The following is a 121896-nucleotide window of genomic DNA, read 5'->3' on the forward strand; positions in this document are numbered from 1 at the left end:
TCACTTTAATATACAGAAGTTCTAATTTACAAAAGCAATTAGGGTTAAAAAAAAAAAAAAAAGCTATTGGAATTAAATGTTTATTATCAGCACTTTCTCTCTTGTTAAAGCATTGGGTTTTTTTTTAACAGCAGCACTTTGTGGTGGTTAGGGAATGATCTCAACTTGAATTTGAAGTGATGTGAAACAGAGACAGAATGTGTTTACTTTGCTTTTGATGCATGAACTGAAAAATAAAAGTCTTGCCAGTGAACAATTATGCTTCCTGCAAAACATAACTAGCAAAACAAATTAACAGCGATTTCTAACACAATTTCTGCTGAAACAGTCGCCAAAATATGACATATGCTTTGACTTTGCATGAAAACACAGATGAAGCATAATTTCTGTGCCCAGCTGTTACAAGTCATGTTGCGTCACTGCAGGCATTTTTTCTTTTTCACCTCCTATTCTGTATTCTTTGTTTTATTCCTTTTATAGTCTTCTGCCTCCCTCCCGTCACAGACTGAGGAGAAGCAAAGATCCAGGATTGCTGGATCGATTCACAAAATCCACATCAAATTGTATTTCACCTGCTTCAATAAAGTTCAACTTAGTGAGCTCATGCTCTCTCTTGTTTGGCCAGACTTTTTCATCCACTCAGTACTGAACCATGAAATGAAAACTAGAATGAGACCCACACTGTAACAGCTTACCTTTTCCCGGTAATTCAAAAGGGCTCAGTCCTCTGTTCTGTTTGAGTTATTATTATTATTATTATTGTTATTACAGCAGGCTGCATTCTTCTGTTATTTTCTGATCAAATGTTAGTATTCCTCTCTTTAAAAATCCCCTCTGTGAAGATGTTGGCCTTAAAGATGACACTTGAGGGTGAAGCAGCCCTGATCTGTGGTTTCCTCTCACACCACAATGAGGCTGAGCGGGGGAGGGCAGCCTGTGGTGTTTTTCTCTCCAGTTTTGGAAGACTCAAAGTATTTTGAATGGTTGCTGTCATGACATTGAGGAACGCTTGAGCACATTAGCAGTACTGTGTGGTTGGAGTCTGTGGCTCATTATGACCATTATCCTAAACCTGATTGGACGGCTGACAGAACGACAGCACACAGATGTGTTTTTACTGGAGATAAACCGGGACTGAATCCCAAAATATAAGTGGTAGATTACATCTAACTATTGTAGATCATAAATTTTAAAAAATGAACGTTGCATCTGGGTATGACAAGTGAAGCTACCATGACAGTAATTGAAACCTGCATCCTATCTGATAGCCAGCAGGAGGCAACTCTTCCCGATACAAAATGAAGTCACATTATAGAGTTCTATGAAAAAATGACTCTACTTCTCATTTGATATGTTAACTCAGTTAACATTTCCCTCATTAGTTTACACTTTCTATCACTAGTTTCAAGACCCCTTTAATAGAGCATGATGTCCATTTTTGTAAATTATGGCCTCATCTAGTGTACAATAGACGATAAAGCAGCATAGGCTTTAGGATGGGGCTACTTTATGATTAACAGGTAGCTTCTGCATTACTGTGCATAGGGTCCTTTAGCTCTCCGTCACATCCACCCCTCACTTGTTATATCCAGATGCAGGAGACCAATGCAGTGACAGCCAAATACCAAATTTGAGGCTTCAAATCAGTTGTCTCTCACAAACCAGCTGGTGATGTCATGGCCACTATGTTCATCGTTTTTGTGTAGTCCATGGCAACTTCCTAAGTAGCCTGACTCACTAGATGCAGAGTGTGGGTATAAGACTATCACTGGCTGCTGATTTCATGCAGTTTTCTCCTCTCCTTCTGCTATGTGTGTTTTTAAAGCTCACATCACTACAGGAAACGACAACAACAATTTCCAACAGGCACTCACACTACCACTGAAAATTTAAGGTTTTGCCAAGGATTTGGATTGCACAGTAAGGCAGGTCTGCTATTATTACAATTAATTATCTATGAAAGTAACAGTGCTTGCTTCCCTGCGTGCAATATCACCCAAAAACAATTGGACTGTCTGTATTTTGAGTGAAGCTGCATCCTTTGCTTAGTTCAGTCCAAGACAACTGTGATTGGCTTAAACAAATAAAAACAAGCCAGAGCAATTTATTCTCATGACAACAGAACAACAGTGAAGGGTAGTCAGACCATTCCGTATTGCAGAATGGGTCAGAGACTACTACATCATCATCATGTGAGTCTCTGTTTTGCTTTTGTTTACCAAATATTGATTATCAAGTAAGTGAGCGTCTATACGTAGGTTAACAAGGGAGCTTTTTTCCTAACAGCACTTACACCAATTCAATCACCTGTTCTGATTTAGACATATGTTTCTGTGTAGTAATTCAACCTTTTTGCCAACTATGCTGATTTACATTCTTGCTGGGAGATGTAAACATTGATAGATCACTCTCATATCCTTCTGTTACAGCTAAAATTTGGAAATAGTTAGCTTAGCTTAGCATAAAATAACTGGAAACAAGGGGGGACAGCACGTTTGGCTCTGTCTACTGTTAAACTAACCTGCTAACCAGATTTAGCAAATTATAAATCTTGAATATTATGAATGTCATGTTAGTCTGCACACAAAGATAAAGGTCAAAGAACACAAATTTTGGTCTTATGGTGGCGTTATTGCCTCATGTGATTTCTCTGGTGGGTGCAGACTCCTGCAGTCGACTACAGGCTTGTTATCTGCATTTGCTTTCAATTATCATACAAAACTAAGCTAATCACCTCATAAGTCTAGCTTTACACTAAAGTGTTTGTGTTGACAGTCTTCCCATCTCTTTCTAGCAAATAGCCTTTTACTGAATACTTGTTCTGAGTCCTCCATCCTGTCGTATTGGCAGCAAATCTTCCTTCTGTCCTTCTGAGCATTCATAGCCTCCCCACATTATCTGAGTGCTCATAGAGTTGCCACCCACTGTGGTAGAAAACACGCTCAAGTGGAAATAAAAATACGCTGTCAGGGCTCTGAATAGCACACAGGTTGAGGCAGCGAAATTTACATAATCGGTCGATTAACTCCAAGTTAAAAGTTGCAGCTCTGCAGTCTGCTCAGCATCACTGGGCCTGACGGCTTCTTGTGGTTGTTGGTTGTAAAATGAAAAGTCTCTGCTGACACAGGCGTCAACGCCAGCCACAAACATTTTGCCTGCTTCAATTAGCAGAGCTATGCATTGCGAAACAAAACCACTGTCTCTTGGACAGTGAAAATCAATGGCTGAAACTGACACCAGCAAGCATTTAACACAGCAGTCCATCAGGGCAGAGCTGCTAGTTGTCGGCACAGTTCTGGCTTCTCTGGACATTAAACAAAGGACTTTTGCTGAGCAGGGTAATTTGCAAATTCTCAAGCAATTATTTATTCATTAATTTGTTTGGAATTACATATTTGTTTGTGAGAATCAGTGGCTCCGGGAGGTATTAATGAGTGTTTGTGCATGACTCCTGGTTGTGTGGATGATGTAGACCCTTTTCACTCAATACTAGCGATTAAAGCAGCAATTATAAAACCATTCATTATTTTTAGAAGTGTCTTTTTGTCAATTATTGTTTCAATGCTTAGTATAGTTACCTTAATGCAATTAAATCCCTCAGTTCAAATGTGTATACACATGATGCTTTTAAGCATTACTTGTTTAGCAACAGAGATTGTGGAAATAAGTAAGGAAAGCGGATTGTGTGTGTGTGTGTAAAATGACATATGATTGCAGCTGATTTTTTTCATTTTTGAGTGTGCAATAAATAGTAAAATGTGAACAGACCCACAAAGAATCTAGACAATTGGACACCATTGTCCGCCCTTTATTATTTTAAAGGACTGATGAAGTCATTTGTGGCTGAGCTTTATGGCTGGTCTAGACAGGCTCCACCTTCCACTCCTCACTTATCCACATCTGAGCCTTGACAGCTGAGTGTCCCACCCACAGGGCATCCTCACAGCCGTCCTCTCACCAGCTTCTCACCCACACATCCAGTCATTCTCACCTCAATCTGTTACCCCAACCAGCTTATGTTCAGTTCAGCAGAAAACACACCGCTGTGTTGCATCCTCACCGTATAATCTCCTCACCATCTCCCCGCTCGGCTCAGTGGGAATTCTCTCGTCCAGCAGACTAAAGGGGCCCAGAGGTCGTTGTTAGATTCCATGATACTGTCTGTCCCCTTTGGAGCAGATAAACTGTAATTCTGCTGAGATTTAACTAGAAGGGTGGGGACAATACCAGCTTTATCCATCTTCACACACTGAATGCACTCTGATTTGAGAAGCGTTCAACAGTCAGATACCACAGCTGCGTTAAGCCCTTTCGGCTCCTGACCCTAATAAGGTGTGATCATGAGCAGAGGCGTGATCCTTCATTGAGAGTGTGAAAGCACTGTCCACCACTTTGACGTATGACCGAAATATTTCAGCAGCTATTGAACATTTTGTCCTTTATTGCTCCACCAGGGTCAATCTGAATGACTTTGGTGATTTCTTGATTTTTACTTCAGCAAATGTCATCAGATTTTTCCCTTCAGGGTGAATTATTAAGCGCTTTGTAAAGGCTATGACTACATATCCTCAAAGCTGAAATGAAATATTCTAGCGTGTTAACACGTGAGCATGGTGGGCTACTGATGTTATCATTTAGCTTGGAGCATTATCTTATCTATGTACAGCCTCAGGGTGCTGCTAACATAGATGTAGATTTTCATTATTTCAAATCTGGTCACATAAGACCTGAAATACAGACTGATCACTCTTTTTTTCCCCACACCCAACACCATGCCCAGATATCCAACTATCAGAATATAATAAATCCTGTCCTTAAATAAATGTTCTAGATAAGGGAAATTGCAGTGTTGCGGCACTGCAGCAGTTTGCATACTGTAAAAGTACATGCAATTTCCGTGTAATTTCCAAAGGACAAGTACATTTTAAAAAAAAATTCTTTGTCAGCTGAGAGATGACTACAGCTACTCTTATCCAGACTTCTGCAGATTTCCAGTCAGGATTCAATCTGATGCCTCATTCATAGAGTCAGGAAAGCCCTGCGATGCAAGTTCAAAGGAATATATTGATTTGAATCCTCGCTTTTAAAAATGGTTTATACTGCACAATTTGAGTGGGTGGAAATAAAATCAAAGCTTCCCCAAGCACTAAAAACTGTCATATTTCCAGATTAAGTGAAAACGCTCGGCCAACCAAAGGTGCTTAAAACAGACAACACAACAGGGCTGGTAGTTAGACTCTTCTTCTCTGTGGATCCCCAGTGGTGGAATGAGTTACAAAGCTCTGCAGTGTCCCTCTCAGTCTTTAAGAAAACACTAAACACCCAGCTCTTTACCGAACACCATTGCACTTGACAGACTGCAATAAGCAAAGAAACATTTTCTATTACCTCCTGCACTGCCTGTAGGCACCGCAGTCGCACTTGAACTTGTTTTATGACACTTATCAAGGTTGTTTTCTCCTGACTAGATGCTTGCTTGCATTGCATCTACTCTCAGATGTACATTGCTTTGGATAAAAACATCTGCTAAATTTAACAGTGAATTGTAGAATTGAAGGCTGGGCAGTGTGGTCTGCTCCCAAAGAAGAGCTACTGTAGCACAAACTGATGAGGACTTTAATGCAGAAAGATGTCAGAACATGGAGTTCTGCATCTCAGATTGGTGTGTGTGGGACTGAAAAACCAGTCAACAGTCAAAGTGCACATCCTGACCTGAAAGCACCTACAATGGGAACATGAGTGGCCAGATTTTATGCTTCATTTACCTGAGTAGGAGCTGCAGGGAGATGCACTATGAGAAGAAGATAAGCCAGTGGAGGTATTGTTAGGCTCTGGGGAATGTTCTTGTAGGAAGCCTTCAGCCGTGGCAGTCATAGAGATGTTATATTGACAGAAGGATGATCCACCCTTGTTTCAAAAAGATTTGAAGAACATGAAAGAATAGATCTTTGGGATTCGCTAGAAAAACAGGTCCAACTCATGGAAGCACCACCTCTTCCAGGATTCTCGCTGATGACTTAATGTTGCCCAATACCACAGAACACCCTCAGAGTTCTGAGGAGTCCAGACGTTGATGGTTCAAAGCAGTTTTGTCTGCATAAGAGGGACCGACAGAATATCTGGTTGTTGGTTTTAATGCTTAGCAGATTAATGTAACTCAGTTCTCAGGAATGGTGTTCAACTCTTGTTTATTTTGGAGAAGCTCAACATGTGTCCTGATTAGTTACACACGTGGACAAAATTGTTGGTACCCCTCAGTTAAAGAAGGAAAAACCCACAATTCTCACTGAAATCACTTGAAACTCACAAAAGTAACAATAAATAAAAATTTATTGAAAATTAAGTAATCAAAATCAGCCATCACTTTTGAATTGTTGATTAACATAATTATTTTAAAAAACAAACTAATGAAATAGGGCTGGACAAAAATGATGGTACCCAAAACTTAATATTTTGTTGCACAACCTTTTGAGGCAATCACTGCAATTAAACGATTTCTCTATTTGTCAATGAGCGTTCTGCAGCTGTCAACAGGTATTTTGGCCCACTCCTCATGAGCAAACAGCTCCAGTTGTCTCAGGTTTGATGGGTGTCTTCTCCAAATGGCATGTTTCAGCTCCTTCCACATATGTTCAATGGGATTCAGATCTGGGCTCATAGAAGGCCACTTTAGAATAGTCCAACGCTTTTCTCTCAGTCATTCTTGGGTGTTTTTGGCTGTGTGTTTTGGATCGTTGTCCTGTTGGAAGACCCATGCCCTGCGACTGAGACCAAGCTTTCTGACACTAGGCAGCACATTTCTCTCCAGAATGCCTTGATAGTCTTCAGATTTCATCGTACCTTGCACACTTTCAAGACACCCTGTGCCAGATGCAGCAAAGCAGCCCCAAAACATTACTGAGCCTCCTCCATGTTTCACCGTAGGGACAGTGTTCTTTTCTTCGTATGCTTGGTTTTTGAGTCTATGAACATAGAGTTGATGTGCCTTACCAAAAAGCTCCAGTTTGGTCTCATCTGTCCAAAGGACATTCTCCCAGAAGCTTTGTGGCTTGTCAACATGCATTTTTGCAAATTCCAGTCTGGCTTTTTTGTGAGTTTTTTTCAGCAGTGGTGTCCTCCTTGGTCGTCTCCCATGAAGTCCACTTTGGCTCAAACAACGAGGAATGGTGCGATCTGACACTGATGTACCTTGGCCTTGGAGTTCACCTTTAATTTCTTTGGAGGTTGCTCTGGGCTCTTTGGATACAATTCCAACGATCCGTCTCTTCAATTTGTCATCAATTTTCCTCTTGCGGCCACGTCCAGGGAGGTTGGCTACTGTCCCGTGGGTCTTGAACTTCTGAATAATATGAGCCACTGTTGTCACAGGAACTTCAAGCTGTTTAGAGATGGTCTTATAGCCTTTACCTTTAAGATGTTTGTCTATCATTTTTTTTCGGATGTCCTGGGACAATTCTCTCCTTCGCTTTCTGTTGTCCATGTTCAGTGTGGGACACACCTTTTCACCAAACAGCAGGGTGACTACTTGTCTCCCTTTAAATAGGCAGACTGACTGATTATGAGTTTGGAAACACCTGTGATGTCAATTAAATGACACACCTGAGTTAATCATGTCACTCTGGTCAAATAGTTTTCAATCTTTTATAGAGGTACTATCATTTTTGTCCAGGCCTGTTTCATTAGTTTGTTTTTTTTAAATAATTATGTTAATCAACAATTCAAAAGTGATGGCTGTTTTTGATTATTTAATTTTCAATAAATTTTTATTTATTGTTACTTTTGTGAGTTTCAAGTGATTTCAGTGAGAATTGTGGGTTTTTCCTTCTTTAACTGAGGGGTACCAACAATTTTGTCCACGTGTGTATGTCCCAGTGCTTTATGTTCTAAACACCTTCAATCAATTACTGCCTGAAAAGGGCAGTGATGCTTCCCCTGTTTTCATCGCTGTCTGTGAAGCTATTTGGCAAAGCAGCCATGGAGTGCTTTGAGTGCTAATGGATCTGCATTGATAAACCTTTGTGGGAGTGCTGGGACAAATATTGATTAGAGATCTACATGAAAGCTCTCACAGCAGTTTACAACAAAGGGTGCAGTAGGTCTGGTTTTGAATTTCATTTCAGCTTTTTCTTGCTTGAGACAAAAATCAGACTGGAAAAGATGTTTTCAGGAGAAAGATCACGTAATCTTCCACTTTCCTGTCCGAGAAGCAACAACAGCACAAGCAAACCATTTAAAATATCTTTAATCATTGGGTAAGCTTGTATAATTTACATACTGCATAATATAGTTATCCACATCAATGAAAGTAATCAGTTAATTGGTTTAACATTTTCACTTTACAAAGAAAAAAATAACTCCTTTTCTCTGAACACACAGCATAACAAAAATAATTTAAAAAATGCATTGTACCATGAAAAGAAAATTAAAAAAAAACACACATTCCACTCACTCAAGAAAGATATCGAGTCAGCTGATCCAGTGAACTGCGGTCGATCTCTGTGGCTTTTACTTTTCAGTCCTCTAAGTTCGGTTTTGGAGCTGGTTCAGAGCACTCAGTGTGGCTTGTTTCAATTCACTTCCATTTCTGTTGACCAGTTTTAGTTGTGAACCAAACAAACGTGGGATTAAAATATAAATAAGATTCAAGGAAATGCTGTCAGGTACCTCAAGACCCACGTCAGCGGCAGAATGAATTGTGCTTGTGTGTGTGTTTGTGTGAGAGGAAGGAAGAAAACAGCAGGACGCTGGGAGTGGAAGCTTCCTTCACGCTGTGCGCTGCTTCAGCTCGCTGTTTGTCCCTCTGCTCTGCCTCTAGGGAGACACGACCAGTCTGTCTTTTAGCTTCTCAAAAATGGGTAAAACTTGCCAGCAGAAAGGCTCTTGACAGCATTTCAGGTGGCAAATAGAGAGAGTGTCTGAGCTGTATACTAATGCTGAGCAAGTGTGAAAAAAATGAGTGACAAAAGTGAAAATGAACAAGCCTCCTGTAAAAGGCTGACACTAAATGAGCATTAATTTGAGATTTCTGCCTCTCAAAGGCACTCATCTCTGCCTTTAAAAGTTGAATTCATTAATTAATTAAATTTAAAGGGGGCATTCAGCAGTGTTGGTGAGAGGTATATCACGTTTTTTTTTTAAGTAAACAAGAAAAGATGCTCAAGTTTTGTGCGTAGCATGACATGTTTAACTTAGATGTCAAAGTCGGTAAGACATATGAGATGATGTTTGGTTTGTGTGAACTTATTTTAATTGCCAATATGTCCCACTAAAGCACAAAGGTATTTCACTGGTTATAGTGAAAATGGGTAGATATAAGGTGTCCTTGATTGTAACTAATGACTTTGTTGTAACTAATGACTTTGTTAACAGGTAATTTTATAAATCACTTATAAACCCTCCTTTCTATTATTCTTTCTATTTTTGAAAGCATGAGTTATTAAAAACTATTAATTAAGCCATTAGTTAAAACCTTTGTATAATAAAGTGCTGCCTTGAAACCTGTGATCAGCATTTATCCCAAAATTTCACCTCACTTGCCGTCATCCAGAGCGCACTGCTACGCTGCTAAAGCCCTGCAGTAAACATTGTTTTATGTAGCCTCTCGAGCTTGAAGCCTGCTCGGCCTCATTGCCATGGCAACCGTGTTCATGTGGATATCCACTCGTCTATGTAATCACGCTGTTTGTCTTGTGCCCAGAATAGCCGGAGGGTGCAGGCACCTGAAGCCAGGGCAAACACATCACACATCTGATAAATCCCGGACATCGAGAGGACAGAACAGAAGGATTCCAGGGAGCTGATCTGCCCACTTTTATTTCACTTCACTCCCTCTACAAACTCTGCAAAGAGAGGAGACACTTCTTTCTGCTTTGACTGAAAGGTGTTTTCCACAAGCTTTCCAGAATCTTTGTAACACTTCCATTCGTGCTCATGCACGCAGCAATTATCATGACTCTTTTGCAAACAATCAGACCACAAGCAGCTCCTCCTGGCACCTCCGCTGTCAGCACTCATTACATCTATGCCAAGGAGTGTTTTAAAACTACGCTCATGTCCAAATTTAAACCTGCATGCCCACAGTGAAAACACATTAAACCATCATGGGTTACAGTATATCTTCAGAAAGACACACTATAGCTTGATGTAATGTGTTCTACAGGTTTGTTCCCTGCACTAAAATGCAGGGGGTTTTTTTCCATATGCCTCAGCTAATTTGGAAAGAAAACCACAAACTAGCAGAGCAGACGGGTTTTTTGGCATGCAGTGTTGCTTTACAGCCAACACATATGTTAAAAAGGGAAGGAGGTTTTACATGACTTCATGTCTGTACTGTGGTTGGAAGCTATACCATGGCTGAATTCAGAGATAGATAGATGCTCTGTTTCTATTCGGAGAAGAGAAAATGGGGGAAAAGGGGGCAGCCGATCGTCCAAATGTTCAAGGTCGAGTTTGAGCTCACTTTTCCTTGCTTGTCTCCAGGACTGGCCTGAAGTCGCTGTTCCTGCGGTGCCGGCTTTATGGTGCTGTCTTCAGCTACAGGGCATTGTGTGTGCATGATGTGTGTGTTGGCACCGACTGAGCGTTTCCATCAAAGCAGTGCGGTGGTGGAAAGTAGGATGAAAAGACAGGCAGTGGGAGGAGAGAGGAAACACTTCAGTGGCTCAAACAAATAGACATGTTGAGTTTAACATCTTACTGTAGCAGCGTGGAGGGAAGGAATTTCTTTACACTCAAACCCGGCAGGGCACCAGTTCAAATTGACTGGCTGGAGTTCACTCAAGGTAAAGCAGTTAACTCTTTATCCATCAATTTCAAAATGCCCTAAAGTTTTACTGTCCAATCGAAGCTCAGCAGCACAATCATCAACACTTCAGGCCAACTAATTTCTTAACTTAGTATTCCTTCAATTTCATAGAGGGTGCATTCAAAAGCCCTCGTGACACTTAGCACGTCCACTATGTGCAATTCTCCAAATGTGCACCAGCCTGATATCAGAGCTCGTCTCTGTTCTAAACTTTGCCCTCCAGCATCTCCAGCCAGTGTTATCCATCCTCACATCCTCAAAGCCTTTTGTCTTGCACTGTTAAAAGTGAAAAATATTGTTTGGAAATATGAGCATGTATTTTGTATGTAAACTAAGCAGTATCTTGTGTATGTTTATATCTCTACACATCAGCATACAGACTGTGTTGTTTCTTTATTTCTGTCTTCTATATGGACTATTACCTGATGAGGATGCAGTTTGCTGCCAGACTCATTACCTCAGTATGTTAGTTTAGTACCATTTACAGCCAGCGAGTGCAAATTTATAATTCCTCCCACAAGCTTTTTCTCTAAAGACGAGTAACTTAAACTCATTAAAAAGCCAGCTGATGCAAAATTATCAAGTCAGCGAGCCACAGCACAGATGATTAAATCAACAGCTGTGGAAGTTTTTATTTCAGAAAGGCAAAATCAACAGTTGGATAGAAAGGAGAAAAAAAGCAAAGCCTTAAGGACACAATAGGCCACTTCTTGTCCACTTCTGCTTGAAAACATGGACCCAAAAGTTACTGAGATCTGCCACACTGCCATTGTTATCACTGGAAACTGAACATGCGAGATCAGAAAACTTCACTAGTGTAGCAACTACATTAAAACTGTATCAGCTGGGTGGTGCAATAACTAACTGACAAAACAGTTTTGTTATAATGCATAAAGGTGATGAAAATCTAAGACCTTAAGTATGCTAATGGACCAGGACTGATTATACTTAACTGCAATGTGTCAAATATCATTTTTTGGCAGCAATATTAAAACTCTAACAACTCCTGGCCCTGAAAGAAAATGAGCTTGAGTAAGGGTCATATTTACCTTTTACGAGGAGCTTTTTAAAAAAAATTACACTGAAGCATAAACAGTAGAGATTATGTAATATGTTCCCCTCGGTTTACCAGATGTGCTGCACTATCCCCGCACCATTAACGGGACTAACTGCTAGACTGGTAGGAGGTGTAGCAACGCTGTGATGAATGAGCCAAAAATGTTTGAAAACCTTTGGGACTCGTCTATTCTTTTTTTTTTTTCGTCTATTCTTATGCAAACCTGACAGGCCAGCTGTGCTCATAAAGGCAGCCAGCATCTGTCTCACACACACACACACACACACACACACATATCAAACACACACCATTTCCTCGTCAGTAGTGTTGTCGTCTATTGAAGAGCAGACATTATTATTAGATTTCATTTGCTGAGAGGAGGCTGCTTATGTAAGCAGGCAGACAGGCTTTTGAGAAATATTGCTTTTCTTCTCTGATTGTGTTCGGCTTTTCCACGCATTTCCCACAAATCAACCAATAAAGCTTTCAGCACAAGGCATGCAGCATCCACCCAGCCAGCACAACACGTTTACCAGTCAACACTCGAGAGGACACACACTATTGGTCGAGCCATTTGTACACACAAGAACAGGCTAGGAGGAGGCAAAAACAACAACAACAACAAAAAAAACAAGATCAAATCAGTCAAAACACTCAGATTATCAGAACAACAGTGCAGTCATCTCATCAGGGGAAAATACAGGCATATGTAGTTCAGGTTTACACCAATCAGGCACGACATCTGCTTTAAAGAAAACTAACACAGGTTACCAGAGCTGAGAAGAAAAAATATTCAGCCATGTTCAGAAAACTGCCTACAACCAGTCACAACTAGTACCTGAAGCACAGAGCAGCTGTACTGTGATTCAGCAAATATACAATACTGCAGGTGGTTGGTTAAGCACTGAAGCTCCACAAAGACACAAATGCTAACAGCAGTACATTATTTCAGTGACCTCAGTGCTTTGTCTTCTATGTCATTCATAGCATCTACTGCTGAAGGGAAGTGTTTGCAGAGAAACACGCTCAAAAATGTCATAGTAACACTTGCTTAGTATTTATTTTTCACTTTTTTTGGTTAATACTTCATTAGGTAATGCTGTCTAATACCAGAATGGTTCAGATGCACTGGTTAGGAATAGGGGTCTACACAATAAATTTGTATTTGGAACTGTGATGGGAGGCTGAGTAAGGTGGGTTTGGTTTCATACTATTACTACTATTTCAAATGCAGTACATTAGGCCTCATCAGTGCTGCTGATTGTGAGGTCTGACAGTCATTCCCAACCTCAGGGTCGAAAACCCAGATAAATCTGAAGAGTATGGAAGAAAAATAACTTCTCTACACAAACTTTGGTTGTTTATTTTGTCTAAGTTTTGCATTTTCTTGTGATTTATTTTCCCTTTTTCAACTCTAAACCCCCGTTGAATTAAACAATCCACAAAGCAAATTTCATTATCTGGTGAAACTACACACAGCACATCACCACAATAAGGCCACAACCTGTAATAAGAGTGTGCAATTGTCTGATTTCAAGGGGTTGAAACAATAAGAAAGGTTGGGAATCACTGTCACAGAGGATCCAAATAAAGTTAAACAGCGAATAGAGAGAAGGTGATAGTAAGCATTCTTTTTTGTAGAACCTCAGAGTATTTTTCTAGGTAATCTAAGAGAGTCAATTTAAAGTTGGTGAAGTACATGCCAAACAATCTGAAATCATGTTTCAGCTCTCTGGTAGATAGTCTCACTGTGCTTCATTCTAAGGAAAATAAAATGAAATAAAATAAAAAGAATATCAGGGAATGCTAAAAAGACCCTGAGAAAAACTAAGACACAGGATTTTAAAACAGATTTTTCCTATGTTTGTGTGAGGCAGCCCTGTTCAGCTAAATGTGGTCAAAATCCTGTCATGTGCATCCACCTTAATACTGACATCAATGTTTTATAGAAAGTTAGTGCAGTCACAGGAGGGAACCAGACAACAAACACATCATTGTCTTTCAGTGTCTCTGAAATTTCACTATGTGCATTTGACAACAGCAGTTCGCTCTCCTTCTAACCTTCAGTAATCTGGTCTTTAACGCTGCAGAGGGAGTGTTCAATAGTGGCTTTAGTCCCCTCTGTGATTATCCTCCTCACAAAAACGTCACATCTTCTTGCGACTGCACCCAGCGCCAGTGAGCATCATACTCGAGATGCATTTTACCGTTCATTTTGCATGTATCTAAGTCGATCTTTCCATTTTTGTAAGGTTTGAGTTTGGGGCTCTGGTTGGTTCCCAGTTTCTCGCTGAGGCTGGAGCGAGTCGGGCTGCCTGTTTGTGTGGCTGGTTTCTCCAGGACTCCATTAGCCTTAATGGCTTGCTTCTGGGTGCTTTCCTTAAGAACTGGGCTTCCCTTATCCGTCTCTGGAGCCTTGGTCCAGACGGGAGTGTCTTGCTTGGGGCCCTCAGACTTGGTTTGGGTAGAGCTGACGGGAACTGCTGGTTTCCCAGTTCCATCAATCTCAGTCCCAGCACTGCTGACTCCATTCACAGGTCCACCTCTCACCTCTGTCCCATTTCCGACCCCAGTTCCATTCTCATTTACCACAGCTCGAACCCCATTCCCAGCCCCAGTACCAGACCTCACCCCTACATTAGGTCCTGTCCCAGCTGCTGTGACCGTGGGGCCTCCAGCTGTGCGGCTCCCAGCGGTGGCCTCTGACACCAGCGGTGTGGTGGAGCAGATGACGGACTCCGAGCTGGAGGGACAGTACTCGTCCATGTCGTCCGCCAAGGTGTCCAGGTAGCTGCCGATGGAGATGTTGTCCAGCTTGTCATTAGGGTCCTGCAGGCTGCTCCAGGAGCCCCTCCAGGAGGTGTCAGGGCCCTCGCCCAGGCTGTACTGGCTGCTGGTCAGGCTGCTGCAGCGGCTGGTCAGCGTGCTGCGCTCCTCCAGCAGCCATTTCACTGCTTCGATGCCCTCATGGACCGCCAGCAACTGTTGCAGGATCTTCACATCCACCGAGCGCAAGTGGGCCTGTGGAGACAAGAAAGGAGACATTCTAAAATTACAGCTAACACGCATGGTTATTTTCACTGTGGCCATGTTTTGATAGCATGTAATGTGCAACAGAAAAGAAAAAATGTATACATGAGAACTAAACAGACCTTGAACCTGGACGCTGAAGATATTTATTTAAAGCAGTCAGCTTTGGCTCCAGAGACAAGTGCAAACACCATTACAATGCTATTAAACTATTGCAGATTACCATAATTGGAAGAAAGACACAACAGACGCTGACAGATTGAGTCTACAATACTCAAATGGGAAACAAATAAAGTAAAGGTAGAGAGCGAACAGGCTTACAGATGGAAATAACAAGGAAATATGACCGACAGTGACTCTGCGGGAGATGAGAGATGGAAATTTGATACAGTGGAAAGTTTGACACATTAGAAAAGAAAATCAACAAACAGTTTCAAATTCCTTCAGTGGCTTCAAACTGTCTTTAAAATGCCCTGTGAAGTTTATTTATTCATGATGACATCTGGCAAAAATAAATAACGTAATAATTACTTCAGAAATAGCAAAAATTGATATCTTCTAATGAAATATGTGTGCAGGAGGTTGAAAAAGCTAAACGGTGAATAAGAGGGAAAAAAAGACTGCGGTCATGGAAAATTCCTCCCCAGAATACATTCGCAGAGGTCTGCAGTGAAGTGCAGGACCACGAGGTGATATATGGCACCAGCATTCAGAGCTCAGCCTGACCATATCCACTGGTCTCTTTCAAAGCCTAAGCCTTTGATTTTTCGGTGTTCCTCGGTTTTCTCCACGTGTTCATTTTTGTCTTTATTTCTTTCTCTTGCTGTGAGCCCGCAGACTGTCAACGTCTCTTCTCTCTTGAGTCTGCTGCAGCTCTGTTGTCTGGAATCCTCATTAAAAGCATTTAATTTATCGAAACATAAAGATATTTGTGTATTTTGTCTAAATTCTGGCACAGACATTTTTACTATGTAATTAGATTTACACACGGATATAGTTTTTTTTACAGCATAATTAATCCGCATTTCTTATCATTGGTGAGATTTCAACAAAGATTATGTGAGTGTTTAGATCCTTGACTTAAAAATAGCAACACTATGTTCTAAAAAGTTCTATGTTCAAAATGAAACCATGTGAGACCTGCCAAATGAATGTGTGAAAATGTTCACTATTTGTTAGAAAGTGGCCTTTTCTGATTATCAGTATGCTTTTTGAAAGCCAGTTCCCAATGAAATCAATTAATTTAACATGTGCTATCCATGATGCTCTGATGCAGTTGAATTTCTCTATAAACAGCACTATCTGATTAGCTACTTGTCTGAAGGAAAAAGCTATAAACACCAAAGGATAATAAACAAAATTTTTAATTAAACACATGTAAACATACTTAAACCAAGACATTCCAAGTTTGAAGTCTCATGCTACTCTAAATTTTGACACCAAGATTTTCATTTTTTCCACAAATGTACTGCTATATTGGTTCCCAATCACAGTTATTGGTCTCCTAATTATTAGTATTGGCCAGTCAACCCCTAATGCTAATTAGTTTAACCAAAAAAGCAACATATTTTATGAGAACATTGAATATTTTCTATGTCGTATCTTAATTTGTAGAGAAAATTGTCTTCTGCTGGATAAATGTAGTGGCAAACGAACAATACTTATCCTTCAACTGCCAAAAACTACAATTATAAAGTGTCAATAAATGGAAAGTAAATTACCTTAACAAAAAACTAAATTTGTCTGTATGGTAGTGCTATTCAAAGCTCATGGTAGTTGAGTAAATGTACTGGATTATATTCCAAATGAGGATTTTACTCAACTAGCTTTTACAAAACTCACAATCTTATGAAGATTTGAAGCTAGCGCAGTCAGAGATCACAGGTGAGAGTAAGACAAACATCACATGTTCATTGGACAAACTATAAAGTGGACATTTTTTTTCCAGCATGTGACTGAAGAACAGCACATATAGCATATTTTTCAATGATGTGATGAGGCCTTAAGCCACCAAGACCTTTGCCCTTTGACCTCTTGGAGTCTTTGTGTAGCTCCCTTATTTCCTATAAATCAATAATATAATGGAGAGGAACTTATTGATTGACACAACCTGCCAAGCTGCTTCTTTGTGGGCTGTGCATTATGTTAGCACTGATGGTTGAACCTCCAGTGGAGTGAATGCATCACTGTAGATTTTATCTTATCAGCTGTGCTCAAAACAACCTACAGGAAAGCAAAGATTCCACTTCCTCTCAGTGTGTTTGAGAATCAAATTCTTCCATGTAGAAGGAAAACGGTGTGTGAGCAGGAATAAATAAGTCTCATCCATCATCTCTATGAGTAGGTGGCGGTTGACCTTTGAATAAACCAGTTACCATTCAGGACAGCACCACAGGCTGCTCATTCAGTCCTCACCAGTTCAGTGGTTTCTCTTCATCTTTCTCACTGTTATGCCAAACTGTGGTTAGACAAGCTTCACTGCAGGAAGCTGATTTAGATCAGTGGTATCCAAGATCAAGATTATGTTCATTTTTTCACGACTTTGCTCTATGTTTTACTTGTTTTCAGTAAAACAATGGCCATATTTAGCTCTTCAAGCCTCTAAAAATCTTTCAAATGATGCAGAGAAGGAAACGCCTCCTGCTCATGACTCATGCCCACATTCAGGCCATGACCTTTGATAAACGGTCACAAGAAGCTTCACTTCAAAGTGTCAAAACTCAGAAAGGCTGGAAAGACTCTGTAAATGACACTGCATGCTCAGATAGAATACAAGTGTTTTGGACTGTGTTACTTAAAGACTACTATCTTATTCATGCCAATGTTTTTCTCAGTTTCTCAACTGCCATCACAGCTGATGTCAGTATGAGTCATTCACAACTAGTTCCTTACGCTCAGTGCCTTGAAACATTTAAATAGATTGCTTGTGTAACTTGCAAAACACTGTATTGACTTCCTAAGGCTTCCCCAAACCTAAACCATAACCACAGCATGTCCAACCCCAAACCATGCTTAAACCTAATCCTAACTCTAATTCTAATTTAAACTCCCAAAAAACAAGTCTTTGTCCAAAATTACATAGATGACTACGGCCTGTGGGGACAAAAATTTTGTGCCCAGTAGGAGAAAAGTTCCCACAGTGTAGCTGAGATGTTTGGCGATTTACACAAATAAACACAGACGGCACACTTCAGCTGATAACACGATGTTTTTTATAGTAGAGCTTCTTTACTAGAGGAGAATGGAGTTGTGCGGTCAATGTGGTGCAAATCTGCTAATGCCAAAGTTGCCAAAGTACACTGGCAAACGCAACTCTGTCAAAATGAGGGAAAGCATGAGGTCAATGACAATCGTTAAATATCAAATTCACACTTGTTGTTTTTCTTTTTGGAACAGAATTATGCAGCTCCATAAATACAAATCATATCATTGCAGGGAGGAGTGCCACATGCCGAGGAACAGAAGATCAGCAGTCTGTATGTGTGGCTCTAAACTCGCTGGCATCCTGGCACGCAGACATTTGGGGTGGAGTTCAGGTTTGAGGTTTCTGGTTTGCAGAGACTGAGTGCCTAATGAGGGCGGCAACAAAAGCAGCTCCGTGTCTGTCAGCGCTGAGGTGGCACAAAGTTAACGAAGCTCAGTGCTCCACCAGTCTGCTGAGCTATCTGAGGATAGAGACCAACTGAAATAGCTGCCACACCTCAAAGTTCCTGTGTTAATAGGACGGCTGCAGTATGAGTTTATGTCTCGTAAACGTAACCCAACACATGGCTCATGCTCAAAACAACAGCTTCCAAAAAAGCGAAACATCTGAAATAAAAACCTAAAATAAAGAAACGTGTAAAAGCTCATCCATCAGCAAATCAATTTTAAAACACTGATTAGCTCTTCAACTGTGCTTCCAAATGAAAACATGCAAATTTAGCCTTTAACCAATCTGAATTCATTTTTAGCAAAGGATTAAGAATGCCTTATCTTTGTGCCAGCGCTGGAATGCTTCCAGTTTACATTCATGCCAAATGTGTCCTGCATTGTGTGTTATCTTGTTCCCAGAGGGATTTCTTTCATCTCCATCATTTTCATTATTTCAAAATTGACTGCAACTTTTAATGATCCAATGAAATCTAAATTCCTCATTATAGAACGGACTGTCAAATAATGGGATGTCAAAAGGTCAAACTGGGCCAAAAGGTTTTTTAACAACAGCAGACAGGATGAGAAGAAGCAGGTCCAGGACCATACAGGACCGAAACATCATTAACCATCTATTTGCATTTTTTTTAGGCAAACAGATTTCAGTTTCCCCACTGAGGCATGATGCCAAGCACCACATGGCTGATCCATAGGATTCTGGAAAGCTCATTTTCCTGCCTTTTATATCTGGTGCACAATGAGTGTGTGTGGTCTGCAAACACATCAAAGCAATCATTTACTCTTAACAACAATTCTGTCAGTAAAGACAAATTTCATCTGGTTTTGGATGTTTGTTGAATAATTTGTTCTAATGATCTTCCTTTATAAACTGTTCCTAGAAAGTGTATTAAGTCAAAAAAGCAAATAAAATTGAATGTACTACTGGATGAATGAATATGTGAGTGAAAATGTACTGCTACAGTGAGCATTTCTTTGATTCTTTCACTTTTGGATCGCTTTAAAATGTATATCATTAGCTTTTTTAACCATTGAACAGCAACTGAAAGATAACTTTTAGGGATTTGCCAGTCAGTTCAATAGCTGAAAAAACACACTATTGATAAATCAACACTGAAAATTTGAATATCAAAAAAAAGAAGGAGAAAGATCCGAGGCACTCCGAGTTCCTAAAAGTCCTTTATTAATACATGGGCCGTCCATGTATTAATAAAGGACTTTTAGGAACTCGGAGTGCCACGGATCTTTCTTCTTCTTTTTTTGATATTTAAGTGGATTTTTTCCACTAGATCCTGAAGAGCACCCAGTATACCTACTTCTATCCACTGATGCACTCATCTTTTTCTTGTTTTTATTACTGAAAATTTGAAGTTCTGGTCCTTAGATGTGCCTCTATTATACATGGTGTAACACAGCTAAACTGGAGTAAAAACTTCCAGCACTCAAGATATCAGCACCCAAAAGGAGTAGACGATCGACAGCAACACTTGAGCGATCTCCTCTGCATGAGGGAATAAAACTGTCAGTATGTTTCCTTCCTTGACTTTCACTGACCTACTTCTATCTGTTTTAAAATGTAAGCAGCCAGCAGAGAACCATGCGAGGACTCCCAAACAGCCCAAAAAGACCTTCAATGTCTTCACACCTAAACATTTTCTGACTGCTGGGAGCTTTGCTATTGTGGATAATCTGTTGGACTTTGGTTTTCTGTCAAATGCTAGTTTTACTTGGACACTTTCTTGGAATGTGGATTTTGCGGCAAAGGAAATGCTGGCGCAGTGTTTTGGATCACATGTTCGGACCACAAACTTTGTTTCTTTTTACAGGCAGAGAGGTTGCTTCACAAGTCAGAAGAACTGCAAATATGGCTGCTGCAAAATTCTGACACAGTCTGGGTTGAAAAAAACCCCTTAAGATTGATTTGTGATCGGCATTGTTCACAGACGTTTTTGCCATTTGCCACGTCTTAGCACAAACTCCTTATCTTGAGGGATTTAGCTGCTTCACAACATTACAGAATAGCTCTAGTTTAATGCAGCTTATCTTGATTTTGTTGTTTTTGCCATCATTCTTATCTGTGATAAAAAAAATATTATTGGCTTGTTTACAACCTGTCCTCAGCTGGTGCCTCTTGTTTCTTGCCTCCATCTGACTGTATTGCTGTGATAATCTCATCAAGTACAGAGTAAAAGAAATGAATCATTCTTTCAGCATTGATTTAGATATTGCAGTAGATAGTTATGCAACAAGGCCCTCTAGAACACAGCCACTCATTAGTGATGCTGTATGTTGTGATAAGATATCCAAAGTCAAAGCGTGATCCGTGACACAGACTCATCCATGTGACAAAAACAGCTACCTGATGTCGCACAGCTACCTGACAGGCTGCTGAATCACCGCCAGCTGGGACTCACTAGTTATCTCAAGCAACAGCAAAATAAACACACACTCTCCCTCTCTCGTGTCCCCTGGAGTCCCTGTCTGCTGTTTCACCTTCCCAGTCTAACTCGCTGCAGACTCACACCGTCCTTGCAGAGTCCCTCCAGTCTCCATTAGACAACAGAAGGTCGGCCCTGGCTCTCATAAACCACAAGCAGTTCCATCTGTCTGCTTTCACCTCCGAATGCTGTGTAGAATATCCTCTCATCTTCATTTTTCTGCTTTTTCTTTCTTACTATACATCATACATGTGTTGAATGGCAACACCTCCAGACATGCGAGTGACAACATGTATAAAAAGAAAACATTGACTTGGATGTGTTTTCCTGAGGGTTCGGTTACTGTAAAAGAGGTCCTTTCAGGCACATTAATGTTATGGTTACGAGCAACAAATCTAGACTGAGGGGAAGTGAAACATATTAGATAAGATGAGGGGAGCTGCAGGTCGTTTGACGATGATTTAATTACACAAAATGCTGCACTGACTGTGACATTCGCGAGGAATAGTCAGTATCTGGGCAGACAGAGACGACTGAGATTAAATGGACTTGATTTTGATTCCCCACAGCTCAGCTCTGCACTCAAAGCTGACTTTGCACTGACATTCATCTGCCCAGAGGTGGAAGACAGAGATCGAGCCTGACAGGGAAAAGCTACAGAGAGCAAAAGGGAGATGTGGACAAAAAAGAAGAATGACATTCTCAGGCAATAACACAACATTTGCCCTTTGATAGCTTAAAATACAGGTGCTGATCCTGAATAAAAGCAGATGGGCTGGTATACAACAGGCCTTTAGTGGAGGTGTGTGTATCTGTGTGTGTGCGTGTGTGTGTGTGTGTGTGGCGGACTGCCAGTCTTCTGTGGTTGTAAAGGAGACTCTGTCCAGTAAATCTGATTAGATCAATGGAGATCGTGTCTTTGATTAGACAGCTGGAGACTAAAACTGCTCCCACAGAGATGAACAGTAGCTTCGAAATCATTAATAGTAACATTTTTCTGCTTTCAGCTCACTTTTATAGAAGATTTTCTCAACGGTGCTCAGCTAAAAGCCCTAAGAGAATGTCTATTTTATCACTGAAATGCACCATCTACACATCAGACCTCTTTATGTCTTTGGACACATTACTGCAAGAATTATGATCAAAATTAATACAATCAGCTGTGCATCTGTTTCTCAGTAACTATTTGACAAAGCTTTTGTTGATATTTGTATGTAGTTACTCATCTTTCTGATCATTTGTTAAGCAAAACGGATAAATCTCACTTCTTCAACATGACACTCTTATTGTTATATATGATTGTATATGGCTGTAACTAGCAATTATTTTCAGTTTGCTTTGAGTTTATAAATGTCAGAAATTTGTTTTAAAAAAAGTCAATCAGTGTTTCCCAAAGGCCAAGATGGCATCTTCAAATGTCTTGTTTTATCCACAACCCAACAACATTCATTATGCTGAGGTTAATTGTCCATAAGTATGAATGTGAGTGTGAGTGTTTGTCGCTATATGTAGACCTGTGATAGACTGGTGACCTGTCCAAGGTGTTCCCTGCCTTCGCCCTAAGTCAACTGGGATATGCTCCAGCCCTGTATAGATAATGGAAGGATGGTTTGTCTGACTCCCATTCGGGAATTCAAGCTAATACCGTCGGTGTGTGTTTGTGCTGTGATAGTTTACATCAGAGTTAGGCAGCGTATTTGCTCCAGTCAAACATACATTGTAAGTAGTATAAGAAATGCAGCATGACATCCTGTTTTACTTGACAGTTAACAAGAGGCAGAGCAGCATTTCATTATTTGCGGTGACACTGACAACACGGCCCACACACATACACACTTGATCCTACAGCAGACAGATGCTGCAGCCCACTATCACCAAGCTGTGTGGTTACAGATACAGAGTAGCAGATGAATCAGGAACAGAAGGGCCCACACAAACAAAAATACACAGCTAAAGCAAAAAAAAGAAAAAAAGAAGCAGATGTTAGCCTACTCCTTGACACCTTGCCTGTAAATGTGGATCGAATGAGCTTATCAGCATGACAGGAAGTGCTAAAAAGCCCATAACCAGGAACTCTGCTAGTCTGTGTGCATGACTGTGTGTAGAAGAGCTTTTCCATTTAGCTCTACTCTGCAGACACTCTGCACATGCATTACGGCACGTCTTACTAAGCAGATTTCTGATGAAAGTGCAATGCTCACATCTCTTCTTCTGCACTCTCATCACACCACCCCACTCTCACAGATGAATGAAACAACCACACAGTCACACACGCAGCAGAAGAGCATCCTGGCTCTGGGCTCAAAGTTTCACTCCCCTCCGGTTAGGAGGCGGCTCTTCATCACTATCACCTCTCTCTCTGCCCTCCCACCTTCGCAGCAGGCCTGATTAATGATGAAAACTATTAACAAATCAGTCTGGTCCTCTGCTCTCGACAGATTTGTGGAAACTCTGGATGCTTTGTGGATCCAAACTGGGCACGTTGGTCAAATATACACTGGGGAACCGGCTGACATCAGTGTCTGGAGGAAGTGCAAACTAAAGGTCAGCTTCTCTGCAGCTGACAACAACCCTGGATCTCTCTTCAATGTCCACCTTTTTGGCAACTTTGCAACTGTTATTATTCTTCCAAAAGATATTGGATAGTGGAAAAAACTGAGAAGGATGATTTGTCTTTGTGTTATGACAGTATTTAGAGCGCCTCTCCAGTTGTTGAATAAAACCCTTGAAACCCATGTCTGTGTCAAAGCTACATTTTAAGAAGTTTTTTCCATGAAAGTAATCCCTTCCTGCCTAAAATGGATACATGTAGCTCTACACTGCTACTCCCTGTGTGGATCTCCTGTCTCTCTCTGCAGCCACCTCTCCTCACTCGCAGTTGGAGCACACCAGCTCACCTACGACTCTGTTCAACCACTATAAAGCTCCTCTACGCTGCACAATGCTTTACTGGAGTATTTTGGCCATACACACTGAAACTGGAAACCATTTCTGAAAAAGAATAATGATACCAAAAAGCTTCACCTTGCAAGTAGACAGGATTGGCTCCTGGGTTACAAGTGAGACCCCAGAGGTCTGAATCCATGTTTTCTACGCTCATTGATATTCTGCAGTTTCAAGATTGAAATGCTTATCAATGGTGTTGACTGTTAGCTTCACCACTGACATGTTAACAAAGTAAAAAATGTGATTCACCCCACGGGAATCTTTAAATATTTGCTCTGTTTGGGCTGACAGAAGAACTGTGATTAAAGGTCAAAAATTTAAACCTTAAAATACTTTTTTTAAACATAAATATGATGAAAAATCAAAACTTTTCCAAATTCAATCTTATCTCAAGTCATTGACTTAATTACACTGTGTCCTTCTGGTTACAAAGTCACAGTAGTTGGTGTGTTTGGGAACTTGAACTAGATGTCACCAAAGACATATCCATATTACAGGTATTGATGCTCAATTCCGATCTGATGCTTCACATTAAGTGACATGAATTCCAATCTTGAGAGAATACTGTTGCAAACCTAAACCGCTAAACATGTGCAGGTGTAACAGAGCCATATTCATACAAAAATAACTAAAATAATGTCATATCTTTAACAGTCTTCACCATATGTCCAACAAATAGCCACATTCCCTGTCTCTCCATGGACCTCATATCTGTTGTTGCTCTCCACCATGTTTACTTTTAGCTGGCGCTGAGGTGCAGACACACAATAATGACAACAGGCAATATGTGACATCACATTAATTCTGCTCTGACTATTCTCACAGTGGTCATATAGGTGGAGGTCTGATATGAATCAGATCTAAAACTACAGACGCAAGTGTCCCAGATGTGAAATGAAAAATAAGAGATTCACTGGATTTGGGCCAGTTTGGCATGTTATGTTTAAGTATTTATTCATTCTGAAGTGCTGCTCCTACCGCACAGGTCTGTATGCATGTTTGGAGGCATGCAGTGTGTGGACATCACAAAGTGGGACGCACACCATGGGCTGCTTTTCATGTTTCATCCACTGTATGATAAGATGGGTGAACCCAATGTTTTTGGAAGCAGAGGTGATGTTGCCATCAGTATCTTGGCAGTGCCTTGCCCCTCTGAACTCCCAGCTAATCAAAAAATATGCAAGAAAGTGGAGCATGAGTGGAGCTGAGGCCGGTCATACAAAGATCTCTGGGGAAAAGACTGTCCTATGACGGCATCCACCTGTCATTAAAAGCAGCTTAATTATGCATTATCGTAAGCCCTAATATAATTTTAAAATGTGAGTTATATAAAAATTTGTCCCCCATACAGTTGTCATGAACAGTGATATTGGCTGTAGAGATCAAAACAGTTTTTTGCACTACGCTGTAAACATGTTTATTTCTGCTGTAATGTTGGGCATTTTAACATGGGGGTCTATGGGGACTGACTGACTTTTAGAGTCAGCCTCAAGTGGCAATTCGGGGAACTGCAGTTGTTGGCACCTTGATAAGGGTGTCATTGTTTATAGCTATAGAGGTTAATGCTTTGTAACATCACAAAAAGCTGTCATCTCATTGGGTGGACACTGAACAGGATCTCTGCCAAAAGAATCCATATCAAAACCTTTCCAAGGCGACTAAAGACTGGCCAAGATGATGCAGCTTATTATTCATTGGCTACATAAACCAACCTAACATGTACACATATAGCATAGGAAGTCTGTTTAAAAAGAAAGCAATGTAGCAGAAAACACCAAACCATCTATGTCCACATTCCTAAAAGCAACAATGCAGCTGATAATGTTTCTTCAGGAAGTGTTCATTTACACTATGGGAACACACTATTTCTTCCTCACACCCTCACACATTCCCTTCACTATAAGCCTGCGCTACAGCCCTGGGGTGAAATGAGCTTCTATTTCTAACACGTGACCACACTGATAATGTGTTTTGAATGTCTAAATGAAACCAATGTGTTCTGGAGCAGCTCTCTCAGAAGACAGCTTGCTTTGTTTGGGACTTTGGTTGTGGCGGTGCATGTGCTCTGTGTCATAACCACAGACTGGATGCACGCCTGCATCTGCCACGGGAATGTACGGCATACATGATCACAGAGGTGGAAAAAAAACAACTGTAGAGTGGTGCATTACTGCTACAGACCTCCAGTGTTTGGAGGGAGGTAGGGTCTATGTAAACAAGAAGACAGAGAGATATTTGTTTAGAGGAGCAAATGAACTGCTGCTGCTCAACAGGACATAATCTTCTTTCAAAGTAAAGAACAGCCTCGGCAGAACAAAAGAAGGAGGTGGTGATGATTTAATATGCAAAAAGCAAATGCAGTCGTAAACTAGAAAAGCACTCGGAGAGCGCAGACCTCCACCAGGCCATCTGTTTGTCTGTCTGTCTGTTTGTCAATTGTCTCTCAATTGAGAGATCTCTCAATTGTACAGAGTCCTTCAAAAAAATCCTGGATCCAGATGGTGATCCGGATCACCTCCAAAATCTAATCGATTGTTACTTTTGCTCTTCCGGACATTCTGTAAAAATTTGGTGAAAATCCATCCATGACTTTTTGAGTTATGCTGTTAACAGACAAACAGACAAACAGACAAACAAACTCCGATGACTACATAACCTCCTGGTGGAGGTAAATATGTTTCAGCGAGATAAGATACCAATACGCCACACCAAACTAAGGCCCTGTTTATACAGAAATACAAAGGTGTCACAAGTAAAAAAAAACAAACTAATTCATATGAAAAGCGTGGGTGGAGTGTGAACCACCTGACAATAGTAACAATGTGCAGCTACTAACATGGTGAGAAGGACCATGAATTACTGACTGTGATGATTTTACTCAAGAGAATCCAACTAAACAGATCACTTTCACACATTTTAAGTAGTAATCAAATATATCCTTAATTGTCATGAAATGTAGATTCTGAATTGCCTTTTTATACTATAAGTGTTCTCTGTTTAGTCTCAAAATGCAGGTGGAGATTGTCAGCTTGTTTGCTAATATGCGTGTACGTTAATTTATATCTGTGACAAATATTGCATTGTATATATGTAATACAATGTAATGCAATACACCTTTACTAGTATAAATGATGTATATGTAGATTCTCAGTCATCCATGTCACGCTAATCATTCATGTCTCTGTAGAAAGCAACAGAACTTCTCTGTTTGGTTCTTGAAGATGTTTCACCTCTAATCTAAAAGGCTTCCTTAGTTCTATACTGACTGATGGGGAGTGTTTATTATCACCCCAAATCACATGGCTACTGGCTCATCAACAACCCAAAACTCGTGTGTCAAGTGTTGAATGGTGGTGAAACTGCCAGGTGAGAGAGACACACAGTTTGAGAGAAGAATTAAGGAAGGCAATAACATAAAACTAAAACAGCCATCTCTCGATTGAGAAGGTCTGCGATACCACTTATCGCTTACTTGTAGCGCAGTCTTGAGATTCCTCCCCAGACAGTTTCACCACCATTAACACATTGGACATCCCTCACCTGGAAGTTTCACAACCAACTCCTGGAGTGAGTCTGGAGCAATTAACAGGCCATTAGTGGCGGGTCAGTAAACACCTGCAACACCTCACTACTCAGCTAAAACTAAGGAAGCATCTTGGATCAGAGAGGAAGCATCTTTCAGAACAAAAAGAGAAGTCTAGTTGCCTTCAACTGAAGCACTTTGGATTATTAAGAATTATACCAATGCAACAGGAAAAGAATACGACAAAAGTGTTGACCGAAAGTGTCACACTAGGGATTAAACTTGGAATTATGGGGCACATATTCTTGCTACTTAACCATTATCATGCTACATGTGAATGCAATGTGATAATAAACATAAATAAACAACGTTAAGTTGCAGCGCGGGTTCATATTTGGGGTTTTTACAAACTCGAAAGCATCTACTGGCAACCATAACGCTTAAACGTGTCAACACCAGTAATTAAGAAATAGCTACAAATAGCTGAGGTTACCTGAGGCCTGGCAAGTAGGCGCCCCAAAGCACTAAGCAGTCCTGAAGCAATATGCAATGGAAAGGTCACAAAGAGAAGAAATGTAAAATTCTTGGCATCTAACACCTTAGAAATGGAAGCTTTTCTGGCTATTTTACAAGAACACTGACATTTCGCAGGAAGCTCTTCTGCCAGCTCTCAGTGCACAGTAGGAGCAGGAAGGAGCGCTGGAGGACATCCCTTTGGAGAATACAGCATGGTCATTTATTCTCCACTGTCAGCAGATGTTAAGTGGTGCTTTCAGGCTTCACACTACAGACATTTGAACCTCTATCCTTACTTAATGAGGTTTAAATTATTCATTCTGTGATTAGAACAGAGCCACAGAAACAAATGAGAATTACATATTGGGAAAATTAGAAAATCAGTCATTCTGGTGTTATGGAGTACTCACTGTTCCCTGGTTAATGCATATGTTTAGGAGTCATGTGCTGCGTAATTGTCATAAATCTGAGCAATGATGAAGTGATCTGCAGATACACTGGTGAATACAGTGGAGCAGAGCTACATTAAGCTGCATCATTATGACAGCTCAGTGAATGACACATCCTGGAAAACACACGCACACGCGTACACACACACACACACACACACACACACACACACACACACACACACACACACACACACACACACACACAGTCCTCTTACCATCTCCATCTTCAATTTCCTGATCTTTTCATCCAAACTCTTCCTCCCTGTCTCCTTACTGGTGTCGTGCGGGGCGGCTGCCAGCTTGGCGTCTCCCCGGAGAGAGGACGCCTCCTCCCGCATCCACCTGAGCAAACCCTCGGGAGTCTTTCGGCCGATTTTCACCTCTATGTCTTTCAGATCTGGGATGGTTTCGCTGGCGGTGCCTTCATCCATCGTTTTGTTTTGTTTTTTTTGCGCGTTTAAGCCAAAAAAAAAAAAAAAAAAAGATCCGAAGGGCAATTATTACGTCCTCCTTGTTTCTTTGAGACTGTTGCCTGTCAAGCTGCTGGAGTCACTTCCTATATGATTGTATGGCATCCTATGCGACTCCTGCTGAGTTGGACTGCGCCAGAAGCGGAAAAAACAGTTTAACAGCGTAGTTAATCCAGCACAATGATGCAGAGAGGAATTCTTGATCGGACTAGTGTTTTAACTCTGTCATCATCTAGTGTCAATTTGATGCAGCTCCTGTATCTAAACTGATGATCATCAAGTTAAAGAACAAAAAAAAAAAAATCCAATTAGCTGTTTATTTCCAGCGGCTTGTTTATCGTCTCCTCTGCAGCAGTGAGCAGCCTGCAGACTGATCTAGACTCCGCTGTCCTGAGTCTGATGTGTCTGGTTGGAAATCCCGACACTGAGCCAGACTGCGCAGATTCCACCTGCATGATGACAGCGACCAGCAGCCGCAGAGTGGGAGAGGAGACCCCACACCGTCAATGTCCCCACACTAACACTGGTCTGCTTCCTGCAGTACATTCAAAATAAAATTTGCCTACTAAACACGTTGGACTGGAGTATCGTGAACTACCAAAATAAAACAACAGTAGCGGAAGGCGTGCCGCACCACAAGTAGAAAAAAACGCAGAAATAAATGAAACAAAAAGAAAATATTATTCATGAATTAAAAATTACAAGAAAATTTTGATCTGAGTGGATGGCATTGGTTTTATGTCTATTTCTGTAGGGTCATAGGTTTAGCTAAAATTAGTGAGATAACTCCATAGTTAAGGATAAAAGTAGCCACATAATTAAACTAGTTAATTCCATTGTAAGAACTCAAGTATTAGTCAGGAATAGATATATTTCAAATGCTTGTTTTCCTTGGGTTTTAAGTCACTGAAATGTAATTATTTAAGTAACTTGACATAATAAATAGCACTGTGTGGTTTTAACCCCCAATGTTTAAACTTGGTAGGTCAAATGTGTTACATACTGTAAGCAGTGTTGACTTGTTTGGTGACTTAAGTAAAAGTAAAATAAGAGGATTAATTTTACAAAAGACTTGAAGTCTATAAAAGGGAAAATGCTTTCATAAATCTATCTATCCATCCATCCATCCATCCATCCATCCATCATCTATCTATCTATTTAGAGAGAGGGAGGGAGAGAGAAACCTATATGGATGATAAATTAAAGGAGCGTTCCCTGAACAGGAAAATTCAATACAAATCAAATCAAAGATATTCTGAATGATGACCTTTATTCTGTGATAAAACATTTCTGTCTGGATGGGAGTGGTTTCTTCCTGAATAACCATGCCCTCATTCATTGATCCACGGGGTACAAGCGGTCACTGAAGGGCTCGATAAGTATGAAAATTATGTCAAACATATGCTAAGGCCTTTGTAATTACCACATCTTTTGGACACTGCTATCATAAAAAACATCAAATGGGCAACTATATTTGGAAGAATGGTATTAGTTTAGAGGGCCAGTCAGGAGGCAGTAGCACTCTAGTAGCACTACTGCTCAGACTCACCAGCACAAGATGGCATCATTTTTATACAAACTTTTTGACAAACTTCAGTGGATTAATTTTGTCTTTGTGAGACATTGGATAGCTTTACCTCCATGAGAGAAGCTTAGAGGTGAAATTACACTGTGATCAAAGTGCAAACAAGTCACAAACACAAGAAATATGACCATAAACTGCATCTCTGCTCTTTGGGTTGGTATCAGGAAAGGCCGAATACCAACGTGTGTTGTATTAATCCACCTCACACTGAAGTCTAATTGAACAGCATCAAAGGGGAGGGGGATTGTTGGGTTTCTCTCAATAATATTGTAATAAATAAAACTGAATTAAATTAATCACTGTAATGAAGTGTGACGGATGCCTGTTTTACGAAAGGCTATCAGATTACTTGTGATACACTTACACACACACACTGAAACTGCGTCTCTACATCGCAACTTTCTTCCTGCCGACACAGACACAGTCCAGACAAATTTTTCCTTAACAGGCCAGGACCTCCTCATGTGGAACTGTGGCTAAGAAAATATCTCAGGTTAAAGCTTGCGGTTATGAGACTGACGTGTTGGAGCTGTTTTGGGTCAAAGAAAATTAAATGCCCGTGTCAGTGGAAACAGACATGGTCCGCTAGTAAAGTCAATAGGGGTGGAAAGAGCATAATTTTACCCCCATTTTCTTTACAGCTTGGGAGGGGAAGCAAATCTACACAGACAAAGTCAACATGGCTGACAAGACCAGTTTTGAAACTGAAATAAAACAGGTCATAAATATCATGAAAGATGTTTGATAGTCATCCTTTTTGTCCTGTGAAGAGTTACTGAAAATGTTCCATTGTTATTATATATGTCTGTAATGCACAGAGGCAACACAGAGACACACTCACTGCTATAATCTGCAGTCAGGAAAGACCTCTGGAGAGCTGAAGAGATGCTTTTCACAGTGAACACTCATTCAGACTGCCAGGGAGAGGCTGACTAAGAATGGAAATACAGTTGTAGTCAACAAGATTGAAGTGGCTTAGAAAGGCAGGGGATTTTAAAATCTAAGCATTAACAAGTCTGTTCCATGGAAACAAAAACGGATAAGGACGGAGTCTCTAAGAGGGGAGGGATGGAAATGTATATCAAATATAATAACAATGGCTTAATAGCTGGATTCCAAAGTGGAAATGGATTAAGGCTGTCTAATTCGGTATGATATGATATGAAGACAATGCTTGGATACCAGACTAAGACGGATTTTTTTTATTTAGGGGAGGAGATCATATAATACACACTAGATTTTAAGTCCACCATTTAACAATGCCATGAACCAGCGTTACACACTAATAATGATGGTTTAACAAAGACTGAGGAGAGCTCAGCTTGAAGGGAGGGATAGGAAGGTATAAACTCTGGATTAATGAGGCTTTCCTGTGATCCTATGATCCTTTGTATTCAGTGTCAAATCTCATGAGGGGCGCCAAATTTCCCAGCTACAGTCCTGTCAGTGTAACCATCATGTCTCAGCAGAGATGGAAGATAGAGAACTTCGATGCTTGGTTGCTGCAGGGTCTTTGGCCTCTGGTTAACCTGTGTTTAAGTTCTGCACAGGGAGGAACGAAACATGTTCTGACACAATGATACACACAGTTTAGTTGGGTGGCTTTCCATTGTCCTCCCTGTTCGTCTTTGTATGCTTTGTATATGTTCAGCTGCTTTTCAAATGGAGCAGACAGGTTCATTTAAAATGTTCACCCAACTTAATCTGAATGTAATCTTTTGCATTTAAACCTTGCTTTTAAAAAGCAGGTCTAACCCAAGTGGAATTTGAGCACGATGCTTTAACAGCTGGAAAACAAAGCACAAGATTGCACAGGGCTGCAACATTGCCGACAGGGTAGGTTCCCCTTGTACCACCAAAATAGCACCAATCCACTGAACCACAGACCTCAGAGGGTGTCATGTGTTGTCTGAAGGGAGGACATTGACAGTAGATTCTTCCTGTGGATTGCATTGTGGGGTCTCCATGGACCAGACTCGGCACATGCCACGGATGAATGACTGGAGATCTTGGGAGTTTGGAGTCCGAGTCAGTGTTTTATGGTCTTTGTCATGTTCCTTGCGCTGTTCTGAAGCATTTTCCTGCTTGGGGAAGTGGCTGGTGTTGGGCAGTGCCATGGGGATGGGGGATGCGTAGTCTGTAACAGAGTAGCATCTACACAAATGCCAGGACTCAGGGTTTCTTAGCAAAATATAGCATCATAACAAGATCAATGTTATTTACTTCATCTGTCAGTGATTGCAATATTGTGGCCTATCAGTGTAGTTCTTCACATTTTGTTAAAACCCGGATGTTGTATATATCATAAATGAAGGCCCAGATGAATAATAAGTAAAAACAAATTCAAGAAAGACAAAACTATTGACAAAAATACAAGTATACAAGTTCATTCGACCATTTTGTATTTTCTTAAGACAAGAAGTTGTTTATTCCAAGTGATGAAGTCCAGAGTAAAAATGAAGTTGACTTGAAGTATGCATAACAGAGACAAATCAATGAACAAATAGCTGTCCTGACGATTTTGCAAGCACATTTTAGACGGTCCCCAACTTGACCTTGTCAGCTCCCATCTTCTTTAAGTTATGCAGTTGCAAGTTCAGTATCAGTGTCAATAGGTGAATGAAAATTAGTTTTAAAAAAATGTGGATGCTGCTTATCAGATGCAGTGTCCATTCTGTATATTGTTATAATATATGTATATTTTTACCAGTAATCAGTAAAAAGTAAATCAGACACCAAAACAACTAAGTAGGTTAACAAGGGGTTAGTTCGAAAGCAAAAGGACCTTTACCAGCATGTGGTACACATATCCTAATCCTTCTTTAGAGGGGAGTAAATGGTGAAGGCCACAGGGATTATTAGGGGTCAACCTCTCTCTAATGATACCTTTGTTTTTGTCTCTTAGCTGCTGGAATGTAAACATGTCTTTTGAACTGGATCATTTATGAACCAAACACTGTAAAATTCTGTCTTTGGCTTTGAGGGTGCAGAGTCATACAAACACGCATCTGTAATCATTATGTTACCATGCAATCAGCCTGGTATCCACGATGACCACCATGGCAACGGTTGTTGAGAGCAGAACATTTTCAGATTTCTGCACACCCACATGGTACAAATGGAAAAGGGCTGCCCACTGAGGCAGATCTACAGCACTGAATTCACATTTTGCAACACATTCTGATGGCAACTCTATCCATCAAGGCAGTTCTGAGGCAAATGCCTTTTTCAAAGTGTGAGGTTTGCATGTTTGTCTCCGTATTTGCATAGGTTTGCCCCAGGTGATGCAGTTTCCAGTCCCACCAACACCTACATGTTTAGCACTAGGAATACTGCTGCCATTGACCGGTGTGTCTGTACTGACTAATTCCTTGTCAGAAGGGCTGTGTCCTGAGTACAAGGCCGAAGTACAATTCAATTCAGACAAAACAGTTTAACTGCAACCTGACTCACTCGCAAGTGACTCATTACTCCTGTTACCACATAAACACACATATCTTTTAGCTGCCAGTAGCTGTCACTGAGTGTCTCATCATGACTAGGCCTGAACATATGTGTTCATTTTACCAGAGGAAAGCATTAGATCACTTTGCTTATTTTCAGTCTAACACTGGCCACTTTGAAGAGTGGCAAAAAGCCACTATGACACCAAACATCTCCATTTTCTAAACAGCTTTAAAGGTAAGAACCACTGGACACCCACTAAGGCTGTCATATAAAAAAATATGGTGAAAAACATAAATCTGTTACTATAAGTATTTATAAACTGTAAACTAATGAACACTTCCAGTAGGTCTGGTGACTCAGAACATACGTGTCCAAGTTTAAAAACATCTTTTATCAATTTAAACTACATACACTCAACAAAACATACACAATATCACCATTTCTCTCAAATATTGTTCACAAATCTGTCTAAATCTGTGATAGTGAGCACTTCTCCTTTGCTGAGATAATCCATCCCACCTCACAGGTGTGCCATACCAAGATGCTGATTAGACACCATGATTAGTGCACAGGTGTGCCTTAGACTGCCCACAATAAAAGGCCACTCTGAAATGTGCAGTTTTGTTTTATTGAGGGGGGGGGTCCACTCCTCTTCAATGGCTGTGCGAAGTTGCTGGATATTGGCGGGAACTGGAACATGCTGTGGTATACCCCGATCCAGAGCATCCCAAACATGCTCAATGGGTGACATGTTCGGTGAGTATGCTGGCCATGCAAGAACTGGGATGTTTTGTGGGCAGTCTAAGGCACACTTGTGCACTAATCATGGTGTCTAATCAGCATCTTGATATGGCACACCTGTGAGGTGGGATGGATTATCTCAGCAAAGGAGAAGTGCTCACTATCACAGATTTACGAACAATATTTGAGAGAAATGGTGATATTGTGTATGTGGAAAAAATTTTAGATCTTTAAGTTCATCTCATAAAAAATGGGAGCAAAAACAAAAGTGTTGCATTTATATTTTTGTTGAGTGTACATCTCATATTTGTTCTGTCACATTTTAACAATCCGCATCCTAGGATGTCAGTAGTTCAGCCATCATCCCACCATGGGTTCTACTGGACTGCTAAACAAAATAATAACTTAATTACACACCTGGACAAAATTGTTGGTACCCCTCAGTTAAAGAAGGAAAAACCCACAATTCTCACTGAAATCACTTGAAACTCACAAAAGTAACAATAAATAAAAATTTATTGAAAATTAAATAATCAAAAAGCCATTACTTTTGAATTGTTGATTAACATAATTATTTAAAAAAACAAACTAATGAAATAGGGCTGGACAAAAATGATGGTACCCATAACTTAATATTTTGTTGCACAACCTTTTGAGGCAATCACTGCAATTAAACGATTTCTGTATTTGTCAATGAGCGTTCTGCAGCTGTCAACAGGTATTTTGGCCCACTCCTCATGAGCAAACAGCTCCAGTTGTCTCAGGTTTGATGGGTGTCTTCTCCAAATGGCATGTTTCAGCTCCTTCCACATATGTTCAATGGGATTCAGATCTGGGCTCATAGAAGGCCACTTTAGAATAGTCCAACGCTTTTCTCTCAGCCATTCTTGGGTGTTTTTGGCTGTGTGTTTTGGATGGTTGGCCTGTTGGAAGACCCATGACCTGCGACTGAGACCAAGCTTTCTGACACTAGGCAGCACATTTCTCTCCAGAATGTCTTGATAGTCTTCAGATTTCATCGTACCTTGCACACTTTCAAGACACCCTGTGCCAGATGCAGCAAAGCAGCCCCAAAACATTACTGAGCCTCCTCCATGTTTCACCGTAGGGACAGTGTTCTTTTCTTCGTATGCTTGGTTTTTGAGTCTATGAACATAGAGTTGATGTGCCTTACCAAAAAGCTCCAGTTTGGTCTCATCTGTCCAAAGGACATTCTCCCAGAAGCTTTGTGGCTTGTCAACATGTATTTTTGCAAATTCCAGTCTCGCTTTTTTATGAGTTTTTTTCAGCAGTGGTGTCCTCCTTGGTCGTCTCCCATGAAGTCCACTTTGGCTCAAACAACGACGAATGGTGCGATCTGACACTGATGTACCTTGGCCTTGGAGTTCACCTTTAATTTCTTTGGAGGTTGCTCTGGGCTCTTTGGATACAATTCCAACGATCCGTCTCTTCAATTTGTCATCAATTTTCCTCTTGCGGCCACGTCCAGGGAGGTTGGCTACTGTCCCGTGGGTCTTGAACTTCTGAATAATATGAGCCACTGTTGTCACAGGAACTTCAAGCTGTTTAGAGATGGTCTTATAGCCTTTACCTTTAAGATGTTTGTCTATAATTTTTTTTCGGATGTCCTGGGACAATTCTCTCCTTCGCTTTCTGTTGTCCATGTTCAGTGTGGTACACACCTTTTCACCAAACAGCAGGGGGACTACTTGTCTCCCTTTAAATAGGCAGACTGACTGATTATGAGTTTGGAAACACCTGTGATGTCAATTAAATGACACACCTGAGTTAATCATGTCACTCTGGTCAAATAGTTTTCAATCTTTTATAGAGGTACCATCATTTTTGTCCAGGCCTGTTTCATTAGTTTGTTTTTTTTAAATAATTATGTTAATCAACAATTCAAAAGTAATGGCTGTTTTTGATTATTTAATTTTCAATAAATTTTTATTTATTGTTACATTTGTGAGTTTCAAGTGATTTCAGTGAGAATTGTGGGTTTTTCCTTCTTTAACTGAGGGGTACCAACAATTTTGTCCACGTGTGTAACTGTTCCTGTTATGTTTAAATTGCTCTCACTATCAGCCTACTGTTGGGCTCTATGTATCTGTTATTGTTGCAGTTTTCAGTTTTACACCTCAGCAGTCAGTGGAGCAACGATTTTTTTTCCTTGAATTGCTTCTCCTGAAGAGGCTTTGTACAGTTTTTCCAGTTTTCTTGGAGAGCTTGCACTTGTCTAGGAACCACTGAGTCCAATGAGACACTGAGTATGACAGTGGGCGTTCAGCATTAAACACACAGATGCTCTTCAGCTGCTCTGTAAGTCTATTTTATCATAATACAAGTTTACCTTCTGGTGGAAGAGTTTGGATTTGTGTGCAGAAGCAATCTACAAAACCCAATTCCAATGAAGTTGGAACATCAATAAAAACAGAATAAGATGATTTGGAAATCTTTTTCAACCTATAATTAATTACAAAGACAAGATATATGATGTCCAAACTGATAAACTTTTTTTTTGTGCAAATATTCACTCATTTTGAATTTGATGCCTGCAACATGTTCCAAAAACAGCTGGGACAGAGGCATGTTTACCACTGTGTTACATCAGCTTTCCTTTTAACAACACTCAATAAGCATTTGGGAATTGGCACTAATTGTTGAATCTTTGTAGGTGTAATTCTTTCCAATTCTTGCTTGATGTATGACTTCAGTCGCTCAACAATTCGGTGTCTCCGTTGTCATATTTTGTGCCACACATTTTCACATTTTCAATGCGAGAAAGGTCTGGATTGCAGGAAGACCAGTCTAGTACCCACACGTTTTTACTATAAAGCCACGCTGTTGTAACACGTGCAGCATGTGGTTTAACAAACAGAACGTCCCTGAAAATATGTTGCACATGTTGCTCCAAAACCTGTATGTACACTGACTCCTTGTAAATCATTGTATTCTGGGTTGTTTTTGTTTTACGTTTTACAGAGCGTCCAAATTTCATTGAAATTGGAGTTTGCAGAGAGCAAAATGTGCATATCATGTTTACCTGATGGTGTATATTTAGAAAGAGGATTCACAGAGAATGTTTGCATTTTTTTCCAACTATTGAAAGTTTTTTGCATATTTCCTCCAGGTGGTTACGTACATGTCTGTCAGCAGCTCATCACAAAACTCCTTACTGATAATTTGTTATTTTTATTCTGCCTCTAATAAATTAATTAAAGATATGCTTGCAAGCACCTACACACGTGGACAAAATTGTTGGTACCCCTCAGTTAAAGAAGGAAAAACCCACAATTCTCACTGAAATCACTTGAAACTCACAAAAGTAACAATAAATAAAAATTTATTGAAAATTAAATAATCAAAATCAGTCATCACTTTTGAATTGTTGATTAACTTTCTCTTTAACTGAGGGGTACCAACAATTTTGTCCACGTGTGTACACTACATGACGGACGGAGAATGTTTTACTGAGTGTTTCTTCAGTCACACTAAGCCTGATGGGGTACATTCTTCTATGGGCCACTGACACAGGCACAGAGGGGCCAAATCAGCTAACACTGTCTCCAGAAACAAGGCGTCAAGAACATTTTTGCAAAAACCAAGACATTAAATTAAATCATCCTGTCAGTAGTGACTTTAAGGAATGTCAAATAGTATTTCTGTTACTGAGACACATCCGAAAAAACAAAGACAAAACACGCATAAAGAACTATAATTTTCTAAAAAAATAAAAATAAAAAAGACATTCATATGATTTTTGTGTTGCTTACTGAGAATGTCATGAATGAGAATCCAGAATAGGGAAAAGGTGCATCATAAATGTTATTCCACTCCCTAGTCACTCACAAGCTTAACCTGTTCAACCTGCCTGCACCTGCAGAGAAACCGTGGTTTGTGTAAGAGTGAACTGAGGAGGAAGAGCTGTTTTCTTTCGATCTTCAGATAAAATATACACCAACAGGATTTTGTTGTACGTTTTAAAGGTTTCTTGAGGAAGAACAAAAGAAGACCATGGAAGCAGAAAAAACGGAGGACATTGAGTCTCTCATGGAGGACATGGACTACATCCCAGGTCACTTCCACCTGGAGCTGAATCTTAACTGTGATCCTGTTGGACCTGTGAAGCTTCGACATCGGGACACTTATTTGAAACAGGAGAGTCTGCGAGCTGAGCTAGAGGCTGAAGTTGGATATCTTCAGTACGCTGTCCGAAATCTTTTGGGCCTGCTGGCTTTTCACCTTGAACAGCTGGAGACAGCTGAGGAAATATTCAGGTAACAATACACTATCATCTTTTTTGAGGTAGAATATTCAGAATATTCACTACAGCAGTTGAATTACAGAGCTGACTTTAATACACTGTCAATGCCTGATTTCTTTAGAGATCTTGAGCAGTTATGTATTTTCCTGCATGCTTGTGTGAAACAGAAATACCTGACTGTCATTTACATACACTTCAGCTCAACCACACTGATTGTCTAGACTGTTTTACTTTTTAGCTGAGCTTATATAATAAACAACTATTATAAATTTTTGCTGCTTGTACCTCTAATTTTCAAACAGCACATTCCAATACAGAACAGACTCGTATACACAGTGGTATTTTACAGCATTTAATTAAAATATGCAAATGATTTCATTCTCTTTTCCTGCTGCCATTTTACATAACAACTTTCCTACAACCAATTTCCTGGTAGCTGAGGAAATACAGATCAGAAACACCAGTTAATCTCACAGCAGCTCTGTGAAGCTGTACTCAGAGTGATACTTGGAGCTAAATGCTGATGTGCTCATAATAGCAAGGCTAATATGCTAATGTTTCAACATGTATTGTACTGGCCATGCTTAGTTAGCAAAGTTAGCATGCTAACACTTGCTATAAAGATGGCTAACCTATACTAGCCTATACATTTGCTAACAAAATTACTAAATTAAACAACTGAGGGTGAATAAACTATAGTTAGCCATGAATAAAAATGTGTGTACTATTTTTCTTGGTAACCCAACCACTTGTCAGGACATTTCACGAAAACCTGAAAATGTCAAGTTATCCTGGAGAAAAAGTCAATTAATGCTCTGGCTGCCATTAATAACTAAAATCTCCCACAGTTGAGATATTTAGTCTAGACCAAAGCGAACAAACATAAATTAATGTTTTTCACTACACTGTAAAATATTATTAATCAGTTTAGTCAAATCAAATAATCCTTTCTGCTTTTTTTTTTTTTTAAAAAAACACATGGATTTTGCTTATTTCTAGTAAATGTATCTGAAAATAGAAGTAAAGGAGAGTAAAGAAATAAAACTGTTTTTGTAGATTAAGAAAACAGATATGCTGAAAACTTGCTGTGTTTTTAATACATGTTAAATCTACTACAATCATTATTTTTTGGAATGCTAAACAGTTGTGTGACAGAATTAGCATTGAATTTAGGCCCTATCCATCCATAGACTTACCATGTATCTCACCATAACCAGGAACAGGCTCCCAGATGGTCTTTGTATGAACTTAAGGCTAAAATGACTTCAATAAAGAGGGTTGCATGCTCAGTGACATATTCAGTGAAGAAGAAACTGTTAAAACTTGAATGTAAAAAACATAAAAACAAAGCCAGTCTGCCTGCAACTATTGTGTATGTGATTCAACTTAATATGTTAAGTTTAATAATGTTGTTTTCTCAAGATAATTTAACACAGCGAGTCTAAACATTCAAAGTTTTAAGGCAACAGGAGAACTTATGCTTCTAAGCTGAATGAACTTAAAATAATTTACAGGGCAGAATAATTTGTATGTATTTATTTATTTATTTTATCCCATCCCCACACTGTCTTTTGACCTTTCAGGAGTATTTGTAAAGAGGATCCTGGGAACCTCAACGCCTGGGCAAACCTGGGCTACGTGTACGACAAGCTGGGGAGAGAGCTGGATGCAGGAGAGTGTGTGGACAAAGTGTCTCACTTCATGGGTTTAGATCCTGGAGAGGCCTGTCAAGAGGAGAGCAGACTGCTGGCTGCTCGCTGCCTGGCTGAACAGGCCTACGTTTATCCACACGATGTGGAGCTGGACAGCAAGGATGACCTGAGAGAGAGACTAATGGCAGCGCTGACACTTTACAACAGAGCCTTGGATTATGGAGGTCATCTGGTGAGATGGAGACATAAATACTCAGAATAAAGATACTTTGAATGTTAAACTGCTAAGGATTAAAGTGCAGAATGTAAGGTGGAGCTGTTAGATGTTAATAATGCATGTCATTATGAGACTGCATAATCCAATCTCTTATTGGCTGCTAGTTTAACCACGGAGTGCTGGTAATTATTGGATATTTTTGGACTCATTGCTCTTGTATGAGTCATTTCATCTGCAAACCTTTACTGTAGTTTGAAGATGTGGCACATGTATAACTAGCTTAGCTCCACAGAAAGTCATGTCTATTTATTGTAGCTCAAATGAGAGTTTTTAATCTTGTTTTTTTTACATTTCGGACAAGTAAAAAAAAAGTGTACATTTCTTTGAAATAGCCACTAACTAATGCTGCTGGACCACTGTTGATTTTCAGATACCAACAGAGGAAAAACGAAGCTGGTATTTCAAAATGGCAACCAACTATATAAGGTACAGCACCAACCTCAGAAGATTTAGATAGATATCATTACATAGCATGAAAATACTGAAGTTGTTTCCTTTCTGCAGACTGGACAACATAGTAAAGACCAAAGAAGATTCTGAATACTCCAGACTGACTCACTACAATAAGGGACTCAAACTTCTCAAAGAAACTCTGGAATCTGAGAAAATGCAGCACAAAGGTAAACACTGCATGTTTCTGTATGGACAGTATATCAGCTCTGCTGTACATTCACAGACAGAAAATGCAGTAAAACCTTTCTGGAAATATTTAATTGGAGTGAAAGTACTGGCAACAACACAATAATGTTAAAACACTTTAATACAACCACCAGTCCTGCATTCATATCTCATTAATTAGTCTCATTCTGACCTCCCTTGTCAGCTCTCGCCTGGTGTTATGTTGGCATCATGTTGGAGAGGAAGGATGAGTTTTCCTCTGTGCCCATGTCGATACATGACTGTGGCTTCTCAGCCTCTGATCCTCTGTTTTGCTATGGAACGGTAAGTTCACTCACCTATGTAAATTTCAGACAAGCCAGGAAAAAACACAAGTGAGGACTGTTTTGTATGAAGGTACTCTAGAAGTCACTAGATCTTGTTCCTCTTCGTGTGTGAGTTGTATGTGTGTAATGTGATGAGATCTGTTCCCTTTACATTCCCAAAAGCTATGATTTGGTGTTAAAGACAACAGGTGCAGATGTACAGCCATGGCATCTTTGTTGTTTTAAGTTTACACATTGTAAAAGTTATGCATGTCTTGTCTTAATGTGACTTTATTTAATGTTGAGGGTGCGTTAGTCCTACTTTACATGACAGTTTGTGACAAGGCGATCACTCTGTATATGCCACAGTAACAGAACTGTCTGCATCTTCAGGCCATAAATTTGGCCAACGAGGATGCATTTGTTCTGAACCTTCTAGCCAAGGTCTTCTTTCTGCTGGGCAAACATGAGATGGCCACAGGGATCTGCAACATGGCCCTGAATGTGCTGCCAGACCCAGAGCTCAACTGGCAGGCTTACTGCACCCGTGCCAAGGTACTGCAGCTGAGACACTTCAAATCAGCATGACCCAGTCTACTGTCATGTCAGATCCTTTCAGTGCTTTAATATTTGCATGAAATTCAAGTGGCTAATAGATGCACACAAGTGACATATTTGGGTAGTTCTGTTGTGTTAGCTGGTATTAACTGTTAATTGTTGTATTTATGTGCAGTATTTATCTGAAAATGTTAACAATGAGGCCCTAAACTGCAAACAGCTGCAAGAAATACAAATATACTTACTTTTAATGAGATAACATATTTACAACATGGTGCTGTGTTCTTTGTAGATCAATATGATCCTATATGTCAGAGACTTGGAGAATGCAAAGCATGGGGAAGGAGGAATACCTGACCGACAGAAGCTAACTGAGGCTAGAAAAGACTTGGAAAAGGTGCTCAGTGTGTGTCCATGTCTGCGGACTTATATAGAAATGGCACAGGTAAAAAACATAAACTGTGACACAGGTGGTCAAATATTGTGTTTTTGCTTCAAAAGGCTTATCAGATTCATGTCTTCCTCTCAGGTGTATTACTACATGGGTGTAGACGCACTTCAGGAGAGCCTGTTAGTGGATGAGAGTGCAGTGAACAGTGCCTTGGTGAAGATCTCTCATGCTCTTCAGTTTGAGCAGGCCGATAGTTTGCCAGACCTCCACGTGCTCAGAGGACGTTGCCTCCTAATGAAAGGTGAACAGCAGAACGCTGCAGATTGCTTCAAACAGGCCGTGGAGTTGGAGAGACCAGGGAGCAGAGATGCCACAGCCCTGCGCTGCCTCCTACAGGCCCTCCTGGTTCTGTTCATGCAGGGAGGCCCTGATCCCAGCTCTGCCATCACCCAGCTGGAGCTGTGGGTGCACAAGTCAGAGGAGAGGTATCCTCAGGACGTAGTGAAGGCCGAGCTGAAGTACCTTTACAGGACACACACGGCCGAGGTCACAGAGTTATCCAGGACTCTGATCAGTACAGGACGCCTGGACCTAGTGAGGAGGTTGCTGCAAACAGTGGTGCCCAAACAGCTGGCTAAGAAGAGACCAGTGACTAGATCTGTTTCATATACCTGAAGCAATAGACAGATAATAGATAGACAGTGTCACAACCCGGCTAAAGGCTAGATAGACACTGGAGGCGAGCCTACATGTGAGCTGTAACTAAACATAAGTTTAATTTACAGTTAGTTTAAACACAACTCACTTGTGCTCCAAACAAAAAGGATGCATATTTAATGAAGGACCTAGGATCCCTGACCTATCACTATACACACCAGTGAGCAGTGATTCCTAACACATCTCTGGGGGCCATCAGGTGGAAACCTCCCTTAAATGGTGTTTCACCTATTTAGTCCCACAACACCTCCAGGAGGGTAGGTGGTGAACTCTGGTGTGAAAAAATTGGTAACTGCTAATTTCTAATACTATCTAACAAGAAAAAAACAAACAAACAAACAAAAAAAGCCAGAGCCACTACCTTAAACCACAGACTTACCTGAGATGGTCCCAGACACTCCCCAGACACCTTATCTACAGAACTAAATGGGAAATTATCCAAAGTAAAAGCAAACAATGTGAAAGCCAGAGAAGAGAGAGCTGGACTGACTGTTGCCACCCAGCTGAATGTCCGCAACAGCTCGATATCCCCTATCATATCAAACAAATAGTGACTCATGAACTTCTTGACACCATTTCACAGATTTAAATGAACAGCTGTCACTAAGGACTGTCTCTACTCTGACTGGGTATGCTTTCTAAACTGTGATGTTTCTGGGCAACTGTCAAGTATCATTTGTTAGAAGAGCTGCTTTGATTTATGGATCTATGTACACTTTTGTTCAAAGGTTTGGGGTCATCCAGGCAATTTCATGTTTTCCATGAAAACTCACACTTTTATTCATGTGCTAACATAATTGCACAAGGCTTTTCTAATCATCAGGTAGGCTTTCAACACCATTAGCTAACACAATGTAGCATTAGAACACAGGAGTGATGGTTGCTGGAAATGTTCCTCTGTACACCTATGAAGATATTCTATTAAAAGCCAGCCGTTTCCAGCCAGAATAGTCATTTACCACATTAGCAATGTGTAGACTGTATTTCTGATTGTTACCATCATTGAAGAATTTTTTTTTCTTTTGTAAAAAATAACGATATTTCTAAGTGACCCCAAACTTTCAAATGGTAGTTTATGTTCCAGCATGTAGTTATATTCATTGGCTGTGGTAATGCACCTTTGGCTTTCCTACAGGGACCATTTAAACAACTGCTACTCAAAGTAGCTGTCAAATGAATAGTTGCATCGCTATTATACAGACTTTGAGAGATTCTGACATTAATGGACCTGTTGTTGCTACAGTAATAACCAAACACTACCTCTCTCTGAGTGAACATTCTACTACTGATCTAGGGCTGGACCCGAATATCCAAATATCCGAATATTCGGTCGTGACGGTGGTATCCGGATATTAATTTTGAGATCTGAATATTCGCCGCCCCCCACCGTCGGACATTATGGAGCGGACTGGACTGAATATTGGGATATTCGTCATTAATAGGGGCTGAATATCCGGAGCCCAGAAACTGCTATTCAGGCCAGACTGATCACCAGCAGTTTGGTGTTGTCTTGCTGTGAAAGGTTCTGTTTTTGGTGCAAAAACGATGTTCTATGTTTGTGTATAACACAAAAGGGTTAGAAATAAAAGCCCATTCAATTAAATTTTGTATATACAGTGCAGATTCACAACATGTGTTGTGAATCTGCGAGTTTGACAAGCACTAAACTGTGATGCTAGATGACTGGGTCAGAGCATCTCCAGAACTGCAGCTCTTGTGGGGTGCAGGAATGGTTGGAGTTCAAGTCACTTGGCCTCCAAATACCCCAGATATCAGTTCAATCCAGTAGCTGTGGGATGTTCTGGACAAACAAGTCTGATCTATGGAGGCCCCACCTCACAACTTCCAGGACTTAAAGGATCTGCTACTAACTTTTTGGTGCCAGATACCACAGCACACCTTCAGGGGTTCACTGGAGTCCTTGGCAGGTCAGGGCTGTTTTGGCAGCTAAAGGTGGACCAACACAATATTAGGCAGGTGGTCATAATGTTATACCTGATCACTGTATATTAATATTGATTTCGTAACTGAAATATGAATGTAATGGAGTAGAAAGTACAATATCCCTCTGAAATCCTGTGAAGCAGAAGTATATAGAAGCATAAAATGGAAATATTCATTACTTAAGTAAAAGTGCTTAGTTGTCAATACTGAGTATTTTATACAAACAATTGTCTGTTGTCGTCACTAGGTGGCACCTTTGTTTCATGGTTGGTTGTTTAGAGTAAACGTGATTTGAGAGGACATTCCTTCCCAACAATATATTTTAGTATTATAAAATAGATGTAAACAGTCTGTTGAAGTATTCTATTTTATTTTTTCTGTTTGTTTTCTTTGTATCTTTCTATTCTACAAGGTATACAAGAAATGCATGTAAATTTATACATCAGTAAAAGCACAAACATAATTTGCATCAAAATATACTTCAAGTTGTTATGCAGAATGGCACATTTAAGAATGATGTAGTTATATGAGTGTAAGTATTTATGCATTATTGTGTTCAGAACTTTAAAGTTGGAGCTGGTAAAGGTAACTTAATTATTTTATATACATTTTTTTGTGGGTCGTTTTTTTAATTTCTCTCTGGGGCTCAAAAATGTTTTATCTTCATCTGTAGTATGATACTGTAATTTATTTGTTGAATATATATACAGTGAAACAAAAGTACTCATTAACTTCTCTTTTCTTCATGTCAGCAGGTTTTATACAACTGTACTTTGTTAGCTAAAATTAAAAAATGTGAAGGTCAGCTAAATTAACCAGCTTGTATTATATTGACAAAATATTTTTGAATTAATACAACAAATTTATTTCTGATGGTAAGTTTGTCTGATTTTAGTGCAGGAGCCACCGCATGAAAAACACCGGTATGATTCAATGAAACACAGTGAACATTCTGAATGCATGTGACATCTATTCTGTCTGATTACACAAGTAAAAGTACTGTTAATTTGCAAAACAAGTAGTCATCAAAATAGCTATGAATAGAAAATACCAAATTAGTGTACATAAGTATATACGGAACAAATACGGAACAAATTATGAGTTGCAATGAATTAAAAAACAAATTTAAAAAAACTACCAGTATATCCCCTCATTAGATAATCTGCCACCAGAACAAGATTTCCTCTCTGCATCTCTCAGCTGTGACCACAAAATATTACATTAATATTTTATACTAGTCACTACACCAGTAAAAAAAAAGGACAGATTTCACCCCTGGTGTCACTGTAAAGTAAAAACCTTGTTTTGTTCAGCGTGTTTTTTTTCTTTAACCAGCTTTTCTGTCACCCAGTATCAATAGGTATATCATACCTTCAGTAGCATAACTGCTCCAGTAAAATGTTTTTTTTATAACTTTAAATGGTGCATGCTGGGTAATGTTTCCAGGGTCATATCACCATGTGGATTAGGTGGCTGTTCAAAATTATTTATAACATATGGTAGATCTCTTTTTTTAACCTATGTTTTGATACCAGGTTCATCTTCTAGCCATTTTTCTTTTTTTTTCTGTCAATATAACTCTAATTTAAAGCTGATATCTTGACTGAAAAATGTAAGATCTGAAAAAAGTTCACAGGTGTTAACATAAGTGATATTTTTGGAAGAGAACGGGGGAAAATCTAGTCAATGTGGCAAGTACTGGACATAATGACTTTTTTGTTGCCTTAATGCCACTTGTTTTTATTTGTGCAGTTCCATAAAACATTTACAAAAAATGAAAAAGAAATCTCCAATGCTTTTGGCTAGTGTTTCACAGGTAGGATCTCTGAATGATTTGAAAGTACAGAAGTATTACAATAGTGAACAGGTAACCTTGCCAGCAAGTTGATTTCTCGCGATAATTGTGAGTTCACAAATCTCTCAAGAAACCATCTTGCTCCGCTCCCGCCTTCACTTTTCGTACAGCACCAAGTTGGTTCGGGCCAATCACGCAGCAGTATTCGTGTGTGGGGCGGGATATCCGGGTGTGACGACGACACCAAGCGCCAGAAGATCAAAACAAACATGGCAACCTCCTGAGCTGTGATCCTTCTGTCTGCATCAGGGGACAGCATCCTTTTAATCAAGCTGACCAAGATCTCTTGATCCTCTTCGTATCCTGCGTCTTGCACCATATACTTTTTAATGTCATTAAGAGAACTGAGTTTCATGCTCCTCATCTCTGATGCACAAAATCCATGCTGATACTCACCTGGAGTCTTGAATCTGCAGCGTGAGCTGCCAAACTCCTGGGCAAAGAAAAAAATCAGGAGTGTAACATCCACGGTCAAGGACGTTATCAGGTGGTTGAGCTTCGAACCTTGAGCTTCGAAGATAAATCTGAGGACGCCGGAGTCCATTTTTCCAGGGTACAGTTAGCTCTCTAGCAGTTAGACCTCTGAGGTTTTTCTCCTGCAGGTAATCCTGAAGGCTGAGATCAAGGAGTTCAAAGCGTATGCATATGTTCTCCTTGTCAAAGAAAAATCCATTGCACCGTATGATGTTGCACGTGTCTGGGTTCAAGCAGCGCAGCCGCTTCAGGATGGCTATTTCATCCATCGCCACTTCCAGAACGCCTTCGTCGCTTTCGCTCACCTTGATGGCTTCAGTCTTGGAAGCTTCCATATTACGGCATTTGGCTACGACGCCGTAGCTGCCCTCTCTGAGGATATCCTCGACCACGTGACAATTGCCAAGTCTGCTTCCCTTCTTAATTCCGAGGTCTTTCACCATGTTGCTAGGTTCAAATGTTGCTGAGAGTGTCATCTCCAGTATCCTCTTTGCTGAAGAGTGTCTTCAGGAAATTGTCAACCTTGTTTCTGGTTGCCTATATTTTTTTTTTAAACCAGAGATTCCATCCAAAGTAGTTTAAATAAATCAACTGGACTTTAAGAAAGTTCCTTGAAGACGTTTCACCTCTCATCCAAGAGGCTTCTTCAGTTCTGGTGGTGGTTGGTGTTGCCTCAGCTTTTAAACTTCTGTGAGGTGTGTCCAGGGCTATTATTCCAACGACTGATACCAAAACTCATTGACTACTCAACGATGGTCGTTGTATCGGTGCGGGTTGTTGAAATGCACAGATGTCACTGAGCCCTCGTGTGCTTATTTTGGTCATTAGCATGAGTCTGCTGAGTAGTTCTTTTGGGGAGTTTTGAAAGGACCCGATTGTAAATGAAGCACTGAAGCTACTCTCAATATTTGGCTCTGCTTCTGTTTTTACATGATTTTTTTTTTGGTCTCCCAAAACACAAGTAATCCAGATAGTGATCCGTCTTTGACACTCGAGCTCTGAGTTGCTGCAATGGAAAATCCAACTAAACACAAACTGCTGAAATTGAATTAAAAATAAATAAAATGTATAAATAAAATAAACTAATAACTAAGAAGATTGTGCACAGTCATTGCATGTAATGGGAATGCTACAAGTGACTCTTTGAATAAAGACAACATTTTTTGGACAAGTTTGCCACACCTGCATGCATATAAACAACAGGCCACACTTTAAAGAGTGTTGTTGTCGTTTTAAGGTCACTTCATACAGCAGTTCAGGTTGTGCAGCATTGCATTCATCAGGTTTCTAGAAAATACATGTGCTGCCACTCCTCACAGGAGCCATGTTCTGTTAGAGGCATCTGAGGTGAGAGCAAGGCTTCCAGCTTTATCAGGTAAGACCTTTGGTTTATTTGTTCAAAATTGAGTATTTATAGTGAAAAAAAAATAGCCAAAAACAACTACTGTTAAAGTACAAGATCCACAGAATCAAATGTTTGTGGCACTTTGTTTAAAAACAGAACTTACTACTGTAAGCACCTTTGAAATGCCTCACTGGAAGCAAATACATTTTTGGTATCAGTACTGAAAAAAAAAACATCAGCCATATTAGGTTGTATCAAATAGATAAAATATGCAGAGAAGCCCTTCTTATTGTTGTTGCTCCAGCTTTGTTTATGGCTGTAAAAAGTTCAATCGGGAACATGACTTGAGTTCTGACACCAACTCGCACACACCCTGCACAGCTGACTGTTAAGAGAATATCTGAATGTCTATGAAAGATCACATTTTAGTTTTCACTACACACACCTTTTCAAAAGCACTTGCTAAAGTTGGCAGTAGTTTATTTTCTCACTGTCACTCTATATATTTATATCATTTTCATGCCATATCAGAGCACAGATATTCTGCAGTCACTCCCTGCTGCTCATTGCTGTTCTGGTTTTTCTCCATTTAAATGCCATTCCTATGACTAGCACAACGGGTTTGACCATCAAAAAGTTGCAACTATAAAACAGGAAATTCATTAGAAATATGTTTATTACTAAACTAATTGTGATTGCACAGAACATGACTGTAAAATCTAATAGGACTACACAATGGATTTGTTGAAAACATGCAATTGAGGTTTTCTTGGTTTATACTGATTTCTGTATGTTCACAGGTTGTTCAATCTCAGTCTGTGCTGACATTCAGTGACCAATGGCAGTCCCTTTGACAAACTGGAACACTGGCCTCTTCGGCTGTTGTGAAGACACAAGTTCATGTAAGAGTCGGCCAACTTTCAAAAGCGTTTATTGACAGTGTTCCATTTGGAGCACATTCATTCATTTACTGTGCTTTTTTTGCTCAGGCTGCTATGGTTTCTGGTGTTGCCCATGTCTTGCCTGCACGGTTGCAGGAAAGTTTGATGAGAACCGTTGCCTCCCACTGTGTGACATTTGCAGCCCTTCTGTGTTATCAGCCTTTGGGATTCCTCTGATCGTTCCTCCTGCTGCCTTGGCTCTGAGGGTTGGCATTCGATACAAGTATGGTATCAAGGTATAACATATAGAAAACTGAAGCACAATCATTTCTTATCTAATGTTTGAAAACAAGTTTTTGTCCTTAATGGTTTCTGAGCTCCTTATCTCATGACTGACTTTAAATGCTGGCCCTTACTATAATAATATACCACTGATAGGTGTTAACTCTCTTTACTGAGCTTTGAAAATTGAGTTTTACTCAGTGAACCTGGAACAACCTGCAGAACAATCTAAAGCAGTTTTATCTGCAGATCAATCCAGGTTTTTAATTTCATCTTTCTTTTACTTTCAGTGGTTCTTATTTTTATTCAACTGGTTTAATTTACAAATTTAAATGCTCTAATTAAGGTTTTTATAATTTTACAAACATTGCCTTTAAATGTTTATTGTTATAGCTAGCCAAATTTCACATTTGTGTGCCTGCATATTTTATTTTATTACAAATACAATAAATGAGGCCTCCAGACCTCAGTGTAGTTTGATTTATTAAATGAATAAGTAAATAGAAGCCTTGCATTTAGTTTTAAGTTGTCACAGATAAACAATAAAGAAAAAAATGACAATTTATGTTTAAAAAACAATAACTGGGGAATAGTTAAAAAAAGTAAAAAGATCATAATCACATTTGTTTTTCTCTGCAGAGTTCTCTCTGTAAGGACATCGCTACATCCTGTGTCTGTGTGTGGTGCTCCTATTGTCAGATGCACCGCGAGTTGAAATATCGCAAGAAGGACTCCAATGTGGTTGTCATGCAGCCTGCTTCAGTGGTGGCTCCTGGAAAATAAGAGGTTGTTGTGGCTTCAGTCTGATCTCCTGGGTTCTCACTGGTCATCTCTGTCTGTTAAAAGTAATTTCGTTGAGCTAAGATGAAGTTGAGCTAACTAGCTCTCCATTAAGATACATTACAGAGAAGTGAAGTATTGTATGAATTGTGTCCTTTGGCATCAGAGCATGCACAGTAAATTCTGGTTCCACAAAGCTACAATAATGATAATTATGACAACTATAGCCAGTGCATTGAGAGATATAAGAAATTATTCCGTTTTACTTTTCTGACTTGCATCTCCTAATAAAACTGAACTAATCCTGAGCTCTAAGATGAAGAATCAGAAGAAACAGAACATTTGTGCCAGTATAGTTCACCTTTATGTCTTATATGCTTTTTTTAGTTTTACATGTTTGTATAACATTATGGAAAAGAAGGACTTTAAAACTTGAATCAAACTGTGTTAATCCATCGTAGTAATACTGAGTGATTTTTATCTCCAGCAATAATCACATTAAAAATATAAATATTCTTTCTGCAAACAATTATTTTATTACACAAATAAAACCACAGAATTTTTGTGTAATAATGTGACATTCATATGATGCTGATTACAGAAGTTTTTGGAGAATTTCAGTGGGAAAAAAATGATTTATTAGTTGAGATATATCATGCGGTTTCTGGTAACAGACAGCTTTCTGTTTATGTGCTTTGTGTAGATTTGTACTTCTGCACTGATACTAAAAAAAGTTAAAACTGTATTTTCATATAAAAATCTACGCTGGGACTCTTTCCAACAGAAGCTGCATTGTTTACAAGTTTGAATAAAATCTTTCCTGTACTGTCACACCTCTGTGTCCTTGTTTTATCAGACCCATTATTTTCTGTTATGGATATTTTATATGAAGAACAACTGTTGCAGATTTATAATCTAGTGTTACCAATAACCTTTTGTTTTTAACTTTGGTCAGGCACATGTGCACTTCTGAATGTATGGTAATACTTCTCTTCTGGGACAATGTTTCTGCCATCAGGTAAATATGGTGGAAATATAGTAAAAGCAATAATAGTGTAACATGTCAAAGATAAGCACAGTTCATGGTATATTTGTGTAGGTGTATAGAGCCTACACTGAATGCCCTTTCACTGCCTCTTAGTGAGAAAATGTGTTGAAATGGAAAATTCAGTGATGAGCAGTTTTAATGTGATATCTAGGTCTGATATGTGTCACTACAAACTTTACGTAAATAGATGTGAATAATGAAAAAATAGAAAAGCACTGTTTTAAAACTGCTTGTTCGACTGAATGGAAGATGTAATGGACATGAAAGGGACTATTTAATCTCAGCATTTGAATAAACCATCATGAAATATTAATAAAATGGTAATTCTTGTGGGGGGTTTTAGTCATATTTGAACAAGTCAATATTATTCTCCTTGAAACAATGCCTGTTAAATGACCCATAAAATTGATTTTTAAAGCCATGTTCGCAATTTAAATAAGAGAACTATCAGCCAGCTGCCCCAGAGAATCCTGCCACTGAGCATAATGTTTGCACAAACAAACCAAGAATTTCATCAAAGCATCTACAGGTAACTCTTGATCTAAGCACAAGAGCAAATCCACAAAGGGTTGTCTCAAAAAGAAGAAACTGCAAGTTATGGAATAGCCTAGTCCTGAGAGATGTGATGTGGGGGGCTTGCAATGAGTTGAGTACACAATAAAAATCCCCAAACGCTGCAACTAAAATAATTTTGCTGGGAAAGTGATCAAAATGTTTAGCTGGTTAACAGAAACTGGTGGGCAATTATGCAAAACACCCACAAGAGGTAGCTAAAGGGTGCAAAATTAGCGTCTACAGCTGTTACTAATGCAGTAGCTACCCCTACTACCTGTAATGCTCTTTCCAAGATGAGCAGAGAAGCCAACCTCATGTTGCATCAGTATTTGTAATCTAATTAGAATTTCACACATGTTCTCCTCTCAAGGTCTTTAATTGCTCACATGCCCTAGTTAAATTACTCCCTTTATCTGTATTCATAGAAATGATGCTACAACACTCTTCACCAAAACGTTCACACACCCCTCGTTCTTCTGCTAACAAGGTGTCAAGGAGTAATTAGTTCTGCAGCACCAACAACAACTACATGAGGTAGTATGTAGTTCCATCAGACCCTCTAAATACTGTCACTGAGTGGTTGATAAACCTTTGCTGATTGTACCACAAATGGTTTATCCAATGACTATTTCTTGCTATGTATTGTGCTCAGCTCTACGAAAACCTCTTTGTGTCCATATGTTGCCATGAAATACCACACAAAATACACATATACTGAATCTGTATATACATTAAGTTTTTTTTAAAACTCTGAACTAATTTGAATGCAGCTGTTAAAGGCTTTAATTTGAGCGAGTAGAACAAAACATGGCAGAGCAATCTTCATAGTTTCAACGTCTGAGAATGACGAGCCATCCTCATTTAGTGGGACAACAGCCTATCCTGCATGCGATCTTTCTGACCCATCCATAAATAAGGTGAAGTCTGCAGGGATGGGTTGGTTTTGTAAATCTTCACGTGAAATAATTTGTACACTGTATACAATCATGTGGAGTATCTTCTAAAGGCAACCCCATCCTGGTTGTTGGATTTATAATGTTACAGTGCTGAATGGTGAGTCCAGCTGCAGAAAGAATCACTTCACCAGTTTTTCTGGCCTGAGTTAAGACAAACTTTGTGAGTAAAGCCTGCCGTTGATGGTACGTGTACAATGCTACCAGATGTCCCATTGTCAGTGAGGAGGCTAGTTAAAAAGGAAAAACAGCTGTCACCACACCCTGGTATCAGAGTGGCAATCCTGCCTCCATATTGTCTAACTTAGTACTATACAAGCTAGTGGTTACTTCCCCATACTTGTATCATGAGTCAACACTGCACATGCATAACCTGATTTCTTCAGCGACATACAAATGAAATGACTTAGAATAGTCCAGATTTACCAGTACTGGAGCAGACTGCAGAACCTCCTTTTTAATACCTGGAAGGCTCCTTCAGCCTCTTCTGACCATTGTAACATGGTGTTATTGTCAGACTATCCTGCTGCTTTGATCAGAACCTTCAATGGTGCTGTTTTAAGAACATAGTCACAAATTCACAATTGGCTATATCCTGCCATGCCCAGAAAAGACAGTCTTTAGCCAACTATTTGTAGCCTTAGGATTTTCGTTGTGGCCTCCACATGGGAGGTTTTTATAAACCATATAACTGTCTGCCCAAATAATTACACTTAACTGTCATCAAATATGAGAAAGCAGGTGACACAGAGGAAACACAGCTTGATGGATGTAACTATCCAAACCTGCTGTCTTCTCTGAGTGTTGTCATCAGGGGCAGAATCCCGGAAAACAACCTGAAACCATCTCTGACCTGCCACATCTTTACAGTGTACTGGGAGTGGAGTTTCCTCAAAGTATCACATGTATTTTATTGCTGAAAAAGTCGGAAAAAAACACTCTTAAAATGTATGGTAGAATAAATATCAATCAATTTCAAAACAAATAAATTTTACACACAAATTAATGTGATACAAAATCAAGTCTGAACACAATAGGAAGAGATAAGGGAAGATGTTCTAATGATTAAACAGAAATATGTAGAAAGTGCAGCATCACTACAGTATGTATTTCTGTTAAATGTCTGATGCTGCAGTTTTTTTTCCAGGTAATCCTGCTTCCTTCTACAGTCCAAAAACATGCTGAGGTTAACTGGTGATTCTAAACTGTCTGTAGGTGTGACTGTGAGTGTGATTGTTTGTCTCTATATGTGACAGACTGGTGACCTGTCCAGGGTGTCCTCTGTCTTCACCCTAAGTCAGCTGGGATAGACTTCAGCTCCTCACGACCCTAATGAGGAGTAAGCAGTTTGGGGGCAGGGGCGGAGGTGGGGTGGGGGGGTGGAACGGGTAGAACGTGAGGCATCGTTTTTAATCGTTTTTAATCTGTAAAGCACTTTGTATTGCAATCTCTTGTGTAAAAAGTGCTATATAAATAAAATTTTGACTGATTGATTGATAAGCAGTGGTTGGATGGATGGATGGATGGATGGATGGATGGATGGATGGATGGATGGATGGATGGATGGATGGATGGATGGATGGATGCCACAATGTCCTAATTGATTCTATCACTGGATGGAGCCAAAGCCAGCCATTTTACATTTCCATTGTGTGGTTTTAAGAAAGATGACGTTTAACTTGGTCACTGAATCAAAGCTGACCTGAACAACTGGATCAAGTTGCTCTCATCATCTTCACTTCCACAGTCACATCTAGGTCAGAGTCCAACAGTGAGATTTCTAAAATCGGATAATGACACGACAATAATTGTCCTGCAGTCAAACAGACACAAAAAATTAAAGTGATTTACTTTTAAATAAACTATCTTCTTAAAGACATGCTAATCATGTATTTGCTTGTTTGTTTAAAACTTATTTGGATGTCATAATTTAAAGACAGTAGACATACTATCCTTATCCGTGCTCTTTAGATTTAATCTCTCCATACCTTTAGTTTCTGGTTTTGCAGCATTGCTTGTGTGAATTGACACTCCTGATCCAGGGCATATCTTTTCATTCATTCAGTGTCACTGGTGCAAAGAAGTTGTCCACCAAGAGCAGGTAAGTCTGCAAATTCATTCTCTGTCTGAGCAGTTACCTGAACTTTTGTTGACTTCTTGAGAAATTTCACTTCTTAAATACAATGAAAGAACGTTTGTACAAATTCATTTTTTGAAATGCAGACAAACAACAGATTTTTACTAAAACCCATCATCCTCACCAGAGAATCAGATGCATTCAGGGGATTTCTAAATTTTAACATCTGGTTTATTAAGATATTCTGTCATTTGAGAGCAACGGTACTTCATACTGTGATTTAGTGTTGGATTGTATCATTCTAGGAGACGTAGATATAAAGACGATTAACACTAGAAATCCCAGCCCTGAGCACTTTGGCACATATATCTCTGCACCCCAGAGAAGAGCCCCTTGACACTAATCCCTGGTTTACAGAGGCTTTTGTTATGACAAGGAGGCACTTGTGTGCGCATTACCACTTGAACCTGGGATTTCAAGTGTTGATCACCAGCCATTTTCAGGGACAACGCTCACATTCCTCAGAAATGGTCCTCATTTCAAAATGAATAGATAGTAGCCAGAGCCATCTGGCACAGTTCTGGGAGTAAAAAAACATGGCAAAACCTGGGATTTCTAGGACTCTAAGCATCTAAACATACTCAAATGTATTTTATTATATCAAAATGACCGATTCTTAGAGAAAGATTTCTGCATTTTTTATATTTAAGAACACTGAATTTCTGTTGAAAACCTGTTTCTGTCTGTTTTACAACAATTTTTTTTAATCTCAAAACTGGTGTCTGTGTTTGCTTGTTTACAATTCAGTTAGAGGTAAAAATTTCAGTTTCTATTCAAATTTTATTGACACGACCATACAGTTGTACAGCACTGCCACATTATTACAGGAAATAAGGAATTCCCATTAATAAACGTATTAGTTATAACACTGTCTGTATAGAAACAACAGAAAAATGGAACAATTACAACATTACTGGGCTACTAATACTGTCCTGCCACAAGCTGATATTTCTCATAACTAAGGGGACAATTTGTTAGAGTTGGTCAGAATGCAGAGCTGAGTATGAACTGAAATTTTTGAAATCTATTTTGCACAAGCAATTGAATTTCACTCTGTTAGAAAGTGTAGGCCCTGTGACAGACTGGCAACCTGTCCAGGGTGTCCCCTGGCTTCGCCCAAGTCAGCTAAGATAGGCTCCAGCACCCCCCCACGACCCTAGTGAGGATAAAGCGGTGTATAGAGAATGGATGGATGGATAGAAAGTGTAGCTCTGTCTCCATGGTTTTGTATTTCACTCAAAATGTTTTCCATGACGTTTACATTTATATAATTTTTCATGAGGCCTGTTGTGATTCCTGTTGTACAAGTTTTAGGCAAGGTGCAGTTTACTTTCACTTTTGCCTTCCAGTAAACACTAAACAATGAATATGTAATTGTCAGTGTGCACTTTTGATTTCATTTCTTCCTTCCTATAGTTTCAGGTTTTGCAGCATTAGATGTGTTATCCATTTAACACAGATTAGATGTCGCGCCTAATCAGGAAGAGTTAAATCACACCATGACAGTCACAGGTGATTGCTCAAAAGAAATTCCTTTCAGCTGAGTAAAAATATCCTGCTGGGGTCATTGGAGAAAAGTCATATCTGCACATTTTACATAAACAGAAAATGTTCATTTTACGTGTTGGTGCTGTTATTCTGAAGGTGGAAGCTCTGAGTTCAAAGAAAGGTTTCATTTCAACACATTTTGCACCAAAGTGCCCCCAAAAAACTATCAGATTATGTTTTGCAGAGATGAAGATACACTGTACAATAGAAGGTTCCCTATATCTATGAACTTTCTGTATCAGATGGATGGATGGATATTTTAATAATCCTTTACAGGATATTTCAGGGCCACAAAAGTTTCAGAACAGACATAACACTATACATTTCCTCAAATAGCTTCCATAGTTAATAAGTTAAAGAAAAAAGAACAATAAATAAATCCTAGAAAATGCAAAGTTATTCTTGTGCATTGTGAAACCTTATAGTTGCTGGTATAAAAGACTTCCTGTACCGCTCAGATTTGCATATCAGTGCAGTCAGTCTCTTACTGATCACCTTCAGGGCATGGAGTGGGTGTGTAGGGTTGGTCATTATTGAACCCAGTTTGTTCAGAGTTCTGGCCTCTGTCACCTGCTGGACTGTTTGTTGTTCAGCTCCAACCACAGACACTGCACAGCAGGGGTCAGCAGATGTTACATGACCTCAGCCTCCTTTAGAAATGCAGTCTATTTTCAGTTTTGCTTTAGTTTTCCTGCTTCACCCTGATTTCAGAGAAACTGTTCATCATCTGTTGCTGAAGATCAACATCCAATGGCTGAAAAACCCCTTACAGACTGGAACTCTGGTCTCTGCGACTGCTTCGAGGATGCGAGCACTTGTAAGAATCAAACTCTGAGAAAACTGGATTTTTTGCAGATTTTTTCAAGATTCAAGACCTTTATTTATCACAGCACAATTATACATAGTATAATGCGCAGTGAAATGTATTGTGCACCTGTAAATACATACAAGATATTTGTACGTATGTATATATATATATATATATATATATATATATATATATATATATATGTATATATATATATATATATGTATGTATGTATATCTATAAGGTGACCCAAAATTTTGGAAACAAAGTTTAACTGCAGTGTCTATTTGAGTTGGGGGGTGCATGAATTCACTCTCATTTTACCCATTTTTGTTATAGCATAATAAAATAACTTAAAAGCATAGTATTTGCCGAGTGCAATAACTCGGAAGAAAATTAATAGAACCATAAGGTCCAGGTATGCTGGAACATAACTTAAAAATGCAGCCCATCAGTGTCAGATTTCAAAACTGTTGATGGTAAAGTATCTGACAGTTTTTTTAAACATCCAAAAGTACGATGAGGCAACATTTACTGGCCAGTTTGAGGAACCTTCATAAGCATGAATGAAGATACATTCCAGAAGATACCAGTGTAACCAGGTGGTGGAAACGTTCACAACTTTGTATAAGAAACAAACATGAACATGTCGAAATATGTTTGTTTTACACTAATTTGTTACTCTTCTGTTCTGAATATATCTGTGGTACTGATTTATCGAAATAACATTATTTGGATTATAGACTTTTCATTGTGTGTATATATATATATATATATATATATACACACACACACACACACACACACACACACACACACACATATATATACATATATACATATACATATATATACATATACACACACAAGGTGAAGTGTAATCAGTATGGTGGTATTTGTTCTCACATCTGAACTTAAGAAAGAGTTTGTACCGCTCTGTTGTCGTCTCTCAGGTTGCTATGGTTTCTGGTGCTGCCCCTGCCTCGCCTGCACCGTCTCAGGGAGATTTGGAGAGAACTCCTGCCTCCCTCTATGTGACATACTCAGCCCTGCCATCGTGGCATACTGGGGGATTCCTCTGTGTGCTCCTCCTGCTGCATTATCTATCAGGGCTGCCATGAGAAACAGATATGGTATCAAGGTATGACACACGAGACGCTAACATACACCAAATTTCATGACATGCTGAATAAAAGTGAAACGAGGCTTAACTTTGTTCTCTCCAGGGTTCTCTCTGTAAGGACATTGCAATCTCCTGTTTCTGTGATTGGTGCTCCTGGTGTCAGATGCATCGAGAGCTAAAAGAACGCAAGAAAACCCCGATTGTCATCAATGCAACGTCTAATACGTTTGTCAGCATGCAGCCTCCTCCAGTGGTGATGCAGCCTGCTCCAGTGGTGATGCAGCCTCCTCCAGTGGTGATGCAGCCTCCTCCAGTGGTGATGATGCCTGCAAATCCACAACCAGCTTATTATGTGAAATAGACAGAAGTCGTCATGGCTTCCACCTGAGTATTGCGGGCATTGTGTTGTTTGTTTTCATGGATTTTACTCTTCATCAGTGAAATTCAAGTCTGTGAGCATGTCAAGGACATGACAAGTTCTTTCTTAATAATCACAAAAATGAAGTCTAATTTTAGCTGATATAAATGATTTCACTTTAAACTCCAGATTTATGCAGATTTATTGCATAGTTACCAATAATAACCAACATACATTGTTTGCATGTATATTTAACTTTAGTTAGAGCATCGGGATTTCAGTGACGTTTCGTCAGTTTACAACTAGTCTGGCCAACTTACGAACTTTATTTGTACAAAAACATAAAAAATAAAGTGTGAAAAAGTTCTGTTGAATCAGTCTGTTCAAGCAAGTGAAACTGCATTTTTCTTCCTCCATCCATTTTATTCCGCTTATCCGGGGCCAGGTCGCAGAGGGAGCAGGCGAAGCAGGTCGTTCCAGACGTGCCTCCCCCCAGCAACGCTTTCCAGCTCTTCCTGGGGGATCCTGAGGCCAGACGAGATATATAATCCCTCCAGCGAGTTCTGGGTCTACCCTGAAGTCTCCTTCCAGGCGGACGTGCTCGGAAAACCTCCAAAGGAAGTCTCCCTGGAGGCATCCAAATCAGATGGCCAAACCACCTCAACTGGCTCCTTTCGATGCGAAGGAGCAGCGGCTCTACTCCGTGCTCCCTCCGGATGTCTGAGCTCCTCACCCTATCTCTAAGGCTGAGTCCAGCCACCCTACAGAGGAAGCTCATTTCGGCCGCTTGAATCCGCAATCTTGTTTTTTCGGTCACTACTCAAAGCTCATAACCATAAGTGAGGGTTGGAACGTAGATGGACTGGTAAATCTTCACCACGACGGTTTGGTACAATGCCCGCATTACTGCTGACGCCGCAAAAATCCGCCTGTCCATCTCTCGCTCCATTTTCCCATCACTCGTGAACAAGATCCGAGATACTTGAACTCCTTCACTTGAGGAAGCAACTTCTGTTGAATCAGTCTGTTCAAGTAAGTGAAACTCCATTTTTCTTGTCAATGTAAAGTCCTCATGTAATGCAGCAAAGTCAGAAATACAGGTTCCTACAGGTACCTCTGACAAAGTAAAAGAATTCCAGGAAATTCCCAGTAATCCTAGATGTTAATGACATGCTGACAACAAACATAGCTTCAGGGAACTCTCACCTGGCTGGCAGGTTTATTGTGCAGTGTTTGTAGCAGATCGGCATTACAGGACGAGAAAAGATGGCTCACTCTCACTGTCAACAGCATCTGACACCTACATAACTACTGTACTGTCCTGTAATCTCTGTCACTTACTGTCAAACACTGAAACACATTAGTCATCTGTAAAGTATGACCCAGATGCCCTGTTTGATGAGCAGGATTTGAAGAATGAACAAGTTTTCTTGTGAGGTCCAACCAACTTCCTTAAAGGATCATTAGGCTAGCCTAGCCGCGCTAGACAACCCACGGCAACGAATTTAATTCTCTGCCAGGGTGGGTCTAGTTACCCTCGGTAAGCCTCAAGGTTGGATGCTCCTAAAACTGGCCAACGAATCACCATGAAGTGTAGAGTCAGAAGGCGGGGGCGTAAGTAAGTGAAGACGGAGGCGCGACGATTCTGACAGAAACAACCGGAAACAACCACAGAAACAAGGATAGACAAGAAGATGGCTGCACACCGGTAGGTCTAGTTCTATGCGACCTAAAAGCGTGAGACACCGCTGACAAATCCTTGTTGATTTCGCCGGTGTTTGCACTACCGCTACTCCTAACTGCCACAATCTTTCGGCAATGGATGGCAATTTCCTTTTGTCGTAGATGATCGATGAATGGGATAAAACGCCAACAATTCTTAAATTCTTATAATAAAAACGACAACAGTTGTTGAGCTCCATTAGCACCGACTCTGAATAATCTTTCTGTTAACATGTCTGTAATATCCTTGAGCTTCACCCATTGACTGTATAAATAAGGCTTCACTGAACTCCCGCATCCTCTGATTTCCGGCGCTCTAGGAACTACGTCAGCCTATTCGTTGTGCTGATTGGTTGTATACCTACCCAATTGCTGCAGAGTGATTTGAAAGACAACCTTTTAGCCTGCCTCCCTCCCTGTCGAGAGTTCCTAGACCCTTGCGTCTTCAGACCTGGGTCTAGCGCGGGTAGGCTATCATTAGGCTAAATTTGACAATAAATTGACTTTACTGTGAACACTGATTCAGTGAAGTGATGTAGTGGTATGTGTAGGAAGGACTGAAATCATGTAAATGTCAAGGAGGAAGTCAGATAGTAACGAGGCTTTGCTGTCTTTCTTCTATTCAGTTTTTACAAGTACTTACACCATTTGTCTGCATGATTCCAGTTTTGTTGCCCTCTATTCAATTCATGATCATAATGTCATTTTGTTTGACTGTTCATGAAGTGTTTGAATAAAATTTCTTTTCATGGTTTTCACTCTGAAATGTTACGTTTGTACAGAAAAAAGCATCCAAATAGATTTCTTTAAGAAACCACACTTTTTATATTCATTTACACAGACTTTGGTGCCACATAAAGCCTGTTCGCCTGATTATTTTTCCTTAAAAATGTAAGTCAGTCCTTTGGGATGGAAAACAAGGATCTAGTGTGTTAAAAGTCCAAGAATTGAAGACCTGTGTTTTTACAAATGATGGATTTTAGTTCCTGATAAAAGCTGCTTCCAGAATGACGAGCCATTAACCAACACGATGAAGCTGGGAGTTCCTCCCTTCACAAAAAACCTGTTAACAGAGAATACAATGAATCAGGAAAAGAGCAAGAAGGAAGTAAATGAGTGCATTCCTGAACAAATAACTGTCAGCATCTACAATCCACTTGAACTGGATGAGCAACAAGCTTAGAGCTCATTTTTCATAATTAGACTAGGTAACCTGGCAACAAGGTGACACATGTCATCACATTACAACATCATTGGCTCTTTTTACTGTAAGTTCAAAAAAACAGTAGCTGAGAGCAAGAAAAGATTTTGAAAGGAAGTTCTATGTTTTTATCGAGTTATTTCACTCCTTTTTTTAAAAGTGGTTGCATTCACTTAAATACAATTAATAAAATAAAAATAAAACAAAACAAGGAAGTTCAGTAATAATCATAATAATAGACAGAACTTTAGATGTAATACAACCAAAATCATGTTTATTTTGTTGTATCAATGAAAGTATGATAATTTTTTTTGCATAAATTTGATCTTGCTTCCCAATGTTTGGCCTGGATTGTATGTGCATATATACAATCCAAGCCAAACGTGATTTACTTTTTCGTGTGTAGTGATGTGCTGCATATGCCCCCCAAATATTGTGGCTGTAGATGAAACATCGTGGCAGTTGGCCTAATGACCACTTTTTCAACTTTACAGGGGACGCTTTGGAGCCATTTTGCTACACATTTGTGCAACTCTCATAAAATATCAAATTTTTCGCCAGTCCTGATGTGCATGCAACGTTTGATGCATTTTGGGGTATGTTTAGGCTTCCAAAGTGGGGTTTGAAAAGAGTGAAGAAAAAGAAACCTTAGGGCTTCAGTAGGGTCCTTCGGCACCATCGGTGCCTTGGGACCGTCGGTGCTTGGACCCTAATAAGAGGATACTGACACTGGAGACACCCAGGGGAAGTTTCTTCCTCTGCATCCTCACCCCACCCCACCTTCATGCCAAACCTCTGTGACCTAGGCCAAGATCAATAATGCAGTTTAAAGAGGATGGACTGTAAATAGAGACAATGGATCCTGCCGAGGAGGAAGTTTTGATCACTGATGGCCTCTGACAGGGCGGCAGCATCTGATCAAGTTGAACGTTGATGGCTGTCAGTTCGCTCACGACAGATTTTTAGATTGTGTCATTGGAACTGTTGTTGAAATCTGGATGAGTCGCAGCAAAAACAGTCGAGGTGCAACAGTATTTGTAAATAGATAGATAGATAGATAGATAGATAGATAGATAGATAGATAGATAGATAGATAGATAGATAGATAGATAGATATTTTATTAATCCCGAGGTAAATTCAAGAGAGCTTAAACCTTAACTGGGTTGTTTCACTGGCAAGACTGCTGAAAAAATACTGCGGTCAAGCCAGCTGCCTCTCGTTTCTCCGTAGACAAGCCAGCCGCTCCTACATTTTCAGTGCGCTCTTACCGTCAGCTTACGGTAAATGCACGACCGATACACAGCAACTATTTCCAGTTTAAAAAATAAAGCGCTGCATTCGCAGATGTATTATACAGCAATGTTTTAAGTAACTGACTCAACTTAACTGTTAACTATCGAATTGTACGGCTAATGTTTACATTAAATAAAGTATAAGAAGCTGAAAACTTGTTTATCTATCTATATATATATCTATCTTTCATAAAAATTGTGAATTGAAATAAAAAGTGATAAAAAGTGATGTGTGTCATCCCGGTGATCTATTAGTGTGATAATAAAATAAACTTGAGTCGAAAAGCCACATGATCTGGACCGTAATGAGCAGACATGCTGATATTTACATTTAAAAATGTTTAATTTTTTTGCTTTAAAATCTTTTAAGCCAAACTATTTATTATTCTTTGGCATATGCTAACCAGGTAAGGTAGGATTGTGATTATGCATTAGTTTGAGGTCACTGAGTCACATGACCTGCGAGCCATTGACTGAAAATGCTAACATTTGCAGTTTAAAAGGTATTAAAAATCAATAAAGACCTAAAATCAAATATAAATTGGTGTATGTTGACCATCCTTAGTAGCACTATCATTCTGCACTGGTTTAGGGTCAATAGGTCACATGACCTGCGAGCTATTGAGAAAAAAGTCTAATATTTACAGTTTAAAAACGGTTAAAAATCAATAATGACCTGAAATCAAATATAAATTGGTGTATGTTGACCAGAATAAGTAACACTATCATTCTGCACTGGTTTAGGGTCAATAGGTCACATGACCTGCGAGCTATTGAGAAAAAAGTCTAATATTTACAGTTTAAAAACGGTTAAAAATCAATAATGACCTGAAATCAAATATAAATTGGTGTATGTTGACCAGAATAAGTAACACTATCATTCTGCACTAGTTTGGGGTCAATAGGTCACATGACCTGCAAGCTATTGAGAAAAAAGTCTAAACTTTACAGTGTATATATATATATATATATATATATATATATAAGGCTGCACAGTGTCGTAGTGGTTAGCACTTTCGCCTTGCAGCCAGAAGATCCCCGGTTCAAATCCCGGCCTGGGCCTGGGATCTTTCTCCCTGTGCATGTGTGGGTTTTCTCCAGGTACTCCGGCTTCCTTCCACAGTCCAAAAATATGCTGAGCTTAACTGGTTATTCTAAATTGTCCATAGGTGTGAATGTGAGTGTGATTGTTTGTCTGTATATGTAGCTCTGTAACAGACTGGAGACCTGTCCAGGGTGTCCCCTGCCTTCACCCGAGTCAGCTGAGACAGGCTCCAGCACCCCCCGCGACCCTAGTGAGGATAAAGTGGTGTATAGAGAATGGGTGGATGGATATATGTGTGTGTATATATATATATATATAGTGCCTTGTGAAAGTATTCGGCCCCCTTGAACTTTTCAACCTTTCGCCACATTTCAGGTTTCAAACATAAAGATATAAAATTTTAATTTTTTGTCAAGAATCAACAACAATTGGGACACAATCGTGAAGTGGAAGGAAGTTTATTGGATATTTTAAACTTTTTTAACAAATAAAAACCTGAAAAGTGGGGTGTGCAATATTATTCGGCCCCCTTGCATTAATACTTTGAAGCGCCACCTTTTGCTGCAATTAGAGCTGCAAGTCACTTGGGGTATGTCTCTATCAGTTTTGCACACCGAGAGACTGAAATTCTTGCCCATTCTTCCTTGCAAAACAGCTCGAGCTCAGTGAGGTTGGATGGAGAGCGTTTGTGAACAGCAGTCTTCGGCTCTGCCCACAGATTCTCGATTGGATTCAGGTCTGGACTTTGACTTGGCCATTCTAACACCTGGATACGTTTATTTGTGAACCATTCCATTGTAAATTTGGCTTTATGTTTTGGATCATTGTCCTGTTGGAAGATAAATCTCCGTCCCAGTCTCAGGTCTTTTGCAGACTCCAACAGGTTTTCTTCCAGAATGCTTCTGTATTTGGCTCCATTCATCTTCCCATCAATTTGAACCATCTTCCCTGTCCCTGCTGAAGAAAAGCAGGCCCAAACCATGAGGCTGCCACCACCGTGTTTGACAGTGGGGATGGTGTGTTCAGGGTGATGAGCTGTGTTGCTTTTACGCCAAACATATCGGTTTGCATTGTGGCCAAAAAGTTCCATTTTGGTTTCATCTGACCAGAGCACCTACTTCCACATGTTTGGTGTGTCTCCCAGGTGGCTTGTGGCAAACTTCAAACAAGACTTTTAATGGATATCTTTGAGAAATGGCTTTCTTCTTGCCACTCTTCCATAAAGGCCAGATTTGTGCAGTTTACGACTGATTGTTGTCCTATGGACAGACTCTCCCACCTCAGCTGTAGATCTCTGCAGTTCATCCAGAGTGATCATGGGCCTCTTGGCTGCATCTCTGATCAGTCTTCTCCTTGTTCGAGGTGAAAGTTTAGAGGGACGGCCGGGTCTTGGTAGATTTGCAGCGGTCTGATACTCCTTCCATTTCAATATGATTGCTTGCACAGTGCTCCTTGAGATGTTTAAAGCTTGGGAAATCTTTTTGTATCCAAATCCGGCTTTAAACTTCTCCACAACAGTATCTCGGACCTGCCTGGTGTGTTCCTTGGTCTTCATGATGCTCTCTGCACTTTAAACAGAACCCTGAGACTATCACAGAGCAGGTGCATTTATACGGAGACTTGATTACACACAGGTGGATTCTATTTATCATCATCAGTCATTTAGGACAACACTGGATCATTCAGAGATCCTCACTGAACTTCTGGAGTGAGTTTGCTGCACTGAAAGTAAAGGGGCCGAATAATATTGCACACCCCACTTTTCAGTTTTTTATTTGTTAAAAAAGTATAAAATATCCAATAAATTTCATTCCACTTCACGATTGTGTCCCAATTGTTGTTGATTCTTGACAAAAAATTAAAAATTTTATATCTTTATGTTTGAAGCCTGAAATGTGGCGAAAGGTTGAAAAGTTCAAGGGGGCCGAATACTTTCACAAGGCACTGTGTATATATATATATATATATATATATATATATATATATATATATATATATATATGCGCAATGGAATAAATGATTTTCCATATCTGTATTTTAATTCATCAATATTCAAATCTGATACCATATAATAATATATCAATCACATCATTTTTTTGTTGCATAGAGTGTTTTTACCCTAATATATCTACTGTGTGGTATAAGCTACTGAAGCTTTTGAAGATTGGAATGCTTTCTACAGCACTGCAAGTAACGTATAATTATCTTATACAAGCTGGTGGCAGTTGTTTTATAATTATATAAGCCATACATGGTCTTTGTTCATGTAGGAATCCAGAAAATTTGCACCATGTTCTTCTTTCCTGCAACTCTGAGGAGCAACAGAACAGTTGTTCAAAGAGCTCTCAGAATATATAGAGTTTCTTAATTTTCAGTGAATTGTTTTCTTCATTTTTGGGATTAGCTATCAGCTAGTTGGGAAGGTTGATTACACCTGAGATCAAGAACTGAAGTGACTATATTTGTTTAAATGAAGGGAGTACAGCAGGAGTATCCAAATTACCGAATATTTAATGGAAGAAGTAACTACACCATGGAACCAATGTATCGGAACAGAGTTTCCGCACGGATTTCTATTCGTGCAGTACCGCTCATCCGCATGTGTAAACAAGGCAACTTCTAGAATAAATGACGTTTCACAGCTGACAGTCCGGTTATAGTAAAGTTTTGTCACAGTTTTATAAGATTTGAAACTGCAAATAGCGTTTTATCGTATTTAGATTCAAAATGGCGCAGAGCGACAGCGACGATGGGATGGACGAGTTCATGGACAGATTCAAGAGCCAGAGGTATAAAAATGCCTTCACTGAAAACGACTGGGAACAGGTAATGTAACATGTAGAAACAGTCAAAAATAGATGTGAAGTTGTTGCTACCCAAATTAGCTGTGTTAACGTTGCTGTTGTTGTTAGCTAGCAGGCTAACTGAATGTTAACAGGTTCATGTTATTAGAGGTTTTTCTGTTTGTGTCTCATGCAGGAGTTCAACAAAATCCCCATGTTCATGAAAACAGCCCCTGAGGAGATTGACCCGCAAAAATACCCAGAACTAGCCTGTCTCCAGAGCATTATCCACGATGAAGACCGACCTCCAGAAGGTAAGTGGACCACAACTTTACCTTCCCCAAACATTTTGAAGCGGTTCTCAAATCTGCTTAATGTAAAGCCAGCTTGCATTGTGAGAAACTGCTGATTTTCCAGAGCAAGCCAAGTGTCTGAAAGATGAGGGCAATGCATTTTTCAAAGAGAAGAACTACGAGAAGGCCGTGGTGTCCTACTCAGCAGGTCTGAAGAAGAAATGTGGGGACCAGGAGCTCAACACTGTTCTCTTCACCAATCGAGCAGCTGCACACTTCTATCTGGGTAAAACATCCACACTGTTAGCATGTAAAGGCTTCCACGTGCTGCCAGCATCTGATATATCGTTCATATGAAGGGTCACACCAAGTAATTTAGATGTACTGTCAGTAAATATGACATATGTGGTTTTGTGCCACACAGGTAACATGCGCTCTGCACTGAATGATGCTGCAGCTGCAAAGAAGATCAAACCAGACCACCTGAAAGCCTTAATCAGAGGTATGAAAAGGGCCTCCCCACATTCTTCTCCCTACTTTCCTGTCTGCCTCTTGACTCACCTGTCAAATAAAGCCAAAAATGGCTGAAAAACTAACTTTAAAAAATATATAAGGTGTATCAACATAATACATGAATAAGTAAGAGACTTTTTGTGATGCACAGCATATATTCATATTTTTTTCTTTTTATGCTCCTCCAACCACTGATGACAAATCCTTGTTTCTAAAGAAATAAGACTTAGTACCGAAAGAGGTCAAGGCTGATCAGTGTCGGATGTTGTAAGGCTGATAAGAGAGGAGGTGTACAGTTTGTTTGCCTTCGGTTTTTAATTATGTTAAATAGTTTGGTTTTGGATATTTGGACTGTGTTGAAGATCAAATCTGAAATATGCTTTGTAGATATCATCTGAGGGCGTACAGTTCCTCAACAACGATTGCTCATTAGATTTTAGCCTTAGTAAACAATCACTATACAGTTTTTCAAAAACTTTGTAATGATTTTAAAAGTAAAAAGTAGTGGTGTACATCAGTGAGCAAATCTGCTTTATGGTCACATTCCTTTATAATGTTTGATTTTTATTGCATCAAAGTAATTATGCATCTCTTGGCAGATATTTTTTTCTTTCAGATAACTATATTACAGTATTTATCATTATTTCAGCATAAAATAACTTATCAGAGGTAGAGATTATTTTTACACGTCGCCCACTAATGTGAAAATGCAACCACTAGATAATATGACACAGTTTAAAGATTATTATAATGATAAAAAGCCGTAATGTGAATCTTGTTTATGGTTCCTCAGGTGCTCAATGTTGTATTGAGCTGCGTAACTTTCCAGACGCCCTCCAGTGGTGTGACGAGGCGCTCAAGGCCCATCCGACTGACAAGAAGTTGTTGGAGCTGAGAGCAACAGCAGATAAACACAAAGTAACTCATGAGTTCAGCTGATTTTTTTTTTGGTGAGTTAAGGTTGTGAAGTGAGGCTGTATTCAAGTTCTTTAACTGTGGTTTCTTAGAGAGCAGCGGAAAGAGATACCAGGAAAGCTAAGGTCAAAGAAAAGAAGTTGCACGGTCAGAAAGAAGCTCTCCTGGCTGCTATAAAGGTAGGGGAGCTCTGTCAGTTGAGGATCTAATCAGTGGTGAGACTCTACTTCTACAGTTAATCTAATCTCATATGTTTTTGTTTTGTTTTTGTTTTTTATCTGTCATCGTGATTTCTGGGCAGGATCGAGGTGTCAAGCTCTTCCAGTCTGTGGAGCCTCGTCAGCACAGTTCAGACAGTGAGGAGGAGGAGGAGGAACGCTCTTCAGCAGCGATAGCACAGCTGAGTCTGGACGGCCTCAACTCTCAGGAGGTCACCGGGGCTCAGGTCTTCCTGGACAATCAGGGCCTTCTGCACTGGCCTGTTCTCTTCCTCTACCCCGAACATCAGCAGAGTGATTTCATCTCAGCCTTCTGCGAGAACAACTGGTAAACTGCTGTAGTTTGGTTTTTCTCTAGTGATGACTGTATTTAGATATGGGGCATTGCTGTGCTTTTTGAAACAAAGAACTGTTTGAATTTATGAAGGGAAATTGCTGGGACCATTATCATTCCATTAATCTGTATTTATCTTGTGTGGAGATAAAAATAAAATAGGAAGAAAATTCATGCACAAACTCCCAGAATGCAGGATGCCATTTTCCAAATGTACATTTTTCCAAACAGTGATCATAAACCAAAAAATATGTAGTTTATTATCATATATTAGAAAGAAAATCTGTACATTTGAGGAAAACTGGAAATGGCACACATTGGACATATTTTGCCTTAAAAATGACTGAAAGCTTCATTTTGCAGTGTTTTCTGTATCTGCTTGTGTAGGATTGGCAGAAATTGTTAGTAATAACATTTTGAGCTGCAGTACAATAACAGAAAATCAACCATTTAAATTTTAGCTATTTTCAAGCACAAAAATTTGCAACCGAAAGCTCCCAAATGTAATGTTTGCTGCCTTTCTAAGCCATAATAGAGGGTAAACTCACAGCAGGCCAGAGTGTGTAGTGTAATTGCTAATTGTGGCCACAGGGGGGGTTGTTCAGCAAAAGTGTCAGCTTCACTTTTTTAATGCTTATAAATGTTGTTTAGATACAGCGTTATAAGTTTGTTTCATTTTTCAGTTTCCTTTAAATCCCTCCTGTACCTCTCTGTTTGTCTTGTTCAGTTTCGTAGACCACCTGGCGATCATGTTTGAAGAACTTCCCCCCTGGGACACAGACAGAAAATACCTTCCACAAAATCTGCAGGTTTGTATTCTGTGTTTCACTGAGAAGTCCAGTCACAGTTGGTTTAAATAAACATATCAGACCATCATCCAGAGCAGCGGTCCCCTACCATCGGGTCGTGGGTCATTTGGTACCGGGCCACACAGACAGAATAACAATGGTTTGTTTTATATTTTATATCTGGAAGAGTCTGCAGAGTGTTTTATTTTGAAAAATGACTAGATCCTCTTTCCATCGCTTCTGTCTATGCTTGTTTCCCGCACTTGATGTTAAATGAAGCCGTCAATCTGCCAAAATTAATAAAAAAAGAAACGTCTCTGGAGAGCTTCTTTTAAAAGGGGGAGAGACGTGATGCTGACAGAAGAAAAAGTAAGTAAATATTTAGCAATAACAAGTAATTTTATTTGTTTAGGACTCTTTCAAAAGCCAAAACAATCATTATTTTTCTGCCAAGGAGTCATATGACGATGGGCATCTATTTATTATCTATCTACTGGCAACATTACTCATTAACGGATTTGTAAGACATTTTCAGGGAAGGTCAGAAATGACACAAGGATCAAGTGATTAGATTTTCACAGTGATGCAGCTTATAGTCTGGATCCACGGCCGACTCTCCTTTAACAAATTTGTTGAAGATTGGTACCCTTATGTTCAAGCTTCAACTTGTGAATTTAACAGTACTGTACATGACATTTAGAACCACTAGATGTCGCTGCAGCACCAGCATCTCAGACCAAAACAAACTGGAGCGTCAGCCACATAAACTGTCAGATTCTTGTAAAGCAGTAGACAGTGGTTAATAACAGAGTAGAACCTAGCAAACTTTTACTTTACAACAGTATAAACAGTTATATCAGTGACATGAATGACAATGACAACATTTGTCCTCTTTTGTAGCTCTTCTTTGAAGATGTGGAGAAAGAGAAACTCTACCAAGTTGATCCAGAGATGTCACTTTTGAAAACACTGCAGCATAAAAGGTACAAATGTTTAGTTTGTTGAAAGCTGTTTTCTTTATTCTTTATGATTTAAATTCTCAATACTGATGCGTTAATCATATTCTGATTTTGGTTGTATTATGTCTAAAGTTCTATCTGTGCAGTGAATGCAACCACTTTTTTTTTTTTTTTTTTTAAAAAGGAGTCAGATAACTCAGTAAAAAAAAACATGGAAATTACTTCCAAAATCTTTTCTTGCTCTCAGCTACTGTCTTCTTGAAGCAAGTAACAGTAAAGAGTTGGTGACGTTGTAATGTGATGACATTCGTCACCTTGTTGCCAGGTTGCCTCGTCTAATTATGAAAAATGAGCTCTAAGCTTGTTTCTCATCCAGTTCAGGTGGATTGTAGATGCTGGCTAGCCTAGCTGCGCTAGCCCCATGTTTCTGACGGCACAAGGGTCTAGGAACGTTCGACAGGGAGGGAGGCGGGCTCAAAGGTTGTCTTTCAAATCACTCTGCAGCAGTTGGGTAGGTATACAACCAATCAGCGCAACGAATAGGCTGACGTAGTTCCTAGAGCTCCGGCAGATTGTGGCTAAGTCCCATTAGCTTCCCAACCAGCGGAGCCAACTGGTATATTAAGGATTTGCCATATCCCGTCGGCATAAGTCCAAATACGTCTTTCTTCTCAATGAAACACTTCAGTCCTGTCCTTTGTTTATCTTTCAAGTTGAATTTTAGCTTCAAATCTTTAAGGGCTGTGGCCAAAGCCAAGTCGAAAGATAACTGTTTATTGTGCGCCGGTTGTTTCTGTCAGAATCGTTGCGCCTCTGTCGTCACTTAGTTATGCCCGCCTTCTGAATCTATACTTCATGGTGATTGGTCCGGCCAGTTTTAGAAGAATCCAGCCTCGAGCCTTATGGAGGGTAACTAGACCCACCCTGGCAGAGAATTAAATTCGTTGCCGTGGGTTGTCTAGCGCGGCTAGGCTCGATGCTGGCAGTTATTTGTTCAGGAATGCACTCATTTACTTCCTTCTTGCTCTTTTCCTGATTCATTGTATTCTCTGTTAACAGGTTTTTTGTGAAGGGAGGAACTCCCAGCTTCATCGTGTTGGTTAATGGCTCGTCATTCTGGAAGCAGTTTTTATCAGGAAGGAAAATCCATCATTTGTAAAAACACGGGTCTTCAATTCTTGGACTTTTAACACACTAGATCCTTGTTTTCCATCCCAAAGGACTGACTTACATTTTTAAGGAAAAATAATCAGGCGAACAGGCTTTATGTGGCACCAAAGTCTGTGTAAATGAATATATAAAGTGTGGTTTCTTGAAGAAATCTATTTGGATGTTTTTTTCCTGTACAAATGTAACATTTCAGAGTGAAAACCATGAAAAGAAATTTTATTCAAACACTTCATGAACAGTCAAAACAAAATGACGTTATGAACATGAATTGAATAGAGGGCAACAAAACTGGAATCATGCAGACAAATGGTGTAAGTACTTGTAAAAACTGAATAGAAGAAAGACAGCAAAGCCTCGTTACTATCTGACTTCCTCCTTGACATTTACATGATTTCAGTCCTTCCTACACATACCACTACATCAATTCACTGAATCAGTGTTCACAGTAAAGTCAATTTATTCTCAAATTCTGTCTAATGATCCTTTAAGGAAGTTGGTTGGACCTCACAAGAAAACTTGTTCATTCTTCAAATCCTGCTCATCAAACAGGGAATCTGGGTCATACTTTACAGATGACTAATGTGTTTCAGTGTTTGACAGTAAGTGACAGAGATTACAGGACAGTACAGTAGTTATGTAGGTGTCAGATGCTGTTGACAGTGAGAGTGAGCCATCTTTTCTCGTCCTGTAATGCCAATCTGCTACAAACACTGCACAATAAACCTGCCAGCCAGGTGAGAGTTCCCTGAAGCTATGTTTGTTGTCAGCGTGTCATTAACATCTAGGATTACTGGGAATTTCCTGGAATTCTTTTACTTTGTCAAAGGTTCCTGTAGGTACCTGTAGTTTCTGACTTTGCTGCATTACATGAGGACTTTACATTGACAAGAAAAATGGAGTTTCACTTACTTGAACAGACTGACTCAACAGAACTTTTTCACACTTTAAATTTTCTTTTTTTGAACAAATAAAGTTCGTAAGTAGGCCAGACATGTTGGAAACCGACAGTTTGTTCACAAACTGGAAACGCCACTGAAATCCCGATGCTTTAACTAAAGTCAAATATACATGCAAACAATGTATGTTGGTTATTATTGGTAACTATGCAATAAATCTGTATTTGGAGCTTATAGTGAAATCAATTATATAAGCTAAAATTAGACTTAAAATTGGACTTTTTTGTAATTATTAAGAAAGAACTTGTCATATCCTCGACATGCCCACAGACTTAAGTTTCACTAATGAGTGAAATCCATTAAAACAAACAACGCAATGCCTGCAAGACTCAGTTGGAAGCCATGACAACTTGTGGCCGATTCCCATAATAAGCTGTTTGTGCATTTGCAGGCATCATCATCACTGGAGCAGGCTGCATCACCACTGGAGGAGACTGCACGCTGACAAACGTATTAGACGTTGCATTGATGACAATCGGGGTTTTCTTTCGTTCTTTTAGCTCTCGATGCATCTGACACCAGGAGCACCACCCACAGAAACAGGAGATTGCAATGTCCTTACAGAGAGAACCCTGGAGAGAACAAAGTTAAGCCTCGTTTCACTTTTATTCAGCATGTCATGAAATTTGGTGTATGTTAGCGTCTCATGTGTCATACCTTGATACCATATCTGTATCTCATGGCAGCCCTGATAGACAATCTAGCAGGAGGAGCACCACAGGCACATATGTCACATAGAGGGAGGCAATAGTTCTCTCCAAATCTCCCAGAGACGGTGCAGGAGAGGCAGGGGCCGCACCAGAAACCATAGCAACCTGAGAGACAACAACAGAGCGTTACAAACTCTTTAAGTTTAGATGTGAGAACAAATAATCTGTAAAAAATCCAGTTTTCTCAGAGTTTGATTCTTACAAGTGCTCGCATCCTCGAAGCAGTCCAAGAGACCAGAGTTCCAGTCTGTCAGGGGTTTTTCAGCCATTGGATGTTGATCTTCAGCAACAGATGATGAACAATTTTTCTGTGAAATCAGAGTGAAGCAGGAAGACTGAAGCAAAACTGATTTCTAAAGGAGGCTGAGGTCATGTAACATCTGCTGACCCCTGCTGTGCAGTGTCTGTGGTTGGAGCTGAACAACAAACAGTCCAGCAGGTGATAGAGGCCAGAACTCTGAACAAACTGGGTTCAATAATGACCAACCCTGCACACCCACTCCATGCCCTGAAGGTGATCAGTAAGAGACTGACTGCACTGATATGAAAATCTGAGCGGTACAGGAAGTCTTTTATACCAGCAACTATAAGGTTTACAATGCAGAAAAATAACTAATTTTTTAAGTATTTGTCTTCATTGTTCTTTTTTCTTTAAATTATTAACTATGGAAGCTATTTGAGGAAATGTATAGTGTTATGTCTGTTCTGAAACTTTTGTGGCCCTGAAATATCCTGTAAAGGATTATTAAAATATCCATCCATCCATCTGATACAGAAAGTTTATAGATATAGGGAACCTTCTATTGTACAGTGTATCTTCATCTCTGCAAAACATAATCTGATAGTTTTTTGGGGGCACTTTGGTGCAAAATGTGTTGAAATAAAACCTTTCTTTGAACTCAGAGCTTCCACCTTCAGAATAACAGCACCAACATGTTAAATGAACATTTTCTGTTTATGTAAAATGTGCAGATATGACTTTTCTCCAATGACTGGTGTTTTTACTCAGCTCAAAGGAATTTCTTCTGAGCAATCATCTGTGACTGTCATGGTGTGATTTAACTCATTGTTGAGCTTCAATGAACACTGATTAGGAGTGACATCTAATCTGTGTTAAATGGATAAACGCATCAAATGTTGCAAAATCCGAACCTATAGGAAGGAGAAATTAAATCAAAAGTGCACACCGAGAATGATCTGTATCCATTGTTGTTTAAGCTTTACTGGAAGGTAAAAGTAAAAGTGTTCTTAGGCCCAAAATAAACAGTACAATGTAGCTACGGTAAATACATGCATACAGAGAACCAACAGAACAACGCTGACAGAACAGACTCTGCACACACTCACCATCATAACAGACCTCATGGAAAATCATGTAAATGTCATGCAAAACATTTTGAGTGAGACACAAAACCATGGAGGCAGAGCTACACTTTCTGACAGAGTGAAATTCAATTGCTTGTGCAAAACATATCAAAAAATTTCAATTCATACTCAGCTCTCCCTTTTGACCCTCTCTGACGAACTGTCCCTTTAGTTATGAGAAATATCAGCTTGTGGCAGGACAGTATTAGTAGCCCAGTAATACTGTAATTGTTCAATTTTTCTGTTGTTTCTATACAGACAGTGTTATAACTAATACGTTTATTAATGGGAATTCCTTATTTCCTGTAATAATGTGGCAGTGCTGTACAACTGTATGGTCGTGCCAATAAAATTTGAATGGAAATTGAAATTATTACCTTGAAGTAAATTGTAAACAAGCAAACACAGATACTATTATCTGTCTTCAGATAAAAAAAATTGTTGTAAAACAGACAGAAACAGGTTTTCAACAGAAATTTAGTGTTCTTAAATATAAAAAAAATGTTCAAATGTTTCTCTAAGAATCTGTCATTTTGATGCAGTGAAAAAAATTTGAGTATGTTTAGATGTTCAGAGTCCTTTCATCGTCTTTATATCTACGTCTCCTAGAATGATACAATCCAACACTAAATCACAGTATGAAGTACCGTTGCTCTCATATGACAGAGTATGTTAATAAGCCAAATTTTAAAATTTAGAAATCCCCTGGATGCTTCTGATTCTTTGGTGAGGATGATGGGTTTTAGTAAAAATCTGTTGTTTGTCTGCATTTCAAAAAATGAATTTGTTCAAACGTTCTCTCATTGTATTTAAGAAGTGAAATTTCTCAAGAAGTCAACAAAAGTTCAGGTAATTGCTGAGACATAGAATGAATTTGCAGACTTACCTGCTCTTGGCGGACAACTTCTTTGCACCAGTGACACTGAATGAATAAAAGGATATGCCCTGGGGTCAGGATCAGGAGTGGCAATGCTGCAAAACCGGAAACGAAAGGCATGGAGAGATTAAAGGGGAACTTTGTTTTTTTCAACCTGGGCTCTGTTTTCATATGTCATTTCATACATGTGAGTGATGGAGAAATGAATTTTCGACATAGCTCCAGTATTTAGCCAGGCAGGCAGCTTAGCAGCTGACAGTGCGGGACCAGTCCAGCACTGGTCCCGCACTGTCAGCCTGGGTACAGATGGTGCACCATTAGTGATTGGGAAAAAGGCGGGTGTTGTGGCAAAGTTTAAAGACAAAGTCAAAGCCGCAAATGGAGGGGGTTGTTTTTGGACATTCCGCTGTATTTGGCATCAGGAGGCGTTGTGCTGTAGGTCGTTAAAAATGGATCACGTCGTTCAGATGATTGTCCGAACTGTTAATTTCGTCCGAGCCAGAGGTCCGAACCGTCGTCAGTTTGACTGCCCTCTCAGTGACAGTAACATCACCCATGGCCTGCCGTACCACACTGAAGTAAGGTAGCTAAGCTGAGGTGCTGTGCCAAAGTGCTTCTTCGATCTTCGTGGGACATCGGACAGTTCACGGAGAAAAAAAGTAAACCTGTTGTGGAATAGTTGGATAAAGTTGGAAAGATATTCACAGATTCGGACTTCCGGCATCAATAACTCATGAGATATAAGTTGTCAAAACATCTGTTAATTACCCTCTACTTCTTGAACCCTATGAAATTCAAATGAAGAATACATAAACTACTTCCCATGCGTGAACTAACCGTGACGTCACCCGTTGGTTTCAACGCTGAGAAAATGAAGCCCGGATTTTGTTTCTTCCTGGTCGCCATTTTGGATTTTTTGGAGCCATTGACGTAAAAAGCGTCATCAAACAGACTGGACCGGGCAGGACCAGTCTATGGGCGGGCCAGACTGAAGCCAGACTGCTGAAAGCCTCGCCCTAAAGGATCTGTCTCTGAAAAGTGTCGAACTTCCATCACTACTGTCCTCTTTGTCGCTCATCTCTCAGCTGTTTTTTGAAGGCAGAGCGGCGATGCGATTCAGCGACGTCATTGGCTGAGTAGCGTCACGTGGGATGCCTGAACTCGTACATTATTGGTCTGTGTGCTTCTGAGCTGATAGACCAATGACAAACACTGGAAAGCTGCACCGGCAAAATAGAAGCGACCTGTCAAATTTACACCCGTATAGACGGCGTCTGGGTCCGGATCCGGACCGCGGTCGGCCTTTAGTGAGCCCTGTTCTCAGCCATATACCTTCCCCCGCCCCATCCAGCTTCACCGCTTCCTAACACAGAGAAGACGAATTTATGAACGGGAAAGTGAACGTTATGTCAAAAAACATACTGATACATATGTTTGCGCATTTTTAAGTGGTTATATGGAAATTCAGGACCTTTTCTAGTGAGTATAAGGCATATACCTGCGTGTTTACACCCCTGGGTATACGTATCTTTGCGCATTTTTTAGTGGGTATATCATTTGGAAAATTTATAGTGGGTATACGGCGTATACCTGCGTATCACGTAGACTACACCACTGGGTGTGATTAAGATTCAGATATGAAAATAAAATCAAACCCGTCGTTGCAGTAGTTTTTCCGGTTGTAGCACATCCGTTTGAAATACGTTCTGAGTGGCACGAAATATCCTCCGGTTGAAATACATTGGTTTGAATTTCGTTGTATGCAGCACGAAAAACATGAGAAAATCGTGTTGGTGCGCACGAAACCATAGATTAATTTACGTGACAGTTTCACGAATCCTTGTGAGACCGGGTGCTCATTTATGTAGAGATTAAACTTCAGTGTCATTTATTGATGTTAAAGTGCAGTTTTTCACATGTTGGTTACACATGCTCCAGACCAAACCAGTCCAGGTGGAAGACGATGTGAAGAGAAGCTCCAGAGGATGAATGTCACACATTTACGTTGGAAATAAATGTCCTTTAATTAGACATTGTCATGCAAAAGTTAGATTTCCCTTTAATGATGTTTAAATCTCTGAGTGTTTTGTTGATGTTGGTTTCTAAATGTTTTCTGACACTCGGCCCCAAAGATTAAAATCTTTTATGGCTCACAAGCTGCAACAATTCACACATTATCAACTATCTTTCTGACTAAACTAAGAAAAAAAGTGAAAATCTCCCTGATTCCTGCATCATGAATGAAAATCTTTTTGGTTTTTATGACAGTAAACTGAATATATTTGGGTTTGACATTTTATAAACCAAAACAAGAAATGAATTACTGGAGAAAACAATCAACAGATAAATGGACAAAGAAAATGTGTTTTCCAACATATGTGGCTGAATTCCTCCAACATTACAAGATGCATACAATTTAAATTCAATTTTATTTATATAACGCCAATTACAGGTCAAATTGTCTCAAGACGCTTTTTATTTTTTTTGTCATATTTAAAATATGACAAAGTAAGAAATGTAAACCTCTTGACTAATCCAGTTTACTATTTGGTTTTTAAGAGACTAATCGACAATTAAAATAACTTTCTCCACGAAAACTAATAAATATGAGGTCAAATAGAAGGAACAGTTTTAAATCCTGCAGTCCCACGAAGACAAGAATAAAGTTTGTCAACAAAAACTAAATCTGCTGGTGGATTCCATTAAAGTCCTAATAAATGATAATAAAGTGTGATACTAAAGGTTTGTGGTGCTAAAAATCTCAAAGTAAAGATATCAAGTTAAAAATCTGGATGGAGGCTGACAAAAGTTGACCTTCCTTCATTTCTCTGAAGCCGATACCAGAGGGATAGGGATGCTGGTTAAAGACTTGCTCTTCTAGTCATCTTCCTTCTAGTCGCTGTAAAAAGTCACTCCATCCGGGCCGACTTCAACACCTCTTCATGACAACTTGTTCTGCGTCCGACCTGGTGGAAACTCGAGAAACTCGGGAAAACCCAACGAGACTCAGATTTTCGAAAAACTTGTCGGGTGGGGGAAGGTGTGAGGGGAGGTGGGGGGCTGCCACCCACCTCCCCTCCTACTCTCCGCCCTGACTCCACCCAGACTCCACCTTTGCTCCACCCATGTAGTCACTTGGAACCTACAATGTCAAAGGGACGACGAAATTATTTCTTTTTATCTGATCTGTAGCTCAGTGAGTTAAGGGTGTACCAATGGAGCTGCAGTTCAAGACCAGACCCTTCTTAAATTTTATCAAAATCCTGACAGAGGCAAAGAAATAAAACTGCCAGTGGTGAGTCTTGAACCTCTGACCTTCCACTTGATCATCTCTTCTTTCCCCCTGAGCTACTTGCTCAGATACTAATTCTTCTTTTTTTGCAGATTTATCATCTCTTTTTTGCCCTTTCCAAGTTTTTTTTCAACTTGAGTCTCATCTTGACCGTTTTTCTCAGGAGGTTGGACTTCAACCTTTGTGCTAAAGGGTTGAACCCTCAGTTCCAAGACTTTCCAAAGCCTCCAGACCTCCCGAGTCCTCAGGACCTGAGCTTTCACAGTCTGAGGGCTGAAATTTTCTAAGTACCACAGTAGATCTCTGTTAGATTTAACTTTCAGACAGTCCAAGGACTGATATCTTCTCACTTCCAGAGTAGATCTCTGTTGGTTTGAACTTTCTGGTTAACGGAAGCCTTAAAACTTGTGACCATGAGTCTTGATTTCACATTTTGACCATCCATCTGAGTTCTTCTCAGACCTTCACCTGTGGGTTCTTTAGAAATCCTGAACAAACTTTGATTCTCTTCACTGAACAGTAAAGTTTGTGGAGATCAGAAGGTAACATTAGTTTGATCGATGCCTTCAACTACTAGTAGACTTTTTTCTGGAAAGCAGTTTTCTGAAATGAGTTCTTAGTAAATCTGTCCACAATCAAACCAAGAACATAGAAAGAGGAAATGTTTGAAGAAACAACTTGATGTTTTCATTTCAGACTAGAAAACATTTTAAGACCTTTATCTGTTTTTGCTCTTTTTGATCGTTTTATTGTCTCTTCTGTTTAATTTGATCTTCTAAAGTCTAACTGGTGTCTTTTCAAATGTTTTCTCTTTAGTTTGATTCTTCTTAAATGTTTAGTTTTGTTTTTTTCTCACCTTTTATTCTTTTCTAATGTCTGATTTGATTTTGAAATGTTTTGTCTTTTTAATGTTTAATTGTTTTTTTAAATGTTTTATCGGCTTGTTTGAAAAATGTCCTTTTCTTTCCCAATGTTTAATTTTTAAATTAAATCGTTAAGGTTTTTCTTTGTTTTAGCACCTTTGATTGTTTAATTTTCTTTTTAAATGCTTCATTGCATTTTCTGTTTGATTCCTATTTAAAGTTTTGTCTTTAATATTTAAATTTGTAATTAAATGTTTAATTTTTTAATGAAATGTCTCTTTTTAAAGGTTTAATAATCTAAATGTTATGCATTTTTTTAAAGTTTAATATTCTTCTTGTTTAATTGTATTTTTTAAATGTTTAACTAAAATATTTCACCTTTAATGTTTAATATTTTTGTTTAAAAATGTTTAATTTATAATTATATTTTGTATCTTCTAATTAAATATTTTGTCTGTTTAATATAATTTAATGGTATTGAATGTTTAATTTTCTTTTTAAAAGTTTTATTGTATTAAATGTTTTCTTCCTTTGATTTAATTGCATTTCTTAAACAGTTTATTTCTTTAATTTTTTTTCCTGTCAAGATTTTACCCCTAACCTTAAAAATGAAACAAACCCTTAAATCACAATGAAAATACTTCTGTTGTCACAATCATGAGTTAGTCAGTTAATCAATTCAACTTTGTTTAGCACCTTCCACACAGATGACAAAACTAAACGAGAGAAGAAAAAAACAAACTACACCAAAACTCTGATTAAAACTCAAAAACATATTTTTAAAAAAGATTTAACATGGTAATAAAATATGTTGTGTCCAGGGGATGGAGGGAGTTTATTGAAGTCTTCTTGGGCTCACATGGTAAATCATTTAAAATAGAAACTTGATATTCAGTCTAAGGAAACTGCAGAGCGACAGAAGAACCAACAATCTCTCCCGTTTTCTCCTGTAATGAGTCAACTCTTCTGGTGCTTTCAGACCAAAGAATTACAGATTCTTCACAACCTTCTCAAACTCTTGGTACAGGACCTCACCACACGGGTCAAGAAGGTTTCCTTCTCATTTCTACTCTGAAGCTCACCTTCTCCTGCTCAAACTGCTGACAAATGTTTCTACTGCTCCAAAGTCTGGTCTCCAGAACTTCCTAAAAACTCTCAAAGTCTCTTCTGCTGCAGGTTGCTTTGTAGAACTGTTACAGAAAACCTCACTAAACCACATGGAGGGGCCTCGAGATAGTCGCCCAAATGAAACCGTACAAAAACCAAACTAGCACAACCCAAACACTAAAGTCTACCAGAGAACCTCTTTAAACAGAGAATCAAGACAGGAACTCTTACCTTCTGGACAACCAACATTGGTTCACAAACAAGAATACAGAATGTGTCTGACCAAAAACCTCTAAAGACTCACTACAGCCAAGATAAAGACACAACTCAGCTGCACCAAATCCACTACTCACTGCACACATTAGCACAATGTGCTAACTGTGGCTAAAGAACCACATTTACTAAGACAGCCATCTAGTAGAAAACCCTAAAACACACCAAGAAATACATTAAAGAGGATTTTACTATTGGAAGCTGCAAGCCAACGCCTAAAGAACAAACTAAAGAGATGGAGCCAAACCCGGTTTAGTGAAGAGAAGCAGAGGAAATGTTTGACTACAACCAAATGAAGCAGGAAGACACTGAGCTGCTCAGGTGTTCCTGATAACACCAAGCAGCCACCTGGACAGCCAATAGGAACACAGCTTATTGGAAGTCCAGAGGGCTGGCTTAGTGAAGTAAATTTAGGTTAAAGTTGAAGCAGGAAGTGAACAATGAAAGTTGAAAACCACCTTCTGATACCTGAAACCTATGGGTTTTCATACAAAGAACACCTGAACATGTCAAACTGGTTTCATAGTAGAACCTTCACTGTAAAAACGTCACGGTATGGTGTGTTGCTCAAAAAACATTACAACCCAGCTGTCTGGGGTCACTGAAGAGCGACACAAAAACAGGACAAATGCTGGTTTCCCAGGGGTTAGGCGGCTATTTATTTGAAAGAATAAGTTTACAACAACACAACATGTGAGCAGAAAAATCAAAACTCTGTCTTTAGTTCAGCTGAAAATATTAGTTTTTGTCTTTTTTATTGACCAAACTTTTCATGAAGTCGATGAAAAAAAATTAAAGCTCTCATGTAGAAGTCCAACTTATTTTGGATCCTTGTGGAGAGTTTAATCTTAGAGTTTGTAAAGCTGTTGAGTTTTTAGAGTCACATGGATTGTTTTGACATTTAATTAACGAGTCCTGAAATAAAATTACAGTTGTGAATTTCTGTCATTTAGTCTGGACTAAACAAATAACAGCAGCATAAATCTCAAACATCTTTATGAGGAGTCTGGATTGAGGTTTCTCACTTCATAATGACCAAAACATGAAATTTAGGTTAGTTTAAAGGAATATTCCACCTTAAATCTTTGAATTTTGACCTAAAAGGTTGGTTTCAGGAAGTATTCCTCCTACAAGGTCCTCACACATCCACCTTAAAGGAACATTCCACCAAAAATCCCTGGACATGCACCTAAAATGTTGGTTTAACCAAATATTTCATCCAAAATCCTCAAAGAGACCTGAGGGGCTGGTTAAAAGGAATATTCCACCTAAAACCTCAACTAGGGCAGTATGTGTAGCAGAAAAAGGTCCTTTCTCGGTGGAAGAACCGCGTCCAAGTGGCAGCTCCCTTTCTGCTCTTACCTTACTCACTAAACTCAAGTGCCATGGAGGACTGGAGTAGTTGACGTTTCCTGCTGCAACCTTCTCTTTTTCAGCTTTCTACCACGTCCAATCACTCCGAACCTGGTTTTCGTTGATGTTTTTGACCCTTTTCCGAGCTTTGACCAATCCAAGAACATGAAGTACATCATCAGCATTGGCGGCGTAACCAATAGAGGGAAAACCAGCCTCACCAACCACCTGAACAAGAACCTGCCCAACTGCTGCATGGTCCATCAGGATGACTTCTTCAGGCCCAAAGATCAGATTGAAGCTGGTGAAGATGGCTTTAAGCAGTATGACATCATCACTGCTCTAACTGTGATGGTCCAACAGACCTCAAATTGGATCAGTACATATAACAGGTCATAATGATGACAACTTCTCAAAATCATCTGCTTCTGTCAAAGGGCATGGCCATCTGAACGTTGATGCTTTGCCATGAAACAACTGCTGTGTAACTATCTTCTGCATGCTCCAATCTACCTCAGACTTTACGTTTAATCACAGTCCTGTCCTGATCACATCCATATGGTAAAATACATTCACAGCATGTGCCAGAGCGCCCCCTGCAGCATTTTAAAAAATAGCCTCCACAGCAAGATTAACCTACGACTACAAAATTTGGCATGCATATGTAGCACATCAGTGCAAACAAAAAAGTCTCTTGGACTCATCCTGGTAACCCAACAGTAAGTCCACCATTTTGAATTAAATGCCAGATTTTTGGTGTTTTTGGTCATTTTCAACAATTCATTTCTCACAGGTGATAACTGCAAAACACTTGCAACTGGGATGATATATACAACACGCCTTCAGATTGAATATTTGTGAAAATTGTTCACAAAACTCAAAGAGCGTGGCCATGGGGGACAACTGAACTTTAATGTTACGCCATGAAGAAGGACGTCTTGAGTAAATCCCCTGTACATGCTGCAATCTGCCTCAAACTTTACATGTTTGATCAGAGTCCAGTCCTGATGAGTTTCATAGACCAATATAGTCACAGAGATAGCGCCACCTGCTGGATGGACAGGAAATGCTGCGTAAATAGCCTGTACATCCTCCGATCCGCCTGAAATTTAACTTATGCGCTCAGAATCCAGTCCTCATCTCATCCATGGTCCTAAATACACTCTCAGTCACAGCATCGCCTGATGGACATGCGTGGGGTCGCTGACCAGCAAGGATGCGAGGACCCGTTCAACGCTGCTTGCAGTTTTAATTTTTTAAAATATATTAGAGAATAAAGCATCATATTTTACAAACACTATATATGCTCTGTTGTCAAAAGTCTTAAATTTAGAAGTACCTCAGAACTAAAGCAGCCAGATGTGGTGGAGAGACATGAATAACGAACACTGAAGTATTTGCTAAATGTAGTGACATTTCCACCAAATCTTACTTGTTTTGATTTATTGCTATTTTTTTCTGTTCATAATATCCATTATTCCAGAGAAATTTTGACATGTGGCAGCAGGACAAGCACCTGTGTTACTGATGCCTGCATTTCAGTTTGGAGGTTCTGAAACTGGACCCAGTTGTATACATTTAATCAAACTGAGTCACTGTTACCGATTTATCCTGTTTTCCATCCTGTAAATAAAAATGTCTACTATGAAAATACTCAACCCACAATCAGTATGAAGCACTGTTGTGGCAGTGAGATATGTAGAAAGTTCACTTGGACCAGCAACAATAAATACTCCATTAGAAACAGAATCCCACTCCTAATGAAACTTAAATGCTTTATATTCTTGATTTTTGTTTATTAATTTTGCATGGAGGCTTACTTGATGAATATTTGAAGAGTTCATTTGCAAAAACAGGTAATTCCATTTTCAGAAAACTAATTTTTTATTGTTTACTTGAGATAATAACACTAATAATTTATTTGCTCTTTATTTTGTCATGTATTTTTCTACCGAGTCAAATCCACTCAACTTCAGTTTGATTGATATTATCTCAAGTAAACATTAAAAAAAGAGAAGTTTTCTGAAAATTTATCAAAACTGAGTTATCTGTTTTTGCAAATGAACTCTTCATTTCCTACTGTACTGGAAATTAACAATATTTCACCTGCCTGTTTCTGGCCTCACTTTTCCACAACCTTAATGAGCTGATTGTATTACAGAACATCAGCAATGATTTGTACCATCTGTTAATTTTACCGTATATTATTCAGAATCATTTCAGCTGATCTCAATATGCTCATATTTTTTATTTGCACTAGAACATGAAAGACATGACAGGAATCAAAGCATTTTAAAATCACACATCCATTATACAACCACCGTTTCCACAGTTTCAACCAGTGTGGAAATTAAAGGCTTCATACTTTGCAAAGTGAATAAGTATTCAATATTCTTTGCCCATCACCTCACACAAAGCTCAAACACATACAAACATTTATGTCCACAGTCAGAAATGTCACTTACACAGTTTCTACTCTTCCCAGTAGATCTAACAATCCATCTTTGCTGAGAAACATCGTCTCTCCTGTCTGCTGAAAGATCACCTCAAACCTGGGTGTTTCCTCCAGAGCTCCTTGTCCGACTACAATAACGTACGGGTAGCCCAGGCTGCCGGCATCCTTCAGCCTCTTTCCAATGGTCATCTGCGTACGATCGTCCAGAACAACTTCACCTCTCAAACCAGGCAGATTCTCTCCCAAAGTGTGAACCAGTTCTTCTGCTAAAACTGCCGCCTCGTCCACCTTGCTGCCCTTCTTAGGGGGTAAAACACAGACCTGATACGGGGCGATTAGACCTGGCCAGCGAATCCCCTCTTCTGTTGACATCACCTCGATGGCTGCAGCAAGAATTCGTGTCACCCCAAGACCAAAGCATCCCATCTCAGCAACACTCTGCTTGTTCTGGGCGTTGCTGAAGGTAGCGTTGAATATATGGGAGTACTTCTTACCCAGGTAGAAGGTGTGGCCTACTTCTATACCCTTTGACTCTACCAGTGTGCCAGTTTTGCACTGTGGACAGTCAGTCCTATCTGAGGCGAGGGTCTCTACGTTAGCAGAGAAGGAGCAACCTCCACAGACCAGAAGTCGGTCCTCTCCGATGTCTGCTGGCAGCTGGAACTCATGGGAGAGTTTACCACCGATGTTTCCAGTGTCTGCCTGCACCTGAACGCATCGCAGTCCCAACCTGGTGAAGAGCTGGGTGTATGCGCTGCACACAGACTCATAGGTCTCATAAGCAGCTTCTTCACTCACATCGAACGAGTACATGTCCTTCATGTAAAACTCCCTCCCTCGAAGAAGACCGAATTTGGGCTTCGGCTCATCTCTGAATTTGCGGGTGATCTGTTTATTTGACAAAGAAATTCTGAAGTAAAACCTGCAGCTTTTTACAACACACACCCTGGTGATGATAATGTGCTGGATGCTTACTTGGTAAAGAAGCAGAGGAAGCTGCTTGTAGGAGAGATTCGCCTGGTGAGCAACGAGAGTCGTCACCGCCTCCTCATGCGTGGGACCCAGGCAGTAGTCGGCACCGTGTCGGTCTTTCAGACGGAACAGTTCTTTCCCCATCAAGTCCCAGCGCTCACTGGTCTTCCAGAGGTCAGCTGAACACAAACTGGGCATGTCCAGCTTCTGGCCACCAATCCCATGCATCTCCTGGTCGATCACTCTCACCTGTTGGTTTAAGACTGTTGTTATTACAGTTGGAAAAACAAAACTGAAAACGAGTTTGGACAAGAAACATCAGTGGTCATGGGAGGATTAACAGAATATTAAACCAGTAAATACATATTTTTGCAATGAATGCATCTCTTTTGTTTTTATTATTATAACTTCTTTTCTTAAAATACTGGATAATTTTACATAGTAATTCATGAGAAAGTATTTAAATAAATAAATTCTGTGAAGGAGAAATTACTCTTAGGACAACTTGGACACAATCTGTCAGCATATGTAACCTGTTACCAATGGACCTTAAACAGAGAATAGTTGTTTTGTGATGATTGTCAAACTGTGTGATCCTGTAAACCTGCTATTAAATCTGTTTTATGTATATTGTTTATTTAGATCCTCATTTGTTTTCCTAAAGTAATTGCTAGTCTTCTGGATATATGAGCAACAATTTAAAAAAATCTAAATAATATTGAGAGAAAAGCTACAAAAACAAACAGTATTTAAATATAGAGGCAGATTTCACAAAGACAGCGAACAGTAAACTTAGACATGAAATAAGCGGTCCAGAAGAAAATGTGAGAAGTTTTACAAATGTCAATATCTATATCAATGACATTTGTAAAACTCAGATTTATTGTATTTGCGGATGACACAAATATAAACATATCTGCATCAATTTAGAGCATTTGTTACAATCTGTCACTTCAGAATTAATAAATATCAATATGTGGTTCCAGCAAAATAAGTTATCATTAACTCTAAATAAAAGCAAAATTCTAATATTTGGTAAAGGTAAATGTAATGTTCAAGAAACTGTCCAGATAGAGGGTGTAGAGATAGAGAGGGTTCATGAAATTGAATTCCTTGGAGTCGTTATTGATGACAGAATTACTTTGAAACCTCATATTAAACACATCTCTACAAAAATATCTCGAAGCATTTCAGTGATTCCAAAAGCGGAACACATTTTAAATACAAAAAAACTCACAGATTTTGTTTTGTTCTCTGATCTTACCCTATTTACATTACTGCACCATGGTATGGGGCAGTTCATCTAGAAGCACATTACAACCAATATTCATAACTCAAAAAAGACCTGTCTGATTAATACATAAGGTTAACACACAAATGTATCATTTTTAAAATCAAAAATAATGAAAGCTTATGACATTGTGGAATTTCAAACTGCACAATTTTTATTCAAAGCAAGGAAAAAACCGTAAATGCCAAGAACATGGTGGTGGTTGTAAATTATGAGAAGAATTCAATTTTAGGGTACCAAAATATAGAACAACAATGAAAACTTTTAGTCCTACAATAAATGGGGTACGGCTGTGGGATGGAACTGAAACAGTGTTCAAACATCAACCAGTTTAAATATAAATACAAACAAAAACATTTTGGAAGGTACAGTGGAGATGAACATAATGACCACTAGGGGGCACAGGAGTATCGATCTGCAACTGATTCATTGATGTGTAGTGTTGAAGGTATTTGTCTTTTTGCCTCAGCGAAATCATTGATGGTGAATTTATTTTTCATTAAATATTTTTCATGGAACTGACTGAAATGGGTGAATGAATTTAGGGGTGGGATTAAATAAGTTTTAACTTCTTCCCACTCCCTTTTAAACATGTTGAAGCTTTGTTTTCCTCTCATTCTCCTCATGTGAGAAGTGTGATGGACTATTTTAGTTGTTTTTGTGAATCATTTGTTGAATGTTATTAAATTACATGTACGAAATAAATAAAATGAAAGGAAAAAATGAAATGTAGAAAAAAAACAATAAAAAACCAGACTCTTAACAACAGTGATGCTTATCTAGTATTCATTCATCTTTAAATCAATTTTTCTGTTTTTGAATGTCGTATGTAGTAGGGTGATATATTTCTCTCAGCAGAAGTTCCTTCAAGAAAACAGAAACTCACCAGCTTCTCCATGGAGCGGACGGTGGCAGGAAGGTAGTAGTAGCAGCCTGGGTTGGACGGGTGAATAAGACCAGCCTGCTGCATGAGTCTCTGGCTCTTACAGGTCATCTCTCCTGGCAGCCGGCTGTCCTGTCCGAAATCATGCAGGTTTGAAGGCTGGTAGAGTCGAGACACCAGGAGTGTGGGTTTGATACGTCTGGAGTGAGTGGAGGGGGGGGCAGCTGCTTTCTCAGCACAGCCTGAATGGTTCCTCTTTGGAAGAATCAGGGCTCTGTGGAGGCGATGGAAAACTCTCTGCCGAACCTGACGCATGACGGGCTCCATTGTACACCCAGATATACTGTAGAAAAAAAATCAGTTAAATAATTAACTGAGTCAACTTACAGGGCAACTATTTTGATTCCATATTAATCGCAATTTAACAGTCATTTTTAACAGCTTCTCAGATTTTGTCACTTTTCACGTCTTGCATAATGGCACGGAAAAACCTTTATCTAGCTGCTGGTGACATAAACACTGTGTAGTAGGACTGAACAAATAATTATTTCTTATAAAAACCACAGTCAGACACAATTCTGGCAAAATCAGCAAATCGCAAAGGCTGTAAATCAGGATATACGTATTCTGCAGTGTGTCTGACCTAATTATTGTCAATTTAATAATTCCTTCCATCCTGCTTGTGTAAAATTTACTCTTTTAATGATATCTCAGGCAGTCATGCTCCATCAAGTTTTAAACGCATCACAGTGACCACTGAACTAAAGCTTGATTTTGAAAGTTAATATCATAAATAAAAATTGCAGTATCTGTGAAAAATGCAAAATTACATATTTTCCCCACATCACTGATCCCTGTCTTTTAGGTCTTAGGTGAAATATGACAGAAACGTTTCCTCCTTTATTATTGAGACTAAAGTAACTGACATCTAATTCATCACAAATACAAGAGACAGACTCCCCACTAATTACTGGACTTTTTTCCCCCCAGTATATTTACTCTTACTGTAGTGTTCCATTTTATGACAGAAGGTAAATAGGTGATAAAATGTAAATTTTTAACACTCTGAATTCAGAAAATGAGGCACTTGTCCTTGAGTACATTACAACAGATTACTTTCTGATAATAATCCAGTACTTTTACACTGATATGATTCACAATAACATAAATTATAAAGGTCTTTCCCACACTGTGGTATGATGCTGCTTTTGCATTAGAGATATGCTTTTCTAACCACTGAATCCTAAATGCATATTAGTAAGGAAGTTAATGTTATAAAACAGGTGAAGCCAAGGTCGTCTGAGCTCAGTAATTCCTTAAAGGTTACTATTTTATTAGTATGAACCAGCCACATGTGTACAAACAAATGCAGCACATTGATAATAGTTTGATACAGCAGATTTCACTTTATTTCTGCATTGATACATGTTAGCTAGCAGGTTAGCAAGCTAAAGTTAGCCTCCTCAGTTAGCAAACAGTGACGTTAAGAAGACAGAAGAAGAGAGAAAGACTCACCTGGAGGACGCAAACTTCTACCTGGTTGTTCTGACTCTACTATTTGAGGAAATGGACAAAGAGTGTCATTTTTGCTAAGTTGGTAAGCTGCAGAAACATTGAAGGTGGCTGCTGCTCTACGCCATGCTGCCTTCCTCTGCAGCACACAGAGAGGCTCACAGCGCCGCCTGCAGGTCTGGAGGAGAAGAACAGCAGGTAGACACACAAGATGCTTATTGATTGTTCGCTCTGGAGTTTATTCAGATTTTATGCAGAGTTTTAGCATACAAACAAAACCATCAGAACTTTGAGTGAATTTAAAATGATCACATAACCACATAATTCTGACACAGCATAACCACAAGATATTGCTGTATATAATTCATGAACTTATGTGGACTGAAAATGAATTTGACCACAAAAGACACAAATGCTGCCTGGTGTTTCCCCTCAAAACCCTGAAAAGATTCAATTAAACCTCCTCGAAACATTTGTCTTTGTCATATCTGTTTCTTTTGCTGTGTAGCCACTTGAACAGAGGTTTTGTCTCCAGCTTCCAGTGCCTCATACTTTCCTATAAAACAATGACTAATGCAAATGAAGTGTATCTTTTTAATTTGGTTTTATGCTGCTGCCTAAAACAATTTGCTCTGAAGGTATTAGATTCTTTCTTTGTTTGTGAGTCATGATTTTTAAAGCAATGAAGTAATGATTGACTGTTGTATAAGAAGCTCCTATTGTCTAAGGACACATAAAAGTGGAGCATTTCAGTGCAGTGGATCAATGAAAACTCTCCCTTCAGCTGCTTTAAACGCTCAGTTAAATGTTCAAATATTGTGTAGAAACCATTTTTTTACTGTCATCTTGTGTAAATCCTGGACGTCGACTTTAAACAGCTGAGGACAGGAAACATTTAAAGTGAACGTTAAGGGAAGTGAAGAGGAAATGGATGGAGGTTCAATGGGCTGAAAGCACATTTTAATGAGCCATTTGGTTTTGACATTACTTCATTTCCCCACTGACTCATGCTATATGTTTACGCACCTGTTACATAAAACTTTCTATTAAATACTTCTCTTTGCATCACCATTACGGTTGTTTTTCCAGAGAGCATGTTATGCCAGGTTAATCTCTGTCCAGTGATGCATCAGCGCAGGACGGGCAGCGATAAAACTTATCAGTTAAGGATGTTTTTAATGTTGCAGTCTGAGTAACCTTGATGTCAGAAAACAGTGACCTCATGAAACATGAAACATAAAACCTGTTAAAGGCACAGCGTGGTATTGTGGTGCATCCTGAGGTTTTCGTGGTTTTGTAGCTGGTAAATCAATAAATGAGTAAAACTTTAATGAGTAAAACTTTGCTTCTACATTACAACTCAAAAGTTTGGACACACCTTCTCATTTATTTATTTGTGTTATTTTTTTAAATTATTGATTAATACTGAAGATTAACACTTTTTTGTTTACAATATAATTCCATATGTATTGTTTTATAGTTTTGATGTCTTCCTTAATCTGCAATGTATAAAATAAATAAATAAAATTTGACTGGTAGGCATGAAAGTAGGTGTTAGACACAATATGTAGGTCAGTGTAGATTAATGACTAACTTTTTCACATTTCAGTTATGTGTTTTTCTCTGACTTCTGTCTCTCTCTCTTTTATCTTTTTTTGTCCTGAAGGCCTCATCTACAACATGAGCTCCTGGTCAAATAATGACATTCACAGCAAAGTGAAAAATGCCTCTGCATGGACCAAAAATTAATTCCTGAAAAGTGCAAATACACATGACAAATGGCATATTCTGTCTACAGTAATACTAAAATATTATATAAATAATACTGAAATGAAAATTGACTTGAAAAATAAATAAGAAAAATATATATAAAGCTATAATTAGTGAAGTAATATGAGAATTATTGTTTGACTTAAATATCAGAATGCTCTTTTCGGAATTTGTTTTGGTTCTGTCTCCCAATAGTACTTGATTACATAATGTCATTTTTCAGTGTCACTTTTCAAGTCAGCTACTGTGACACTCGTGCGCTGATGCTTCACTGGACAGTCTGTTCTTCTGCTTTATTGTATATTTTGCTGCTGCTGTGGAGACAATATTCAGCTGTGTGTCTTCATGGACAATGATGGACAAATGATGCCCTGTCACTTTATTAATCATCAATTAAGATCAATGTGGGGATGAGAAACAAGAGAAAAAGGAGTAGAGTGATACGACAACCGAAACAAGTGGAAAAGACTAACAGGAAAATGATATGAGGAAATATGTCAAAGTAGAATGCTCTTGTGTTTGCATTTGCTGTCATTGTTTGCTTTGTGTGTTTTTTGTTTTCTGTAAAGGAGCCCCAGTAAGTCTTTCCAGAAACGTGCTCTTAAAATAATTTTACAACAAAGCAACAGACATTTGCCACCAGTCAGTGTCTGGGAAAGCATTTGACACTGTTTTGGTGCAGTTGATGGGTTTTTATTGAATTTGCTATACTATCACATGTCATCTTTGCCTTTTGTTGACTTTATACTTTGCTGCAGCCTGTGTTAATGCACCTCTCCGGGCTTTATAGCGTTTTATGTCGGCAATTTTAAACCATTATTCCCTCAGTCAGTCGATGACACACAAACACCTGACGGTAGACGCACATGTCTTCCAGGTGGGCGCTGTGGAGATGAGCGTCCAGAGCGACAGCTTCAGATGGACCGAAGACGCACACATTGATGTCTTCCTGAGCCAATTAGGTTTGTGTCTGTTTCATCCATTTATCTAGTGGCTCTCTTTGTAAGATTTAGCTCCCAGAGAAAAGGGCGACTGAATGTCTCTGTGAGATATGAAAAATCCCATTAGGACAGATGTTATCTGGAAACATCACGTTTCCCTGTTTGGCTATAGACTGAACATAGAGGGAACATTTTACGCTCACAAAGGCTGGCTGGAGGTTTCTGAGAAATGCAGCGTAAAAATACACACAGTGATGAATTCATACAGTGGGTTTGGTGTCATATGGAGTGGATCAGTGGTGGAACAAGTCCTCAGATCTTCCATGTAAAAGTAAATGGAGCAAAACCATGTTGTCAAAATACTTTATTGCAAGTCAAAGATCATAAACCTTACTGCAGTAAATATAACCAAGTACGAATAAAATTATACATACACTACCAAAAAGTAAAAGTCCTCATTCAAAATGTATTGTGTGATAATAATATAGCACTTTACTGAATTATGAATGTGGTTGTGTTAACCTGTAAGTATCATTTTAATAGTACACACTTTAAAAAATGGAACCTGCAATAAAAAAGTGCATTTTCTTCTCTGAAGAAAAAGGACGTGAAAATGCTAATGTGAATCCACATCCTCCTGTCCTGTTCAATGTACACAATATACTGATACATTAGAATTAAATACAATATGTAACATTATCATTTATTGGTTCATTACATTTTCCATTTATAGATAGAGATAAACTAGACTAACTCTATAAAAACAAATATAGTGGAGCAGATGTGTAAAGTACTATTAAAAAAGAAAAGCAATCAGAGACTGCAGTACTCCGCCAAGGCTGCTGAGTCATTGTGTAGCTTCCGATGGCTAAGTCCCGATAAGTATGCAGCACTGGATTTTTAGTCGGATCACATTCATGTGACTATCATGTTGTCACGGTTACAGTGAAGCCGTGCCGCTATCTTGCAATGATGCAGAAATTTTCAACAAATCCATGGATCCAGACTATAAGCCTAATCACTGCTAAAATCTAATCAAGTGGTCCTTGTGTCATTTCTAATCTTCCCAGAAAATCCAAATCTGTTCGTCTGTTTTTGAGTAATGCTGCAAACAGACAGACAGACAAATGTATGCCGATCATCACATAACTCTGCTGTGTTCCTCAGTGGAGTAAAAAGAAATACCAAAGTTAAGGATGAGGACTTGAAGCTGTGTAAAATGCAATACTTGAGTTGATGTTACTTTACACCACTGGTGGAGGACACCATGAAGTCAGATAAAAATAGTGAAAAACACAGGAAACATCACTGATTTAATTAAGCAAACAGCCAATAATCATGTAGATGGTTAGCCGCTTCACCATAATGAGATTAAAAAAATATAATCCTACATAAATAGTTTGAACTGTACATAACCTCATTTAAAATCGTTTATCATCTTACTTGATTCTAATGTTGACCCAACATCTATATTTTAAACAGCTCTTCAATCATTCTCAGTCCAGGCATTTTAGGAAAATATTAATTGTTTCTAAACATGCAGATTAAAGAACAAACAAGAATAAATCTCCCACCAACAAGTGTAGAAAACCTGTATGTAGCCAGGGAGTCAAAACTCAGGGCAAAAAAACCCTGATTTTATTTGTAAAAACCGATGAAGAGCATGTGAACATTTGGATCACCTGGATATGTACAAATTAGACTTCACTTATGCTTTACTGAAATTGAACTTTATTTCTACCTGAGCACAGCAACACACAGTCTTGTGATTCCAGAACAGTAAAACCTGCTAGAAATCCTGAAATGTCTGGGAATTTTTAGTTAGTAGTTAAATGTTGAAGCTATCGGCAGTATTTTGAATATTTGAAGCTCATATTATATTATTTTGCCATAATGGAGGTAATTTGGTGCTTTAAAAGCCTCCAGTGTTCTGAGACGGTTTTTAATAAGATTTTAAAGTCTGGCTGCAGAGATTTGATCCTGTTCAGCTGCCAGAGCATCAGATCAGCTGCTAATGTTGGGTGTTGAACTCACAGTCAGCGTTCATTTCTTCAGGGCTCTGTGTTTTTGTGCTTTGGTAAATTTCAAAGTGCACTTTTGTATGAAATAGCCCTGCATGCTGCAGCATAAAAAACGGCCCCCGATCTAAAGTTCACAACGTTTCCACTTACTTTTGGCCTCATAGTTGTTTGTCCTTATCCTCACCTGCATCGCAGAGCTTCAAATCTGCATGTTTCAAAATCTCAACCGTTTTGCCTTGAACATGCAGAACTGAAACGGAAAACATGTAGGAGCTTTGTAATTCAATGTGAGATAATTGCTTCCTGCCATGAAGGGAGGAACCTTGTCCGCTTCAGCTGCTCTGAACATCTGCATGAAAACTGTACGAGCTGAGAACTTTATTTAGTGGGTTTTCAAGGTTACATACACCAGATTTACTCCACCATGCACCAACATATGTAGAAAAATAACCCGATATACACCTTCTGCACTTTCTACTCTGACCCTGACCTTAAGCTCATCCACACTACTGTTCAAAAGTTTGGATTTATGTAGAAATGCTCTTATTTATGAAAGAATGTCTTTTAAAAAAGAAGATAACATTGAATTAATCAGAAATACAGTCTAGACATTGTTAATGTGGTAAATGACTATTCTAGCTGGAAATGGCTGGTTTTTAATGGAACATCTCCATAGAGGTACAGAGGATCATTTCCAGCAACCATCACTCATGTGTTCTAATGCTACATAGTGTTAGCTAATGGTGTTGAAAGGCTAATTGATGATTAGAAAACCCTTGTACAGTTATGCTAGCACATGAATAAAAGTGTGAGTTTTCATGGAAAACATGAAATTGTCTGGATGACCCCAAGTTTTAAAACAGTAGTTTTAAACGTCATTCAGTTTCAGTAAAACCTGTGTTCATTAGGAGAAAATAAGCCACAGACAGCTCTGACTGCAGCCGTTAACGTACAGCTTCTCACTTTCACACATGAGGTGAGGAGCTGTGGTCACTTAAAACTCACAGAACAACCAGTTAACTTGCATTAGGACCCACAATTTGTAAAACCAAATATTTCCATGTGTTTTAAGATCTGGAGTGTAAATACACAGAATGAAGTACCATGATCGTGCCACCACTTTTATTTTAGAGAAGGTCTTCTATTTTATACTCCTGATTCTGACTCCGAGCATTAAGAGTGTGTTAAGTGACAATATTAAACAAAAACTGTCCAAAGTCTAGCATGCTTACTGCCAGTGAACCAGTGAGAGGCTGCAGGCTGGTAGTTTGAGTCAATAAATCAAAGGCGTTTGCACCTTTAAATAATATTAGAAGTGCATAGCTGCTTTAGTTTATTGTGTAAGCAGTAAAATCAGTTTGGAATGATGTGTTATTTTGTATTACATGGTCCCCTAACATATTTTTTGAATGTGTCAGTAGTCTACTTTTCTGTTCAGTTGTCTGTGTAACAAAAGGGTATAGGTACAGTATAATAATAATAAGGGTATAATAATAATAATAATAATAATAATAATAATAATAATAATAATAATTTGCCTGCAGGAAATAGAATATTAGATGTTCTCCTTCAGATATGGCTGCTGGTTTATATTTAGTCAGACTTCATCAAAGTGCTTAACTATCAACAAACTGTGAAGTTTACTTAACTCTTCGGTTGTCCTCATTTACGGCACCAAAAATATTGTTTCCTTTTCTGAAAAAAATCCCAAAATTCTGCCAAAAATTCCCCAAATTTATACAAATTTGCAAAATCATCAGGAAGAAATTTCCTTAAAATTATCCCTTAAAAGTTTTTTTAAAAAATAACTTGCCAAGAAATAAAAATTTCAAAAATAAATATTGTAAATATTTTCAAAAACATGAATAAAAATCTTCCAAAAAATCCTAAAAATATCTGAAGTGATTACATATATATCAGTAAAAGTTCTAATGTTTTCTTTAAGAACATTCAGAAAAATATCAACCAAAAGTCAACAAATTTCATTGAATTTTGGTTGATTTTCTTTCCCAAATGTTCTTAAAGAAATATATATTTTTTAAACATTTCTTTTTTCACCAAAAAATGCTCAAAAATGTCCCCAAAAATGTTGAAAATGTGGAAGTTTTTACTGTAAAAATGTGTATTTTTTCCCCACATTTTAGGTCAATTTGACCCGCAGGACGACACGAGGGTTAAATACTCATTCTTTGTTGTATTTTTAAAGTTGAAAACATTATTCATTGAGATAAATTGCTATTTTTTCAAATCTTGTTTTCTGCTGACAAACATGATGTCCACCTAAACACAGACATCCCGCTAAAGACGTCTGTGCCCTTTCATAGACATCCTAAGTGGGACCTCCACTGTTAATGACCCACTGAGATATCACATCTCACCTCCCATCTGCAGCACCATAATGACTGCATGATGGACTGTCAACATTGACTTTTTTCCTCTCATGTGGCCCAAATTGCTGTAAAGTGAAAGACAAGCAGGCCATCAGTGTGTCGTAAACACACCAAACATCTGTCCGACTGCAGGAGGAATCACTTTGCATCCCTTCATTAGCCATGCAGCGTGGTGAAGGTCGCTGCAATCACAGCCTTAAATCACGTAATCATGGGGAGGCTGAGGAGGCTGCACTTCATCTAATGTGATTGTCAGCTGAGGGTTGTAAAAGGCTTATGGTCACAACTCACTTTTCAGACAGCTGGTGATGCTGGAGATAACTGGAAATGTGAGTGTGTGTGTTTGTGTGTCACTGGGATGAGCCAGCTGGAGGGAGGTGGGGAGATTGTGTGCACTGATGAACTGAAAGGTGGATGGTATATAATACAGGCAGATGCAAGCAGAGGATCAGAGACTCAGAGAGAAGATAACAGGCAGGAAAGCCACTCAGAAGAGCTGCAGTGGGTTTGGAAGAGCAACAGAAAGCCCAAAGCAGACGGTCAGACATCCAGCATGCGTGCCCTGGTGGTGTTTCCTCTGCTCCTGTGTGCGGTGGTGTGTATGGACCAGGTGAGAGCAGAGGTGAAGGCGGTGAAGCTGTGCGGTCGGGAGTTCCTGAGGGCCGTCGTCTACACCTGTGGAGGCTCCCGCTGGAGGAGACTCCTCACCGACACGGACATGGAAGGTGAGAAGAGTCTGCTTTAAACTCTCACGACAGGAGCTAAAATAGCTTCCTTTTATTTTGTTTGTTGCAAGTGTTTTTCTCTGTGGTGTGGAGCTAATTTTATTACAGACAAGGAAGAGTCACACAGAATAAGATGAAAGTTGATTTGCTGTTTTTTACTCTTCATTTAACTGCCTATTTTTTGCGCATATGCTGCACACCACAGCTGCACCTACGTCTATTATTGTACTTTTTTGCCAGATCTTTTTCAGAAAGAGATCCTGACCTCAGTGAGACCTTTTAAATAAATCCACCTTAATATAGTGCACACTTACCCCTCTTTGTTTCCTTTTAACCCTCGTAAAGTCCTCCCAGTTGCCAAACACCTTTGGTATTCTGGGTTAAAACATGACCCTCCTGCTGTCTTCATTTACAGGCACCAAAAAATATTGTTTCCTTGTCTGAAAAAAATTTGCAAAACCTTCAGGAAGAAAATTCCAACAATTCCTTAAAGTTTCCCTGAAAAGTTCTATTTAAAAAAAAATCTTTCAAATGTGGTGAGAAAATTCTTGTAAATATTTTCAAATAAATGAATACAAATCTTCCAAAAATCCTACAAATATCTGAAGTGATTACAGATATATCAGTAAAACTTGCAATATTTTCTTTAAGAACATTGACCAAACATTCACACTCTTCAGTAACATCTGTGCAATGAGCTCTGGCAGAAATTCTACTTTTCGGAGCCTAATTTAATTTATGTTTATCATTGAAGTCGTAGTGGAGACTGGTGATGGGTCGGACAGATTGTAAGAACTGAATCTGACAGTGTCAACAGATACTAAATATGTAAAAAAATTTTTTTATAAAAGTAGAATTAATGACAGAGTTGTGGGATCTCATTGGTGTATGTATTCTGCATCAGCTGACTCCCACTGCACATAGAAACTGATGGAAAATTTGGCCTGAAATTGTATTTTTGGATGTCTAAACTTTGGATTTTGGACTTATGATTAAAATAGATTACAATCAGAAGGTGTTTTGGTGCATAATGGTAAACACCAACATGTAGAATAAAGTAGACAAGTCAGCAGACTTGAAAAATAAGGAGCAAATGTAGCAAATACAAGGAAAGTAAGAAAAAAAATAGCAATGTGCAGGAATGTGCAAACTTATATAGCATGCAATGTAAACACTAGAAATGTGCAACAAGATGATAACAGTCGTATTTAAAAGCTGCACATTAATGTCATGTATATACAGTCATTGCCACTGCGCGAGGAATGGGGGAAAAAAGCGATACAAAGTTCTAATCTTATTAGATTTTTTTGCCACTATGTGCTGTATTTTTAGGCATTTTTGAGTTACTTTTCCAGAACAAGGCATCGCACTTTGAAGATGCACTGCTGAGTCTTCCTCACATTATCCCAGTGACATTTCTTTTTCATTAATTCCAATTTATGCTTCAGACTTTTTATTAAATGTTTGCAATCTCCAGACCACCGGCCCGTCACTGCTGTCTCTCTTTTGTGTCTCTACATACTATGAATTGTCAGTGGGTGTGCAGACAGACAGGTGTCTCAGTGACACGCCATCTGCTGCTCAGCCGGATTAAGCCAGAGGAGGCCACATATCACTGATTAAAAGCTGCAGCCAGCTGTTCCCCAGGCAGACTTTCTCTCTCTCTGTCTGTCACACTCACATAAACCCAGTTAACATGTCAGTTGTGCTGATTAGAAAGAGTAAAATGACACTGTAGAAGACAAATAGCAGCGTGCAGTCATTTAGAGTTTCCTTATTTAATGGGAACGAGGACATAAATTACACAGGATTGATCTGCAAACAGTCGCTCATCAGTCACACTCCTGGAAACAACTGTCAAAAAAATAAAAAGGCTTGGAAGTCAAACAGAATGCATTTAGTGGCGGTCACATTAACAGAATCTGATGAACGATGCTGCACGCTTCTGATGCGGCTGAACTCGGGTTGTTCAGGGTTTCCTCATTCGCTTGCTTGTTTGCTGCAGGTCTGGCTACAGGGGAGCAGAGCAGCCTGGAGAGCCTCAGCAGCCGAAGCTCCGAGTTCACCAAACGGGACATGAACAACATACTGACCACCGTGTGCTGTCAGGTGGGCTGCAGGAAGAGCGACCTCACCTTCCTCTGCTGATGAAGACCCTCACTTTTTCGCTTCTTTTTCTCCACCTTAAAGTGACCAGAATATTCTCTCCCGTCTTGCCTTACTACAGTAGAAAAACCAAATCTGAAGAAACCAAATGCTGACGGTATGATCACTGTTCAAATTGTCAGGTTTGTTGATGTGAATGTGCACCACTAGAGCGTCTGTGAACATGTTTCTGTGCCTGAGCTGGAAGATACGTGCAACCATAAATACACATTTGATTACAAGATAAATACAGATGATGTTAAAAGGTGCAGGACTGTATTACCTCTCACTCAGTCTGTGTAAACAGAAGAGTCCTGTATGTATGTAGCAAGTATCCACAAGGCTGCAGGTTTGAAAAAATTCCAGCTCTGCTTTATTGTCTTTATAGGAAACTTAAGCTTTATTGTATCATTTCGCAATTTTTGTCGAATAAATGTTCTTGTGCAGAGCTTATATTCTCTGACGTGTTTCTTGACATCACAGTTATGGACACTGGACGAGGTTTAAAGATTTCCTACAGCGAAAAGCAACAGTTTTCCTGGCTAACATGTGTACGGTATTTTATGTTTGCTAGAAGATGAGTGAAATATGCAGTTAAAGCTACAGCTGAGCGTTTCCATCTGTCTACTTGCTGGGGAGGGTTTTCTGTATCATTACTCATCTTCAAAATTGCTTTTGGGAGCATGGAAACGTGAATGTAACCATCATAGTAATCCAGTTGAGATGTATCCAGCCTTCTTTAACCCTCATGTTGTCCTGCAGGTCAAAATTGACCCATTTTAAAGTTTGAAAATGCAGGAAAAAAAATATTGTGAAACTTCTGATGTTCACATTTTCAACATTTTTGGGAAGTCTTTGAACATTTTTTGTTGTGGGCAGGGCGGTGTCAACCGCGGCTCATAGCTCCAGCAAGTTGTCATTAGGGGGTTGAATAATTTTGAAACTGTACTAGTTATTAAAATTAACATTTTGTGTGGAATTTAGAGAAAACCCTTGTATTATTGGTTACATTCAGCTGTTTAAAATCCACTTGTATGTTAAATTTATTCCAAACAACTTAAAAGTTGTAGATAGTACCGTAATTTCCAGACTATAAGCCGCTACTTTTTTCTCACGCTTTGGACCCTGCGGCTGATATGTCCGGCTAATAATCATACATAAGGTGGAATTTACAGAAGTACATTTTATTTTGAAAAGCCAGTATATTTACAAACCCTAACTGAATTGATATTTAATTTGTATGAGCATTCTCAATGCTGTGGCACGAGATTCCTGCTGAAAATCGTGTCAGAAGAATCCGTAAGAATAATCCCGAGGAGCAGTAATCAGTCTAATCAGTGTGTTTCAATGCTTTGCACTGACGCACTTAACAATAAAAACATCATTTCAGTTGGGCACTTCTCCTCCATCTCTTGCTTCAACAGTCCTGTTATCAAAATATGTACATTAGTTAAGGTGGGCATGAGAACATGGAGGGGTGTAATGTAAAAAGAGTGATTTATTTGAACAAAAGTCTTAGAAAGTTAAGTGGAGGTTGACGACTGGCTGGTTTGGGGGTGGACGGCTGGAGTGATGGAGGTAGAGCTGAAGGTCGAGCGCAGGAAACACTGGAGCTCTGGAGGACTGAGGTAGCAGCAGGTAGTATCTACACAGGAGAGCACAAACTGTCAGGAAAATAGGAATCTCTGAGTCACTAAAAGGAGAATACTCAGTTGAATGACCGGAGAAGCAGGAGAGTTGCAGTTGTTGTACCAAACGCGCAGAACAATCTGGGACGAGAAGAGAAAAGTCCAGGTTTTATGGAGGAGCTGATGATCTGGAATGAGCTGCAGGGAGACGAGCCACGTCTTCAGCATCACACTGAAAGGAAACCAGAGAGAAGAGAAAAACGAGAGACGGACCGAACCAAACCAAACCCAAAACAGGAAACATAACAGGAAATCCTCACCATTTGTCAATTTTTCTGTATTTTTTTCTTTATAGATGTTAAAACATCAGAAAGAATCATCATTAACATTGATGAAATCTAGTAATAACATTTGTAAAAGAGCATAGAGACTTTAGGAGGGTCTGACCCTCCCTAACCTCAACCCTTTGGAAATACTCCATTCTAAGATGACTCTTACTGTTTAGACAATTAGTTTTCATTTCAGAAAATAGTTTCCAGATCTCACCAGTTAATACAGTGAACCATAAGTCACAAAAATATGACTCTCATTGTTTACATGTTAAAAATAGATTAGTTGTTTAAAATGTCATTTCAAGAATGACAATATTAACAATGAAAAGGGATTTGGAAAGAGCATTTCCTGAAGACCCTCCTAAAGTCTGTCCTGCTTTCCAATCTCCTCAGATATAAAGGGCTTGAAGAGGGTCCACCCTACCCTGTCTCTGCTGCTGCACTGAACCTCAAACATTTGCAGATTGTTTTTGCACAAGGTTTGCAAGTACATTTTACAAAGAAATGGCTCATAAATAGGGGAAATGACTGTTTGCATCAAACAGATATTTTAGTGAACAACTTCAAATTTTCTAGAGCTGTGCTGGGTCCGGAAACTAAAAATACAACCATCCCTGAATGTGCTACAGGTGTAGCCACACACATGGAGAAAGCAATCAATCCATCATGTTAGATGTTCAGTGGAGCAGCAGAAGAACCCTGACCCTTTTGAAATGTTCCATGCAAACATAACAGTAACAATATAAAGTGGTCTATGAATTCTTATTTTTAAATTTAATTTCTCATCACATCGCAAATGGAGATGGAAGCAGTAAAATTAATATTCGAAATGAGGATTATGGAAGAATTTCTCCTTCTGTGCTTCAGTCAGTATAATAAAACTAAACACAGCTTTAAATGGATTTGAATGGAACATTTCTGAAGACCCTCATCAAGCTCTTTCCATCTGTTTTCAAACTTTCAAACTGTTTGTTTTGAAAGCAGGAAAAGAAAGAGCTGCACAGAAAGATTTAGAAATCCTTAACTTACAGAGTCCTAACCTTACCATTCGTGTTTCTACAGAGTAAAAGTGTCTACAAATGTTTACAGAAATTATTTAAACTGACCACTTGTTTGTAATTTTCTGTAGATCACTCAGTAACAGTAACAGGAGTAACAGAGGATAAAGACTTTAGGAGCGTCTGACCCTCCCTAACCTCGACCCTTTGGAAATGCTCCATCCTAAGATGACTCTCATTGTTTACATGTTAAAAATAGATTAGTTGTTGAAAATGTCATTTCAAGAATGACAATAATAACAATGAAAAAGTGATTTGGATGGAGCATTTCCTGAAGACCCTCCTAAAGTCATCTCCTGCTTGTATGGAGCTCCGGACGTCATGTGACTCTGTTTGTTTACGCCGCCATGTTGGCAGGAAACTCCGCTTCAAAATGAATGGTGCTGGTAGAAAATTTACGCCGTCTGAGTTTACTTTTCATTTTAAATCAGACGACATTATAAAATATACAAACAAACGGGACAAACTAAACATATCCGATCCATATCATGCCCCCGGTATCTTATTTAAGAATCTTGAGACGGTCGGAGCGGACCTTTTACCGGACCTGCGGTACCCTGACATCTACAATTACCTGATAAATTTTCCTTCATCCTACTCCGGTGAATCTCTTAACCCTTTAAGCTGCAGTCAATTCCAGCCATTTTCAGTACAAAAAAATCGCTAATATTCTATTTGTAAATAAAAATATGACGAGAAATACAGGGAATATTGGACGCGCATCGCGAGGTGCATTTCCTTGAAAACGACGTATTCGTGGATAATATGCCGACTTCAAGACATGTTTTGGAAAAAATATTTTACTGGCTTGTTTCGTCTGGATGTCCAAGGTTGGATTATGGCCGTTTTTTGTGGAATATTTTCATCTGTGTGTAATAATGAACCCGGAAATGTGAGTCGCGCTGTGTACGTTGAAGCCGTGTATAGAGAACGGATGGATGGATATTCGTTGTTTGTCGGACAAATGTGTTCATATTACCCGCTGTGGTAATCACATCTGAAAGTGGTTTATACCGGCAGATTCATGAGAATCTAAGCTTTCCATCGGCGTATAGTGTTTGTATAATCGCGTTTCAGACATTTAGCAAATTGCTTATGCAGATCTCAAAGTGTACCGCGGGCGGGACACTGAAGCGCAACTGAAGCGGAACAGCGTATAAAAGCCTTGAGGGGTAAGAGAAATTACCCGATCAGATATAAAGCTTAGGAAACGGATTCTGTACCTGATACAAAGTGGTCACTACATAAGCGGAATCCGTTGCCTGTGGGTTCCCACCGCTCCGTTTTCTTCTGCTCGCTTCTTGCGCATTTTATGGCAGTGATCCACCTCTTTCGTCTTTCAGGATCTTTGGGAATCCGATAAAATGCTCTCCCCTTTGCTCGTCCTCGGCTGTTCTGGCATCCCGGGGCGCAACAACTGTCCACCATATGGTGGACTCTCTGATATCGACGCTGAAGAACGTTTCGGAGTTAGCTGGCAGTAGTTTAAACAGCGCGCCTTCCTGCCAATATGGCGGTGTTTTGATTTCGACTGTTGCATGCCGGGATTGTGTGACGTCATCTCCCGGAGCTCTATTCACCTTATTCAGGAAGTGAGGCAGGGCGGCGCCATTTTTGAGATCGACTTCCGGTTGACCGTCTTCGCACTACAACAACATCGAGTCCTCTCGCTACTGTAGCTACTTTTAACTGTTCTTTTAAGTGATTTTAACATGTTTGGCATCAGTTGCGCTGTCCGTGGGTGCCACAACAACTGGGGAAAGATGAAGCTTTCTCTCTCTCAGAATTGTTTAGAGCATGGAAGGGTTAGATCTGAATGCTGCGGACCAGCTCATGGCTATGTAAACACACAGCTTGCATCGGTCACTGTCAGCACAGCTACAGCGATTCTACCAAAGTTCAGTTTCCACTAAAGACCTAGCTATGCCATCAGTGAGGTAAAAAGATACTCTCTGCTATTTTGAAACGTTGTTATGACTGCGGTTTGGTCAGAATCAGTTTTTTGTTGCTCCAGGGAATTAGCATTAGCTTGTGACAGGGCTAATAACACAGTAAACCGCAGGAGCTGTTTCAGAAATGACAATACCAACCTCCGTTTGCACAACCACATCATATATACATGAATCAAATAAAGTTTTATTCAAATCAACATACCTTCCATAATATCGCAGCAGCATGACTGCAGGACCGTCCCAACCCAGCGATACAGGAGCATCCCGTGGTCTCCACCGCTTCATCAGCTGTCACCAACACCCACCATGTGTGAGGAGGTACTAGCCTGACTCGGGCTGACATTAGCTTTAAGAAACGTATATTCCCGTTCTTGATGTAACAGAACAGCGCCGACTTTACCACTGTGCAAATATTGATAGGCTTCAGTGCTCTTATAATTCCTCATAGCTGAGCGATCAACGCAAAAAGACAACACGAAATAGTTAAAAATATTGCCATACATGACTTGTGGCCACTTTTTCATGTCATCCTCCCACTCTGTAATAAGTCGCGGATGAGGCAGACTCGATCCATTTCTGTTTTTTAAAGAGGTTTTCGTTTCTTCCCACATCACTTTCTCAGTTGTAAACATCGCCCTGACCGAGTTACCGGAAGTGCTACTCAAAACAGGAAGTCCCACCCGTTGAAAAATGGGCGGAGCTGAATAAGGTGAATACTCCTGTTCTCATTCCTAGCATTCGTTTCGATGTCTCACTATGGGATACGCCCCCTGCGTATGCCTCAGAAGCACTTATCTCATTACGCCAATCCTGATTGGCTGGTGATCGCGATGCCTGCGTCAGGTGGAGCCCCCAACCCTTAAGTAGCCTGCACTACCACGCAGCATCACTCAAACACCTCTTCTCGCTTCGTGTAGCATATCTCAAGTTAAGCGCTAGCTAGCTTAACTGTTCATAGACTGGAGCTAACTCGGCTATTGCTCCGTCACCGAACGCTAGCTGCCAAATTTACGACCCTCCAGCTTGGAGAGTCAACAGCCCGACCACACCAAGGTAAGGCATTTACATGGTTTAGCAAACCAGCTAACACCGTTTCGGTGAAATAGCACACCAGCTAAAATCGTTCTTCATTAATTAGCATACCAGCTAATTCACGGCGTCTCCTGTTCAGCAATCCAGCTAATCAGGATGGATGCCCATGCGCCTCACACCAGAGGAAATGGAGACTCCGGGGCTCGGCTCTGTGCCTGTGGCAATAAAATATCGAGCCGTGACTCACACCAGGTCTGCTCGTTTTGCCTCGGGCTGCAACACGCCCAACAGGCTATTGAAGCCCCCAGTTCATGCGTGCACTGCTCCCGCTTCACCATGAAGAGTCTCCGACGACGCCTAGCACGCCAAGCTAGCTTGTCTGTCCAGGACCCCTTCTTGTCCCTGGGTGACCCACCAGTCACCGGCGAGACCAAGGACGGGACGGCCGCAGACACCGGACCGCGCGCTAGCGCTAGCTGGGGCTCCCAGCTAGACCTCGCCGCTCCGGCCCCGCTTATGGAAGACGTACTGGAGTTGGATTACGAGGATGACGACGAGGCTACCTCGGAGCTCCTCATATCCGAGGAGGATGAGAGTGAGGACGACGTCCTCATCCCCTCTGCTCAGTTTGCCACACCAGGCGCTGTAGCTGCCCTCAGGGACGAGGAGGGGAAGCGGCCGCTTCCCCCTCCATCAGCATGGATATGCAGTCCGTGTGCAAACGCGCTGCATCCCGGCTGAACATCCCTTGGCCTGCTGTGATAACGGAGACCACCAGATCCCGTTATGAAGGGAAGAAATTCCCCCAGGCTACGAGCGCGGCAAAACAGTTACTCCCTGTCTTCCCTGAGCTGCTCGACGAGGTGTCCTCCTCATGGAAGGATCACCCATTCACCAGCAAAAGCCCGATACACGGAGCTTCCTCCCTGGATTGTGAGGGCATGGAGAAGCTTGGCATTCTCCGCATGCCCCCCATGGAGCCGTTAGTCGCCGCGCACCTGCACCCGCGACTGACTACCTCCTCCAGGAACCCCACACTGCCGTCCAAAGCAGACCACTTCCAGTCCGCCATGACGGAGCGAGCTTACAGGGCTGCAGCGCTAACTGTCAGAGCACTGAACGTCTCCTCCATGCTCGCAGCATACCAAGCCGAGCTATGTGAAGATATGACGACCAAGACTGACCCAGCGGTGTGGGACGAGATGACCATGATAACGGATATCTGCCTCCGCGTACAGCGCTGTGCGGTCCAAGCCACGGGAAAATCTCTGGGAATGATGGTGTTGCAGGAAAGAGCCAGATGGCTCAACCTGACCAACCTATCTGACAGAGAGAAGGAGGACATTTTGGACATGTCATTTCCAGACGGCATATTTGGCTCCGCTCTCGCCTCAATGCAGCAGCGCTGTGAGGCGAAGAAGAAGGAGGACGAAGCTCTCCAGCTTTGCCTCCCTCGCAAAGTCGAGCCCACACCGGTCCCAACCCCGCGACAGAGCTTCGCATCGGCTGCGGCACAGCCTCCGATCTCTCAGTTTAAAATCTTGACACGACCTGAAGCCCGTCCTGCCCCTAATGCTCCAAGCAGACAGGAGGAGAGGACCGGCTGGCCCAGAAAGGCCCCCGCAATGACGGCAGCTCCGCCGGTACAGACCGCGCAGACTACCAGTCAGCAGGCCAGGAAGAAGAAGAGGGCGGCCTCACGGCCTCCCCTCTTCCCACCGGTGCTGCCTGTTCCCGTTCACCAGCCCCATCGGTTCCCTTCCACAGTGTGCTACTCCGGGTTTCCCGAGCCCACGAGTCCCCGCCGCTGCGTGCGCTGCCAGTGTGGCAACAACGCATCCCAGCGGAGGGGGAAAGAGACTTCGTTGTGGGGCCAGCAGGCTCTGTCCCTCATCTAAGTCACACAAGCACACACCATTGGTCCTGTTTAATATAAAGGTGTTCACTGCCGCATCCAGACCTCTGGTCAAGGGCGCAGTCACAATTAACAAACGAGAACACAATAAGCGGTTCGGTGCCGGTTCCGGGTCCGGAGCGGACTACATCCCAGCTCCGGGCCCGGAGGGGTACCGAATCTGCCAATGCACTAACACCCGGCGCATGCGCAGTGATGCCCAAGTGTCATGGCCATATCCCACCACTAGAGGGCCCCATAACACCGTTATTGGAGGCTCCGGTGACAGGCGGTGTGTCAGAGGCTGTCACATCTCTCTCTCTGATGACAGAGAGATGGGCCGCGATCACAAGCTCAGCCTGGGTTCTGAGAACGATCTCACGGGGTTACAGGCTTCAGTTTGCCGCTGTTCCCCCTCGCTTCTCAGGTATAGTGCATTCTCAGGTGCGCGGAGAGTCAGCTCGTGTTCTTCAGGAGGAAATTCACTCGCTGTTGTTAAAGAGAGCAATATGCGTAGTGTAGGCAGTGTGGGGTTCCTGGAGGAGGTAGTCAGTCGCGGGTGCAGGTGCGCGGCGACTAACGGCTCCATGGGGGGCATGCGGAGAATGCCAAGCTTCTCCATGCCCTCACAATCCAGCTTTCAGAGCCTGCCTCTCACGCTTCACCCTACACAGTCGGGTTCCTTTCAGATTATGCCTCCGACTACTGGGGCTGATGGCCTCAGCCATCCTTGTAGTCCGGCTGGGTTGCCTATACATGAGGGAATTCCAGCGATGGGTGTCCTCCCTCAGGCTGGACCCTGTGCGTCATGGCGCACGGAGGGTGACGGTCAGCGCGCCATGCGTAATGGCACTGTGCCGCTGGCACCACCCGGCTTTCCTGGTGAAGGGGGTGCCTATGGGCCCCGTTCTGTCCCGGAAAGTGGTCACTACAGACACGAGCATGTCCGGCTGGGGCGGTATATTCGAGGGCCAATGTGTGAGGAGCATCTGGAGCAAAGATCTCCAGCGCTCTCACATAAACTATTTGGAGCTCTTAGCGGTGTTTCTCGCGCTGAGACGCTTTCTTCCGTTTCTCAGTGGACATCATGTCCTGGTGAGAACGGACAATACAATGACGGTGGCATATATCAACAGTCAGGGGGGTCTGCGCTCCAGGCAATTAGACATGCTGGCACGCAGACTGACCCTCTGGAGCAGCAAGCGTCTTCTGTCTCTGAGAGCCACCCATGTCCTGGTGGCTCTGAACCGGGGGGCAGATCTGCTGTCCAGAGGCGAGCCGCTCTACGGGGAATGGACACAACATCCAGCCATCGTAGAGCAGGTGTGGGCCCGCTTCGGCAGAGCTGCGGTGGATCTGTTTGCGTCGAGAGAAAACGCACAGTGTCCGCTGTTTTTCTCAATACGCGATCCAGGTGCACTGCTCGGCGTGAACGTGCTTGCGCACGTCTGGCTGCCGGTCCTCCTGTACGCTTTTCCCCCATTGGCTCTGATACCTCCGACTCTGGACAGAGTCAGAGAGCATCGCCACACACTAATTCTGATAGCTCCGCACTGGTCGGCCATGCACTGGCTGGCGGAGATATATCAGTTCCTGTCGGGACAGCCATGGCAGATTCCCCTGTGCAGGGATATGCTGTCCCAGGCAGGGGGAGCAGTATTTCACCCACACCCCGAACGCCTGGCCCTATGGGCCTGGCCCGTGAGTGGTGTAATCTAAATACTACAGGGCTCCCGCAGAGTGTGATTAACACTATTCAGAGCGCTAGAGCATCCTCCACCAGGTCTCTTTATGACTGTAAGTGGAGGGTGTTTGAGGAGTGGTGTCAGAAGAGAGGACACATCTCCTTTCAGTGCACTGCTAGTGTAATTTTGTCTTTCCTGCAGAGCTTGATAGACAAAAAGCTTTCTCCACAATTAAGGTGTATCTGGCTGCTATTGCAGCATGGCATGTGGGATTTGAAGGAAAGACGGCTAGCCAACATCCTTTCGTCTGCCGTTTTATGAAAGGGGCACGCAGGCTGCTTCCTGTTTCCAGGTCGCTGGCCCCCCCATGGGACTTGGCAGTGGTCTTGAATGGGCTCTCCGGGGCTCCATTTGAACCACTGGAGGAGGCTAGCCTGAAGCACCTGTCTCTGAAGACAGGGCTGCTGCTGGCGTTGGCCTCTGCCAAGCGTATGAGTGACATTCATGCACTCTCAGTGCACTCCTCGTGCACTCAGTTTGCTCCTGGGCATGCCAGGGTGTCACTGAAGCCCCACCTTGCTTTTGTGCCCAAGGTGGATGGCTCATGCAGTCCCATTGTTCTTACAGCATTTTCTCCACCGCCATTTTCTTCTCCTGAAGAACAGCGGTTGCACATGCTGTGTCCAGTCCGTGCCTTGCGGATTTATATGGACAGGACAAAGGGTTTTCGGAGGAGTGACCAGCTCTTTGTGTCCTGGGCTAGCCCCTACAGGGGCAGACCCATCACAAAGCAGCAGCTCTCCCACTGGATTGTGGAAGCAATTGCCCTGGCCTACACGTCTCAGGGCCTGCAGGCTCCTGTGGGCCTGTGGGCTCATTCTACACGTGGCCTGGCTGCATCCTGGGCCCTTTATAAAGGGGTCTCAATTCAGGAGATTTGTGCAGCAGCAAGCTGGTCTTCACCTCTCACTTTTGTCCACTTTTATAAGCTGGACATCTCTGCTCTGAGCTTGGCTCATGCAGTACTGAGTACTTGACCAGCTTAGAGCAGAGGGCCGTTCCCAGAGTGCTGGTGGTTGACTTGAGATAAGCATGTCTGGCAATACGGGAGTTTCCATATCCCATAGTGATACATCGAAACGAATGCTAGGAATGAGAACTACAGGTAACTTGCGTAACCCCGGATCTCAGAGTAGCATGAGTGAGATGTCTCACCAGATAGCCCTTCTTGCTGGGCGAAGCGAGAAGAGGTGCTTATTTTGAGTGATGCTGCGTGGCAGCGCAGGCTACTTAAGGGTAGGTGGCTCCACCTGATGCAGACGTCGCGATCACCAGCCAATCAAGATTGGCGTAATGAGATAAGTGCTTCTGAGGCATACGCAGGGGGCGTATCCCATAGTGAGACATCTCACTCATGCTACTCTGAGAACCGGGGTTACGCAAGTAATCTATAGTTTTCTATATATGCTCTTTTCTTAAATTGTGAGAGAGACACAGAAAAATCATTCTGAAACTATCATTACTGAGCAACATTGTAAACAGTTATTGTTGTTTTTTGTTTGTTTTTGTCTAAAGTATATTTATACGTTTTTTTTCTATGAAGATTTCGCGATAAAAATTAAATCAACTAAAGAAAAGACTTATTATAAACAATAAAGTCATCAAACAGAAACATTTGTAAAAGAGGATAAAGACTTTAGGAGGGTCTGACCCTCCCTAACCTCGACCCTTTGGAAATGCTCCATCCTAATATGACTCTCATTGTTTACATGTTAAAAATCAATCAAATCTTGTAAATGTCATTTGAAGACATATGATACTAACAATGAAAAATTATTTGGATGGAGCATTTCTTGAAGACCCTCCTAAAATCGATCCTGCTTTTACAATCTCCTCAGATATAAAGGGCTTGAAGAGGGTCCACCCTACCCTGTCTCTGCTGCTGCACCGAACCTCAAACATTTGCAGATTTTTTTTTTTTTTGCACAAGGTTTACAAGTACATTTTACAAAGAAATGGCTCATAAATAGGGGAAATGACTGTTTGCATCAAACAGATATTTTAGTGAACAACTTCAAATTTTCTAGAGCTGTGCTGGGTCCGGAAACTAAAAACACAACCATCCCTGAATGTGCTACAGGTGTAGCCACACACATGGAAAAAGCAATCAATCCATCATGTTAGATGTTCAGTGGAGCAGCAGAAGAACCCTGACCCTTTTGAAATGTTCCATGCAAACATAACAGTAACAATATAAAGTGCTCTATGAATTCTTATTTTTAAATTTAATTTCTCATCACATCGTAAACGGAGATGGAAACAGTAAAATTAATATTCGAAATGAGGATTATGGAAGAATTTCTCCTTCTGTGCTTCAGTCAATGTAATACAACTAAACACAGCTTTAAACGGATTTGAATGGAACATTTCTGAAAACCCTCTTCAAGCTCTTTCCATCTGTTTTCAAACTTTCAAACTGTTTGTTTTGAAAGCAGGAAAAGAAAGAGCTGCACAGAAAGATTTAGAAATCCTTAACTTACAGAGTCCTAACCTTATCATTCGTGTTTCTACAGAGTAAGAGTGTCTACAAATGTTTACAGAAATTATTTAAACTGAACACTTGTTTGTAATTTTCTGTAGATCACTCAGTAACAGTAACAGGAGTAACAGAGGATAAAGACTTTAGGAGGGTCTGACCCTCCCTAACCTCAACCCTTTGGAAATGCTCCATCCTAAGATGACTCTTACTGTTTAGACAATTAGTTTTCATTTCAGAAAATAGTTTCCAGATCTCACCACTTAATACAGTGAATCATACCAAGTCACACAAATATGACTCTCATTGTTTACATGTTAAAAATAGATTAGTTGTTGAAAATGTCATTTCAAGAATGACAATAACAACAATGAAAAAGTGATTTGGATGGAGCATTTCCTGAAGACCCTCCTAAAGTCATCTCCTGCTTTTATACTCCTGTTATCTAAATGTTTGTTAGTTAAATTGTGAAAGAGGCACAGAAAAAAATCATTCTCAAACTATCATTACTGAGCAACATTGTAAACAGTCATTGTTGTTTTTTTTGTTTGTTTTTGTCTAAAGTATATTTACCGTATACGTTTTTTTTCTTTGAAGATTTCGCGACAAACATTACATCAACTAAAGAAAAGACTTATTATGAACAATAATGTCATCAAACAGAAACATTTGTAAAAGAGGATAAAGACTTTAGGAGGGTCTGACCCTCCCTAACCTCGACTCTTTGGAAATGCTCCATGCTAATATGACTCTCATTGTTTACATGTTAAAAATCAATCAAATATTGTAAATGTCATTTGAAGAAATACGATACTAACAATGAAAAATTATTTGGATGGAGCATTTCCTGAAGACCCTCCTAAAGTCTGTCCTGCTTTTACAATCTCTTCAGATATGTATTTTAATTCCTTTGCTGAATAGTCACAGAAAAATTTGTTACAGTTACCTCGGAACATTTTAAACTTTGCTCTATTTTCTAGTATCTGGATGAATTTTCCTCAGTGTCTACAAATGTTTAAAGAAATTATTTAAACTGAGCACTTGTTTGTAATTTTCTGTAGATCACTCAGTAACAGTAACAGGAGTAACAGAGGATAAAGACTTTAGGAGGGTCTGACCCTCCCTAACCTCGACCCTTTGGAAATGCTCCATCCTAAGATGACTCTCATTGTTTATATGTTAAAAACAGATTAGTTGTTGAAAATGTCATTTCAAGAATGACAATAATAACAATGAAAAAGTGATTTGGATGGAGCATTTCCTGAAGACCCTCCTAAAGTCATCTCCTGCTTGTATGCTCCTGTTTTCTATATATGCTCTTTTCTTAAATTGTGAGAGAGACACAGAAAAATCATTCTGAAACTATCATTACTGAGCAACATTGTAAACAGTTATTGTTGTTTTTTTGTTTGTTTTTGTCTAAAGTATATTTAGACGTTTTTTTCTTTGAAGATTTCGCGACAAAAATTAAATCAACTAAAGAAAAGACTTATTATAAACAATAAAGTCATCAAACAGAAACATTTGTAAAAGAGGATAAAGACTTTAGGAGGGTCTGACCCTCCCAAACCTCGACCCTTTGGAAATGCTCCATGCTAATATGACTCTCATTGTTTACATGTTAAATATCAATCAAATATTCTAAATGTCATTTGAAGAAATACGATACTAACAATGAAAAATTATTTGGATGGAGCATTTCCTGAAGACCCTCCCAAAATCTATCCTGCTTTTACAATCTCCTCAGATATAAAGGGCTTGAAGAGGGTCCACCCTACCCTGTCTCTGCTGCTGCACTGAACCTCAAACATTTGCAGATTGTTTTTGCACAAGGTTTGCAAGTACATTTTACAAAGAAATGGCTCATAAATAGGGGAAATGACTGTTTGCATCAAACAGATATTTTAGTGAACAACTTCAAATTTTCTAGAGCTGTGCTGGGTCCGGAAACTAAAAACACAACCATCCCTGAATGTGCTACAGGTGTAGCCACACACATGGAGAAAGCAATCAATCCATCATGTTAGATGTTCAGTGGAGCAGCAGAAGAACCCTGACCCTTTTGAAATGTTCCATGCAAACATAACAGTAACAATATAAAGTAGTCTATGAATTCTTATTTTTAAATTTAATTTCTCATCACATCATAAACGGAGATGGAAACAGTAAAATTAATATTCGAAATGAGGATTATGGAAGAATTTCTCCTTCTGTGCTTCAGTCAATGTAATACAACTAAACACAGCTTTAAATGGTTTTGAATGGAACATTTCTGAAGACCCTCTTCAAGCTCTTTCCATCTGTTTTCAAACTTTCAAACTGTTTGTTTTGAAAGCAGGAAAAGAAAAAGCTGCACAGAAAGATTTAGAAATCCTTAACTTACAGAGTCCTAACCTTATCATTCGTGTTTCTACAGAGTAAAAGTGTCTACAAATGTTTACAGAAATTATTTAAACTGACCACTTGTTTGTAATTTTCTGTAGATCACTCAGTAACAGTAACAGGAGTAACAGAGGATAAAGACTTTAGGAGGGTCTGACCCTCCCTAACCTCAACCCTTTGGAAATGCTCCATCCTAAGATGACTCTTACTGTTTAGACAATTAGTTTTGATTACAGAAAATAGTTTCCAGATCTCACCACTTAATACAGTGAATCATAACAAGTCACACAAATATGACTCTCATTGTTTACATGTTAAAAATAGATTAGTTGTTGAAAATGTCATTTCAAGAATGACAATGATAACAATGAAAAAGTGATTTGGATGGAGCATTTCCTGAAGACCCTCCTAAAGTCATCTCCTGCTTGTATGCTCCTTTTTTCTATATATGCTCTTTTCTTAAATTGTGAGAGAGACACAGAAAAAATCATTCTAAAACTATCATTACTGAGCAACATTGTAAACAGTTATTGTTGTTTTTTGTTTGTTTTTGTCTAAAGTATATTTATACTTTTTTTTTTAAGATTTTGCGACAAAAATTAAATCAACTAAAGAAAAGACTTCTTATAAACAATAAAGTCATCAAACAGAAACATTTGTAAAAGAGGATAAAGACTTTAGGAGGGTCTGACCCTCCCTAACCTCGACCCTTTGGAAATGCTCCACAAAAATATGACTCTCATTGTTTACATGTTAAAAATCAATCAAATATTCTAAATGTCATTTGAAGAAATACGATACTAACAATGAAAAATTATTTGGATGGAGCATTCCTGAAGACCCTCCTAAAGTCTATCCTGCTTTTACAATCTCCTCAGATATAAAGGGCTTGAAGAGGGTCCACCCTACCCTGTCTCTGCTGCTGCACTGAACCTCAAACATTTGCAGATTGTTTTTGCACAAGGTTTACAAGTACATTTTACAAAGAAATGGCTCATAAATAGGGGAAATGACTGTTTGCATCAAACAGATATTTTAGTGAACAACTTCAAATTTTCTAGAGCTGTGCTGGGTCCGGAAACTAAAAACACAACCATCCCTGAATGTGCTACAGGTGTAGCCACACACATGGAAAAAGCAATCAATCCATCATGTTAGATGTTCAGTGGAGCAGCAGAAGAACCCTGACCCTTTTGAAATGTTCCATGCAAACATAACAGTAACAATATAAAGTGCTCTATGAATTCTTATTTTTAAATTTAATTTCTCATCACATCGTAAATGGAGATGGAAACAGTAAAATTGATATTAGAAATGAGGATTATGGAAGGATTTCTCCTTCTGTGCTTCAGTCAATATAATAAAACTAAACACAGCTTAAATGGATTTGAATGGAACATTTCTGAAGACCCTCTTCAAGCTCTTTCCATCTGTTTTCAAACTTTCAAACTGTTTGTTTTAAAAGCAGGAAAAGAAAGAGCGGCACAGAAAGATTTAGAAATCCTTAACTTACAGAGTCCTAACCTTATCATTAGTGTTTCTGCAGAGTAAAGTTTTTTTTGGTCTTTTTTTGTTTTTAAAAGGAGGAAAATGAAGAGCTGTGCAGAAAGATTCAGAAATCCTTAACTTACAGAGTCCTAACCTTAACATTCTTGTTTCTACAGAGTAAAGTTTTTTTTGGTGTTTTTTTTTTGTTTTTTAAAGCAGGAAAAGAAAGAGCTGTGCAGAAAGATTCAGAAATCCTTAACTTACAGAGTCCTAACCTTAACATTACAGTTTCTACAGTGTAAAGATTTTTTTTGGTCTTTTTTGTTTTTTCAAAGGAGGAAAAGTAAGAGCTATCCTTAACATGAAAGATTCTAAACTTATCATTACAACTTCTACATGCAATTTCTAATAAAGAGTGGAAGAAAGTGCTATAAACTAAAAGTAAAAGGTGTGTGGCGATGGAATATGCCACTAAGTGCACTATGCCTGACCAGCTAGACACTGAAAGGAAGGCTACATCTCAGGTCTAAAAGGAGAAGTAGTCCAAAGCATCCGGACCAAGAACAATACCTCAGCAGCCTGGGCGGGTGAAAATCGAGACGGGACGTGCACGATGGGCAGGGTTCCTGTCTCCTCGACCCGAACACCTAACAGACGGATCGGCTCCTGTGGAGAGATGAGCAGAGAGGTCAAAGGAAGAAACAGGTTCAGCTGCTTCACACTGAAAAACGTGTCATTTGTACGGAGAGAGGTCGTGGTGTGACTTTTGTAGCAGAAACATCATGACCCATATTTTCTTGAGGCAATAAAAACATCCACGGAGCTTGTTGTGAACTGCTGTGCTTTAACCTGTTATTTCCCACATTTTAAAAACCGTTAGAGAAATCAGTTCACTGTGCAGAAACATTTTCAGAAGAATACTGACCACCAGCGGGCTGTCATCCTGCACACCAGGGGGGGGTGGCTCAGGTCCGGAGCGCGTCCCTGGCTGGCCTGGAGGTTCCTGTGAGGGACAGTTTGTTGTCAGGGATTTTTTCCTTAATGAGCACAAGTGTTACTAAGTTGAAAAATAAGCAATAACCTTTAGGAGCCCACTGAAAATGTATCAAACAATGTGCAATCAAAATCTATTTAAATACAAACACTACACTATTTTGTTGAATTATTTCTGCTTCAGACTGGTGGTAGATGAAGATAATACAATACAGAGAACAAATAAGATGACATTATTTTACTATAGGCCAACTTGTAAACTGTTTGTAAATTCATCATTTTACTTGGAGAAAAATATATTTAGGTGACACTTTTCTCGGTCTGTGGCTGCTGTGTTATAGACACAGAAAGACTCACCGGCTCTTTAAGTATCAAAATAACCCTGCTGTCATTTCACCGATTCCAACAAAACATTACTCCATAGATGCTGCTTTCAAACACATATCATGAATCTGAAATCATTAAGAGGAGGACCTCCATTGTGTGAAACAACAGACGCTGTATTTGTGAGGAGTGTGGTCAGAAAACCTGCATCAATACAGACTGAGTGCTGGAGGGCTTTATAATCTACTCCCACTTAAGGTTGGTTCTTTTAAAAGACACTCTTTCGGTTCCTTCATCCAAACTGGCAAACGGAGGCAGAGTGTGTACAAGATGGAAAGGGTTTGAGCTGAATTCTTGGGGCAGTTTTGGGGGAACGCTGGTTCGGATCAGTGAACACAACATCGTAACTGAGGCAGCTTGGTCTGAATTTTGTAGCACTTCTTATTTACACATGTGCTCCTGAATATATCTTACGTTTCACACACGTTTGTGATGACTTGCAAACGTCACTGACACCATCGAGTCCTGACTGTAACACACTGTGCTCTTCAAATAGTCCTTTCCTGTATTTTAAAAAATGACTATAGACTAACTTGACAAAATTCACTTGTCTCAAAGTAGACATTTCAGTGTGCTACTGACCTCCCCCGGGGCGGAGGCTTGCTGGGACGTCCTCGCTTGCTGGTACACCTGCACACCAGAGTTGGACATCGAGGGGCTGGAGCTCCTCTCGTCCTGGAAATCAGAGTCAGAGTCAGTGTCCACATATCCCTCTACATCAGAATCGGAAGAATAGTCTGAATCTGATTCTGAGGTGTCCGGTAGGGGGATGAAACTTATCTGAGGGTCTGGAGGGTAATACAGTGAGCCAGAGGTGGACGGCTGGGGGCTGGTGCTCCTTTGTGGCTGGGCAGCGTGTACCTGTGACAGAGAACTTGTGGTCAAACACTGTTGTCTAAAAATGCTGACTGACTGGTGATTTCATTTGGTCATTTGTTGTACTTATTACAGTTACAATAAGCTATCCTCACAGGAGGCAGCTGTCTGTGAAAACACATTTCAGCAGAGTGTTTAGGACGACTGACCTCCGGCCGGGATGGTTCCTCGCCTCCACGCTGAGAGCCAGAGGTGGTGCAGGGCCGCTTGGCTGGAGGCTCCTGGGGGGCTGCTGGGCTGCTGTCCCGCTTTCGCTGGTTAGAGTTGAGAGAGGAAGAAAGGGAGAAATTGGAGGAAATTTGTCATTTCATTTCAAGCACAAAAGGTTTGTCAAAAAAAATGTATACATTAGATGTATTAGATTAAAATTAAAAAGATATTCCACAAATCTGTTACATTACTAAATCCAATCCAAATATAATAGCAATGCATTCCATGTTTTACTATTCAAACCTATTTAATAGTCATCAAAAACTTGTGCATTTTTCTTAAAATAATTAAGAATTCCATCCATCTATGCATAATCTATAAACCACTCAATCCTCTGTTGGATCGTGGGAGGCTGGAGCCTATCTCAGCTGACTCAGGGCGAGGGTTCGCCCTGGACAGGGCAGCAGTCCGTCTCAGAGCTACAGAGGGAGACAGTTTATCAGGAAAAAAATGTGTTAATTTTCAAAACAACAACCTTCAGTACCATTAACACAACCCTGAAACATAACGACATACAAATTACATCATTAAACAACACATGTCTGGGGAGCAAATGCTCAGATCAAACCATGACAGCAGGTGGTGCTTCACAGAAGGATTTCTGTGGCATTTAAAACATTTTCTGTTTCAACAAGTTCATATTGCATATTTTTGATTTCACACTTATTAAAACTCTGTTATTAAACATGATGTAGAAAAAAAGCATGACTGTGATTATTGATCATTTTCTATTAGGGTGTTGAGTTAAAAGAGTAAATCTGTTATAAACTGAATACCCAGTTCATATACAACTGCTTTTATCTGAGTAAAACGGTGAGAAAGAAGTCTTCTCTTTTGCGGCTGTCCTTAGGCGATGTCTCTGCATTGTTTGATCTGCCCTGTGTGATTTGATTTGAACGAGTCCATTTTTTTTTTACCTGTTTAAAAAGCTTTACATCATCAATTCAAATGATATAATGCACTTCTTCACTTGTCAGAAAGTGACTGTAGTCCTACATTCTGAGTGAACTGTGAGAATGTTGCAAAATAACTTAAAAAACAATATTAAAGACTATATTATAAAAATTGAGTTCAACAGACAAAAAAACAGCTAGTAAAAGCAACAATTTGAAATGTGATTACAATACATTACACAATACCTTAAAAAAATTTGAACAATAAAATCATTGAGTACAATATCTAAGATATGAAAAATAACAGGAAAAAAGATAATAAAAGGAAAAGTCAACATGGGATTAATGCCACAAATAACTTTCAGAAAAGCTTTAAAAATAACATTATTGAGGACTATATCTTAAATATTAAAGACAACAGAATTAAAAAAAAGCGTAGCAAAATGGATAATGTGGCATGTGATTAATGGTCCAAAATAATAAAAAAAACAACAACTTCAAAACAATATTATTATTGAGGACTACATTTTAAAGATTAAAGTTAACAGAAGAAAAAAAAAATCAGCTAGTAAAGCAGCAATTTGAAATATAATTGAGGCAACAAAAACTTAAAAGTAAATAGACTTAAAGTCAGTAAGAATAAAAAAATCAGACGGCAAAAGAGACAAATTTGGCATATGATTACTGCCACAAAATAGCTTAAACACTTTAAAAATATAACATTATTGAGGACTATATTTTAAAGATTAAAGTCAACAGAATAAAAACAGAGATAGCAAAAGAGACCATTTAAAATGTGATAAATGCCACAAAAAACTTTTTATAAAAACTTTAAAAAATAACATTATTGAGAACTATATCTTCAATATTAAAGACTACAGAATAACAAAAAACATAACAGAAGTGACTATTTGAAATGCTGTTAATACCACAAAATACATTAAATACTTCAAAAAAATTGAGAACTATATTTTAAATATTAAAGACAGAATAGTCAGAATAATAATTTTTAAAAAAGGTAGTAAAAATGACAGGTTGGATTGTGATTAATGAAACAAAGTACCTCAAAAAGTTTTAAAAATAGCAATATTGAGGACTATATCTTAATCATTAAAGACAATAGAATAAAACAACATAGCAAAAGGGATTATTTGAAATATGATTAATATTACCAAATACCTTAAACAATTAAAAAAAAACTTTTTAAGCACTGTATTATCAAGGTTAAATTCAACAGAATAATAAAAAAAATCAGACAGCAAAAGAGACTATTTGAAATGTGATTATAGTTACTACATATCTTTAAAAAAAACATTACTGAGGACCGTATCTTAATTATTAAAGAAAACTGAATAAAAATAATAATTATATAATAATAATTACACATAAATGTGCATTTTGGACTCAGGAAGACTCATTTTATATTTTAGCGAGCTAACACTAACAAGTCGGCCAACGAGCATTACAGTCTATGCTAACGAGCAGATAGCATACAAACAAGTTGAAATCTTAAACAGAACAAAATAAATGAAATACACTTAAATGTTATCAGTGATTAATATTCTTACCTTGTCCATGTCTTGGCAGTACAAATAAATCACGTAGTCCTGTAGGTTGCTCTGGCTTTCCTTCTTTCTTGATCAAATAGCTTAATGCTGACCTGCTCTCTCTCTGAGTTCAGTCGCAAAATGGCTAACGATGCTCAAGTCACCAAATAAAAACATAGAATCCATAGCAACATTGTTTACCTTTGAACAAAAATCATTTTACCCACTCCATAGTAACAATAACAATGTGTAGTTGTTTTAGAATAGAATAGAATGCTTTACTTGTCTTTATACACATATAATCAAGGGCGTAATTTGCACCGAGTATACGGGGGTCA

At 39.7% G+C, this 121896-nt stretch overlaps 6 protein-coding genes and 1 long non-coding RNA gene across 8 annotated transcripts; 4 read left to right on the forward strand and 3 right to left on the reverse strand.

Annotated features, from left to right (window-relative positions):
- Positions 1–8226: 8226 nt before the first annotated feature.
- lurap1 (leucine rich adaptor protein 1) lies at positions 8227–29404 on the reverse strand. The gene is made up of 2 exons (XM_051947506.1): positions 28633–29404; positions 8227–14882 (listed from the first exon to the last, which is right to left on the reverse strand). Exons 1-2 carry the CDS (start codon positions 28846–28848, stop codon positions 13998–14000), a joined length of 1101 nt encoding a protein of 366 aa, XP_051803466.1. The 5' UTR covers positions 28849–29404; the 3' UTR covers positions 8227–13997.
- A 9184-nt stretch (positions 29405–38588) lies between these two features.
- Positions 38589–43475, forward strand: ttc22 (tetratricopeptide repeat domain 22). Its single transcript, XM_022216272.2, has 8 exons — positions 38589–38937; positions 40508–40808; positions 41224–41279; positions 41358–41473; positions 41677–41795; positions 42170–42331; positions 42627–42779; positions 42864–43475. Exons 1-8 carry the CDS (start codon positions 38675–38677, stop codon positions 43398–43400), a joined length of 1707 nt encoding a protein of 568 aa, XP_022071964.2. The 5' UTR covers positions 38589–38674; the 3' UTR covers positions 43401–43475.
- Positions 43476–58938: 15463 nt separating this feature from the next.
- LOC110966807 (uncharacterized) lies at positions 58939–59840 on the forward strand. The gene is made up of 2 exons (XM_022216278.2): positions 58939–59193; positions 59279–59840. Exons 1-2 carry the CDS (start codon positions 58939–58941, stop codon positions 59534–59536), a joined length of 513 nt encoding a protein of 170 aa, XP_022071970.1. The 3' UTR covers positions 59537–59840.
- Positions 59841–67358: 7518 nt separating this feature from the next.
- Positions 67359–73757, forward strand: ttc4 (tetratricopeptide repeat domain 4). Its single transcript, XM_051947505.1, has 10 exons — positions 67359–67620; positions 67774–67891; positions 67995–68156; positions 68295–68372; positions 69177–69301; positions 69391–69477; positions 69600–69844; positions 70578–70659; positions 71539–71621; positions 72657–73757. Exons 1-10 carry the CDS (start codon positions 67522–67524, stop codon positions 72754–72756), a joined length of 1179 nt encoding a protein of 392 aa, XP_051803465.1. The 5' UTR covers positions 67359–67521; the 3' UTR covers positions 72757–73757.
- Positions 73758–85792: 12035 nt separating this feature from the next.
- Positions 85793–90840, reverse strand: pars2 (prolyl-tRNA synthetase 2, mitochondrial). The gene is made up of 4 exons (XM_022216277.2): positions 90680–90840; positions 89168–89507; positions 86994–87239; positions 85793–86906 (listed from the first exon to the last, which is right to left on the reverse strand). The coding sequence occupies exons 2-4, from the start codon at positions 89489–89491 to the stop codon at positions 86025–86027; spliced, it is 1452 nt and encodes a 483-aa protein (XP_022071969.2). The 5' UTR covers positions 89492–89507; positions 90680–90840; the 3' UTR covers positions 85793–86024.
- Positions 90841–97905: 7065 nt separating this feature from the next.
- Positions 97906–100672, forward strand: insl5a (insulin-like 5a). Its single transcript, XM_022216276.2, has 2 exons — positions 97906–98523; positions 100529–100672. Exons 1-2 carry the CDS (start codon positions 98157–98159, stop codon positions 100669–100671), a joined length of 510 nt encoding a protein of 169 aa, XP_022071968.2. The 5' UTR covers positions 97906–98156; the 3' UTR covers position 100672.
- A 307-nt stretch (positions 100673–100979) lies between these two features.
- Positions 100980–119729, reverse strand: LOC127533719 (uncharacterized). Of its 2 annotated transcripts, XR_007941468.1 has the most exons (6): positions 119058–119727; positions 118615–118893; positions 117581–117658; positions 114588–117321; positions 102421–112202; positions 100980–102313 (listed from the first exon to the last, which is right to left on the reverse strand). It is a non-coding gene; the product is annotated as an uncharacterized LOC127533719 (long non-coding RNA). The 2 variants fall into 2 exon arrangements; XR_007941467.1 differs by having other exon boundaries at positions 102421–117321; positions 119058–119729.
- Between the last annotated feature and the right edge of the window lie 2167 nt (positions 119730–121896).

This window comes from Acanthochromis polyacanthus, chromosome 4 (genome assembly GCF_021347895.1).
Source record: "Acanthochromis polyacanthus isolate Apoly-LR-REF ecotype Palm Island chromosome 4, KAUST_Apoly_ChrSc, whole genome shotgun sequence".
NCBI lineage: Eukaryota > Metazoa > Chordata > Actinopteri > Pomacentridae > Acanthochromis > Acanthochromis polyacanthus.

Bases quoted from the DNA above. Each gene is read 5' to 3' on its own strand.
- lurap1 (XM_051947506.1), bottom strand. From the start codon at position 28,848: ATGGATGAAGGCACCGCCAGCGAAACCATCCCAGATCTGAAAGACATA. The intron at 14,883-28,632 runs GTAAGAGGACTG...TTGTCTCCACAG, and splicing joins GGAAATTGAAGATGGAGATG to GCCCACTTGCGCTCGGTGGA.
- ttc22 (XM_022216272.2), top strand. From the start codon at position 38,675: ATGGAAGCAGAAAAAACGGAGGACATTGAGTCTCTCATGGAGGACATG. The intron at 38,938-40,507 runs GTAACAATACAC...TTGACCTTTCAG, and splicing joins ACAGCTGAGGAAATATTCAG to GAGTATTTGTAAAGAGGATC. The intron at 41,796-42,169 runs GTAAGTTCACTC...CTGCATCTTCAG, and splicing joins CTCTGTTTTGCTATGGAACG to GCCATAAATTTGGCCAACGA.
- LOC110966807 (XM_022216278.2), top strand. From the start codon at position 58,939: ATGGTGGTATTTGTTCTCACATCTGAACTTAAGAAAGAGTTTGTACCG. The intron at 59,194-59,278 runs GTATGACACACG...TGTTCTCTCCAG, and splicing joins GAAACAGATATGGTATCAAG to GGTTCTCTCTGTAAGGACAT.
- ttc4 (XM_051947505.1), top strand. From the start codon at position 67,522: ATGGCGCAGAGCGACAGCGACGATGGGATGGACGAGTTCATGGACAGA. The intron at 68,373-69,176 runs GTATGAAAAGGG...ATGGTTCCTCAG, and splicing joins CCTGAAAGCCTTAATCAGAG to GTGCTCAATGTTGTATTGAG. The intron at 69,478-69,599 runs GTAGGGGAGCTC...ATTTCTGGGCAG, and splicing joins CTCTCCTGGCTGCTATAAAG to GATCGAGGTGTCAAGCTCTT.
- pars2 (XM_022216277.2), bottom strand. From the start codon at position 89,491: ATGGAGCCCGTCATGCGTCAGGTTCGGCAGAGAGTTTTCCATCGCCTC. The intron at 87,240-89,167 runs GTGAGTTTCTGT...TTAAACCAACAG, and splicing joins TCCGCTCCATGGAGAAGCTG to GTGAGAGTGATCGACCAGGA. The intron at 86,907-86,993 runs GTAAGCATCCAG...TCAAATAAACAG, and splicing joins TTCCTCTGCTTCTTTACCAA to ATCACCCGCAAATTCAGAGA.
- insl5a (XM_022216276.2), top strand. From the start codon at position 98,157: ATGAGCCAGCTGGAGGGAGGTGGGGAGATTGTGTGCACTGATGAACTG. The intron at 98,524-100,528 runs GTGAGAAGAGTC...TGTTTGCTGCAG, and splicing joins CACCGACACGGACATGGAAG to GTCTGGCTACAGGGGAGCAG.